At 44.5% G+C, this 144,179-nt stretch overlaps 6 protein-coding genes and 1 long non-coding RNA gene across 8 annotated transcripts; 2 read left to right on the forward strand and 5 right to left on the reverse strand.

The window, feature by feature from the left end:
• The first annotated feature begins 24,261 nt into the window (after positions 1–24,261).
• LOC123142093 (protein LITTLE ZIPPER 3-like) lies at positions 24,262–25,134 on the forward strand. The gene is made up of 2 exons (XM_044561112.1): positions 24,262–24,366; positions 24,530–25,134. Exon 2 carries the CDS (start codon positions 24,565–24,567, stop codon positions 24,817–24,819), a length of 255 nt encoding a protein of 84 aa, XP_044417047.1. The 5' UTR covers positions 24,262–24,366; positions 24,530–24,564; the 3' UTR covers positions 24,820–25,134.
• Positions 25,135–26,981: 1,847 nt separating this feature from the next.
• LOC123142095 (FBD-associated F-box protein At1g66320-like) lies at positions 26,982–29,011 on the reverse strand. 2 transcript variants are annotated; one of them, XR_006470524.1, is made up of 4 exons: positions 28,773–29,011; positions 28,114–28,689; positions 27,292–27,462; positions 26,982–27,208 (listed from the first exon to the last, which is right to left on the reverse strand). XR_006470524.1 is itself a non-coding variant. In XM_044561113.1 (3 exons), exons 2-3 carry the CDS (start codon positions 28,429–28,431, stop codon positions 27,364–27,366), a joined length of 417 nt encoding a protein of 138 aa, XP_044417048.1. In that variant the 5' UTR covers positions 28,432–28,689; positions 28,773–29,011; the 3' UTR covers positions 26,982–27,363. The 2 variants fall into 2 exon arrangements, 1 of the variants encoding a protein (XP_044417048.1); XM_044561113.1 differs by having other exon boundaries at positions 26,982–27,462.
• Positions 29,012–46,634: 17,623 nt separating this feature from the next.
• Positions 46,635–49,486, reverse strand: LOC123146000 (glutamate dehydrogenase 1, mitochondrial). The gene is made up of 4 exons (XM_044565559.1): positions 49,013–49,486; positions 47,682–47,932; positions 47,451–47,525; positions 46,635–47,353 (listed from the first exon to the last, which is right to left on the reverse strand). Exons 1-4 carry the CDS (start codon positions 49,013–49,015, stop codon positions 47,329–47,331), a joined length of 354 nt encoding a protein of 117 aa, XP_044421494.1. The 5' UTR covers positions 49,016–49,486; the 3' UTR covers positions 46,635–47,328.
• Positions 49,487–52,347: 2,861 nt separating this feature from the next.
• LOC123142858 (uncharacterized) lies at positions 52,348–53,462 on the forward strand. Its single transcript, XR_006470600.1, has 3 exons — positions 52,348–52,394; positions 53,173–53,251; positions 53,367–53,462. It is a non-coding gene; the product is annotated as an uncharacterized lncRNA (long non-coding RNA).
• Positions 53,463–58,296: 4,834 nt separating this feature from the next.
• On the reverse strand, positions 58,297–64,087 carry LOC123142096 (two-component response regulator ORR29). Its single transcript, XM_044561114.1, has 8 exons — positions 63,619–64,087; positions 61,282–61,497; positions 60,984–61,139; positions 60,740–60,901; positions 59,624–59,767; positions 59,450–59,526; positions 58,997–59,149; positions 58,297–58,902 (listed from the first exon to the last, which is right to left on the reverse strand). The coding sequence occupies exons 2-8, from the start codon at positions 61,463–61,465 to the stop codon at positions 58,543–58,545; spliced, it is 1,236 nt and encodes a 411-aa protein (XP_044417049.1). The 5' UTR covers positions 61,466–61,497; positions 63,619–64,087; the 3' UTR covers positions 58,297–58,542.
• Positions 64,088–68,686: 4,599 nt separating this feature from the next.
• LOC123142097 (FBD-associated F-box protein At5g60610) lies at positions 68,687–71,791 on the reverse strand. Its single transcript, XM_044561116.1, has 5 exons — positions 71,634–71,791; positions 70,630–71,542; positions 70,054–70,224; positions 69,784–69,965; positions 68,687–69,029 (listed from the first exon to the last, which is right to left on the reverse strand). Exons 2-5 carry the CDS (start codon positions 71,512–71,514, stop codon positions 68,978–68,980), a joined length of 1,290 nt encoding a protein of 429 aa, XP_044417051.1. The 5' UTR covers positions 71,515–71,542; positions 71,634–71,791; the 3' UTR covers positions 68,687–68,977.
• Positions 71,792–122,609: 50,818 nt separating this feature from the next.
• LOC123142098 (calcium-dependent protein kinase 15-like) lies at positions 122,610–123,560 on the reverse strand. The gene is made up of 2 exons (XM_044561117.1): positions 123,175–123,560; positions 122,610–122,646 (listed from the first exon to the last, which is right to left on the reverse strand). Exons 1-2 carry the CDS (start codon positions 123,409–123,411, stop codon positions 122,635–122,637), a joined length of 249 nt encoding a protein of 82 aa, XP_044417052.1. The 5' UTR covers positions 123,412–123,560; the 3' UTR covers positions 122,610–122,634.
• Positions 123,561–144,179: the final 20,619 nt, after the last annotated feature.

Below are 144,179 nucleotides of genomic sequence, written 5' to 3' on the forward strand. Positions count from 1 at the left end.
TCGACCCATTTCCAGCGCAAATTTGGGTCGCATTTGTGTCGAAACGGACATGCGTGGACGGGCGGGACACGTGCCCTTGTTCTTCCTTGGCCCGCCCAATGGGAACACAAACGCTCCAATTTCTCGTCCACTCCGTCCTCCCCCGCTGCCGCCCCCACCATAGTCGCAGTTGCCCATTTTACGGCCGCCTCCTCGATGCCCAGCCCGGGCCGTCGAAAGCACGACCACCGGATTTGTGCCTCTCTCGCCCATTGCCGGCGCACAACCGGTAGATTTGTGGTTGCCGCTGGCCGTCGGATATGGCGCATCCGCCGCCTAATGGGGCGCATCCGGTCGCCGGTGACCGCGCCTTGCCATGGATTTGCCGGGTACCGGACCGAACAGCCCGGGAAATGCCTCCGCGCCGCATGCAGGTATTGGCTCCGCCTCTAGCCGCTCGGATCTATCTCGTAGCCGGTTCACCGGCAAAGACACGCCCGGCCGTCGCCCGGGCTCGGCGCTGGCCCAGCGGCTCATCGGCTCACCGTTATCGGTCATAAAGTGGACTGCCTGCAGCATGTCGTGTGCCTCGTTTCTACCACGTCGGAACATCCCGGATGGTTGTTCTTCAAGTGCAAAAGAGATGGGGTATGTGTTGGGGAACGTAGCATGCAATTTCAAAAAATTTCCTACGCTCACGCAAGATCTATCTAGGAGATGCATAGCAACGAGAGGGGAGAGTGTGTCCACGTTCCCTCGTAGACCGAAAGCGGAAGCGTTATGTTATAGCGGTTGATGTAGACGAACATCTTCACGATCCAACCGATCCAAGTACCGAACGTACGACACCTCCGTGTTTTCCACACGTTCAGCTCGATGACGTCCCTCGAACTCTTGCTCCAGCAAAGTGTCGAGGGAGAGTTCCGTCAGCACGATGGCGTGGTGACGGTGATGGTGAAGTGATCCGCGCAGGGCTTCGCCTAAGCACTACGTGAATATGACCAGAGGAGTAAACTGTGGAGGGGAGCACCGCACACGGCTAAGAGAACTATTGGTGTGTCTTTGGGGTGCCCCCTGCCCACGTATATAAAGGAGGGGAGGAGGAGGAGGCCGGCCAGGGGGCACGCGCCATGGGGGGGAGTCCTACTAGGAGTAGGATTCGCCCCCCCCCTTTCCTTTCTTCCACCGGAGGGAAAAGGAAGGAGAGGGAGAGGGAAAGGGAAAGGGGGGCCGCGCCCCTCCTCCTTGTCATAGTCGGACTCCCTAGGAGGGGTGCGCGCGCCACCCCCCCGCGGGCTTCCCTCTCTCTCCCTTAGGCCCATGTTGGCCCAACACTTCCCCGGGGGGTTCCGGTAACCCCTCGGTACTCCGGAAAAATACCCGAACCACTCGAAACCATTCTGATGTCCGAATACAACCTTCCAATATATGAATCTTTACATCTCGACCATTTCGAGACTCCTCGTCATGTCCGTGATCTCATCCGGGACTCCGAACAAACTTCGGTCACCAAAACACATAACTCATAATACAAATCGTCATCTAACGTTAAGCGCGCGGACCCTACGGGTTCGTGAACTATGTAGACATGATCGAGACACATCTCCGGTCAATAACCAATAGCAGAACCGGGATGCTCATATTGGCTCCTACATACTCTACGAAGATCTTTATCGGTCAAACCACATAACAACATACGTCATTTCCTTTGTCATCGGTATATTACTTGCCCGAGATTCGATCGTCGGTATCATCATACCTAGTTCAATCTCATTACCGGCAAGTCTCTTTACTTGTTCCGTAATGCATCATCCCGTAACTACCTCATTAGTCACATTGCTTGCTAGGCTTATAGTGATGTGCATTACCGAGAGGGCCCAGAGATACCTCTCCGATACACGGAGTGACAAATCCTAATCTTGATCTATGCCAACCCAACAAACACCTTCGGAGACACTTGTAGAGCATCTTTATAATCACCCAGTTACATTGTGACATTTGATGGCACACAAGGTGTTCCTCTGGTATTCGGGAGTTGCATAATCTCATAATCAAAGGAATATGTATAAGTCATGAAGAAAACAGTAGCAATAAAACTTAACGATCATTATGCTAAGCTAACGGATGGGTCTTGTCCATCACATCATTCTCCTAATGATGTGATCACGTTCATTAAATGACAACACATGTCTATGGTTAGGAAACTTAACCATCTTTGATTAACGAGCTAGTCTAGTAGAGGCTTACTAGGGACACTGTGTTTTGTCTATGTATCCACACATGTATCAAGTTTCCAGTTAATACAATTCTAGCATGAATAATAAACCTTTATCATGATGTAAGGAAATATAAAATAACAACTTTATTATTGCCTCTAGGGCATATTTCCTTCAGTCTCCCACTTGCACTAGAGTCAATAATCTAGTTCACATCGCCATGTGATTTAACACTAATAGTTCAAATCTTTATGTGATTAACACCCATAGTTCACAACGCCATGTGATCAACACCCAAAGGGTTTACTAGATTCAATAATCTAGTTCACATCACTATGTGATTAACACCCGAAGAGTACTAAGGTGTGATCATGTTTTGCTTGTGAGAGAAGTTTAGTCAACGGGTCTGCCACATTCAGATTCGTATGTATTTTGCAAATTTCTATGTCTATAATGCTCTGCACAGAGCTAGTGTAGCTAATTGCTCCCACTTTCAATATGTATCCAGATTGAGACTCAAAGTCATCCAGATCGGTGTCAAAGCTTACATCGACGTAACTCTTTACAATGAACTCTTTGTCACCTACATAACCGAGAAATATCTCCTTAGTCTTCTAAGGATAATTTTGACTGCTGTCCAGTGATCTACTCCTGGATCACTATTGTACCCCTTTGCCAAACTCATGGCAAGGTACACGATAGGTCTGGTATATAGCATGGCATACTTTATAGAACCTATGGCTGAGGCATAGGGAATGACTTTCATTCTTTCTCTATCTTCTGTCGTGGTCGGGTTTTGAGTCTTACTCAACTTCATACCTTAATTACAACTCAGGCAAGAACCTTCTTTGACAGATCCATTTTGAACTCCTTCAAAATCTTATCAAGGTATGTACTCATCGAAAGTCTTATCAAGTGTCTTGATCTATCTCTATAGATCTTGATGCCCAATATGTAAGCAGCTTCACCGAGGTCTTTCTTTGAAAAACTCCTTACAAACACTTCTTTATGCTTTCCAGAAAATTCTACATCATTTCCGATCAACAATATGTCATTCATATATACTTATTAGAAAGGTTGTAGTGCTCTCACTCACTTTCTTGTAAATACAGGCTTCACCACAAGTCTATATAAAACCATATGCTTTGATCACCTTATCAAAGCGTATATTCCAACTCCGAGATGCTTGCACCAATCCATAGATGGATCGCTGGAGTTTGCACACTTTGTTAGCACCTTTAGGATCGACAAAACCTTCTGGTTGCAACATATACAACTCTTCTTTAAGAAATCCATTAAGGAATGCAATTTTAATATCCATTTGCCAGATTTCATAAAATGCGGCAATTGCTAACATGATTCGGACAGACTTAAGCATCGCTATGAGTGAGAAAATCTCATCGTAGTCAACACATTGAACTTGTCATAAACCTTTTTCGACAAGTCTAGCTTTGTAGATAGTAACACTACTATCAGCGTCCGTCTTCCTCCTGAAGATCCATTTATTCTCTATGGCTTGCCGATCTTCGGGAAAGTCAACCAAAGTCCATACTTTGTTCTCATACATGGATCCTATCTCAGATTTCCTGGCCTCAAGCCATTTTGTGGAATCTGGGCTCATCATCGCTTCCTCATAGTTCGTAGGTTTATCATGGTCTAGTAACATGACTTCCAGAACAGGATTACCGTACCACTCTGGTGCGGAACGTGCTCTGGTTGACCTACGAGGTTTGGTAGTAACTTGATCTGAAGTTTCATGGTCCTCATCATTAGCTTCCTCACTAGTTAGTGTAGGAATTACGGGAACGGTATTCCGTGATGGGCTACTTTCCAATTCGAGAGAAGGTACAATTACCTCATCAAGTTCTACTTTCCTCCCACTCACTTCTTTCGAGAGAAACTCCTTCTCTAGAAAGGATCCATTCTTAGCAACAAATATCTTGCCTTCGGATCTGTGATAGAAGGTGTACCCAACAGTTATTTTTGGGTATCCTATGAAGACGCACTTCTCCGATTTGGGTTCGAGCTTATCAGGCTGAAACTTTTTCACATAAGCATCGCAACCCCAAACTTTTAAGAAACGATAGCTTAGGTTTCTTTCCAAACCATAGTTCATACAGTGTCGTCTCAATGAATTTAGATGGTGCACTATTTAACGTGAATGCAGATGTCTCTAATGTATAACCCCAAAACGATAGTGGTAAATCGGTAAGAGACATCATAGATCGCACCATATGTAATAAAGTACGGTTACGACGTTCAGACACACCATTACGCTGTGGTGTTCCAGGTGGCGTGAGTTGTGAAACTATTCCACATTGTTTTAAATGAAGGCCAAACTCGTAACTCAAATATTCGCCTCCGCGATCAGATCGTAGAAACTTTATTTTCTTGTTACGATGATTCTCCACTTCACTCTGAAATTCTTTGAACTTTTCAAATGTTTCAGACTTGTGTTTCATTAAGTAGATATACCCATATCTGCTTAAATCATCTGTGAACGTTAGAAAATAACGATACCGTCTGTGAGCCTCAACACTCTTCGGACCGCATACATCGGTATGTATTATTTCCAATAAGTCAGTGGCTCACTCCATTGCTCTGGAGAACGGAGTCTTAGTCATCTTGCCCATGAGGCATGGTTTGCAAGCATCAAATGATTCATAATCAAGTGATTCCAAAAGTCCATCCACATGGAGTTTCTTCATGCGCTTTCCACCAATATGACCTAAACGGCAGTGCCACAAATATGTTGCACTATCATTATCAACTTTGTATCTTTTGTCATCAATATTATGTATATGTGTATCATTACGATCGAGATTCAATAAACCATTCACATTGGGTGTATGACCATAGAAGGTTTTATTCATGTAAATAGAACAACAATTATTCTCTGACTTAAATGAATAACCGTATTGCAATAAACATGATCAAATCCTATTTATGCTCAACGCAAACATCAAATAGCATTTATTTAGGTTCAGCATTAATTCCGAAGGTAGAGGAAGTGTGCGATGGTGATCTTATCAACCTTGGAATCACTTCCAACACACATCATCACCTTGCCCTTAACTAGTCTCTGTTCATTTTGCAACTCCTATTTTGAGTTACTAATCCTAGCAATTGAACCGGTATCAAATACCCAGGGGTTACTATGAACACTAGTAAAGTACACATCAATAACATGTATATCAAATATACCTTTGTTCACTTTGTCATCCTTCTTATCCGCCAAGTTTTGGGGCAGTTCCGCTTCCAGTGACCATTTCCTTTGCAGTAGAAGCACTCAGTTTCAGGCTTGGGTCTAGCTTTGGGCTTCTTCATGGGAGCGGCAACTTGTTTGTTGTTTTTCTTGAAGTTCCCTTTCTGTCCCCTGCCCTTTTTCTTGAAACTAGTGGTCTTGTTAACCATCAACACTTGATGCTCTTTCTTGATTTCTACCTTTGCTGATTTCAGCATTGCGAAGAGCTTGGGAATCATTTTCTTCATACTTGCATATTATAGTTCATCACGAAGTTCTAGTAGCTTGGTGATAGTGACTAGAGAACTCTGTCAATCACTATCTTATCTGGAAGATTAACTCCCACTTGATTCAAGTGATTGTAGTACCCAGACATTCTGAGCACATGCTCACTGGCTGAGCTATTCTCCTCCATCTTGTAGGCAAAGTACTTGCTAGATGTCTCATACCCTTCGACACGGGCATGAGTCTGAAATACCAATTTCACCTCTTGAAACATCTCATATGTTCCACGGTGTTCAAAACGTCTTTGAAGCCCCGATTCTAAGCCGTAAAGCATGGCGCACTAAACTATCAAGTACTCATCATATTGAGCTTGTCAAATGTTCATAACGTCTACATCAGCTCCTACAACAGGTCTTTCACCTAGCGGTGCATAAAGGACATAATTCTTCTGCGCGGCAATGAGGATAAACCTCAGATCACTGACCCAGTCCGCATCATTGCTACTATTATCTTTGAACTTATTTTTCTCTAGGAACATATAAGAATATATAGGAGCTATATCGCGAGCTATTGATTTACATAGATATGCAAATACTATCAGGACTAATTTCATAATAAATTAAGTTCAATTAATCAAGTTACTTAAAAACTCCCACTTAGATAGACATCCCTCGAATCATCTAAATGATCACGTGATCCATATCAACTAAACCATGTCTAATCATCATGTGAGATGGAGTAGTCTTCAATGGTGAACATCTCTATGTTGATCATATCTACTATATGATTCACGTTCGACCTTTCGGTCTCCAGTGTTCCGAGGCCATGTCTGTACATGCTAGGCTCGTCAAGTTTAACCCGAGTATTCCGCATGTGCAAAACTGTCTTGCACCCGTTGTATGTGAACGTAGAGCTTATCACACCCGATCATCACGTGGTGTCTCGGCACGACGAACTGCCGCAACCGTGCATACTCAAGGAGAACACTTATACCTTGAAATTTTAGTGAGGGATCATCTTATAATGCTACCGTCGTACTAAGCAAAATAAGATGCATAAAAGATAAACATCACATGCAATCAAAAATATGTGACATGATATGGCCATTATCATCTTGTGCCTTCGATCTCCATCTCCAAAGCACCGTCATGATCTCCATCATCACCGGCACGACACCTTGATCTCCATCGTAGCGTCGTGGTTGTCTTGCCAACTATTGCTTCTACAACTATCGCTAACACATAGTGATAAAGTAAAGCAATTACATGGCGTTTACATTTCATACAATAAAGCGACAACCATAAGGCTCCTGCCAGTTGCCGATAACTTTTACAAAACATGATCATCTCATACATCAACGTATATCACATCATGTCTTGACCATATCAAATCACAACATGCCCTGCAAAAACAAGTTAGACGTCCTCTACTTTGTTGTTGCAAGTTTTACGTGGCTGCTACGGGCTTCTAGCAAGAACTGTTCTTACCTACGCATCAAAACCACAACGGTGATTTATCAAGTTTGCTGTTTTAACCTTCAACAAGGACCGGTCGCAGTCAAATTCGATTCAACTAAAGTTGGAGAAACAGACACCCGCCAGCCACCTTTATGCAAAACTAGTTGCATGTCTGTCGGTGGAACCGGTCTCATGAACGTGGTCATTTAAGGTTGGTCTGAGCCGCTACATCCAACAATACCGCCGAATAAAAATAAGACATTGGTGGTAAGCAGTATGACGATCACCGCCCACAAATCTTTGTGTTCTACTCGTGCATATCATCTACGCATAGACCTGGCTCGGATGCCACTGTTGGGGAACGAAAAATGCAATTTCAAAAAAAAATCTACGCTCACGCAAGATCTATCTAGGAGATGCATAGCAACGAGAGGGGAGAGTGTGTCCATGTATCCTCGTAGACCGAAAGTGGAAGCGTTATGTTAACGCGGTTGATGTAGTCGAACGTCTTCACGATCCAACCGATCCGAGTACCGAACGTACGGCACCTCCGCGTTCTGCACACGTTCAGCTCGATGACGTCCCTCGAACTTTTGATCCAACAAAGTGTCGAGGGAGAGTTCCGTCAGCACGGCGGCGTGGTGACGGTGATGGTGAAGTGATCCGCGCAGGGCTTCACCTAAGCACAACGTGAATATGACCGGAGGAGTAAACTTTGGAGGGGGGCACCGCACACGGCTAAGAGAACTATTGATGTGTCTTTGGGGTGCCCCCTGCCCACGTATATAAAGGAGGGGAGGAGGAGGAGGCCGGCCAGGGGGCGCGCGCCATGGGGGGGAGTCCTACTAGGAGTAGGATTCGGCCCCCCCTTTTCCTTTCTTCCACTGGAGGGAAAATGAAGGAGAGGGAGAGGGAAAGGGAAAGGGGGGCCGCGCCCCCTCCTCCTTGTCCTATTCGGACTCCATAGGAGGGGAGCGCGCGCCACCCCCCGCGGGCTTCCCTCTCTCTCCCTTAGGCCCATGTTGGCCCAACACTTCCCCGGGGGGTTCCGGTAACCCCTCGGTACTCCGGAAAAATACCCGAACCACCCGAAACCATTCCGATGTCCGAATACAACCTTCCAATATATGAATCTTTACATCTCGACCATTTGAGACTCCTTGTCATGTCCGTGTTCTCATCCGGGACTCCGAAAAAACTTCGATCACCAAAACACATAACTCATAATACAAATCGTCATCGAACGTTAAGCGTGCGGACCCTACGGGTTCGTGAACTATGTAGACATGATCGAGACAAATCTCTGGTCAATAACCAATAGCGGAACTGGGATGCTCATATTGGCTCCTACATATTCTACGAAGATCTTTATCGGTCAAACCGCATAACAGCATACGTCATTTCCTTTGTCATCGGTATGTTACTTGCCCGAGATTCGATCGTCGGTATCATCATACCTAGTTCAATCTCGTTACCGGCAAGTCTCTTTACTCGTTCCGTAATGCATCATCCCGTAACTAACTCATTAGTCACATTGCTTGCAAGGCTTATAGTGATGTGCATTACCGAGAGGGCCCAGAAATACCTCTCCGATACACGGAGTGACAAATCCTAATCTTGATCTATGCCAACCCAACAAACACCTTTCGAGACACCTGTAGAGCATCTTTATAATCACTCAGTTACGTTGTGACGTTTGATAGCACACAAGGTGTTCCTACGGTATTCGGGAGTTGCATAATCTCACTGTCAAAGGAATATGTATAAGTCATGAAGAAAGCAGTAGCAAAAAAACTTAACGATCATTATGCTAAGCTAATGAATAGGTCTTGTCCATCACATCATTCTCCTAATGATGTGATCCGGTTCATCAAATGACAACACATGTCTATGGTTAGGAAACTTAACCATCTTTGATTAACGAGCTAGTCTAGTAGAGGCTTACTAGCGCACTGTGTTTTGTCTATGTATCCACACATGTATCAAGTTTTCGGTTAATACAATTCTAGCATGAATAATAAACATTTATCATGATATAAGAAAATATAAAATAACAACTTTATTATTGCCTCTAGGGCATATTTCCTTCAGTATGTGCTTCTTTTGATTCCGTTGCGCTTACCGGATTCAGCGCATTTTTGGTAGCTCATTGCTTACTCAAATTTGTGTGTAGGATGGGTGCAAATTTTGGTATTGAGAAGAAGATTACATAGCATGAAATTTGATAGATGCTCGTGCACTCGTTGCTAGAATAGAGGCTAGAGATGCGACTAGATGCGAAACGACCTCTACTCACTAGTAGAAAAAGGGCCATTTGTCCTGGTTCACAAGGCCCATCTGTCCCGGTTGGGGAACTGGGACTAAAGGGTCGTTACTAATGCCTAGGCCTTTAGTCCCGGTTCTTATACTAACCGGGACAGATGGGCCTCCACGTGGCCGGTGCTGCGAGGCCAGGCAGGAGGCCCTTTAGTCCCGGTTGGTGGCACCAACCGGGACCAATAGGCATCCACGCGTCAGCTATTAAGGGGCTAGGGTTTTGTTTTTTTCTGAAAGGGGGGCGGATTTGGGGGTTTGTATGGTTAATTAAGGTGTTTCATATATTGTGTTAGGTAGCTAATTAATTAATAGAGAGAAGTGTCCTCTCTTATCTCCGTGCTTGGTCGACGGTACGTACTATACGTATAGAGAGGCCCTCAACACGCTAGCTAGTAAGAAAATGAAGGAAACCATTAAGTACAGAAGTTCGTCATGCATACCGAGAGAAGTGATCGACCTCTCCTTCTCCGAGAGATTGGTCGAACAACAAGTTTTCGTATTATCTATCCGACGCTACTGGCTACATACATATACAATATGTAAGATCTCTTACAATCCTCTAGCATTTGAACTCAACTTCCACATGGTATTCTCCGGCTATATTGATGACGTGGTCAAGAAAGAATCCCGCCAATTCCTCTTGAATTGCTTTCATGCGATCTTGTGGTAGGAGTTCATTCTGCATCTGCCACGTCTAATTTGAAGAAGGGGGTTAATACATATATATTAATGAAACTCAACAGAAATGATGGTGTAATAAAATGAAATTGTGAATATTATTGCTTACGCACTTCATATTGTCTTTTAGAGTAGCCCCGCTTATCTTTGCAAGTCGCGTTGTAGATGAACTCGCACACGTAGTATCCACAGTAATCATTCCCTTGTTCCTGCCACAAGCACTTTACGAGAAATAGAGCTCAATCAAACTGATAATGAAGCATTATAAATGGATTGATGAAAGTAGCTAGAATCAACGGGAGATGCGCGCAACTAGCTAGCTAGTAGTACTTACTTTCGGGTATGTATATCGCAGCTCCTTCGGTAGTCCCGGAGCTTCTGCGGTGAACTGTTTCCAAACCCTGCAAGACAAAGAAAATAATTATTACTTGAGATATCAGGAAATGAACAAAAAGTTGCCGATATGGTGCGATAATGATCGATTGAACTTACTTGTTGAGAATTTTAGTCATGTTCGCATAGGTCTCGGGATCTTTTCGTCTCGAGTCTAAGACGGTTACTAGTCCCCGCTCAAGCTTAATCTCTAGGAGAATATAGTGGAAGCTGCGCACGCATGCATAACTCATCAATTACATTACTATAACCTCGCTCGAGTAATAAGGGAAACCGAATATGCACACGACAGTAACACTCACTTGAAGTTGTAAGGAAAGAGTATTAAATCTTTGTTTTGATTTATTAACAATGATTTGAGCAAGTTGGCCTCGGCCTCTTCGGCCCTCTTTTTAACCTGAAATTCATCTATGAGATTTGTGTTAATGAACCCAATATCATACATTTCTGCTTTTCTGCACTCGACGATCTTCAATCTGCATAATATAGTGAGGATAATTATAAATACATGCAATTAAAGAGCTGAGCTATATATAGAGACTTAATGACAGAAGTAGTACTTACAGACAGTAGCAAGTGACCGTTAATTTATCGAGGGCCTTTTGATTGAAGAACTGGAAGAACTCCTCAAATGGAACAATCAACAGATCAATTCCAACGAGGTCGTGCTCCTCTTTAACTCTCAGATACAAAGTATCCGTCCCCCCAGACTCTCTGCAGGTTTTCATGTACCAATTATGGAATCTTCGCATCATCGTTGTTAGAGATTTTTCATCTTTGACAAGAGGCTTCCCGTACTCGTATCTGTGTTCGTCCACCTCCAAGAAATCATAATGTACATCGTCGGGCAGGTAATCTCCAAGATTTCTATAACCGGGCACCATCCCCGGAGCATTAGCGACGATGTCGCTAGACATATTGAACGGGGGGCATGATTGGTTCGCTTGTTCGCCGAGCTGGGCAATTTTTTTCCCAGCTGCTCGTCGTTCTTTTAACCTTTGATCACTGACAGTACTTCCCAACCGCTCCGCTTTGAGATATGCCTTTTCAGTAACGCGCTCATAGTTGGTTTTCGGCGGAGACTTTGGTGGTTTTCTCAGGGCATCGATAGTCCGCTTTGCTTTCACCGCATCTACCTTCTCCTTCGGAGGTGGATGTCTCTCTGCTTTCGCCCCTTCAAAGAAGTCCTTGACTTCTTTTTGCACGATCTTCTTGTTTTCTTCCACGGTCATCTCGTACGGTAACTTCTCTAGAGGCTTGAGAGGTGGACCGTATCTGTATTGCCTCCCGCCTCTGGCTGTACTGCTAGACGCCGGAGCAGACGGAGCGGCTGCGGCTGTCTTCTTTCGTGCTTGCTTACGAGGCGGAGGAGAAGGACTACGATGCGCCGGAGCAGCCGGGGCGACGGCGGGTCTCTTCCGCCCTTGCTGGCGAGGCGGAGAAGGAGGAGGCTGGTGGCTGCTCGGGCGCGCCGGCGCAGGCGGAGAAGGAGGCGGAGTGCCGCCACGCGCCGGAGAAGGAGGCTGAGTGCCCTGATCGTCACTTGCCGGAGGAGGAGGCGGTGGAGAAGGCGGAGTGCCCTGACTCGCCGGAGGAGGAGGAGGAGGCGGAGGCATCCAGTTCGGAAGGTTGATGAGCTCCTTCCGCCATAGGCATGGAGTCTTCAGACAAGAACCCAACCGAGTCTCCCCTTCACCCGTAGGGTGGTCAAGCTGGAGGTCCTCAAATCCTTCTGTGATTTCATCCACCATCACCCTAGCATATCCTTCTGGAATCGGCCGGCAGTGAAAAGTTGCGCCAGGTTCAGGAGGTGCAATAGAGCCAACAGTCGCCTTGACTTTCAATTCCATCCGCTGCGTCATAAGGTGGCAATGCTGAGACTCCATGATAGCATCTACGGGGTAGCTAGCAGGAGCCGTGAAGACAAGCTCCTGAAGCAGCTCCGTGGAAGCCACGCCGCTTCTCTGCTGAGATGGCGGGGTAGCTTCGGGTGTAGCTTCGGCAGGTCACGTGCTGCGAACTGCCTCTCGTTCCTCTAGCGTTTGTACCCTTGCGTGCAGCGCCTGTATTTGGGTCAACTCCTTTTTCTTCTTCCTCTCCCGGCGTTTGTAACCGCCTGCGTCGGGAAATCCAGCCTTCCACGAAAGGGAGCCTGGCGTGCCTCGTGTCCGTCCGGGGTGCTCAGGATTCCCGAGGGCCTCTGTGAGCTCGTCGTTCTCTTTGTTCGGAACGAACGTCCCTTGCTGCGCCTTTTCGATATACTCCTGAAGCTTCACGATGGGTGTGTTCAGCTGCTCGTCGGTCCAAACGCACTTCCCTGTACAGGGTCCAATTTTCCCCCAACCCCGAAGAACCAAGTCCTGCAACGGTCTGGCCAGCGTCGCGTCTCTGGTTCGATCCCTTTATCAATGAGGTCATTCTCAGCCTTGTCCCACAACGGCCGGGCTTTCAGGTAGCCACCTAACCCCGTGCGATGGTGATGCTTCTTCTTTGCAGCATTTTTCTTGTTTGTCGCTGACATCTTCGCTGCTCTCTCAGATTTCTTTTTGGTGACAAATTCAGGCCACTGATCTTTGATCTTCTCAAATCGGCCGATGAATTCTGGAGTCTTGTCTTGGTCGACAAACGATGATTTCAGCTCATTCTTCCACCTCCTGAATAGCTCAGCCATCTTCTTAAGAGCATAAGCCTTGATCATTGGCTTTTTAACTGGATTCTCCGGATCCTCCTCTGGCGGGAAGGTGAAATTTTCCTGCAGCGCGGTCCAAAGATCAGCTTTCTGCCTATCGCTGACATAAGACACCTGAGAGTCTTTGTCCTTAGGCTTCAACCATTGCTCGATGCTGATCGGGATCATGTCCCTCACTAGAACCCCGCACTGAGCATTAAATTTTTGCTTGGTCCAGACGGGTTCAATCGGTTGGCCAGCGCGATCAATTTCGATAATCGTGTACCTTTCATCCGCGCGCAACTTTCTCTTCGGGCCTCGTCTCGTTACCGAAGTGTTGCTCGATCCGAAGGGCTAGAAAAGAAGAAAAATAAGAGAGTTAATATGTGTACATACCAAAAACAATTAATGCATCAATTAGGTATAGTCAGCACATGCTTAATTAATTAATATATATACCTGGCCGAACTCTGTTCGGTCACCGGAGCCGTCATCACGGTGTCCTTCCCCCTCCATTCGCTCACCGGAGCCGTCATCACGGTGTCCTTCCCCCTCCATTCGGTCACCGGAGCCGTCATCACGGTGTCCTTCCTCCTCCTTTGTTTGATCATCGTCGTAGCCTGCTTCTTCATCCTGTCTTTCCAGACCATCGGTGCATGTGTCGTTGAGAAACGACAAGACGGCATCACTTCCGTGTGCGATTATCTCCCCCAACACCGCTTCTTTTGCTTCGTCTCGGGGGTGCGGATCCATAGTTTCTGCAAATATTTACAACATGGCAATTATTATTCAAACATGACAGATGGATATATTAGTGGCAAACGTTGAACTAGCTAGCTAAGCACAATAAGGAATCATATTAGTGGCATGGCCTCGACGCTTCTCTAGGGTTTGGGGTGGCCTCGGCAACGCTTCAAGGGTTTGGGGTGGCCTCAACAATGCTTCAAGGGTTCGGGGTGGCCTCGACGACAATGCTCTTTTAACTTGGTAAATTTGGGTGGCCTCAAGGGAGTTTGTCGATCGGGTAGGGGCACGGCGGGAGGGGGTAGGAGACCGACATCGTTTTTTCTAGGGTTTGGGTGTCCTCGAGAGTTTTGGTCGAGCGAGAGGGCCGGGGGGTGCTCCCGTGGTATAAGTTACCACGGTCGAGAGGGGGTATATATATCGACCGCCCCTCATGTCGAAGTTATCCGGGAGGGGGTTATATCGACAACGACGACATACATACATGGGAAAATAATGTTCTCGGGGAGGGGGTATATCGACCCCCCCTCGTGTTGAAGTTATCGGGATAGAAGAGAAGAAGAAAAAAATAGAACTTTCTTATTTTTTCTTAAATGTAACTTTTGCATATATGAACATACATACATGGAAAAAATTGCTATGAACAAAAAAACATCATATATGAATATTTTGTATATACATCCATATCCATCCATCCATCCATTCATACATACATACATACATGGACAAAAAAATGCTATGAACAAAAACATCAGTAGAATTTTCTTATTTTTTCTTAAATGTAACTTTTTGCACTAGAACTATTTCAAATAATTCCTTTCAAATGCCACAAAATTTCTTAGAAGTCCTCTGATGCCTATAGATCATTTTTATTCAAAACCCCACTTTGGTCATTTGAAAATTTTGAGCAAAGCTTCCATTTTTCAATTTTGGTCCAATCTTGGCATTGAACTACAACCCTATTTTTCCTTGCTAAAAAAATTCTGAATTTTTTACATCTTGTAGTCCTTCCTACTAAACTCTTAAGTCTAGAAGGGCAGCCCCAATTTCATCTAGCAAGTCCACCAAAAAAATTCATGTAGTTTCTGTCCAGCACTAAATTTTAATAAAACTTGCACTAACAAGTTTTTCCTTTTAACAAACCAACTTGACCATCTTCACCAACATCCAAGGAGACATCATCCTGCCAAGTTTCACATAAAACAAAGTTCCCTAGCTAGCCCTAGCATTTCATCAAACAGCTTGTGGACATGGCTGAAAACATGCAATTCTCTGAAACTTTGCACTGAACCAACTTCACCATCATCACATACATGAAGGAAGGACAGAGGAGAGGGGTGGGAGGGAGGAGGGAGTACCGGCCTGTCCGGCGGGCAGTGGTGCGGCGGCGTTGACGGCAGGGCAGGGGCGTGGCGCAGTGTCGGGGCAGGGCAGGGGCGCGGCGGCGTTGGCGTCGAGGTCGAGGCAGGGGTGCATGGCGGCGTCGTCGGGGCAGGGTAGGGGCGCGATGGCGTCGGGGCGAGGCAGGGGCGCACAGCGTCAGCGTCGGGGCACGGCAGGGGCGCGGCGGCGTCGGGGCAGGCAGGGCGCGGCGGCGACGGGGCAGGCAGGGCGCGGCGACGGTGTCGGGGCACGGCAGGGGTGCGGCGGCGTTGAGGCAGGCAGGGCGCGGCGACGGCGTCGGCGTCGAGGTCCGGCAGCCTGGCGGCGTCGAGGTGTTGGCGGTAGAGAGGCAGATCGAAGAACTGAATGAAAAATTTCACAAGTTCAGCTTATATACACAGAACATTGGTCCCGGTTCGTGCCACCAACCGGTACCAATGCCCCCCTTTAGTACCGGTTGGTGCCACCAACCGGGACCAAAGGCCGCCGCTTCCCGCCCTTTGGACTGCTGAAAAGAGACCTTTGGTCCCGGTTGGTGGCACCAACCGGTACTAAAGGGGGGCATTGGTACCTGTTGGTGGCACGAACCGGGACCAATGCCAACCTTCAGTCCCGGTTGGTGCCACCAACCAGGACCAAAGGACGCGCATAGCGGCGTGGTGGTGGGAGTTTAGTCCCACCTCGCTAGTTGAGAGGGGCGCGCAGTGGTTTATAAGCCCCACTGCCGCACCCCTCTCGAGCTCCTCTCTATTGCAGGCTTACGGGCCTAATTGTCACTACTATGCCAGATGGGCCTATTGGGCCTTCTGCGGGCCTGAATCCTGGCCCATTGATGGGTTTCTAGTCGTATTCAGGCCGTGGTGGCCCAGTAGGTGGCAATTTTTTTTATTTTTTCCCAGTTTTTTTGTTTTCTTTTTTGCTTTTTTTTGTTTTGTTTCTACTTACAACAAAATACTTATTTATTTTATTTTATTTTGTTTCTACTTATATATTTGCTATTAAAGTTTCTAACAAACAAAGTTCTTTATGAAAATTCTTTTTGCTTTTAATTTGAACAGAAAATACTTTGATAATTTTAGTTGCATCAATTTTATATAATTTTAGTTTCATAAATTTTAGAGGTTGCTTATAATGTTTTGAACAGAAAATACTTTGATAATTTTAGTTTCATAAATTTTATTTATGTTATTAAAGTTTATATTATTTTGTTTCTACTTATATATTTTATTAAAGTTTATATTATTTTGTTTCAAATTACTTATTTATTTTATTTTGAGATAATTATTTTTGCTATTAAATTTTCATGCATTTACTGATTATTTTATTTTGTTTCTCTTTTAAAGTATCAGGGTTTCATACGGAAACTCATCTGTTACAAAAGGATTTCATTTTTTTGAACTTATTTGAACTCCATAGTTTTTCTATGTTCAAAATGCACCATGCAAAGCCACATCATCAATTTTCAACCCTTTCTGACTTCATTTGTTATTTTTCATGCATTTACTGATTTTTTTCAGCTATAAGACCCTGAAATTGAAAAGCATTTCAAATGAACTCTGAAAAGGTTAAAAATTGGCATGCTGTCATCATTTCACCCACGTAGCATGTGTAAGAAAGTAGAGAGGCTTACGGCCAAAACTGGATGCACTTCGTGTACAAAACGGACAATCTCTTTGGAAAAATCAGGGTTTCATACGGAAACTTGTCTGTTACAAAAGGATTTCATTTTTTTGAACTTATTTGAACTCTATAGTTTTTCTATGTTCAAAATGCACCATTCAAAGCCACATCATCAATTTTCAACCCTTTCTGACTTCATTTGTTATTTTTCATGCATTTACTGATTTTTTTTCAGCTATAAGACCCTGAAATTGAAAAGCATTTCAAATGAACTCTGAAAAGGTTAAAAGTTAGCATGGTATCATCATTTCACCCACATAGGATGTGCAAGAAAGTAGAGAGGCTTACGACAAAAACTGGATGCACTTCGTGTACAAAACGAACAATTTCTTTCGAAGTATCAGAGTTTCATAAGGAAACTGTCTGTTACAAAAGGATTGCATGTTTTGAACTTATTTGAACTCCATAGTTTTTTTATGTTCAAAATGCACCATTCAAAGTCACATCATCAATTTTCAACCCTTTCTGACTTCATTTGTTATTTTTCATGCATTTACTGATTTTTTCAGCTATAAGACCCTGAAATTGAAAATCACTACAAATGACATGGATAGATAAGTGACCAAATTAATAGTAGTTCATCATCACATTAAAATCAAAGTACATACATAGTTCAAATTGAACAACATATAGCTTTCCAGAGCATCTATTTAAACCATACATTGAAACTATGTAAAACCTTTCAATGCAACAACAAATGCGATCATAATCACAACTAAGGTAACAATTGATCCAACGGCATAATGATACCAAGCCTCGGTATGAATGGCATATTTTCTAATCTTTGTAATCTTCAACCGCATTGCATCCATCTTGATCTTGTGATCATCGACGACATCCGCAACATACAACTCCAATATCATCTTCTCCTCCTCAACTTTTGTATTTTTTCCTTCAAGTAATTGTTTTCTTCTTCGACTAAATTTAACCTCTCGACAATAGGGTCGGTTGGAATTTCCGGTTCAACCACCTCCTACATAAATAAAATCTATGTCACGTTGGTCGGCATAATTGTCATAAACAATTAATGAACCAAATAGTTATAAAAAGATAATATATACCACATCCGAATCATAGACAGGACAAGGGCCGACGGGGGCGGATACCAGAACCATCGCACTATATAATAACAAGGAATAATAAAAGTAAGAAAATTAGACAAGTATCTATCTCAAGTAAGAATTTCTTTTCTTTCAGAAAGAAGATAAGAACAAGAGGCTCACCACGGTGGTGCCGGCGGCGAGATCGGCGCGGGCGATCGACGGCGGTGAAGACGGAGACGGGGCGTGACGGACCGCTAAACCTAGAAAAATCTCGGGGAAAATGGAGCTCGGAGGTCGAGTTTCGAGAGAAGAAATATTAACTAGTGTGGCTCGGACATTTCATCGAACACCTCATGTGCATAGGAGGTGAGCTAGAGCACCCAAATGCCCTCCCCTCGCCGGCCAGCAAAAAACAGAGCAGGGTGGAGTGCTCTGCTCGCTGGCGATGGGCTATATATAGGCAAATCATTTGTCCAGGTTTGTGGCTGGAACCGGGACCAATGGTTATGGGCCAGGAGCGAGGCCCATTTGTCCCGTTCGTTCTAGAACCGGGACAAATGGGTCCAGACGAATCGGGACCAAAGCCCGCGAATTATGTACTAGTTGAATCAATGTATCAACATATCTTCAATGTATCAAAATGTCGTTGAGTGAAATAAAAGAAATGTGTTTCGGTGGCCCAAAAATGTTATACATAGGGCCTCCGGCCGGCCGTGGCGGACCAGATGCGTCCACCTGTTGGGCGCACGGCCAGCGCATTCAGGAAAACGGCCGGACGCCGCCCCATTGCCCAACTCAACCAGACAAAATCCAGACAAAATGAACGTCCATTTGAAGTCGTGTGTTGGAGTTGGCCTTAGAGACTCAAGGAGATGGCAGGAATCTATGTCGGAGTTCTATCGACTCTGTCCCAATGGGCGAACACGAGAAGGATCAGATTCCGGAAGAGCAGCTCCAAGATGAAACTCAGACATAGTACTCCTTTGACAGCTGGCATGAGCTCTAACAAAATCTGTAAATCAAGCAGGCATGCCATAAATCATCCATACATGCAACACGACACAAATCAAATAATTCCAGCCATGCCACCGGAGTAGAGTACCATCAGCGAGGAGTATGTGACGTACAGGTCTTTGTGAGAGAGTGAAGTACTGCTGAGCTCAGTCCTCCCAGTAATGGGCCAAGTTGAAGCCCTATCCGCCCCAGCTCCTGGCAGTGCATTCATATTCCAAGGGAAGGTGCACATCAATGGCAGGCTTTTGTTTTTCCTTCCTTGTGTATGTTTGTACTGTCTTTCAGTCTTCTCAGTCTCCAGCAATGACCATGCACTGCGTTCACAGGAATGGAGGAAGGAAGAACATGCTGCAACTTCAGTTGGCTCTGTCATCATGATTTTTGCAGGCAGAGAGGCAGAGGCAGAGCGGTTTCCATGGTCAATATGTCTAGTCGGACCAAGAATCCAAATCTTGCATTATTCTGTAGGGTACCATCCCTTACATCTCTGGCACTCGTGCCTGCACCATATCTCAGCTGGAGTACTGGTTCGTCTGTACTGCTACTAGTACTGTACTAGATTTATGTAAGCAATGAGGTTAGTTACAGGAACCGTATCTGACCAGGATTTGGAGTGTTATGAGAAATTTATTCTTCTTCTTCAGAAATCCTTTTGTTTTGGCAAACTTCTTCAGAAATCTCCACATTTCATATTCAAAATCTTTACTGGTAAATGGATCACAGTATGATAAAATCCAAAAGGTTGAGCTGAACTTGAGTGTTAATTACAGATACAGAGAGGGTTATTCTTCCTATAAGATGAGATACAGAAAGTAATTTGCTCACTGGAAAACTTGCACATTGCCGCTAAATTTCATTCCGCTACAGAGAAAAACTTTATACTATAGTACTAGCTGGTCAAGATGTTGAAGAAGTGTCTGCAGAATCAACAGGACCCAGCAAGCCAAAAATTATCACATTCTTGACATTTTCCAAAATCTTGAACAAGATATGTATCACTGTTTCACATCAATCTTGGAGAATGAAGTGATTTGCCATGATGATGGAGGTTTGAATAGAAGAGGTATGCATTGCTACTGCTCTAGAAGGTTGCTCTTGGCAACACATAGAGCAGTGAACACAGCTGCACCGTCTTGAATGCATCTCATCATCATGTTGATGCGTCGGGACTATACGAGGTCTGTGCGGAGATCAGCAAGGGCGAGTTTGATTTGAAGCAAGACTTACCGCGCTGCCGCACTCGAGTACTACGGGAGTAAAGTGTACAGTATATTAATTAGATGTTCTGCCATTGACTTCGGTAGCCAAGCTTGCCTCTGTTTTTTCACCATGACATACCGGTACTTTTTGCCCCTTTGAAGGGCTTTATTAATTTAAAGCCGGACGCTTTTTGCGTCTTCGTTCTAAAAAAACATGCCGGTACTTTTTCTAATGGCAGATTATATAAAAACAATCGTTGCTCAAAAAAGTAAATATAAAAAACATTTTTTTTTCTTTTTCTAACGGCATGTAGTAAAAAATCATTTTCAAATGATGGTAGACTTTATTTTGGATGACAAGCCACACGAATAACTTGCACTTGGGGGGAGCTCAATCCTTTCGAACCGTTGGAACCATGGGAGTGGAGGCGCGGCCAAAAAATTGAGCCTTGTATGTATGCCGAGGGCACGGAATACTCCCAAAGTGAACTTTTCTTTTGCGGGTCCTAAAGTGAACTTTCAAGCTATGGTGTCTAGAATTCCTTGGAAGAGATGAATATGAGAGGGATTTTCCCAAATGATGAGGAATTCCCGAAGGACTGCAATGTGAAGACTGGAATATAAAGCAAACAGTTTCGTTCGCCACGAGAACCACCTGAGCGCGAACCAGGCTAGACAGGCCCTTTTACTAGGCCTCCCAGCCCGATTGCCATAAATTGTACAAAAAATAATAATACAAATTTGTTAAAAAAATGCCATGTTCTAGGTAAAATATATACTGTATTGCGAAAAGAAAATTCATGAAAAAAGTACACAAACAAAATACCATGATGGTAGCAAGTAAATTGCCATGCATGGCAAACTCAATTTGCCATGATCCAGCAAAGCAATTTGCTATAGCTTGGTAATTTAATTTGTCATGGTCCAGCATAAACTAATTTACCATAGCTATGAAAACGGAATTGCCATGAGATTTAATTTTAGAGAACAAAAGTTGTACAAACTGTTGTGAGAACAATTTCTTTTGCCATGGTGTGAGCATGAAAAATTACCATGAAAAAAATGAAATTATAAATTAAAAGGTAGAGTTGCCAACGGGCACTATATGAATTTACCACCAAGCTAATGATTGATTTGTCGTGTCAAATGAAGATCTTTTCCCAAAAATTACCATGTAAGTACTATGTTTTCTATTACCCATTGGAACGATAAGAAAAAAAACTCCCAAAAACCTTGGAAATTTTTGAAAAAACATGAATTTAGTCTTTTTGGTCACATGGCAACAAATACCAAAAATATGTTTTACTAGAACATCACAAATTATTGAATTTTTTTACATTGCTCACATGGCAAAAATGGAAATTTTGTCCATATAAAACATGGTAAAATTTTGGGAAATTTTGCAATTGGCGCATGGCAAAAATTATGAATTTTGATCTTTAAACCATGGAAATGTTGAAAATTTTCATGGTATTTAACAAAAGGATTTTTTCATGCTATGTAGATTTTTTTTTGCTGAAGATGAAAAAAGCGCATAACATAAATTTTCCATGTCCCATGTAAAAAATTAAGAAGAAATCTGTATTAAAATATTTTTTACATGGCAATTATATATTGGTGATATGGCAAAATTGAATTGTTGACATTGCAAAAGTTTTAAGATTTTTGCCATGGCAAAACTTTAACAAATTATTAACCTTTCCATGCAAAAGCATAGCAACTTTTCTCTAAACTTGGCTTGTGAACATTACAAAAATATCCATCGCTAACCCACAAGATATCCATGAGCGCCTTGTTTACAGTGCAACTCTTCTTATGCGAGAGCTCGAAGATCTTGGGGCGATGTCTTTCAGGCGTTGCAGCCTAACACCCCTGAGCTATGGAGCATCCCAAAACGGTACTTTGTTTCTTTTAACGTTTGTGGCCGCCACAAAGACGTCTTGGTCATTGTCATTACATGTTGTATCCCCAAGGGATAATGCTCAAAATACAACAGTTAAAAAATGATTGTCGTTTTACATAGCCCGCAAATATTCGGATCGGACAATCTGGACAAATTTTCTCGTTCAACGGTTGTCACCTAATTTGTCCAAAACCATTCGGACGGTCTGAAATCCTTGAAACCGAACTGGGGCAAGGGAACTTTGCGGGAGTATGAAAATCCGCCATGTCGGACTCCGACAACACGGGCCCACCCAAAATCCCTCTCTCTCCCTCTGCTCTAGAACCCTTCTCCCCACATTCATGCTGCTCAAAGAGGATGTGATCGGACGGCCACCTATCTGCTCATGCCAGCTGATCGCGCGCAACATTCACACCGGAGCGGCGACCGAGAGCCTACTTTAGCTGATGCTGGCATTTAAGCAGTGTCGGTCCGCCTGCCCCGACTATTTAAGGCGGCCGACCACGAACGCAAGCCTTGCACCACCACATTTCCACCGCTCCTCTGCTCTCCTACATACCTCCACCACCGTTCACTATGATGGGCAAGTCTGACGCCTCCAAGTGGTTCCCAACTCGCTTATTCTTTGGATCTTGGGGAAGCTCCGGATCTTGGCACCACCGCCCATTGTCTTTAGGCCCTCGGCGTCCATGGCTCCCTCGGACGTCAAACCATAGTCGTTCTCCTCAGACAATGGGGAGCAGAAGCCGCCCCTCCTTGCCAAGGTTGTTGCACCGGACTAGTTCATGTGACAGATGTAGATGGTGCTGAGGGGTCGATCATCGAGCGCGGTCCGGCGTAGCCATTCCCTGCGCCCCATAAGGCGTCCAAATTGAACACCGCGTGAAGGAGGAGCCGACCTCCCCACATCGCAGTCCCGACTTCCACACTAGAGAAGCAACCATCTCCATTGCATCCCCAGCCCTGGAGCCATTGGTGGGTGCTCGTCGTGAAGACACGAGAGTCGTCCTCCCTAGCGTGTTCCCAAGCTGCGCGGCTGCCTCGACTAATACCTTAGTGGCGGCGACGCGTCCTCCTTAGCGACCAACAAATGCCTCGTTGAGGTGGAGCGACGGGAATGGCAAACATGGTGTGTTTGACAAGTTGTGAAGACAGGCGTCGTGCCAGCCTCGGTGCTCATAGACCTGACGCTCGCGGAGGCATGGGCTCTGGATTGGTCCAAGACCATCGAGCAAACCAGCGCCCGCCATCGGCACCGACTCAACAACTAGCTCCTCCCAGTGGGTTGGCTGAGTCCGAGTGTTTGGCCCGGCTCCCGGGCAAGGCGGAATTGTTGCCGCCAGGTGGAGGAAGCCGAGCGGCTGTGCTGTGATCACAACGGTGGCCAATCAGAGATGTCATGACTCCTGGCAGGCCTTTCGATACTCGAACGACGACGACGACAGCAACGACGACAGAAGTTCCTATGGTCAGGGGGTCATGCGTCCGGTACCTCGCCTAGTTTAGTTTAGCTATATTTAAATTTAGTCTGACTTTGTTAAATTTCGTCCGCTTGATTGTAAATATACCCCCCTCCCCCAACACACACAAGCTGTTCCCCTCACTTTGAGCTAGTGACTACGGTTGGATGACCGGTTCCGCCCGCTGTCCACGAACTCATTTGTTTTTGATGATCCGTGTTGGAGTTGCAAGGACAATACTCGTTTTTGGACTAACGTAAGCTTACCAATTCGTGGAGAATACATGCACCTGGTTTACAAATTCTTTGGTGCACTGTGTAAACTCCAAGTTTGACCGTTTGTGAAGGGAGAGAGACTGGGATGAATACGTTGGAAATGCTGCCAGCCGGGAGAAGCGCGCGGCAGGGCCGAGAATAAGAATGATTGCGTATCTTTGGACCGAGAGAAACCAGAAGTGCGTCATCAATTCATCACCATCATCACACTTTCTCGTTGACAGCTAACCACCACCATGAATGTACACATCCTGCAGAGCCCTAGGCAGCTCGGCCTGCATTGAAGCTGTGCAGGAGACTACTGGAGTACACATTGCGATCCACTGCTGCTTTGCTGGGGTGGGCCTATAAATTCGCACCCTCGCCTGTGCTCTCCCCCCACCACAAGTTCTTCCTCACTCGAGCTATAGCCAGCTAGCCTTCTTCTTCCTCTGCTACTACTGCCATTGTCTGTCCGTGCCTTCCAGGCCCAAGTACTGCCATTTCACGGTATGAAGAAGCAGCACTGCATTTCTCAATCCTTTCCTTGGTGCATTTCTTGCCTTCTTTCTTGAATCTTGAGTGCTGCTAGCTGTTTCTAAATCAAACGCACGCATTTGTCCGAATATGTTTTGGCCTGAGTACTACTAACTTGCTATCGATGGATGTGAAGGTGCTGCAGGGGGCTAGCTTAGCAGGGCGTGGAGGATGGAGCGCGCGAACACGGAGCTGTACCTGGAGAACCTGTGCATCATGCAGGCGAACGAGCGGCTCCGGCGGACAGCACAGCTGCTGGCCCAGGAGAACGAGCAGCTCCTCGCCGATCTCAAGCGCAAGCAGCAGCACATGGCGGCCTCCTCCAAGACGGCGGCCCAGCTGGCCAAGGGCGGCGGGCCGTCCGGCGCTAACGTGGCGTCGGCGCGCGCGGCGCCGTCCAAGTCCGGCAAGCAGCAGCCCCAGTGATCGCGCCGGAGATGCGCGCGCGCGTGCATGCATGCACTCGTGGAAGCTGTAGTCATCTTTGCGAAACACTAGCTAGTAGTAGTATGTAGTGTACGGGATAGGTCCATCAGAGCTGGCATGGATGGTTTAGTTCTACTTTTGGTTATGTGTAGCAGCTAGCGCTTTGGCCTTTGGGGGTTATATTTGCATGGCTTTTCTTGTTGCAGTGTGATGGCCTGAGCCCTGATGGGTACGTAGGTACCAGAGTACGAAAGATTAGTTCACGTTATTCCAGTAATGTACTTGCGAAATCCGCGGTTTAACGTGAACAATTTGCGAAAATCCATCTTTTACAAACACGGCGTCATGTTTATGCAATGCCAGACAGGTGAATGCGTTTCAACAAGCGAGGCTCCTTGACTGATTTTCTTTTCTTTTTCGAAAAGGGGTGCCTCACAGGAGGCACACAACCATTCTTTGACTGAAATAGGTTCCGAGTTTGCCGGATATTACTTCAATCAGACCACACTATAAACACTAAAAAAAACTCTGAAGAGGATTCCAACATTAGTACTATAAATACAACTCAATTCCACCAAAAAGAAGGGTTTATATTGTTTGTTTTTCTTGAAACAGAGGTAGTCAGATGTGGTACATTTTCCTGACAGTAAGCAGGAAATGAATATAGGACAGTATTCTGATCATGGTCTCTTGGGTGGACGTGGCACAACACGATCGGTTGAACTCGTGAATTGAATTGCAATGGAGGTAGCGCATGACTCGAGGTTGCATGCAATGCAATTGATCCTCAACTGCAGACTACGTCACCAGCACTCGAGTGAGCCTAAGTCCAGTCCAATTAATCGTTAGGTTTGCGTCCTATCCACATCGATACGTACTATGTTTCCCCTTTTCATTTCTGCAGCGCAGACGATGCACATTCCGCTGGCAGTTTCACAATGCCAGGCTTTTTCAGTTACAATATGTTAGTGTATACAGTAGAACTTAATACAGTATTATCGTATTAGTGCGAGAAAGGTTTGGAGTGTAGTGTAAAAAATGCTCAGACGGGGGAGTAGTAATTATTTGTTTTTGTTAGAGATGGATGGAGGAAGGCTATCCGGCTATATTAGCATTTTTTGGGAATATGCGGGGTGCGTGTCTTTTCATTGGCAAGTAAGAAAATGAAGCAAGCATAAAAAAGAAGTAGAAAATGAAGTACGTTAAGGGGGCATCCCAAATCAAAACACATCAATCAAACACTAATCTGGGTCGCTTGAGAAGAAGACATGGGGTTCCTCAGCCCTAGAATACCCGGAACGATCTACAACAATATTCGACTCAGACCCCTGGCTTCGGCTCTAGCCCAAAACCGCGCTTCGTCTTGGATTTACGAAAGTACACACAAGGCCAAAAAAAAGTGGTATTTAACTACAAAACTCCCAAACCAGAGGCAGGAGAGGGAAAATGCCCTCCTTGCTGGTTGCGTCCACGAACGCTGTGGGACCATCCCCCCTGGCATGCCGCAACCATGGTTCAGGTTGGGTGGCCCCGTCGACCACCGCACGACAGGGGAGAGAGCAGGGCTGCTCCAAAATCGCGCATCCATGACGTTGGGCTGGCAAACCAACACACCGGTTATAGAGGAGGAAGACGGGTGGGAGAGAGGACAACATGTGGGCCATATGCCAGTCTAATTTTGAGTCAAACGGTGTGAGTTTTCTCATGCCACATCATCACTTATGGAGGGACCCACCCGTCAGATTTAGTGTCAGGGGCTGCTAATCGACCGATCAGTGCTTTCGGCCAATTGTCAACAGAAAACCAGATTGTTTTTGTCAAAAAAAGTGAAAGGTTGTGGTATTTTTATTTAGGATTCGCAACTATGGTGGTTATTGCAATTTACTCCATTCCTCAAGCAGCTTGCGGACGGATGATGAGAGCGATGCTTAGTCCCTCCCACACACACATTCTACGGCCGCCGCCTCTCTTGGTCTCAAACATTTTGGGAACTGAGTATACAAAACTCATGCGTTTTTTCTATCCTCTGTTTATATGTTGCGGTTCGATTTATGTGTGTTGCAGAGTTTGTGTACCTTGTCATGCATGAACACGCTGAACCTACACGGCAAGTTCAGAAAGAAGCCAGACAACCACAAAGCTATATATGCTGACTACTGAAAGCTAATAATCATGAAGATTGATAATGGTTACTTACAGGCGAACAGAAGGTCTATTCTATCTCAATTTTCTCAAAAGGTACTCCATGGGTACATAGGATCTTTATAATACGGTGAACTATCACATCTTCCTCCGTGCAACATATAATTTTGACTTTCTTGAGATGTTGTGATAGCAATGATTATTCGTTTGAGTTACAGCTTTCATCAGTTTTGTTCAAATGATAGTCCTGTAGCAAACAAAATATTTTGCAACAAAAGGTAAATGGTAATTTCAAAGATAAAAGCTATCATACTTGGAGAATATATATACCTCAGAAGTTTGCAAATCTAGCTGAAGTATCAGTGTCTCTAGAATGGGTGAGTGCTGGAGAAAGTAAATCAATCAAGTGAAATCATCAGCCACACACCACTCATTGAGCAACAACTTTTTTAGCTTCCTAAACATGGGGCGCCATGTCAAATCCATTCTCAAAACAGACAGCTGGAAAATGAAGAGGGTTAAACAAAATTTCAAGATATAACTTCAGAAGTACACAATGCTTTTTGAGATACATAAGTACATGCTTTGAAAACTTTCTGGTGGTTCTTATTTTTCATAGTAATTAAGTGTTACCAGACACCAAGATTGATAATCCAAGCTGTACTTTAATCTCAATCCTACATGTTTGAATATTAAAAATGCCTAAAGTATCAAGTAGCGGTGTGCATGCAAACATGCTCAAGAAACATCAAGATTCAAGCATGTGAATTAGTGAAAACATGTAACACACACAAGGAGCTTGTTCCATAAGCTTCTATTGATAGATAACTGGATACAAACTTACATGGGATCTAGTGGATGGCAAAGAACAATTGGAGTTAGAAAAAGTGGGAGCATACCCTTATCGGATAGTCTGAAGCCAATGAGATTTGGGGCAGAAATAAGAGTGCGGGGATCAAAACCAAAACTCGTGTTGTGAATTTTAAGAAATCGTAATGACTGGGACAAGAGATTCACATGGATATGACAAGCTTTCATCTCTAACACCTCTAGCACCTTACAGCTCGAAAAATCCAGAGAGCATCCCTCAAATCGCATGCGGTAAAGATGTAACCTCTTCAAGTGCGATGAGACAAGAGTCATGTTGATTACCTGCCAGGGAAAACAAATTCGAAGCACTGGAACTTCACAGGATAAAGCATGCAGGAGCCATGGTTCCATGTGTCGGAATGCCTCCTTGGCCCAATTGGTGTTCGCAGTCTCCTGACAACCAGAACGGATGTCACATACATTCAGAGGCGTCGGGTCACGGAGACGAAGCAGCTCATTGACAAACAAGCTGGAGCCCGTAGCGCCGTGGTAGCTCTCGGGATCATCAATGGGTAGGGCGGGCACGGACTTCCAGAGCGTGCGCCAGCGCCTAGAGAGCACGCATGTCCGCACGGCGTCGCGGGAAAGCAGGAACGACATCACGTACTGGAGGAGTTCGTCCGGGAGGGCGCTGATGCGGTCCTCGCCACGAGCCACCGCCACATAGCGTCAGTGCGCGGGAACAACCAGATGGGGAGTAGGCAGGGAAACACAAGATAATCACCACATCACCTCGTCTGCAGGAGCTCGTCCGGCAAGGTGCCGATGCCGTCCTCGCCGCCGGCCGCGGCCGTTTCGATGTTTTCTTCGTAGTTGAGCCTCTCAGACATTCCGTCGAACGTGTGGCCTGCGCCGAAGCTGCAGAGTTGCAGGACGCAGTGAGTCAGTGAGTGAGAGCAGCCACAGGGAGAAGACAGACGGGAAGAATCCGTGATTATCACCTCCGGCCGCCACTAGAAGACCTGCGTGCTCCTCCTCCTAGGTGGTGGGAGAGGAAGACAAACAGGGAGTGGCGGAAGAGGTTATCACCACTGCCACCGCACGCTTGACACCTACAACATCGTCGGTGATGCGGCGAGTTCCAACGGGCTTGCGGGCGATGCGCGGCGAGCTCCAATGTCCGACGCCGGCGGTGCGGCGGCGTATTTGTTCCTCTCTCTGTCTCGTTCGATCGTTTCTGCTCGTTCGCTGGGATGATGGGCCAGGGCGACCCCAATTGACTCAAAAGGTCCAGTTAACTGTTCCTTTTTTATAAAAAAAGGTCATGAACTAAAAAAACATTTTCTTATCTCTGAATTTGTGAAAAATCTGTCCTCTAATATAAAAAATTAACCATGGGTGTTAAAAAATGTATTTAAACGTGCTATGGTCCTATAATTTGAGTTGTCATGTCAACAAAAGAAGAAGAAAAATGTCACAATAAAAAATGACATCTCTTATAATATAAAAATGCCATCTCTTAATAAACAAAAAATGCCATCTCTAAATAATAAAAATGCAATCTCTCAATAAAAAAGGCCATCTCGAAATATAAAAATGCCATCTCTTAAGAAACAAAGAATGTTATCCTTAAGAATAAAAAATGCCATGTACAAAACAAAACTTGACTTTTCAACCAAAAAAAGGAAAACCAATTAAATTGCCATGTGACATAGTCCAGAATTTTATAAACCGCCTTTTTAATTTTCTCTAGAAAAATTGCCATATGGTGAAAAGAAAGGAAAAAAAGAGAGACTAGGATTCGATGCCAGGACGTTAGCCAGTGCGGTGGCTGAAAATATTTTGAATGGTCCTACGTTTGCTGGCTTTTATCTTACAAGGAACTAGTTTCAAAATCTGACGTGGCTCCAATCCTGCGCCAAGAATTGTGCAAACGAATCTAACGGGAGAGGGCACATTCGTTGGGATTGGCCCCCTTACTATTTCCCTCTTTTTTCTTTGAAGGAATGGCCGAGTGCTCCTCTCGCTTGCTTTGATCTGTCAGAAATATGACTGTGGGCCCAAATCCAAAAAAAAAGGAGAAAAGACTATTTTGGACAATGGGGGTGGGGGCATAGGCACATATATATTACAATTAAGCACAATTTACATGGAGGACTTAAAAATAGAGAACGATTAAAATCGGCCTACCGGCCAGACATTGTGTTCGTTGGCTAGCTGAGTGCAGGCGTTCCCTTATCCCCTCCCATCCACACGCTTCCTCTCCTTTCTCTTTCCCCACACAACAGGCAGAGGGATATGCTGGAACCGGCATGGCGGCGTGCTCCATGGTGGTCGCGTCATGCTAGAACCGGCATGGCGACATGCTGGAACCGGCACAGTGGCGAGCTGTGATGGTGATGGAGGTGCATCCGTGATACTACTGCCGCCTAGGGGTGCTGCGATGACAGCGGCAAGTATACTACATGCTAAAACGTTAATGAGGGATGTTAAGACAACGATCACGCTGCTATAAGGTGGCGGCGATGGGTGCGCCATGTTCTACGATGGGGCACCAGATGGATGTTGCACCATGGCAATGGCGCTGCTACTGCAAGCAGAGAGCAACGAGTTGGAGGATGATGAGGACATGGCCGTGAGGTGGCGCATTTGTTCGTCTCTCTCGAGGCCTCTTTTCCTCTTGCTTGCTTTTTCTTTCTGAATAGTCCCCGGGCAGCGCTGTGTAGCGAGACGTAGCGTGCTCTCGCATCAAGCACCTCACTAAATGGGCCAGCCTAGTCACGCGGGAAACACCGCCTCGTTTTCACGTTTTTTGTTTTTGTTTTTTAGTCTTGTTTACACTTCCAAATATAATAACAAAATATATTGCAAAATATGTTTTACATAAAAACATCTGAAAAAAATGTTAAATGTGTATACTGAAAATGTATAGAAAAAAATACAATGCATGTGAAAAAAGTTGATCATGTATTTAAATCTTTTAATCACGCATTTGAGAAATAATTAACAAGTATATGAAAATATTTCATGAAGCATTAATGTTTTTAAATGTGTATAGTAAAAAATGACCATGTATTCAAAAAATAAATATCAAAGTTTTATTTGAAAAAATTTAATCAAGCATTTAAAAATGTTAAAATATGTATAGAAAAATGTCGGCCATGTATTAAAAAAATTATTAAATTTGTATAAAGAAAATATTTCTGGAAACAACCTCTTGCAGAATTGTAAGGAAAGGCTGCGTACAATAGACCCAAAGTGGCTGGACCCTTCCATGGACCTTGCGCAAGCGGGAGCAATATGCATCGGGCTGCACTTTTTTTTATAAAGAAAACGTTTCTCATGTGTACAACGCAGAAAATATGAGAAAAAAGTTGATCATGTATTCACAAAATGTTAAAGCATTTGAAAAAATGTTAACCAAGTATTTGAAATTTTTTAGTCAAGCATTTGACAAATGTTAAATGTGTATAGAAAAATCGTTGACAATGTATTAATAAATGTCAAACTTGTATCTCAAAAATATTGAGCAAACATTTCAAAATGTTCAAATGTGCATAGAAAAATGTTGTCTATATATTTAAAAAAAGTTTAACTTGTGTTTGGGAAATGTTGCTCAAGCATTTGAAAAATGTTACAAATATGTATAGAAAAATCGACCATGTATTAAAAATGAGCTCTTTTAGGGTGATTGGCGAGTTACAACTCGTAATTTCATGTAACTCTACCCTTGTTTTTTCCTGACCGTCGGATCTGAAAAATCAGTTAAAGGTTTGTTTTTTGGTCAAAAGGGTAGAATGGTCAGATTTTTCCAATCCGTTCCGAAGAGAAATAGTTCGTCCGCCCCCGCACAGATAACTCTTTCCGTCGTTCCAAAGCATTGCCGCCGCCGCCGCCGCCCTTTCTGTCGTTCCGATCAAGAGATCTGGCGGCGGCCCCAATCCATTCAAGCAGCCAACGCCAGGAACTGCTAACCGCTGCGGCGCGCCGAGCCGGCCGACGTCTCCCTGCCCCACCGCCACTGCAGCGCCTCCCTCCGCCAAGCAGCCGGCGACGCCCAGCAACGCCGGCGAGCACTCCGTGGACAGGTACCTTTCCCTCCCCTACACCCCTTCCCCCCCCCACCCCCCCCCCCCCCCCCGCCCCGCACGTTGGTAGTCAGACTGTCCGCCGGCTGTCAGAGGAATTTCAGTTGCTTGATGCGAACCGTACTGCGTACTAATTTGCTAGTGGCGCCATAACATTTTCTATGGAATACACTGTATGGAAAATACTCTCTCTGCATGTATCAAATCAAGACTGATCACGGGTTAGGTTCAGAGAATAGGAGCTGGAATCATTGGCAAGTCAATGACTGAATTATAAGTCGGTAGGCTCACTCGCCACCGAATATGATTCCCATTCTAGATTACACGCACTGTCATTGAATGAAAAGCATGATTAAATCCAACAACCTTGTAGTGGGAACAAATGTCAATATGTAGCTAGCTAGAGAGATTAGAGGCAGAAGAAAACAAATTGAAGTGATCACATAACAGTTGCAGTTTTATTCAGTTTGCAGTCAAACTTCATATGACATCATAGGAACCAAATGACCTACCTTAATTAACCAATAGTACATGAAGAGTACAAAACACACAATCAGTTTGTTGTGAACAACCGCAAGAGATATAGTCTAAAGAATCAGTACTAACTAGCCCCACCATGAAAAAGGCAGCCTAAATTAGGTGAGCTAGCTAGCATGCCAGCTTAATTAATCAGTGTGCGGATTTTTTTTGCGGGATCCTCATTTTCACATTTAGTACCCTGTGGACAAAGTTATATGCTGCATTCAAGATTACTGCTTTTGAAGTTTGTGTTTAATATAAAAATTAATGGATGTGCTATGATGTTGTGCAGAAGAGACAGATCAGTCATAATGTGGCCAAGTTCAAATTAGTTTCCCTAGACCTACTTCTGTTTTGGGCCTTGCAATTGGCCGATATATAAGATGCAGGTCTGACCATTTGTACTGCTCATATCCTGGTGTACAATTATGATGTTGAGTTATGGTCATCCTTTTTAGTACATGGAGTGAGTTGAATATTCTGATTCTGTTTTCTGTATTTTGTTAACCGACTGCAGAGGGAAGGATGCTACTGGTGAGGAAGTAGTCAAGCCTTATACTCCAAATACACTGGATTTTGATATTGGATACTTTGAGCTTGTTTTAAAGGTAATTTATCGTAAACATGTTCCAACCCCATTGGATGTCTCTTATCATTGATTCTGATGGTAAAAAGGCTATGTGACCAGTTGACTAGAATAATTTAATAATTAGCTTCATTGTATACCATATTATTAATTCACTTCTGAAGATATGCTGCAGCCAAATAGTTCTTTCAGAACATGACCAGCCATCCACAGTTATGAGCTGTTATATCGTGTTAACTGCTGTGTTGTGATTGGTTGCCATGAAAAGCAATGCACAGATTTTAAATAGTACCATATAAACGGTGCATAGAATTGTCCATAGGTTGGTACAGTATGTACAATTTTTAGCTAGCATAAATCTGAATCTTGTAAAAGCAGTGCAGTAGCAACAGCGTTGAACTGAACTTCTTTGTTGCAATATCCATTATATTTAAGCACCAAGAGCATCACTTAGTTTAAGTTTTTATCTTGAGAACAAGAGAACAAAACATAGACTAACCTGAACAAAATAAGCCATGATGGAACTTCTGAATCTCTGAACCTTTTATCTTGAGGGGAACATGTGAGCATGGAAATTATTTTACATCCAGTACATGATTGAGACCAGTTGATAATTTATATGTGATATGCAGGAAGACATGGCCGATGCAAGTGCAGAGTGTTTGGATGAGTACGTAAACATTGTCAGCAGGATGTTTCATAGCGAGGATGAAGGTTTTGAGTTCTATAACAAGTATGCTCTTGAGAAAGGCTTTAGTGTGAGAAAAGGCTATGTTGAGTGGGATGAAGCGAACGAGAAGATAATTCTGAGGAAACTTGTCTGTAGTCGTGAAGGTTGCCGTGAAGAGAAGCACATGAAGAGGAAGAGAGAAGATAGGAAGAGGAAGCCACGGAATATCACTCGTGTGGGGTGTAAAGCGAAATTTGTCATTGCAAGAGTCGCGAAAACAGGGCGGTGGTTTGTGAAGGATTTCATCGATGAACACAACCATCCTCTGGCCCCACGAGACCTTGCTTGCTTTTTGCGTTCCCACAGAAGAATCAGCGACGAGCAGAAAGCAGACATTATAGAGATGGAAAGTGTTGGAATCCGGAAACACAAAATCATGGATGTGTTGTGCATGCAGTACGGTGGATACGACCATGTTGGATGCATGACGAGGGACATCTATAACTTCTGTCATCGCTACAAGCAGGAAACAGTCGCTGCCGGTGATGCTCAGACGGTGATCTGTCACATGATGGAGCGGCAAGAGAGAGACCCAGATTATTTCTTCAAATACTTGGTTGATAAAGATGGGCATCTGAAGGGATTGTTCTGGTCCGATACTCAATCCCGCCTTGACTACGAGGCTTTCGGCGATGTTGTGGTTTTTGATAGCACATACAGGACCAATAAGTACAATCTGCCGTTTGTGCCATTTGTCGGGTTGAATCACCACCGCAGCACAGTTATCTTTGGATGCGGGATCATTTCTCATGAAACTAACGAGGCGTACGAGTGGATGTTGCGGACATTTTCTGAAGCCATGTCGCAGAAGCATCCGATATCTGTAATCACTGACGGGGACCTTGCAATGCAGAGAGCGATCAGGGTGGTGTGGCCTGACTCATACCACAGGCTGTGTGTATGGCACATTCAGCAGAACATCATACGCCATCTGCATGATGATGAGGTTAGGGAAGAATTCAGATCTTTCATATATGACTCGTCTTCTATTGAAGAGCATGAGAGAAAATGGATAGAGTTCTTACGAAGGAATGAAGTGACAAGTGAGGAGTCGTGGCTGCATCAGATGTATCAGATGAGGAAGCTGTGGTGTGCTCCATACCTGGTGGGGCGCTGTTTCTTAGGATTGAGCAGCAATCAGCGGAGTGAGAGCCTAAACTCTGTGCTACATACACATCTTGAGGGTAAGATGACATTGTTTGATATGCTAGAGCACTATGAGCGTTGCCTTTCCGGACGACGCTTGAACGAGGCGATCCTAGACATCGTGGCCTTGCAGTCCGTTCCATTTACAGACGCTGATGCTTCAAGTCTCGAGAAACATGCTGCCCGGGTTTTCACGCCTTGTATGTTTCAGTTGGTCAGATGGAGCATAAGTGTTGTTAGCAAATGTGTTATCAGCGAGATACTAGATGCATGGGAGTTGACTACATATGTTGTGGCTAAGATCGATAGAAGAGAGAAGAAGTTTGAAGTGCGCTGTGAGATGAAGGAAGGTTCTTTGTACAGGATCAGTTGTTCTTGTCGTAAGCTGGAATGCTTGGGAACACCTTGCTCTCACATATTCTACATCTTGGGAATACGTCAAGTGGAACTGCTGCCTAGGTGTTGTGTTCCCATGAGGTGGACGATGAGTGCGAAGTCTGCATTCCCTCCGACCAGAAAGAGCGAGATGTATGACTATTCGGCAAGCCTTATGAGGTACCGTGAGTTGCGGAATTTGAGTCACGCGGCATGTTTCCGGGCATGTCAATCTAGTGAGGAGTATCAGCATCTGAAGATGGTTCTGAGTGAACAAGATGGCAGCAAGGAATCAAGCCGTGGTGAGGAAGAATGCATTAGATTTGGTCCGGTGCTGCCACAGACCACGGAAATTGATTGTGGAGATTTGGAAAAGGTTCTGGACCCAGTGCATGTGCAAGGCCGAGGTGCACCGAAGAAAAGGCTGCAGGCAAAGATGAAGAAGCAAAGATCAAAGAGGAAATGTGGCTACTGTGGGGTGGAAGGTCATAATCGGCGTAAATGCAATAAATTGAAAGAGGTGTCAAATATGTCTTAACTTTGATTTTTACATCTGATTTACTCATTACTATAGTGCACTGATTATATCTGTTGCTGTGTAGGAAATGATGGCAGCAAACTGTTAGCTACAGCTCTCTGTACAAGGCCATTGGCAAAATGGACGCAGCTGTTGAGCCTCAAGAGAGTGATGTTGTGTTGGTGGCGAAGTGCCCCAACCCTGATTATCCTATGTGAGCATTACTGTGTTTCTTGGTCTTTTCTTTCCACTTTGATCCTGTGGTGCAACCTAGCTGCTAAAGCCTAAAAGTATTATCTGTTATATGGACATTGAGTTCTTTTTGTCCTAAAGCAAGTTTACATGTGCTAGCAGAAAGCCATTCCTACATGCAGGGAGGGGCTCTCTCAACTTGCTCCTTGAGCATGATGCTTTGTCTTTTTGGTTTTGTGAAGAACAAATTACTTTATTTGTTACCTGAGATTCTGATCATGTTTGATCCTTAATTTATTATAAGTATGGGTCCATTTTACATGACTGAGCTTGTGCATGAACCATGGAAGTTTTCCTCAGGCACATATTTCTTCTTGTATTATCAGTTTTTTTATAATGGAATGCAACTATGAAATGGAAACATGCTAGTCTCCAATATGAGGACATTTAAGGTGTACTGCCTGGAGCTTTCGATAAAAGAAACTATGTTCATTGATCAAAGTTGATTCTTTTGATTTACGCACATAACATTTGAGTGACCAATGATAGCAAAATATTCTGATCCTGAATCCTTCCTATGTTTCCTTGAACCAGGAATGCCATGTGAAGGAGGGTATGAGGAAGATTTTGGATGGTCAGCGACAAGGGCGTCATCAAGAAGAACAGGGAGCTGCATGCATTTCCTGGGTAGCAGTTCTAACTGTTTTTGTCATATCTCATTGTGGATTAGTGAGAATGTTATGTAATTAGTGATCTGCAGTCCAGATAGTTTAGCAAGTGAGATGTTTGCTGTGTTGAGGATGTCAGATTGCTCGGCTGCAGGTGGGGAACAGTGCCGACTTTGTGTTTTTGTGGACGGGTCGAGGCATATTCTATCAGATTTTCTATACTGTGCTTTCAGGATGTTGTATAATACAATTTGCTGGAGCATGCCATCGCTTATACAGGTTTAAGATTATGCATTTTACATGTGACGTTGGCAGGCATATGATTATGCACGTTTTCGGATCTAGATATATACAATGACGCACACATTCGCCTTTAACAGTAGATTTTAATAGTAGAGATAACTGGATCATCACGTGTATTGATGTCTTTGATGTCCATCTTCCTCCGTGATCCGCGCCGCACTCCCCCTTGTGCTTGACTGCTGTGCCACCCAGGAATAACATGAAGATGCATCAACGGTTTGAGTGCGATCGTTACCGACTCCGAGTTGCAGCGGAAGAAGATGAGTCGATGTAGATCATACTTGGAGTCCCTCGAACCATAGAAAATGTAGCTTCACCCCTCCTAAGATTTCTTTGAAGCTCCGCCACTGATTTCAAGTGGAGTCCCTCGTTTAATTGACGTTATGAACATAAAACTGGTTTGGACTAGTGCAGCACATGCAATACAAAAATAGTAAAAGCCACAATTAAGTGTGCGGGCAGCAAAGGAACCTTTCATCTAAAAATTGAGCAACAACTCAAAGTTGAAAGCCTATTATTGTAAACATAGTCTCACAATTGTCACTTCAATGAAGTGATTGTTGGTTCGAAAATAATGAAAAAACTACTTGGGACAATAGTTCAGCTATAAAGCTTGAAATTGTAGAAAAACCAAAAGCCTACTGAAGAGGCTCGTCACTGCTGCCGAAATCCAATGCCTTCTTCGGATTGTTATCTGCAAGTTTCTTCCTTTTGGGCGATGACCCATATTCGCCCAAGTCCCTCTCGCCGATATCCATGTACCCACATGCATATATGTCTTCTTCGGACATGTCCTGCCCAAATGCATGCGAAAGGTATTTATGCAAATGATGTGGCCATTTTTTGTATAATAAATAGGAACTTGGAAATATAACCAACCTGTTCAGACATGTCATCATCGCTATTATCTAAGAATGCACAATTCTTCACAATGTACAAATGACATTTCTTTATCCCTTCTAAAGCGTGCAACATTTCATCGACGTCATGCTGGCCTGACATCTGTACCATTCCTTCAGGTGGTACGCACCCAGGCTTGATGTAGTACAAATCTGCTTCCCCTTTGTACCCATGGTAACGCAAATTTTTCACCATTATCTGCCAGTCCACCTTGCCAGGTTCAACTACTGTCGTCATACCAGGTTTCTTGTTGTGGTATGCTTGAGGAACATGAGAAAGTTCTTCGTCCACATGAACAATAAATTGCATTACAACTACCTACATACGGCTCGTTGACATCAGTTTTTGCACAATATTAAAGTGTTCATACGTAGGATGTGCATACCATTTGTAAAACATACTTACTCGGCGACGTGGTGATGAGACAGATTGTTCCGGTGGTGCGATGTCGCATTTTGCCTGCGGAGGTGGTGATGAGACAGATTGCTCTAGTGTACTGATGTCTTGTTGTGCCTGAGCATGCTGTTGATATAAATTGATTTTCGTTTGTGTGTGGATAATTTAATGAATAATAAGTAAATAATGAAAGGTACCTTCGTGCCTGTACTAGCATGGTCTTGCATCATACCCCCTTCCATGCGGATCTCCTCCATTTTGGCCTTCTCATCCTGCTGAGCCTGCTGTGGTTACAAACTGATTTTGCTTTGTGTGTGGATAACATAATGAATAATAATCTTAGTAAAGGAACGTACCTTCAGACGTGTATTAGCACGGTCCTACATCGTATTTCCTTCCATGCGGATCTGCTCCATCTTGGCCTTGTAATCCAGATCATTGCGGTCCTTCGGTAAGTTAAGGTCCATGCCCGCACGCGTCTGCATGTTATTGAAGCCCATTTTACCACGCTCGAGATGTAGAACGCGGTCTTGCATCATATTCCCATTCCCTTCCAATCGGATCCCCTCCATCTTGGCCTTGTGATTCATGTCATTACGCTCCTGCTGCAACATACGGTCCATGTTCGCACGCGCCTGCATGATATTGAATTCCATCCTGCCACGCTCGAGTTGCATAGCGCGATCCAGGTCCTTGCGCTCCTGCTTCAATTTTAGGTCCATATCGTCATGGAAATGCTTCAACCTCTGATCCATGGCTGCACGCTCCTCGGTCATCATCTGTTCCACGGCTGCACGCTCCTCCTTCCTCATGCGGTCCACGGTTGCCCGCTCCTACTTCAGATTCTTGTCCATCACCTCTCGCTCTCGCTGCATATTCTTGTCCATCTCTTGACGCGCCTGATGCAAGTACTTGTCATCATCCATTCGGTTGTGTCGTGCCTTTGAATCCATGGTCCCTATAGAAACCAACAGAACAGTGCTAGTTACAATATGTTTGAAAATTGAAATATCTATTAATTTCAAACTGTCACTATTCAACACAATGTGGCCGAACTGAAGATACGGAGTGCTTGGTAATTCCGCTAACAACCTCTATAATACAATGAGAAATAAATGATCAATTCTATTCCACGATGTATTCCTAGTTTGAAAAGAGATGAATGAAGGGCATGATAATTATAAAGTATGCCCATACTGCTACAATTTAGAGAAAGTATTAGATTTCTGTATTTTAGTTTAGTGCATGCGATGTGTCACTAAAAGGATCCGCAGATCGGCCGCCGCGGCACCGTCCACATCCACTGTATTAATTGAATCTGATTGGTAATAAGAGGGAGGGAAACACCATATGTGTACATACAGTTCGGTTGCGGAGCACTGGGTCACCGGACGCGGAGGAGAGGACGTCGCCGGGCGTGGAGGAGAGGGAGCCGCCGCCTGATGAACTGCTCTCGATGGGATTTGCGTCTATGGCTAGGTTTACGTACGTGGCTGGTAAGTTGGGCTGCTAAGTACTATCTAGGCTTTTGTGCTCACGTGGATCAAATATCGTAAATCTGAAATAACAAAATGTTCTTGTTACTTAAAAGAAACTTCAACTAAAAATAAACTTAAAAGAAACTTTGTCTAAAAAAAGCTTACAAGAAACTAAAAAAAATCCTTCTCTTTTGCACATTGTAGCGGAGGCATTACTCGTTCGGACTCACCACTACGGGTAGTCGTAGTCTGAAACACCCACTAGTACCGGTAGTCAGGGTCGAGAAAGACCGTTATAGATGTTGCGTGCCAGGAGTTTTGGGTTCGGAATACACATAGTGGTGATAGCCAACTATTGTCGGGTAGTCCAAGTCAGAATCATCGATAACTAATGGTAGTCGGGGTCCAGCCGAGGAGTACTTGAAGTGCTATTGGTGGGACCGCCCAGCTGGCCACCCATTGTGCTAAAAGGGATCCGGGGATCAATAGTGGTACTGGTAGTATCAGACGACTCATCGTGGTAGTGATGTATCCGGATGACCCGTAGTACTAGACGTAAAGAGAAATGGTCGTGGTACTACCTGTAGCGGATGACCCACAACTACCAGTCGGACCGCCGAGCTGCCCACCCATGTCAAAGTAGTTTTGGGTTCGGAGTACCCGTAGTGGTGATAGCCAGCTGCTGTCATGAGAATCGGTCTTACTCGTTGAGGGTGACTCGTGGTGTTAACATTTCCGGATGACCCATTGTGCTAAAAGGGTTCCAGGGATTAATAGTGCTACTGATAATATACAACACATGGTGGTACTGATGTACCCGGATGACCCATAGTACTTGGTACTGCTGCAGACGCCGTTGGTGAGTCCGTCAGGATGGGGGAGAGCACGTGCCTCAAGACTACTGTCAAATTTGCTCGCGCCGTGATTGAGGTGTTTGGACCGGAGTATCTCAGAGAACCAAATGCACGGGACACAGAAGAAGTTGTTGGCTATTGGACAGGCAAGGGGGTTTCCAGGAATGCCCGGATCAATTGATTGCATGTAGTGGCAATGGAAAAACTGCCCCAAAGGTCCGCGGGTAATGTATCAAGGTCACACCAGAGAGGCCACCATCATACTAGAAGCGGTGGCATCACATGACTTATGGATTTGGCATGCTTTCTTTGGAATGCCCGGTTCTCACAACGGCATCAACGTGCTTCAACGATCTCCGGTGTTTAGGAGGCTTTGCAATGGGGAATCACCGCCGTGCAACTACGCTTGTCAACGGCCGGGACTACAACATGAGGTACCAACATTTGTTATTTACGTGCGACATTGTGGTGCATGATCGACGTGCATGTATTTGCATGGATTTGAGAGTCCGGATTTGAGATATGTGGATGCACAGAAGAAAATATGAGGGCCCGTCCGGATGCGCCCGCGGGCGTGCCCGGATGCGTCCGCGGGCATTTGAGGGGACGGATTTGCCAAATCCGATTGTAGATGCTCTAAAAATTCTTCATATCATTTCCTGACGAGGCCCCGGTCTGATTCGTTCAACGGCAATGCCTTCACTTTTGGTGAGCCACCTTGAAGGTCCGCAAAGCTGCATATCAACGATGGAGCCGCGTCGAGCTCGGGTGAGGAGGTGATCCATCATTCTTTTCTTCGATGGCTGATGTGGTGGTGCCGGAGGCAGGTGACAGGTGTTGGTGTCAAGGTCAGAGATGTTTTGCTATCTTTTCACTTATGTCATGTCGGCCTTTACGTGACTTGTACTTTGTTTTTTATGATATATGAATGAGACATGTACTACCATAGAAAAAAAAGAAGTTAACACACAATTAGTTTGGCCAAAGAGATCGCCTAAGCCCGGGCGCAAGCCAGAAACAGACGTGGCAGATTCTGAAGAAAAAAATGACGTGCCAAAAGAATTGGTGTTGATAGTAGAGCCTACAACACCCATACAGTAACAACTGAACTGTAGAGGAGCTGAACCCACCACGCGCATATCTATCGGCCCTCCCAAACTTCTCTCCCACCTCCCCCATTATCTGCAACAACCTCCAATCCAACTGGCCTAGCCGGCTGCAACTCGATTCTCCACTCACATTCCATTCCAGCCGCCTTCTCACACGCGACCTTCTCCTCCAACGCCAGTCCCATCGCCGCCGCCCTGTTCACCGGCTGTAACGGAGCTGCCGTCCTCACCCACGGGAACGGAGCCGCCGGCGACCGCCCATCCGGCCTGCGGAATACGACGTCACTGCTTGTTCTTCATCCACACGTTGGATTGAAGGTGAGAATGCCGAATCTTGTCATCAGTTAGAACTAAGGCAACACATGAGATGATTTAAAACCAAAGAATGGATTCCGCTTACTCTGTGCATGAAGCCATCATGAGATCTTATGGGTTTTCTCTGAATTTTGCTCCGTCCACAGCATCGTGATCCGCCTCTCTATGCTCGTCGCTGGCGTCAAACTCTCTCCGTGGACACTTCACGCATTCAGCTTGAACGCCAACGCCGCCCTCCTGACCGGGGCGGTTGGAGCCGCCAGCCACACCCAACCACCCAGGGGATCGGAGCCAGCGGCCACCACCCACCTGGCCTGTGCGATACGACGGCACTGCTTCCTCTTCATCCACCTATTCGCATCACGGTTAGAACGCCTGGTATTTTTACACCCCTTAGAAACAGTGAGGTCAATATAATCCAAAACTTTGTATATAAATATCAAATGGCAGAATAAATACCACGTGTTGTTCACATTAACGACAGTAGAGAAAATTTAGTAAGTAATCATTAATCACCGATCAATCTGTGTGGTTAACGTACACCTCTGGAGAGGTAGTAACAAAGAAGTAATTAAATTAAATAGCTTATCATAGTAATTTTGTGCTCTGTAAGAAACATGTGGAACAATTACAGTATGGTACAACCCCATAGCTTATGTTTATTCTCTGACATGACTCAGTCTCTGTTTGTGCATATTTTCAAGGAATGGCCAGTTCTCCTACAAGTTGTGCCGACACACAATTACCAGACTTAACCAATCAGGTATATTTTTTCCCAGTTAGGTGAAAATCTTTGAAAACACATAGTTCTTTTACCTTTACACGTATTTCAGGCTTTTTTGGACGAACTCAGTGTGAAACATGCAAATATGAGGTTAATGTGCTCACCGATAAGGTTCGCGCAAATGATTGATGGATTAGATGACGAGCACCTAAAGGCCATCTGCACTCAAACCGGTCTTGGAGGGCTAACAAAGATGAAGTCAGTGTCTCTCCGACGTATTATGTTGGTGCTGCTAGCGAAGAGCTACATCCACGACATGCAGAGTATTCACATTGCTGGTAAGGACATTTCTATAACTCCAACGGATGTCTATCAATTAATGGACCTTCCAATAGAGGGAAAAAATATATATATGGAAATGGGAAAACCAAAAGACGCAAACCTGTTAAGGGCTTATCAAACAGATGGAAGACTTAAGCTGAGTGACCTCGAGGACAAAATTAAAGCCTCCAAAACTCCAGATGATCATTTCATCAGGCGGTTTGTTTTGTATGCTATTGGCATTTTTTAGCACCCACGGTACAAGATTATGTCGACTCCAAATATTTCGTCCTTGTTGAAGACGTCGCAAGAATTCCCAATTTTAACTGGGGATGTTTCACACTGGACCATTTGATAACATCCATCAATACTTTTAATTATAAGGATCAAGTCAATCTACAAGGAAATATAGCTTTGCTCCAAGTAAGTGCTACAACAGTAGTTGTCATTCAACTATTATTCATATGATGCATATATCTCTATCATTGATGAACTAATATTTCCTATAGTTTTGGTATTGGGAACATGTTCGTGCTGAATCGATTTTGTATTCTCGTATACCCCGTTCGCTGATGGCACGGTGGGATGAAGCCACAGGTAAAATAAGACATGAGGCTTATGATAAAGGAGGCCTATATAATGGATTGGTACCTTTCTAGACTTGACTTCTTTATTTACCATATTTATTTCTTAGTACTGATTCTTTATATCTTTTCAAAGGTTGTCATGAACATCGGCGGTCTGGAGCCAACCAACATTACAAATGACCAGCATACCAACAAAGATACACATGCGCATGAAGATGCTATCTATCGACCACAACCACGAGGTCAAACTATGAGTAGCCAACAAGTAAGTTGCTCCAAGACACATCCTTCTCAATAACACAACAAAGGTCACACCTAACCACACTTATTTTTCTTCTAACAAAACGAGTTGACATTTCTTTTATGCAGATGGACATGATACTTCAAACCCAGAACGATCTATTTGCAGAACAAGAGAAAAAGTTGGTCAAACAAGTAGTAGAAGTAGAGCACAAATTAGATAAAAGAATAATCACCGTGACCGAGGACGTGATAAACATAAGGGGTAAAATTGCCACTCAACCTAGGTTGTCCAAGCTGGAGGATGAAGTTGGAGACCTCAAAAGGGAAGTTGGAGACCTCAAAAGGGAAGTTGGAGACCTCAAAAGGGAACTCCAGGTAAGTGACACTACAACATCAATTTTACCCATAACTTCCTATATTTTCATTCTATGCATTTCATGTTACAGGAATTAAGATCCCTAGTTGAAACAAACAAACAATCAACGACGAACAATGCATACGTACAGGTGATAACTATGGCCCATAACCTTGCTAACATGAGCTAATTTCTGTTCATTGACCAACTCCTAATTTTAGGAACAAGAGCAACCAAGCAATGGCAAGTTTTCATCAACTCCTGGATTTGACGCATGGAAAGCACGGACTTCTGCTGGTACACCTAGTGCAAAACCTGTGGGGCAAACCGAGGAGTTGGACCAAGACATCCCACCACGGAAGCCTGTATTCAACAATGATTACATATTGACAGATGAAGACTATGAGGTTGCATTTTTCATCCGAGGGAGTCACGACCTTGTTGAGGTAGTTCACATCGAAGACATTGTGCTAACAGTTCATCAACTCAAGCCAAATGTTAGCAAACTATTCTTCGTCGATGACGTAAGGCCCGTATACTGCAATCTACATCAAGTATTCTAAATTGTGCCATATTACATGACTACAAATTTTGCAGGTTATTAATGCATATGCACACATTAGCAATGTTGCAACTGATGCTACATCATTCATTTCCACCGTAGAAAGCAGAAGATTGCTAGGCGAATTTGGGGGTATTCCAATGGGATGCAAAAGCCCACATGTTGCTAATGTAGCAACGAAATTTGTAGGACGCAAAATGGTATGCATATTTCCTGACTTGTTTAATTGTATATCTTGATTTTCCCTAAATTGAGTCCGCTTTAATTTTCTGCCAGGTACGTGTCCCAATGAATGTGCACAGCATGCACTGGTTATTACTCGTGTTTAATTTAGACAAAGAAGAGACCCAGGTCCTAAACTCCATCCAAGCATATCGTGACATTGCCAAGGAAACTGCACTGGTATGCTTGCTCTCTTGCTTCCTCTTACCTCATGTGACACTTTTTGAAATGCACTGACGCAATCCCTTGAATCACTCCTCATACACCAGGTGGAGTCCATTCAGGCGTGTATCAACGAAGCGGTCGAGGATGGCTTGGTAACACTGCCTAAACCCATCAATATTACCCAGTGGAAAACCACTTGCTATACTAACATACCACAACAGACGGATGGGTACGTATAGGCAGCTACATGATTCCTCACCTACATTACAATACTTAACTTCAACTTTACATCACAGTTATTCCTGTGGGGCGTACACACTCAAATACATGTTGACATGGGACGGAGACAAAATTACTGAGGATTTCACACAGGTCTGCCGAACACTAAATTACATTTGTAATCATGCACTATCTATGCTTCACCGCTATCCTAACCTATGCGTCACTATCTAATTCAGGCAGAAATACATATTTTCAGCTGGAAAATATGTTCAAGCCTGCTGTGTTCGGATTGCAACAAGCTTCGGAAAAAATCATACAAGAATCCTATAGAGGTAAGTTCTACACAACTAGCATTTCATGTCATGTAGTTCCTACCTTTCATGAACACTATTTCCTCTACAGAAGGACGAGTACGAAGCCAGCATTCCAGAGGAACGAAAAGGTGCAGACGACGACGTCACGATTGTCAGCAACCCTGATGTTACAAACAAACCAGACACATCCGGTGCCCCAAAGCGTAAACGTGGACGCCCGAGGAAGAATGCCCCTCCTAGTAATCCAGTGAAACAACAATTTGACACAGAGACTATCGCTAAACAAGTGGAGTCAAAAAGACGCAAGCGCAAACCATCAAACGCCGTGTCCAGCCCATTCGTACAGCCATGAATGGGCTACACGGAGAGGCACTTCAAGGGCAGATCCAAATGATTGATCTTCATGGCATGTTCTTTGAATTAAAGACTACACTTATGTTCTAATGTTTTTGCATATTATTTGTATGCTTATGTCCATCCAAATGCTTGACTTTTCATTGGTTCTTTTTAGAAAAAACCCAACTAATGAGTTGCAAGATCCACTTCTATCATTTGCACCATCTGATCCATACCTTTCTGCATCGGAGTAACCTTACATCTAAAACACTACCATAAGTGACTACTTACAAACGCATGCTCCCCATTCTAACGGCGCCATACACTGCGTAAGTATACCGTTCTGGTTTAAGTGGATGATGATTATGGCTGAGGCAGGGTAATTAAGGAAGAAAAATCATAGCATATAGAACACATGAGCAATTATGTAAATATCATGGTTACACTACTATTTCTCACATCACGAGTTGAGTGGGAGATTATTACCTCGCCAGCAAAAAGAACAGAATCAATAATGCAGCTAGTTTGATGGATTACTTCAGTCCACTCCACAAGAAAAATTTCAGGCTGCAGCACCAGCAGTCAATGCACACACAGAACCATATTGTCAAATGCCAGCCTCTCCTGCAGAAAATAAGAAGGAATAGCATCAGGAACACCATGTACCATTTTTATACTGATATAGACATGTCGACAAGAGTTGGCACATTGCAGCTTGTGTTTTGCATCGAAACTAATGCGATACATGGAGCTAATGAATTTACAACTAATATATCTAGGCCTAAGTCTGTTGGGTAACAATACTGAAACAGATTTCCCAGCTAGCTTTACTCTAACAGAGTTCTGCTTACTAACTAGACAGCTAGGACGACAATGAGAACCAGGCAACCAGCATAAGATCATGGAAGAACAAACAGATGCTAAACTTGCTCATTGGCAAAATAGGTTGTGCACGCGAACATGACAGAGAGGACTAAAATAGGAGACATACTTCTTCTGTTCCATATTTGTTGACAATGATTATGGCTAAGGCATGATAATACACATGTAGCAACGCGTGCAAAGCGGGCAAGAAATTCATATGAAGTAGGCATTCTTCCAAATTGAGCCAATTCTGGTTTTCGAAGATATACTTTACATAACTACTTTCCATTTTCTACTGTGCCATACATTGCCTAAATATTCAGAACTATGTTTGAGGCGCGGGTCATGTATGTCTTGAGCTCCCGATTCACCTTCTCCTCGTCCCACATGAACCCCTGTATGTTCTGCACCCACTCAAAGCAGCTCACCATCACTCCGCCGGAGTTGGCCATGATGTCCGGTAGGATCAGCACGCCCTTCTTTGCCCGAATCTGCACCACGAACATGAACATTTCTCTGCTGTCAGTCAATGTGTGAATGTGTCAACAAATGCAGCTTAGTTTTGTGGCAAAATGTTGGTGTTCTTGCCTCGTGGCCTCGGGGTCTGTTGGGTGGTTAACAGCCTCGATGATGTACTTTGCTTTGATGGCATCAACATTGTCCCTAGTAGAAGAAGAAAATCGAACGGACTTTTTATTAACAAAAATGTATTCAGATACACAAAAAATAACAGCTAGGAGGATACTTTAACTGAGCTTCTGAGCAGTAATCTGATAAAGATTGGATGAAGTGAGATGGGACGAGGAAATAGAAGATTACTTGTTTATGACTCCTCCCAGAGCTGCCGGGATGAGCACGTCGCACTCTTCCGTGAGCAGCAAGGTCGGGTCGACGGCGTCGCCTCCGTCAAAGCCCTTGATCCCGCGGTTCTCTGCCGAGTGCTTCATCAGCTTGGCTATGTCAATGCCATTGGAGTTCTTGACAGCCCCTGTGACATCTCTGATGGAGACCACCTTGCCACCAGCTTCAGTGATCAATTGGGCAGCCCAAGAACCAATATTGCCAAATACCTGAAAAAGGCAAGAAGATGATAATTGCTCATCTGTGCAAAATGTAGATGAAGAAACATAGTTCTGGCCTTGCTCCACAATGTATGGCGCCATTGTACACAACGATTATTACTAGCATTGTGTAGGCATGCTTGTATATATTTGGCAGAATATATTACTTGTGGGTGCTCATTGTGTGCTCCTTTCCTCTTTAATTTCAGCGCGTGAAGTGGGAGATTAGAAAGATACTGACATATCAAGCACAGAACTTTGCAATTGCCACTGATGGTGTCTCCATTGTAAGCCTAAGCTTTGACAAGATGCTTGTCTCTAAATTATAAATGGGAAACATCTTAGCTTTGCGTGAAAATTAAAGAGATTGACAAAATTTTCTCTGGCATTTTAAATGCGCAAAAGACCAAAGAAAAAGCAAATAATCTTAGTGAGTTCAGATAAAACAGAGAATTACCTTAAGAAGAGTTCAATTGCAATACCTTGATATTACACTAAAATTAAAAGCTGGATGGTCAGTCTAGTGGCAGGACAACAACCATCTTTTGGCAAATAAAACGTCTGCTTACAAATTTTACGTTTTCGGAAGCAGCCATGGATTTCACCTGGAAAAGAACATCAAAGAGAAAAAACAACGTCCTACAACTGCTCCATCAGACACGAATGGGCAGAATAAAGGGATATGTTGTATGTTCTTCCCTATGGCTAAACAATTGCTGAAAACTGTCACTTTCCTAAACCAGAAGGGTTGCAGTAGCAAATTTCCACTTAGTAGTGAGCAAGTGTAGATGATTTTGGTCCTTCTGTCTTCTATCATTCCTTATCCAAGATGGCAAATTATGGCACAAACAATGTATAACTTATTAATATGATTCCTGCGCTTTGTACGTGACGAACAATAACACTGCAAATATCATTCTACAAGAAATTTGATTCCTCTCCAGGGTAACTGGATAGCTCCCCATGTGCATCAATCGACAAAGCACAAATCTATCGCGTATCTACGCCGCTAGACCATCGCACATCCAACCACTTCCTCGCTTGGAACCACCGAATTGAACTGCCCAATCAACAAGAGACCGTACGTACCATGTCGGGCAGGATGACCTGCAGGCCGGCGGGGCCGGTGTCAACCTGGGCGACCTCGACCAGCAGCGGCGACTGCAGTGTTGGTAAGGTCGACGACTAGATGCAGGAGTTGGGGACGACCTCGTCCGGGCACGGCTGCTCCCCCTCCTTGGCGGCATGGGTGGACAAGACCTCTTCTGGGTGAGGCCGAGGTCAGCGACGGGAGTCCGGCGACGCCGCTGAAGGTGCCGCCGCCACGACCACCCGCCTCCTCCGCCGAAGATGCCCCCGCCGCTGCTGAACATGGACGCCGATCTGGTCGATGACTCAGCGAGGAGCGGGGAGGAGAAGGCGCAGGACAAGCGGCTGAGCCGGCGGCGCAGCGACCGGCAGAGGAGGAGGCGCGGAGAGGGGGGAAGAAGCGTGCGGCGGCGCAGCAACACGGCAGAGGAGGAGGCGCGGAGAGGGGATCGACAGAGGGGGAAGAACCGTGCGTGGCTAGGTTTCTTTTTCCTTTTCTCCCAGCGCTGCACACTAAATTGGACGAATCTACCCTTTTGAAAAATGATTAGCCCCACCATAATCTTGTAATGGTCCCACAGTTATTTGTAATTTCATGTAATTTTACTCTCGTAACTCCTATTTCTCCACCGTTTGATCGTAGTGAATGGACGGCTCCTAAATTCGCCAATCACTGTAACAGTTGTAATTAAAAATATAAGCTTTGTATTTGAACGCCTCGCCCCTTTGTGCCACATGTGGCGTAAAATTTGCACGCCTTGCCCCTTCGTGCCACAAATCTACTTCCTTTCCACAATCCTTACAAACGGTGCTAACTACAAGAGTATGATCATATATATCGAACAACCACAAGGCAACCTAGGATGAAGTGAACTTGGTGACAGACTTGGTGCTTTCGGATATCGTGCTTGGCGAGCTTGCGGGGAAGAATGAGCTAGACGTAGGTATGAATCTTGCGGGAGGTGATGGTGGGCTTCTTGTTGTAAGGCACTAGCTTAACTGACTCAAAGTTCACAAGTTACAATGGCGAGCCATGCATGGCCAGATGGCAATGGTCCTATAGAGGCTACTAGACAAATATCAAAGTCCAATATTATCCATGAACAATCTATCTCAAATATTTCTCAAAAAAATAATCTCAACTGCCGTCTTGTGATTTATAACCCACCATTGTCAGTCTACATACCAAGATTAAACATGCGTCACTAGCTCACCAGACTATATCGAGAAAAGGTTTGCCTAACCCTAGTTTGCCTCGTGTGTCACTTCTCTACTACTATTAAAAGAGCAAACTTGAGTACCCCTAAAACCACACAACAAATTATACACAGGAGTATCAGAGACGTTAGATCAATCAAACTAACTCATATCTGACAATCCATATTACATCTCTACTACTATTAAAAGAGCAAACTTGAGTACCCCTAAAACCACACAACAAATTGTACACAGGAGTACCAGAGACGTTAGATCAATCAAACTAACTCATATCTGACAATCCATATTACATCAAAGATCAGCTGCACAAATTAACGCTCCAGATTAAATGTTCTGCCAGGCAGACTCTACGCACGTCCTGCCCCCCGCGATGCGCGATCCACCCCAGGCAAACAAACCTCCGCACATCAAGCCGCTAAACGCATCATCCCCTACCCCCAACAGCGCCCCGCCTCCCTCCCCACCGTCGTGCTCCCCTCTCCCCACGAACGCCCTCCCCGCCTCCGCTGCTGCCCGCGCAACAGACGCCATCGTTGCGGTCGCCGATCCGCTCAAGACCCCAAAGCACGCCGCGAGGACCTGGAAGGCCACCACGGAGCTGACGCCGCTCCCTCCGGGCCTGCCGCACCAAGGAAAAGCGGATCGAGTGGGCGCGGAAGGAGCCGAGGTCGGCACGCCGCCGTCGCGTGGATGTGTCGGCGGCGAACAGGGTGTCCCCCAAGAACCAGTCGTGGGCCAAGAAGACGGTGATGTCCCACGCAGACGTCGCCCAAGTTCCTAGTGGCAGCATGATGAGTGGGCTCAAGCAGTGATCCGGCGTCAGCTTGATGGCGTGGACTATCAGGATATCATCCTGATGCGTGGTGATCAATTCAGTCATGGTGAGAAGATGAGCTCTGCTCTGCTATACTCAAAAGTGTGCACCACAAAGGAACGAGAAACTCTGAAACTGTACATGGGTCAGTGATCTATGGATCAGTTACATTTCGCTTGATCTTTTTTTTTATCTTTCAAGGATACCAGCAGTTGGTTTCGTTTTCAAACTAATTAGGTAGATATTTGTGCAAGTTTATAGAAATTTGTCATGCTTAGCTAGCTGCTCTAGCAGTCATTTGAATCTGTGTTTGGGTTAATTTTTGAGGTCTGGTCTGGCACAACTATATTTCAACGGAGGTAGGAGACACTCATGAGGCAAGATCACTTCACAAGGGCTGTTATAGCAAAGAAAATCGCTGGGTCTGCAATTATGGATCAAAGGTAAGCTCTTCTTGCTTCTTCCATGATCAATTAGGCTTTAAAATAACTCTTTCCTAGATCATGCTTGAAATACTAAATATGTTATCTGCAGGACAGAGAAAAGATCCAAATTCGTTGATGGAGTTAGAGCTTCCGTACAGCAGAGTCTTAGGTAATTTATGTTCTGACCAAGATTTTACTGCAGAACCAAATTATGAATGCTTAATCTGAGCTATTTCTCACTCAGTTTCCTCTAGGTCTCTACCAATTATTGTTTTTCTTTTGAGGTGGATGCAGCTGCTGATCACACTTTAACCACACGTCAATTGCACGAGTGGTGCGGCGCCATCCTGTACCACAAATCATGCCAAGAATGATGGGTGGTGTAATCCTATGCTAGCTATAGTGCTAGACTTATTTCGGAAACTCTTGGAGCTCATCTTTTGGCCTGAAACACCAAGAACTAACCTGCCACCGCACTGACTACTGATTAATACAATGGAGTTCATTTGATCCATCTGATAAAATACCTATTGGCGAATAAGCGTGAAAAGTAATCACCCACTCTTTCCGCAGTGGAATTCGGGTATGCCCGCTCATCTATTTATTTGACTGTTGTTATAGATAGGTTCATCCGGGTCTGAAATGTTAATGGAGTTGTTTCATTCCTCACACAATCCCTTTCAATTGGATCACTTCTCCTTTTTGAATTACTCTATATTCCATACATATATGTTTATTATGTTAATCGAGACTTTAGAGCAAGACATTTATTTTGTTGATATTACCTTCAAGGGAACATGGTACCTACGATGCAGGAGGACTATTGGAAATCAGTTTTAAATCTAATCAAGTGTATACTTCTCTTTTGTCTCTTCTGCAGCCATGATGTTAAGAAGTTCAGTGTAGGCAGGAGAAAAAAATCTTGGTAAGCTACAATCTTCTGATCACAATCTTACTTTTTTTATTACTCTTATTGGTGCTTCCGTTACTTTCTACTGAATATGCTCAATGGGCTAGGGAGTGGACCTTTTTAGTAAGTTATTATGTATAATGGGGGATTACTTGATTTGCTCATCCTTATCTGGTTAGCGATCCCGTGCAAACTCAAGTGATAATTTGTGCATGTTGTCTTTTTAGTCCTATAAATTTAATAAGCCAACACCTTTCATTTAAACAAAGTCGAGATCACACATCAATTTTTGACCTAGAGCCCTTTCATTGCCAATAACTATAAGAGCAGCTTTTGCATGGTAATTGATAGCTCTTCCTCTCAGGTATGTTCTCTTTTTAGCATAATCATATCCCAGTGTGTTGTATATTCTTTTCTCCAGTGAGGGTCTGTTGCATGACCAATTCATTTCTCCTTTCTATCTGATTGCCAGACTGCTGACGACTTTCTGATAATTTGTATGTCTTTTTTGACTGGCCATTAGTTTCTGAAATTAAGGTACTGTGATTTGGGAGGAATAGATGTGTACACACTGTTGTTACATTGCAGGAGGGTGATTTGTAGTCATTTCCTATTGTGTATGCTCTGTTCTACATGTTCAGATTGTCCTTTAGCAGCAATAGGTCTGTGCTTTTTAACTGTGTTTTAGTTGTTCATTTTGAATTGCAGCAAAAATGTCATGTTTAATAATCCTCCAGCAGAGTAGTAATCTTTAGAGGTTCGGTAGTTAACTCTTGCATTTCGGATACTGTAGAGGAGTATGTTCATATGGTCAAGGATGGTATCATCGACCCTGTGAAAGTGATCCAAACTACACTTCAAAATGCAGCAAGGTACAACTTCAGTTCTCTAACCATGTACTTTATGTATGACCATGGCCATTAGTTCATGTATTTGTTTACTGACGGTAACTATTTCATCTGATGGTACTGCTATCGTGTCACACAGAACAAGTACTCTGATGATGGCAAGAAGCATAATGTTAAATGAACTGGGTAATGTTGAGGTTGATGATAGCTTGCTTGTGTAAGTTTTTATAAGTTGTACATTATATGGATGAGATCATGAATGTGGTCTGAATAAATGTCTGTCCAGTGTACAAAGCCATGAAACTGGATTCAGAAATAAGAAATGGTCGCTTCGACGACGGCGGTGGCGGGCACCGTGGCGTGGACGACGGTGATCCCCTCGGCGGCGGCGATCCGCAGCAGGTCATGCTGGCTCTGCACAGGCTCGCCGGCATGAATTGACCCCCTTCCGCCGCCCTACGCCCCACCAGCTCGGCGTTCACCTCCACAGACGCCTACTGGCACACGAACTTCACCAGAATTCACTTGCGAGAGATTAATGTGTTTGGGGAACTATATATTGAAAAAGTGTGTATTTTTGCAAGAGGAGATATAATTGATGCAACTTATATGAAAGATGGTCTGATATTTGGATTAAAGAGGCATACTGATTCATCTTTTAAAAAAAGGCATACTAATTCACGAAGAATAATATTTCAAATTTTCTGGATGTTTGATATAATGTATGTTTGTGTTAGACGTGCGTTGCACGTGCATGCTTACTAGTTATAGACAGGAAAAAAAGTGCATTAGCGCACATGGACACCTAGGATTATTGTGCGATATAATCAAACAGAAAACCCATGCACTCGGCGAGGCGCCGCCACGAGCTCATTCTTGACTGGTAGACGCCACGATACTTGTGCCCGTCTTGGGATATAACCAAGAGTGGCAAGGCCCTCCAGCTGCAGGTTCGACACCAAGGATATGATCCAGTTCCCCTTGGTGGTGTTAGTGACGACGCCACTCTTGTTAGCAGGGTTCTTGCCCTTGCCGATAGCGCCGCCCCACGCACCAGTTCCTCCCTTTTCAGTTGGTTTTTTCGTGCACCATTAGTGTTCCCTAGAATGTTGTGGTGTATCAGTAGGCCAGGAGTGCAGCCATAAAGCCACAGAGCGTCCAGATCACACCAGGAGCTGTTATTTCGTTGGCGCCAAAGGCCGAAACTCGGCCCGTTGACCCACGATTCAACCATGTCCTGCTACCTGACCAACAATGTATTAGTTACAGCTTCATATAGTTAGCCTCGTTTCTCGGATGCATTTGGGTTTTTTCGTCATGGTCGCAACGAGTCATCTAGTTGTATAAATATACAATCAACCCCATGGCAAGTATTTCTATTGTTTTAGCTACTATTCCATGTTATTAGGCCTGGGCCTAGGGGCGTGCGACTTGTGCAATGGCACAAGGCCTTCAAATTTTAGGGGCCCTAAATTTCCGAGGTGTCAATTCAGCCCACATGCTACAAGCCCATTACTGCCGCCTGGCAAGCCCACGCGGTTGCGCGTGTCTTTTTTTTTTTTGCGCATGTCAATTCCTATTCATTGCTTATTTGTGGCAGATTGCCGTTGTTACGCACATGCAGCACACTCATGGGCAGACTCAATTAGCGCTACAAGTTTAGGAGCCTTCTAGAAGGTTCCGGTCCAGTTCATGTAGGGTTTTTTCTTCCTTTTGGTTCTTTTACAGGTTTTCTTCTGTTTCTTTTTTCTGTTTCATGTTTTTGTCCAAAATTATTTTAAAATTTCAAATATTGTTCAGAATTTCATAAAATTTCATGTTCTTAAATTTTTTTCTCAAATTTAAAAAATGTTTGTGTTTTAAGAAATTCTTCAGAATCTCAAAAAAATTCCTTTTTTTCAAAATTTGTTCATAGAGTGAAAAAATGTTGGCATTTTAAAAAATTGTTCCTGATCTCAAAAAATGTTTGCGTTTCTTCAAAAAAAAGTTCAGAAAGAAAGCTTGGAAATTTAAAAAATTGTTCGGTTTTTCAAAAAAATGTTGGAAATTTCACATAAGTGTTCGCGCTTTCCAAACTTGAAAGAATTTCATGTTTTCAAAATATGTTCACTGTTTCCGAAACAATTTGAACCGCAGTACAGTAAGCCTCATGCTTCTCTATGTGCGCCGCACCCTCGATGTACTCCCGTTGGGCACGACCACGATCAGGCAAGGGCCCTGGATTATCTAAAAATAAAAGGCAAGGGCCCTAGAATCTGGAAGAAGGCCTGCCTGGACAACTCGACGAGTGATGGGGCATCTCCATGTCAGACCGAGTGAGCAGCGGGGGAGAAGGCCGTTGAACGTGCCGCCGCCGGTTTGGTAGCCGGGCAACATCGTGAGCTATTGGAACATGAGCTCGCCGTCGTTGCCCGTTGCTGGTAGCCGAGGGCGGCGACACGCGAACGGAGACCTGGTTGGTACTTTCCCATATATAGAGAGATCGAGGTGGCGCGCTCGAACCTCGAAGCAGCCAAGCGGTAGCGCGCAACTGACTCTACGGGTGGAGCTGGGTTCGTCGGCGACCTGGATGTCCATGAGGGACGCCTAATCGTCTTTTTCGTCCAAACTGGTACGTTGTCGTTCTCATGCATGAATAATTTACAAGAATAGTGAACTAGTATATCTAGTATAAATCGGAGAGTAAGCTATCTGATTTCTTAGTTTCCAGAACTCACTCATGATTCAATCTTTATGGACCGTCTTGGTAAATCTTTCAAAGAAAATTATGGCACTTTGATTAGGCCCCATTTCAGAGTTTGCCACAGGGCCTGAATATTATCTGCCCGACCCTACATGTTAATCTTCAACTCACCATAAAGTCTAGTGAGAGTTTAAGTCTATACTCAATATCTAGTTGATTTAAGGTACCTCCACCTAATCAGAATCCTCGGAATCTGGATAGTCTACAAGGCCCTCAACCGGAACCTTACTTATGTTGGAGACTTGGTCATGATGATAATTGTTCCTGAATGTGATCGCATGTGCAGCTCTTGAATTGTATGTTTGAGCAGCAACTTGATCCTGACTAGATGAATTTGAGCCATTAGCTTCATCAACGATGCCATCTTCTCCTGTTATATGTCCTATAACTTCGCATGGTTCGTCACTAGAAGGACCATTGGAATACTGGAACTCGTCAAAAACAACCCCAAGTTGTAAGGCTCTTCGCATTGCTGCAGATACATCAACGCCTTGAGTGTCTCCAAACAAGCTTGGCATCTGAGATGAATTAGAAAGACTAATATATCACTGAAGTTTTAACTTTATTCTCTAAGTAATATAATATATAAATAATTTTCCATTGTTAGCCCACCATTGTTCTTTGGACTACGTCTTCTGAATGATAGCCGGGCGTGTAAGGGATTGTATGGCGAGTCTTCACGGATTTAGAACTTGAGGCACAATTCCCGTAGCTATCCATTAACTTTGCCATGTTTTGTTCCCTTTCCATGCGTTTTCGATGTTTCTTGAAAATATTAAATACACAATTGTTAGTAGACAATCATTCAAAGATGACAACTTTAGCTTCATAAATTTGGTACCAGAAAACACTATATAATATCGGCCTTTTGTTTTGTTGTTCAATTCTTTTTTTTTGTTTCACTCTTCATCTATTTTGTTAAGTTACAAACAAAAGCATTTTATATTAATTTTTCAAATACAAGACACTTTGGCTTATTTCAGTCAAATTACATGTTTGACTTAGCTCATTTGAAATGACTCCATACATGCTCCAAAGTACAAATAAATGTATATTGGGAACACACCTGTAGATGCGCAGAAATTTGTTTCGTCGTAACAGTGTCCATGTTCATGATTATCTTTATCTTGCTGGGCGATGCATCTGAAATGAATTAACAGATATAATTTCATATTATCGATTTTAAATCCAGAAGGCTAATCCCGAAGTGAAAGTGCTTGGGCCTAAGATGGGTAGTTACTTGCTCCAAGTATTTGAAGAGCATATAAAAACTTGCTCTCTAGGAAAGGTATCCATTTGAGTTGAGTGGTCGTTTTAGTTCCATCCTTTTGCTGTGCTACGGACTCTCCAACTTCTTTTCCATGTTGGGCTTTATCTCCAACACCTGCGTGTGCACAACATAATACTTTAATATTAGCAGTTTCATGTTTTCGTGCAATAACAAAGGAAGACAAGACTTATTTTACTTGACACAATTCATGTTACTACAACATTGAGAAAATTAATATAATGTTCTGGAAAGCATGCACCAAAACCGACGTCTCTAACTTTTACTACTATTACATATAGCTGATTTCCCGTGCATTACAACGGAGGCATACATATTCTAGTGATTAAACACCAATCGTATCCGACATATACCTTATACCCACCATATTCTAATGCATGAAGTGATTTGATCTGATTTGACCGAGTTAATGCAAAATATTTGATTTGATTTGATTGACTTAATGCAAAAGATTTGCTTTGATTTTCTTTTATTGCCCGTGTCCGACATATAGCTAGAACGACCGATTTGATTTGCTTGAGTTAAAGCAAACCTTACACCCACCAAGAGGGGCACTGCAAAATATTTAGTTTGATTTGATTGGATTAATGCATGATGTGAGCGAGGGGAGGCTTTACCAATGAACATACGACCACCTCACCTTAATAGTAGAGATTCATCAAAGCACCTATCTTTTGAACCTCTTAAACTTTTGCCAAAATAATGGTCGTTCTACATTGGGGGGGGGGGGGGGTTCAAACTCATGGCGAAAGTTTGACACAAAATTTGTGCTCTTGTAAACATGGAAGGAGAGAGTAATTATTTTCCTTGGTGAAGAAAAATAGATAGACCTGAGAAATAATTCAAGGGAAGCAATGATATTTACTCTTACTCTCACTTTTTGTGCCAATCTATAAAAAGAAATCTACTTTGAAAGATGTATTGTACTCCAAAGATTATTTGGATTGGCCAAGTGAAAAGTTGTACGTCAATAGATTTTCAATGAACCATTAGATTATAGTTTTTTTTCGTCCAAACTGGTACGATGTCGTTCTCACACATGATTAGTTTACAAGAATAGTGAACTAGTATATCTAGTATAAATCGGAGAGTAAGCTATCTTGCCTCTTAGTTTCTAGCACTCACGATTCAATCTTATTGGAATGTCTTTGTCAATCTTGCAAAGAAAATAACGACACTTTGATTAGGCCCCTAACATCACCGACTCGGCTCTGCATGTTAATCTTCAACTCACCATAGAGTCTAGTGAGATTTTAGGTCCATACTCAATAATATCTAGTTGAATTAAGGCATCTCCTCTGAATCAGAATCCTCGGAATCTGGATAGTCTACAAGGCCCTCAACTGGAACCTTACTTATGTTGGAGACTTGGTCACGATGATAATTGTTCCTGAATGTGATTGCTTGTGCAGCTCTTGAATTGTATGTTTGAGCAGCAACTTGATCATGACTAGATGAATTTGAGCCGTTAGCGTCATCAACGATGCCATCTTCTCCTGTTTTATGTCCTATACCTTCACATGGTTCGTCACTAGAAGGACCATTGGAATACTGGAACTCGTCAAAAACAGCCCCAAGTTGTAAGGCTCTTCGCATTGCTGCAGATACATCAACGCCTTGAGTGTCTCCAAACAAGCTTGGCATCTGAGATGAATTAGAAAGACTAATTAATCACTGAAGTGTTAACTTTATTTTCTGAGTAATATAATATATAAATAACTTTCCATTGTTAGCTCACCATTGTTCTTTGGACATCGTCTTCTGAATGATAGCCCGACATGTAAGGGATTGTATGACGAGTCTTCACGGATTTAGAACTTGAGGCACAATTCCCGTAGCTATCCATAAACATTGCCATGTTTTGTTCCCTTTCCATACGCTTTCGATGTTTCTTGAAAATATAAAATACACAATTATTAGTAGACAATCATTCAAAGATGAAAACTTTAGTTCATAAATTAGGTACTAGAAAACACTATATAATATCAGGCCTTTCGTTTTGTTGTTCAATTCAAAAATTTGGGTTCACTGTTCATCTGTATTGTTAACTTATAAACAAAAGCATTTTATAATAATTTTTCTAATACAAGACACTTTGGCTTATTTCAGTCAAATTACATGTTTGACTTAGCTCATTTGAAATGACTCCATACATGCTCCAGAGTTCAATAAATGTGTATTGGGAACACACCTGCAGATGCGCAGAAATTTGTTTCCTCGTAACAGTATCCACGTTCATGATTATCTTTATCTTGCTGGGCGATGCATCTGAAATGAATTAACAGGTAAAATTTCATATTATCGATTTTAAATCGAGAAGGCTAATCCTGAAGTGAAAGTGCTTGGGCCTAAGATGGGTAGTTACTTGCTCCAAGTATTTGAAGAGCATATAAAAACTTGCTCTCCAGGAAAGGTATCCATTTGAAATGAGTGGTCGTTTTAGTTCCATCCTTTTGCTGTGCTACAGACTCTCCAACTTCTTCTCCATCTTGCGCTTTATCTCCAACACCTGTGTGTGCACAACATAATACTTTAATATTTGCAGTTTCATGTTTTCGTGCAATCCAAAGGAAGACAAGACTTATTTTACTTGACACAATTCAGGTTACTACCACATTGAGAAGATTAATATAATGTTCTGGAAAGCATGCACTAAAACAGACGTCTCTAACTTGTACTACTATTACATATAGCTAATTGCGCGTTCATAAACGGAGGCATACATATTCTAGTGACTCAACACTCATATCCGACATATACCTTACACCCAACATATTCTAATGTAGGAAGTGATTTGATTTGATTTGACTGAGTTAATGCAAAATATTTGATTTGATTTGATTGAGTTAATGTAAAAGATTTGCTTTGATTTTCGATTTTCCCATGTCCGACGTATAGCTAGAATGACCGATTTAATTTGATTGAGTTAATGCAATTATCTTACACCCACCAAGAGAGGCATATCAAAATATTTAATTTGATTTGATTGAGTTAATGCATGTCGTGGGCGAGGGGAGGCTTCACCAATGAACATGCGCCACCAACTCACCTTATTGGTAGAGACTCATTCCATTTCAAAGCACCTATCTTTTGAACCTCTTAAACTTTTGCCAAAAAATAATGGCCCTTCTACAGTTGGGGGGGGGGGGTCAAATTGATGGCTAAAGTTTGACACAAAATGTGTGTTCTTGAAAACATGGAAGGAGATAGTAATTATTTGCCTTGGTGAAGAAAAAGAGATAGAGATGAAAATAATTCAAGAGAAGCAATGATATTTTACTCTTACTCTTATGTTTCGTGCCAATCTATAAAAAGAAATCTACTTTGAAATGGATGTATTGTACTCCAAAGAATGATTGGATTGGCCATGTGAAAAATTGTACATTAAAATAGATTTTCTATGAACCATTAGATTATAGTGTTAAGATATTTTCTAGAAACTATAAGCATAAATACTTTGTCATAAGATGTTAATTTCAACCTTGAAACAGATACTTCATCCTGTTCAGCCTAAGAACTTTTACATCAAGATGTTGCCACATATTGTGAATGGTAGTAGCATCAAGAGGCTTCTTCGCCAAAAAACGAGCACCAAGTTCAACAGATCTCTTCATTGTGTACATTGTTGTATCTGCTGACATCACTGCTTAAAAAAAAGACTTATCAACGTCACATAAAAGAAGATGCGTGTGCATGCAGTTGGAGACAATTATTAGTGAACATACTGATCACTTGAAGGTTTCGATGCATATCTTTGGCTGCTTCCAGGAACTGAAAGCCATTCAACTCTTCCATGTCCACCGCTGCTATGACAAAATCAACATCATGTGCTTTCTTTTCAAGAATACCGAGCGCTTCTATGGGACTTGTATAGACTGCCACTGGAAAACAAGATCAACTTCACTATCTGAATGTAATGACATCTCAAAACATGAGAAGAAATGGTTTCCATGAAACGTTGAAAATGTATATTTTCATAAAGATGAAGATAGTTCCTCTTTCATGGGATGTAGAAAACCTTACCATAATAGTTCAATTCAGAGAGCATGGATTTTGCAGAGTTGGCATGGAACTCATCTTCATCAATGACCATCACGATGAGCGCATCTGAGGGCCTTCCTTCTGCTCTTTCTGCCATGGGGTTTCTCAAACCGAGAGCTCTATTTGCTTCTATTTTTCTGTATGCGTGAATGTGGCAATTGGGCATTGGTGGCTATTTATAGCTCAACAACGTTTCTTCTGTTTCACACAGTCATGTTTATATAATATAAAAATTTAATACATTACTGTTAAAAAGTGCAAAAGAGCTAATAGCACAAAGTGGCCAGGTGTGGCCCATGCATCCTATAAGGTGACACACATGGTGGGATAGAATCTGACACAACAATAAATGAATCACCCCCCCCCCCCTCTCCCAAAAAAAGAGTTACCACCAAATGTAGATTGTTCAATAACCACGAAAGTACTAGCTACATAATATATGCAAACCAAGCAAACATGTATGTACGGAAATGATATGTTTCACCTAAAGTAGTGGAGAAAATCTATGTGTACACTTGTATTTATATTTGTTTATAGAAGGCGTCGAATTCCAAAACGACAAAGCGTAATGACATAACACATCACATGGATGCGACGACAACGTAAAAACAAAACCACAATTATAACACCATTTTTCGGAGGAGCTGCACTCAGCGGCGATTCTACATGTAAGCTGTGGGGTCAGCTAACCGCAAAACTTTTTTGTATTGCAAGATTATTCTATTTGTATTTGTGCAAAAAAAAGGATGTTTCAAAGTGATCAGTGCACTTGAAACCACAACTCTTTGGTGCTGTCGCAGTCACTGGCGGCACAAATCAAAATGAAAAAGTGATGTCGCATGGATGTGAACACAATGTAGTGGCGAGGTCAAAGTTATAATCACATTCTCCTAAAGAGTTGTAATATTGTTGAAACAATGGACATAGAGTCAGTGTTCTGTGTGACCCTCAAATTTTAGAATTAAAGAACATTACTTTCAGAGGTGATTTCCTACGTGAGGTCCATAAGTCTGCACTAGAAACAAAGTTTCAAACATAATAGAGTACTCTACTTTAAGTACTAGTTGATCATGAGCAAGGAGTCTAACATGGTCTCCTAAATTGTGAATAGTGAAATTTGCTATGGATGGCTGGAGACTAGAATGGGTACACAATGGGCGGTGCCGTTTGGATGGTCTGATGTCATTGGTCACCCGATATCCAATATGGGTGGCCAAAAGTTAGAATGGATCCAAAGTGGGTTGCATCCTTTGGACGATCAGATGTCACCAGTCAGCAGATATCGGCTATGGCTAGTCAAAAGTTAGAATGGCGACAATGTGAGCTGCACCCTTTGGATGGTCTGATGTCACCGGTCAGCAGATATCTGGTATGGGTGGTTAGAAGTTAGAATGGATACAAAATGGGCTGCACTCTTTAAATGTTTGTGACATCATTTGCACTACATTAACTATAGTGTATATGTTCTCACACCCCTCAACCACCAATGGATCTCAAATAAATGAATCTAGCTCTTGTTTTTAACCAAATCAGGTTGTGTAGATTCATGGTTTCACATTTACACATGGTTATCTCTTTATGACATGTGTCCAGTCGTATTTCTCCATGCACGAACAAGTGAATGTTTGTCACACTGGCTTTTGGTGTATATGCATACCACCTTCTTTTTAGAAAAAAGGCCGAGGCCCGGCATTAAATCAATGACGCCCTTACAGACCGATATGCCACGAAAGCAACACAAAACAGAAAAAGAACAGAGCAACACAACAGCTCAAGATACAAGACACACAAGAAACAACTAATCCGCCGCCGCCGCGAACGTGCCGAAGAGGAGGGAAACCATGGAGGGTGATCCAACACCGGAGTCCGGAGGAAGCCCGTTTGCCGTCAAGACCCTGAGAACACACACGGCTGGCACACCCTCTAGTTCTGCCTCCGAAGAGGGCACACCCTGCCCTCTCGCCCTAGCTCGTAGGGCGCTGCGCCGTCGGAAGGCGGAGATGCTCTACCCGAGCACGTGTGGACATGGCACATCCGGTGGCCTAAAGGGATGAAGACAGGAATGAAAGACCCAGGTTGTCGAACTAGAGGCAAAGAAGAGGCCGGGAAAAATGGCATCCACCCCTGCCACTAGAGTGTTGCCCCATGAAGAACACCGGCCGCCATGGCGGCCAAACTTCAGCGCAAGAGCCGAGCCTGCCACCCCGCTGTCCAAAGGCGACGCCTTCAAGAAGGTGACGACGCCGGAGCGTCGCCGCCGCCCAAATGGAGGATTTCAGGTTTTCACGAGGGACACATGGGGGAGGGAAAGGGATGTACCTCGGTGTGGCCCAGAAGAGGGAAAACGCGCCCGCTGCGCCGTCGACGTCGTGGCCGTCACCGCGGGCCAAGGGTTTCCCCCAATCCGCTCCCTCGACCCTAAGCACGCCACCCAGCCTGCAGGCCCGACGAACCAGAGGACGCCGGAGTCCTGAGCAGATGGGGCTCGCCGGGCCGCGCGCGGAGATGTCGCCCTCTTTAGATCTGGCGCAGGGAACCGGTGGAGTCGGCTCCCGCACCGAGCCCCCGACCACCGCCTCCTCGTTTCCCGCGCAACCAAGGATGCGTCTCCGTGTGCTAGTGACCGCCGCCTACTGCCATGCACGCGCCGCCCTCGCCGCTAGGGCCGCCGCCCCAGATCCAACGCCCTACACGAACCATGGGGCGGAGAGGAGCCGCGCCGCCACCTTCCTTGGTGGTCGCACGTCCCAGCCGGCGACCCCTCAGGTAGCGGCGAGAAGGGGGAAGGGAAGGGGGAGGTGGTGCACGACGCTAGGGTTTCGCCCCCGGGTCGCCACCGAGGGGCGACACCAGGGAGAGGAGAAGCCGATCACCTCATATGTGTACCACTTCCCAATGTACATTTTGCTTTTAAATTACTGATCAAACACCCTTATACTACTACGAAGATATCACATATGGAGACTCTATTATATTTTCTTCTTTGAGAAACACAGTACAAAGGCAAACGTTCACATACATGCACGAACACTCGCCCCTATGAACACACACACTCATAGCCCATCCCTATGATCACCTTCAAGAGACAAGACCAGCAAATCTTAAGACTAAATTTCTCGGACGAGCCAAAAAATAGATAATTATCATAATATTTCTTCCGCAGATAAGGTAAGCGTCATTACTATCAGGAAAAATGAGGTGCAACATTTCCTTCGATAAATGCACAGTGACTCGTGTCTGTTGTATATAGTGTCGGATAGGAAACTTTATATTGCACATATGTGTACTGTAGCTATGAGCATGTAACTGATGAGATGCTTTAATAAATATTTTTTCGTAAATGCATGACCACTATTACAGTTTGGTACATTAGAAACATGCAAAAACGTACACCACAATGGCTGGGGCACTTGTGGCCGTAATGAGGTATCGTCGGTACCCATGTCTGACGTGTATCGTCGGTACCCATGTCTCACGGCGAGCTCGTGTTCGTTTGGGCCACACCCACCGGTGGAGTTGGAGTCCTCAGCTTCCTGTGTAGAGAGCGGAGAGGATAATGGGTTATGTTGGACACCATGGACCACCTGTAGAGGAAGGAGGCTCACCTATGTCACTCCATCGGCACCCTCGTCTAGAGAGTCCTTCAGCCTATTGAGAGACAACAAGCTACTGATCACACCGTTATAGGATCTCAAGTGGCTCGCCGAGGAGGCCACCTCCCTGACCTCAAGAAGCTCGCCCTGAGGAATTGAGAGAGATATAGAGAGAAATGGTGGTGGCGGTGCAGGATCTGGTCAGCGGTGAGGTGTGGGTCATTCTGCGAAATATATACCATCCTTGAAATGGGTCTATTGGGTCGATATATTTGCACAGTGGTCTATCTATCATCAATTTTTATGCGAATGACCACATTGCAAATGGTGAACAAGTACATACTTTGTCTATCATATGCCACACACAAGCGTTTCTAAACAACCGTGTGCAATGTTTCTTGCACACATTTCTGATGCCTTAAGTGTGCGACACGCGGTGCTAATAGGTATATTCTGTAGTAGTAGCCATTGTAGGCATAGACCTAGTCATCCATGTACAACTTCGGTTGTTCTTCTTTATGTAAATATGCTAGTTAAAATTTAAGAAATGATGACGTTGATATAAAAAATTATTCATGAAAGTTCAGATACTATTTTCATGTGACTAATTTTTTTTTTAAATATGTGAATCAACGATTGATGACTTTGATTGCATGCATATTTTTGGACAACGATTTATAACAAGTATAGGCTGGGAGCTCAATCAATTTTATTGCCAACTTGCCATATTTTAATTCCAATACTCTGAAATCATGAACCAACAAAAATAATATCCAATTAAAGGCGAGTAAAAGAATTCCTCGACAACAACTAAAACATTGAAAAACTGGAGATTACATATGTTTTCAATTAATAAAAAAACTAACCAACATTTTCCTAAAAAAAATGTACATAATAGACATTGCCTGCCCATCTGCGCGGGCAATTCTACTAGTTGCCTGCCCATACATGAACTTTAGATGAACACTCTCAGGAGCCAATGGTGGAAGTTGCTGCCCTGTCACCGTGATGGTTCTAGAATTTGAAAACTGCACAAAACATGGCAAGGTACAATAAATTTGTTCCAAGTTGTCCTTAGTTGATATATATTGGTGAATACCTTTACACAATTTCTATTATTCGCTTTTGTGGGAAAAAATAATTAGCTTCAGTCGATTCTCTGGCTCTGGCTGGCCGAAATTCTTTGACCCGGAGACACGCAAGATTCTTTTCAGCAATATCCTTGCCAAATCTCTTTGTCAACGAGGAGTTTGGTGGTGCGAGGCCAACGGACATTATACATATGACCGCTGAGACTAAGGAGGGCTACAGATTTCAGACAGTTGTGGAATGCATGGTATTCGGCATCAGTCTCTGATGATCAAACTTACAACAGGCTATGAAGAATAGTGAAAACAATGAAGGGAAATCAACTTAGTCCTTGATGGACGGATGGATGCACTCTATCCACTACCTGTTAGAGATTCTTAATAAAATGGAATCTACCAACTGGAAGATGAGAGAAGAAATAAACTGCATTTCCACAACATGATGAACAACCAGATAAGAGAATCAAACCCCAAGTGAGCTTGCATTGATGATACAAACGTCGTGTGGTAACTATTGTATTGTCACCATCAGTTACATGGTTATTAGTTTTGGTGGAACAACAGTCATTCTGAACTACACCGGAGTACAATCCAATTTAACACAAACTGAATACTTACAGATTAAAAAAGGGTGCATACTCTGGCAGTCAAACAGGGCACATAGGCTCAATTTCCATTGTACATAGTCATGTCCTCACCCAATTTCTATTTTCCAATAATGGAAAGACGACAATGTTCTGACCAACCAGGACGCATTTTAAGACTTCGACCAATTGGAAACTGTTTTCGTGAGTTGCACTGATCAATCAACGCAACCATAACATGATGAAATGCAAGAAACTAAATCTAGCGACAATGGCCAACATAGGACCACCATTACAGACTAACAAAAGGCTTAACACCTACATGACGACCGAGGACACATCTTTGTAGCCATTAATGGTGGAAGCTCCAGGGCCTCGTGCGTTAGGAGGATCCTTCTGGAAACTGAGATCTGCAGAAAACATGAAAGTGTACGATAAGTTTGGTACCAAGATGTTTTTGTTCAATCGTGCCAAAGATCAGCAGCCAGTATCATAACAACCCCTGCCATTATGTATCTGCAGATATCAAATTTGAGATGTAAATTCAGTGGCTGTATCTGCGGACACATCTAACTTTTTTTAAATATGTACCTACAGACTGACACTGACAAGGATCGGAACAAAGACGGGAAGTTTCTGACTTTACAGAAGCAAAGACGTACAGAACCAGTTTCAAGACCAAGAAGAGATCAAATGAACATGTTCAAAGCAAAGAATATGAAGTGAAATTTAGGCATACACCGAACATTCAAGCAGCAACATGACTATTTCTTCAGACCTAAATGACCACAATCCTTACATGGTCAGAATACAATCCAATGCTAAATACAAGAGATAACCATCGTTATATCAAACAAGGCAACCTAGGATGAGGTGAACTAAGTGACTGCCTTGGTGTCCTTGGACACGTGCGTGGTTGGCGACTTCGTCGGGGATGACGAGGCGGATGGGTGTCTGAATCTCGCAGGATTTGAGGGTGGACTCGCGGCGAGTTCATGAATTACAATGTCAGGCCATGCATGGCCAGATTGTAATGGTCCGGTAGAGGCTACTAGACAAATATCCAAGTCCAGTATTATCCATTCATAACTTACAATCTGAGTGCGACTACGACAGTTGATGCTAATATGCTCACGAAGATCCATTCATGAACTCCTACGAGTTTATTCCTTGTTTGGTCATAGTGGGGATGTAAACTGGGTCCCCATTTATCGGTCTAGTAGTTCAATAAAGCTCTTTTTGTGGGAAAAATGAACTATCGAGTTAAGTAAATCTAACTAAACGGGCCTTGCAGCGTCATTTGTCGCGCCATTGACATGCCTAGGTCATAAATATTATACCAGGGGGAAATTGTATTTTTCTTGTCCGAGTTAACACCATTAGTAACCAAAATTGATGGAATTTCATATTAGGAACAAAACTTCGACCATGTGTCAAATAGGGAGGATTTTATTTTTTCAGGGCCAAATAGGAAACCACATTTTTATTCAGGGTCAAATAAAGAATACTCTAAAGAAGGAAAAGATAGAATCCTTAATGAATTTATCACCGCAAGTCCACAACCACCATTTCACCTCCTCAAAGACTCATTGTGGCGAGAAAGAGCGGAGTGACTGGGAAGAGCATTAATGAGATGGTAGGTTTTCGATGGGTGTTTGATGGTTGTCTATCCTTGAGCAGTGTGTTTTTTCAACAAAGAGAGTAATGGAAATTATATACAGACTAACAAACAACCTAGAAAGACACATGTATTTTTTTCAAAAAGGAGGCTTGACCCTCGGCCTCTGCATCATTAGGATCCACATATACATGTGCTAGAACATTGCACAAACTACCGAGGAAAATAAAAATACAGAGAAGCCCCTAGAGGTCCCTGAGCGACGGCCATCTCTCCATCAGCCTTCACCGCTGCCAGAGAAGAGAAGCAAACCACGAACTGAAAAGCACATTTGCAGAAGGCTCCTTTCATGGACCTCAAGAATGTGAAGCTAGAGGCGGTGACAATGACGTTGGGGAACATCGGCTGGAAAAGACCCCCGTACTTCTCGAGCCCAAGATCCACCTCGACTGGAAATCGTAACTTGTATTCTCGAGCACGAACACACTCAATGAACATGGCATGTTTAGAAAGAAGCAGACAATCACATGTTGCATATTACTTACCACAATCCAGAACAACACTAGACAGGTGCATGAAACATCTTACCACAATTACATAACCGGTTCAGGCCTGGCACTAAGTTCATGAGATGAGCAAAAGTGCACTAGGACTACCACGACACTTCAAACCTCGACATGTTATGATTTATGACAACATCCAAGCAACAAGCTACACAGAAATACATAAGAGTTCATATGAATAGGACACTAGTAGACGAAACACAACAACTTCATGGCACTAGATCCGAGGGCCTCAAGTTTGAATAACGGGGATGATCTGATCATATATAGATCGAAATTGAACCCTGCATAAACAACAAAGGACACAATGAGCACATGAAGTCTCGTACCGGAAGGAATGCAGGGAATATTATGAGAAATTTTGTTGGTTGATCTAGCTATCAGAATGCTTGAATTCATACGAACTCTTCAGTTTTAGTCTAGCTAGCCATCAGGGCTTATTCTGAGAACTTCTTGTAATGGGACAGTAATGGAACATGAAACTAAGCAGAAGTTTTAACTTAAATTTGGTAGGAAACATTTTGGGTAGCGCTTACACGAAACAGCTATAGAGCAGGGTGTCAAACTGTCCCATTCGAATAAAATAATGTACACTTCAGATTTCTGCCTTCGGTACTACCTACATTAGTCCAGACCACCTTACATTACCTAATCAAGCATTCAGTTGAGGAAATTAATGCTTTCTGTTGCTGCGCTAACTGATAATTAAGCTCCCTACTCTTGTGCGTTGCTAACATGGGCATTCTGCTGCATGTAGCTACCAAGCACATGTTGCAGCTCTAGTTGTTTAGCCAGTGTTACCGTTGGGTTCCATCCACACCTATGGTGATGACAAGAAGCATCAATGCCACCATTAAACGTGCAACATTGTGGTTCCCAAGTATAGTACGGTGTCATGGTGGGCTACAAGGACGTAAAAAGTGGTGTGGATATATCGTCCTACTCTGCTTGGGGCTAAGATTTTTTTATCCAAGTATGTTAATGTATTGGTTGGCGACTGAAAGATAATAATGATGAAGAATGATGATGGCAACTTACATGCGAACTTCAACCTCAATTTTTTCGTAAGGCACTCCATGGGCACATAGAATCTTTAAAATACGGCGAACTATCACATCTTCCGGCGTGCAACATATAATTTTGACTACCTTGAGATGTGGTGATAGCAATGACTGTTCCTTTAAGTTACAACTTTCATCAGTTTTGCTCAAATGATAATCCTGTAGTAAACAAAATATTTTGCTTAGGTCAACAAATGGTAAATGGTAACTTCAAAGACAAGCTATCTTACTCTGAGAATATATATACCTGAGAACTTTCAAGATCAAGCTGAAGCGTAAGTGTCTCTAGAATTGGTGAGTGCTGGAGAAAGTAAATCAATCCAGTAAAATCATCACCGACACACCATTCATTGAGCAACAATGTTTTTAACTTCCTAAACACAGGGCGCCATTTCAAATCCATTCTGAAAATAGATAACTGGAGATAAAATGGAGAAGGTTAAACCACAATTCAAGATCTGAATTCAGAAGTACAAGCTCCTTTTTTAGATACGGATGTACATGCTTTGAAAGCTTTCTGATGGCTCTCTTTTTGTATAGCAATTAACAGTTAGCATATACCACGATTTGTAACCCAAGCTGTACTATAATCTCAATCCTACATCTATGAATAGTACACATGACTAAATTATCCAGTAGCGGTATGCATAGCAACAAATGTGTTCAAGAAACATCAAGATTCAAGCATGTGAATTCTGGAAAACATGCAACACATGTAAGGAACAGGCTTGATAAGATTCTATTGACAAATATCTTCATGCAGACATACATGGAATCTAGTGGATGTCAAACAACAATAGGAGGTGGCGAAAAGGGAGCATACCCGTGTCGGATCATATATTTTCAACTTCAAATTTGTAGCACCCGACAAACTTTGCAGAGCCACGGGATAGTTGGTTCCACCAGGTTGAGCATCACATCCCTCACATGATGGATTACTACAGTAACACAGTTCCTCCTCACACCCTTCTCCAAGCTTTACAGATGTTGTTACAAGTGATGGCATGCTATCAAGCAAAGGAGCCCAACCCCAAAGTGGAGCTAGTCTGAAGCCAATGAGATTTGGGGTGGAAATACGAATGCGGTCATCAATACAAAACCCCCCACCATTAATTTTAAGATGTCGTAATGTTTGGGACATGATATTCGCATAGATGTCACAACTTATCATCTCTAACACCTCTAGCACCTTACAACTCGAAAAATCGAGCGAGCATCCCTCAAAGTGCATGCCATCGAGATGTAACCTCTTCAAGTGCGACGAGATGAGAGTAGTGTCGATTACCCGCCAGGGAAAACAAATTTTAAGCACTTGAACTTGACACGATAGAGCATACCAGACCCACGGCTTCATTTGTTGGAATGCCTCGTCGGCCCATTCGGGGTAATCAGCCGTAGTCTCCACGCAATCCGAACTGATGTCACATACATTTAGAGGAGTTGGGTCGCGAAGGCGAAGAAACTCGTTCACAAATGTGTTGGAGCCACTAACGGCGTCGTAGCTATCGGGGTCATCGATGCGTAGGGCGGGCACAGACTTCCAGAGCGTGCTCCAACGCTTACCGAGAACGCATGTCCGCACAGAGTCGCGGGAAGGCAGGAACGACATAAGATAGATGAGAAGATCATTTGGGAGGGCCTCGAGGCGGTCCTCTCCGCTGGCGAGAGTCGTTTCCATGGTTTCCTCATCATCAAGCCTCTCAGACATTATGTCGAATAGGTTGCCTACGCCGAAGCTGTAGAGTTGTTAGACGTGGTGAGCCGGTTAGTGAGACCAGTCACATGGAGAAGATAGACAATAATCACGATCTCACCGGATTAGCTCACCTGCAACCGCCGCTAGATGACTTGTGTGCTCCTCTACCTCCTCCTCCTAGACGGTGCTCAGTTCTCCAAGCAGCACAAGAGGGGACTCTTCTCTCACGCCTTCTCGCCCGTAACTTGGTGGGACAGGAAAACAAAGAATGTCGAAGGAAGGGAGAAAGAGAAAGTGATGGGTGTTTGATGGATGTGGGTGGGTCTTATAGAAAAGAACTTCTATTTAATACCGGAAGGGTCTCGAAGGACCCAGAAAAGCCACTTTAGTAATAACTTTGGCACAATGTGAGAGCGGGCGAACCGAAAGTGGTGACAAACAGTCTAGATTATCTTTGCATTCACTGTATCACGGGATATGTGCCATCCTCTCTTCTAGAGAGAGCCATTAGAAAATACAACACCGAATGCACGTCATGGTTTATAACTGATAGATGGGTGGGACCATCACATTATGTCATAGGCGTGTTAATGAATGCCGAGGTGAAGGACAGAGGCTCCAAGGTTTGATGGTGCTTATCAGTTTTACCATGGGAGCATAATGGCGGCACTGCACCAACCTGGTTCTATCTCATGTGACCGAGCGCGTATCGGCTGAGATTGAGGATGGTGGAGCAACTACTCCATGGAGGGGTTACATATTTCCTTATTCTGGAGGCGGATGCGATTGGATCCACGTTTTTTGAGGGGTGTGTGTGTGTGTGCGCGCGTGCCCGCACGTGCGCGCGCGCGTGTGTGTGTGATGAAACAACCCTGCCATCGAAGGAGTCACTACTGCAGGAATGACTAACAGCGGCTAGCGAAAAAGCCCAGCAATAACAGGCAAGGCTATCAGGGGCGCCCACCAGTGACCTCCAACCACTGCTGACATGGCATCATGGTGGGCGCTCATCGGCCACTGGTAGATAAGTTTGAGTGACCGGCATTCTTTACTACCCGCAACAGGTGTCGGTTTTTCACGCCAATGGTGCCCTAGCGGTTGTGTTGTAGCGCCCACCATTGGCGGGCGAGGCTCAAGAGAGAACCTCATTTGTTGGCATTGCATGTTGCCACACATTACTTCCAAAATGTTAATTAACATTGTCATGTGATTCTCAATATAACTAAACCACACTCAATCCATTTTGGAAACAAACGACAAACTAATTAAGTAACACTTTAAATTTGTTCCACTCAACAAACAAACATCAATGTATCACATCCATCTTAACATACTAATTACAATTCATCGGATAATATATTCATGACATGGACCTTATTTCTAAACATGGTCAATGACAACCATCATCTACAAGTCTTTGCGGTTGCTATCCCTTATGGTGATTATCACTGGTGTGTCGACCCTTAGTTATCTCTTTCCGGTCATGAACTCCCGCCAGCCGGCCTCATAGAAGGATATGTGCCCGTCTGGTTCCGTCTTGTACTGAACCGTGGTGACACGCCCTGTTGGTCCATGGCGTACTCCAGCTTTGCCGATGATGGGGATGTCCACTCTGTCAAACATCTTCATAGGTAATTTCTAAACTTCCCCATCATTAAGAGCAACTAGAGAGCACGCAATGTTAGACATCTCACCATATATGGTTATGAACTAAAAAATATATGAAATAATACAAAACATCTCACGTTGATGTTTCTGACGACGTTGGTCTTAGTTAAACGATGCACAAAGGGCTCCCCCAAGAAGGCCACACTAGATGGTAGCATCGCAATGAATCATGGTCTCATCTTGAGTAAGCTTCTTCATTCTTTGAGAGAAAATTACAGAATTAAAAGGGACCATAATTCTAATCATCTTTGATATCCTGATCATATTGCTCATCCTCATCATTCTGGCTGTCGTCATCATCCTGGCTGTCCGGATCTTCCTCGTCGTCCTCGTCATCTTGGTTGTCCCCATCATCATGGTCATCCTGGGCTATTGCTTGATCCTGGTCATCCTCATCATCTTCGTCAACCTCATCATCTTGGCCGGAGAAATATAGTGTCCTTAACCCGTTGACCGTTTCTTTCAAGGAAAATGTTATGTACTCTCCTCTGAGACGCCTATGATGGTTCTATCCCTTTGTTTACGCACATCTAGTTTGACTATGCACCTCTTATCATCCTCAAGTCCATAATGTTATGACATAAATTGTTGAAGTCAACCCTTATGTTGCACGGGATACACTATGCAAGAGTTGATAATTAGCAATAAAGTTAGTAAAAGAATTAAACAAATGGTTAGAATTGAAAACTAATTGAAGTCGAAGACCGTTACCACTGATTTTTGAAACCCCTTCTTCAAGAAGATCCAAAATTATACTGTAGTTAGCAAACTGTCCATACATGGACTTTTGCAGATATGGCAGTTCTTACGCCTCATGATCCCTAATAATCAATATGAAGCACTTATCAATTTTAAATAGTTGACATGAAAACTAGCTTATGGAAGTAATATTGAGAAGAGGAACCGTCTAAGAAGGGTAAAAAAATCAACATGACCTTTGCTGGATATTTAACATATTGAATACCAGAAATTTGACGAATCAGAAGTTAATTAACGTTTCACCAAAATGTTGGCACTCATTTTTAAATCCCTGTAAATAACATGCTAAGCCCATGCACTTGTCATATGTAAGTAAAATCGACTCAATTCCACTCATAGGTAAGCAACTTAAACATGCTAATCCCATGCACTTGCACAATGTGAGATATTACAATGCCACTCATATTGAGTGACATAAATGAAATTCGGCATGACCTTTGCTTAAAAAGTGAACATATTGAGTGACAGAAATTTGGCGAAACGGAAATGAATCAAAGTTTCACCAAAATGTTGGCACTCATTGTTGAATCCCTGCAAATAAAATGGTACATGTACAACATGACAGATGGGTAACATTGCCACTTTATATTGGAATGCAAAAATAATAATCAAACCACATTGCCACTGTCCATTGCAGTGCAAAAACATTTATCTAGAGGCTAATTAACCTACCTAAATTAAGGTAGTAGATGAATATTACATCAATCACACAGGAAGATGAAACCCTAAAGCATAATTTAATCTACAAAATATCTAGAAGCAGACCCGAACTCTACCTAATTAGAGCCAATCTATAATGTATCTAGAGCAACAGTGGATGGGAGGGGAGATACTATACCGTGGGTGGCTCCGATGGCGGACAGAAGTGCGGAGGGACGGCTGTTCCAACGGTTGTGGCGGCAGACGGCGTGGAAGGCAGATGCGGCAGCGGGCGGCGTGGAAGGCAGATGCGGCAGCGGACGGCGTGGAAGGAGCGTCCGGCGGATAGGAGGGACGACGGAGTGATACGGGTGCACACAGAAGGGGGGAGCCAACAAGACTACTGAAAATGGATTAGTCTAGGTCAGGCGGGCGTGGGGGGTAAGTTTGCAGAGTGAGAAGTGGCGGGTGGGCACAGACGCCAGCCACTGCACACTGTCATATTTTGGAATTTTTGGCGTGGCTTGCCGAAACGTAGTTGTGGCGAACATGTTTCCACACACCGCCACTGGTTTATGTAGTGCCCACCACTGCTCTTCCCATCTCGCGGGCTAATTTGTAAGAGTTTACTTGTAACGGGTATTAGTTGACGCCCGTCACTGGAATGGATGTAGCTATGGGGGGTTTGTTTTCCTAACCGCCACTACTACTTTCTCAAATTCGATTTATGTCTCACATGCCCCCACCCGACCGACCCTCTAACTGGCATGTCCATAGCATCCCAAGGTTAGGCAAAGATCACAAAACACACCTACTACACCAGAACGTCAAGCAATCTATGAGCGGCACATATAGTAGACCTTCTTTTTATGAATACCTTTTTCTCGTGATGACAACTTGAGCATCTCTGATTAGCGCAGGGACCAACTCCTCTGGCAGTACCAACTCCTATGGCAACTTCTCTGGCAGTATGGCGCAATCCTCGACTTACTTCACCCTCTCCTTCATTTGCATTCAAACCGTATCGGGAACCGCCCTGGTTAAGTAATCGTTGCTCATGTCCTTCTTTAGCCGGCCAGGGCAACCCAATAGTCGGATCAATAGAGAGGCCGGTCACACCCCCTCCCTACGGTACATGACTTGAACCATCGGAACTAGGACTCCTATTCACAACAACCAAGGCGACTCGGAACCATTCACCTGGCAATCACAAAGTCCAAATATCGGGCTGACACTACAAAAAAAAAGGCACATCTGTGACATTATGGCCCGAACGAATTTTTTTATGTCATGGTCATGACACTTTTATGACGATAATTGTGACAAAAACATGTATCATCATAGATGTGGTGGGCTCCTACTTCTATGACAAAAAATCAGAACAAAAGATGGGCTTTTCATCCTCGGCGGGCCGGGGATGCACCTGCATGACATTCTTTGGGCCGTCCATGACATAAACAATCGTGGTAGAAGTGAGGGCGAGGAAATTTTCACGGGGTTCCCGGTTACGGTGGGTGGTCGGGGCCGAGCGATGCAGTGTGGTTTGCACGTTTCTCTCTCGCACGCGCACGTGGTGCGAGCCGTGTCGCTATAACTGAACCCGAGCGAGAGGTGTTCGCTTACTGAACCCGAGCGATTGCACTACTATGTACTGAAGCCGATCGATCGATCCCTTCGCTGCAGACTAAACCTGATTGACTCCTTCGCTACTAACTGAACCCGATTGATCGCTGCTGCTGCTTACTGAAGCCGATCGAACCCCCGTGCGAGATGTAGCTAGCCGGTTGGGGGTTGCCTCTGGATGAACAAGTCTGTTGTTGCCCCGTGTGCGATATGTAGAACGAGTCGAGACGTGGTGAGTCGACCTAGCCGGTTGGTTGGTTGTGGATGAATAGCCACCGGTGGAGGTTGGATGAACAGGACCCCGACCGTGTGTAGGAGGTTGCCACTGGATGAACAAGACCTCGAGGAGGCTACCACATAACCCAACCGATTAGGGGTGGATGAGCAGGACCCCAGTGGAGGTTGGATGAACAGTAGCTTGTGGAGGCTGGATAAACAATAGCCCGTGGATGAATAGTAGCTTGTGGAGGCTGGAGAAAGTCAACGGTGGATGAACAGTAGCAGGTGGAGGCTGGAGGAAGTCGACGGTGGATGAACAATAGCCTGTGAAGGCAGTTGACGGTGGATGAACAGTAGCCCGTGGAGTCCGGTTTTGCAGTACGCCACACCGCCCCCGATGAACAGGACCCCGTTTCGACCGTAGGCACTCGAGCAGAAGTCCGTTTCCTCCGTTTTGCGGTACGCCACACCCCTCCCGATCAACACGACCCCTTTTTGACCATAGGCATTTGGCGACAAGTCTGTTTCCTTCGTTTTGCGGTACGCCAGACCCTTCCCGATGAACAGGACCCCGTTTCGACCATACGTGGTCGAACAGAAGGCCGTTTCCTTCGTTCTGCGGTACGCCAGACCTCGTTTTGGCTCTTCTGTCCAAGCCGGTTGGCTCCCGATGAACAGGACGTATTCCGACCCAGTCGGTTGCCTCCCGATGAACACGGCGTTGTTTCCTCCGTTCTGACCCAGCCGGTTGGCTCCCGATAAACAGGACATAGTCGTTGTACGTGTTCGATACCCCACCCGTATGTATGTACGTAGCCGTATTTACTTTCTTGCAGCGTGGTTGTACGTATGTGGTTCTTCAACGCAGATATTGTTGCTTCAGCCGCCCAAACCACCGCCCGCGGTACCACATGCTCCTGCCTTCCATGGCCGGTTGTGCTGTCGTGCAGGCCTCACCGGCCCACCCTACTGCCATCGCCGTCCAAGCCATTCCTCTACTCAGCAACATCTCCTATTATTCTCCGGCGATGGTAGCCTCACACCACAACCAAACCAGTGAACCCTCGTACTCCCCTCCGCGTGAGCACCACTACTGTGTCTTCGCCGGCTCCAGTTCGTTCCCTTCCTAGGCCTCGCCGTCGTCTATCGCGTTGGTTCTCTCGGCGCAGCATGGTCAACTTCGTCAACAAACGACAGTCATCATAAGAGGGATGTACGTGGAGTGGCTGACAGTAGGGACCCACATGGTCCATGGCCGCACGCAAACAAGTGCCTCCTTATTATGCGAAAACAAATGATTTCTCTCCCGAATAGGTTTGACCCACCAACTACATCTTCGCACGCAAGGAAGTGCCTCCTTATTATGCGGAAAAAAGTTTTCATCCCTGACAGCTGGGACCCACTAGTTACATCTTTGCACGCAAGGAAGTGCCTCTTCATTACGTGCCATAAATGATTCCTCCCCCTGCTAGCTGGGATCCACCAGATTTGGAGGTTGACTTGTGGGCCTACTTAGTTGACACGTATGCAGGGCTTTGTCAACTTAGTCAATAAATGATTCTAGATGCAGTAACCATTGGATGTTAATCCAATGGCCTTGCTACATCTTCAACCATTCGTATTCTTGTCCAGCCGCCCGAACCAGCGCCCGTTGTACTGCCTGCTCCAGCCTCCCGTGGTCAGCTGTGCTACAGCGCAGGCCTCACCGCCCGACCGTACTACCATCGCTGGCCAGGCCTTCCCTCTAGTCATCCACACCCCCAATTAACGCTCGTACTCCCTTCCGCATGGGCATCCACTGCCTCATCTTCCCTGTCTCTACGCCGTTCCCTTCCTAGGCCTCGCCGTCGTCCACCGCCTTCATGCTCTCGGTGTGGCGTGGTCAATGAGGTCAAAGAATGACAGCCATCAGAAGAGGACTTTAGGCGGTGAGGCTGACAGCTGGACCCACCAGCTACATCTTCGAACACAAGGAAGTGCCTCCTTATTACTCGCAAAATAAAAAAGATTCCTCCCCTGACAGCTGGGACCCAGCAGCTATATCTTCGCACGCAAGGAAGTGCGTCCTTATCCTCCCTGACAGCTGAGACCCACCCAGTCGAAGCGTATGTAGCGTTGTCTGTATGGTCGCGAGCGTGTACGTACGTACTGGTCGACCGGTCTCTCTGCAACGATGAACCATGGCCGAGTAAGTAGCGCACGTGTCATAGTAGAGCCCCTGACGTAGCAGTTTAGGTAGTCCCATCTAAACCGTGTACGCGTACGTATAGCCACATGCCAAAAAAATACGGCCACGTACGTACATACAGGCGGGGTCTCAAACGCGTATTCGCGCATATGTACGGCCAGGGCCCGTGTACATGAAGAGGCAACAGACGGTAGCAACCGCGTCCTGTTCATCAGCAGCCAATCGGCTGGGTCAGAATGGAGAAACAACGACGTGTTCATCGGGAGGCAACGGAATGTGTCTTGTTCATCGGGAGCCAATCGGCTTGGATGGAACAGCCGAAACAGGGTCTAGTGTACCGCAAAACAGAGGAAACAACCTTCTGTTCAACCGCGTACAGTTGAAACAGGGTCATGTTCATCAGGAGGAGTTTGGCGTACCGTAAAAAGGAGGAAATGGACTTTTGTTCGACCGTCTACTGTCGAACGGGGTCCTGTTGATTGGGAGGGGTCTGGCGTACCGCAAAACGAAGGAAACAGACTTCTGTTCAAGCGCCTACACTCGAAACGGGGTCATGTTCATTGGGAGGGGTGTGGCGTACCGCAAAATGGGACTCTATGGACTAGTATTCATCCACCGTCTACTGCCTCGCTCCATCCTCCACGGGCTACTGTTCATCCACCATCGACTCCCTCCAGCCTCCACCGGTTACTGTTCATCCAGCCTCCACGGGGTCCTGTTCATCCATTCCCAACCGGCTGGAGTGTGGTGGCCTCCTCGGGGTCCTTCTCATCTAGTGGCAACCGCCTACTACCACGACGTCCTGTTCATCCAACCCCTACCGGCTGGGGTGCGGGGCGTACCTATGAGCGGGCGGCAAGAACAACAGGAACTGTTCATCCACAGCCAACCAACCGACTGCTAGGTCACCACGCCTTGACTCGTTCTACATATCGCACACGCGGCAGCAACGATAACTATTCATCGAGAGGCAACCCAGCACCGGCTAGCTACATCTCGCACGGAGGCTCGATCAGCTTCAGTAAGTAGCAGCAGCGATCGACCGCTCGGGTTCAGTTAGCAGCACCAGTGAAGGAATTGATCGAGTTTAGTTAGCGGCGAAGAAATCGATAGGGTTCAGTTAGCAGCGAAGGGATCGATCCCTCGGCTTCTATACATAGCACTGCGTTTGCTCGGGTTCAGTAAGCGAACGCCTTACTCGGGTTCAGTTAGCGAGCGCCCCGCACACGCGCGTACGAGAGAAACGCCCAAACCACACTGCATCGCTCGGCCCCGACCACTCACCGTAACCGGGAACTCCCCGGAATTTTCCTCCCCCTCACTTCTACCACCATTTTTTACGTCATGGACGGCCCACTCCACCAGTAAAAATATCAATGTTTTAGTGAAATTTGCAAAATTAAATATAATCTCGTAAAAGATACACATTTTCTAAAAATCTTATTAATTTTCAACACATGTTCCCGTTTGAAAAAAAATGTTGACAATTTCACATAATGTTCAAATTTTTATTAAAAAGTTGGTGTTTTCAGAAAATGTTTGTGAATTTTAAAAGATGCTCCCTTTAATATTTTGTTCTCGTTTTTTTGGAAGTGTACATAATTTTCAAAAAATTGTTCAGGATGTTGTTTCATGTTTCCTACAATATTCAGAAACTTTATACCTGAAAATTCATCGATTGAAAGGATTGAAAGGAAGAATAGATTGAATAACTCATGGGCATTCTCCGGCGTACGATGATGGAACAAAAATCTTAAATGCCCTCGATCAATGAATAGAAAAATAGTGGATTGATTCCTTCACACGCGGTGAAACCAAGAAGCTAAATATTCCTATTTCGTGTGCACACAGGGTTTTGCTTGCAAATATAATTCTCACTGACTTTAAATACATACTATTTTTTCTCCCGCTGCAACGCATAGGCATGTGTGCTAGTACTAATAAAGCAAGGTGCGTTTCTTCGAACTTTTCATCCGTTCACCGTCAAAAAAGTTTTATCCGAGATGGTACTGAATTTTGTGTCCGTCCGCTAGATAAGAAAAGACGGTTTCTCTAGAATTTCATACGTGGGTCACATGAGTTGTGGCCCAGCGAAGCCAGCCACCTATTTTCCTGCCCATGCAGCTGGGGAAACCCTATTTAGCGCACACTGTGGTAAATAGTTTTTTTTGAAGTGTATGGGCTAAATAGTTATAGTTCGCACAGGGCGCTCAAGACTAGGCCAGCCCATTTTTGTTTTTTCCTGTCTTATGTTTCTATATTTTTTTGTTCCTTTCTCTCTTTTTTGTCTTATTTGTTTTTTCCCTTCCAAGTTTCTTTTTCTTTTTTCCATTTTTCAAAACCACAATTTGTTTTAGAAAATTTCCAAAATTTCAATTATTTTTAATTTTTTTACAAATGTTCAAAATTTCAAAATTATGTTCTAGTTTTGAAAAAAATTTGGAAGTTCAAATTGTTGTTCTCGCCCGAAATTTGTTCATTATTCAAAAAATATTTTTTTAAAAATGCTTTGGTTCCAAAATTGTTCCGGATTTTCGAAAAACATTGCATTTTAAAAATGTTCCAGATTCACAAAACAATCTTCTTCCTTTATCTTTTTTAAATTTTCCCTTCCATGTTTATTTTTCTTTTCTCCTTTTTTCGTAAATTAGATAAAATTAGAAAATGTTAAAAAAATCGTTTTCCCCAAATTTTCAAAAACTGTTCGGAATTCCAAAAGTGTGTTCTTGTTTTGAAAAATGTTTGGAATTTCAATTTTGTGTTCTCGTTTTGAAATATTTTCAAAATTCAAAAAATGTATGTGTTTTCCAAAATTGTCAGATATTTCAAAAAAATCATTTTTCAAAAATGTTCCAAATTTAAAAATATTCTTGGTTTAGTGAAATGTTCACAAATGAAAGTAATGTTCATGTTTATAAAAAGAACATTTTTTAAAAATTGTTCTGAATGTTCAAAACATGTTCCTGTTTCTAAAAAGTGTCCGTGTTTTTTTAATAAAAATTTCATGTTTCCAAACAATGTTTTTGAATTTCAGAAAATGAACCTCTATCAAATTTTATGAAAAATATACGGAATTTTCAAAAAAAATCATTCACATTTCTAAGAATATTCCACAATTCATAATAACTATTATTTTCGAAGAGGTACAAAAAAAAATTTGAATCCGACACTGCAGTATGTTCTTAATTATTCTCGCTAGCCATTGGTTAGTGGTACGCGCTTTTTCTAGTGGCTACCAACATGTGGTCGGGTCTTTGAGGTCGTGACTTTGATCATTCAAGGCGTCGTTTTTTTTGGATTTTTTTCTCGCGCCTTACAAACATAGGTCATTTCAGTGCCTGCCAGTGGGTTGGCCCAGACACGAGCTGTTGTGCGCCTCACATGCTATTTGACGCAACTGGCATCATATAGTTGCTCCCACGCAGCCGGCCCAAGAAAAGATAAAAATATACATATAGATTTTGTTCCATCCATTCCGCACGTGGTTCCTAATTTTTTTGTCCCCGGGTAGGGCCAACTGGGCCCACACATTTCTTTTTCTGTAGGATGAACAGCAAAAAACTTAGGCCACAGGGGGGACTGAACTATGGACCTTCCCTATTGTGTTGATGGACATAAACTAACTCACCTTGGAGCTTTATACTAACACCAATTTTTATATGTCCCTAGGTTGTCTGGAAATTAGGAGGTTATTTGAAAATAAGGAAGTTGTGTCGATAATTATGAGCAGAACAAGGTGAGTTATTTGAAAGAGAATATGTTGGTTGGGTATAATTTTTGCCGGTGGTAGTTTGCACGTACAAATAAAAGAGAATATGTTGGTTGGCTATAATTAAAAAAAATTGCGGGCACATACCAATAAAAGAGAATATGTTGGTTTGGTTGTAATTAAAAAAATGGGCACAATAGAGACAAAATAATCAAAGAGAATAAACCATCCGACAATTATGCCTGGTTATGCGCTGATTATGCTAATGAACCGAGATTTATGCGTTGTAATTAATCTATCTGGTTACGCCTTCGTAGCAGAGAGCGGTCGAAGCAACCATGCCCCCGAAGGTCACCGCACAGCGACCAAATGAGGAGGCAACCACAACCCCGAGACCAAGGCGGACTCGGAGGGAAAAAATGCACAAGTTGAGTGGTCCCTGCTACTTGTGAGTTTGGGTTGGGATTTTCCCCGGAGAGGAAAGGTGAAGTAAGAAGCTTCGGGAGGAGACCAGACACCAAGCGAGGAGACGGCAAGGCAACAGGGCGCGCACTGATGCTTTGTGGGCCCCATGTGGCGCTGTCTGGCCTAATTCCACTTCTATAAATTTTCAAATATTGAGAAAACCTAGAGAGCCATGCGAAACAATTTTTGCGCACCACAAGCCTATGTTCTTCCGCGATCCCATCTAGAGGCCTTTTCCGGTACTCTGCAGAAGGGGAATCGTTTCGAAGGGCGTCTACATCAACCTTGTTGCCCCTACCGATGATGTGTGAGTAGTCCACTACAGACCTACGGGTCCATAGCTAGATGGCTTCTCTCACTCTCTGTCTCTGTCTCTCTCCCTCTCCCTCTCACTCTCTGTGATCTTCAATACAATGTTCTCCTAGTCTTCTTGGAGTTCTATCCGATGTAATCTTCTTTTGCGGTGTGTTTATTGGGATCCGATGAATTGTGGATTTATGATCAGATTATTCATTGAAAGTAATTGGTTATTTTTTGAACTTTATTATGCATGATTATTATAGCTTTGTATTTCTCTTTGATCTATCTGTTTGGTTTGCCCAACTAGAATTATTTATCTTCAGCAGGAGAGGTGCTTTGTGGTAGGTGACGGTGTCCTGGATTAGGGGGGTACTCACCACATCGTCTCCCGACCAGGTGGATCGGGCCAAGGACCCCCATGGCGGTTCACTGATGGGCCACTTCGGGCAGCCCATGCCGCATACAAGGAGTATTCCACAAGACTTGGTGATCAAGACAAGGACTCCTCTCCACCGGCGTATTCGGCTAGGACTCTTGTTATCCTAGGCCTCTGGTACATTATATAAGCCGAGGCCAGGCTAGTCGATAGGGATATGCTAGATCATTATGACATTACTCATCATACCCTTAGGTCTTAGACCACAACATATGATCTCGAGGTAGATCAACTCTTGTAACCCTATATTCATCAAGATCAATCAAGGAGGAAGTAGAGTATTACCTCGATAGAGAGGGCCCGAACCTGGGTAAACATCGTGTCCCCTGTTTCCTGTTACCCATCGATCCATGAGACATAGCTTGGGACCCCCTACCCGAGATTTGCCGGTTTTGACACCAACAATGGTGCTTTCATTGAGAGTTTCGCTGTGTGATCGGCAAAGGATCAATGGCTCGCCCGCAGATCAACTGCGACATCGGTTAGACTGGTCACCTTGGCTTGACCGAGGACTATGCCCGGCCTCCGGTCGTCATGTTTGGACGAGGTCCTTCATCAACATCGACTCTGATCTCTATCATGATCATGGAGGAATCACCCTTGGAGCTCGGGGGCTCAACGTCAACATTGCCCTCGAGCGACCGTGCTGTTTTTCCGGACAGTGAACTTGTATCCGCTGCCACCACCTCCTCGAACATCGCTTTGACGATTCCTTTGGTGGAATTGTGCGGAATTGAGTCTACAAAAACCCTCTAAAATTTCGTCGAGTTCCAATGGAGGAATCTCCGGCAATCTACAATATACCGGAGCCCTGTCAAATCTGGACGGGAATCTGGACGAGCCAGCATCTAGCTCGGGTGTCATTTGGAAGATCCAACCGTTGATCGGCTGCGGAATTCCTATATCTACCACCCCTCCAAATGTCAGCTCGATCCGACCGTCCAAACTCCGGGAACCTTCCGATTAGTGCATCACTTTTCGGATCTGTTTTCTGCGCGAATACGAATCCAACCTGAGTTCATCTTTCTTCATGAACGGGATATTGGACAACCTTTTTGGAAGAATCTCTTTGTAGGGTATCGTGTTTTGTTTCCGAACACATGCTCACAAATTTTGCTCCTTTTCGGAGGTACTCTTCACCGTCACGCTGGTGTCAAACTAGTCCGGTAACATTGCTCCACGTCAGCCGACCTGCGCTAGACAGATCGTCGCTTCATCGAGCCGAGCCTAACCTTATCGAATCATCAGCTCGGCAAGCCGGACAAGAGTTCGGCATTGCGAAGGCTAAATCATCACCAACACCATCGCCCCACAGATTGCACGGGTCAGGCGCGCCGACATCGCTGCTCGGTCACTTCATCAATCCGGCATTGACCGCGTCACAAGTTATGACCAGCATCGGCATGGCCGCATTGCTACTTCTTCAAGCCGATGTCCATCACGCCGAACTGCTTCAACACCTCGGCTGACATGGCAGCTGCAACGTCTCCTTACCGACCCGCTCCGTCATCTCGGCTAGACCGGGAGCTTCGTCACGTTAGCTGGACCGGGGGCTTTGCCTCGGTGAGCCAACCTTTGTCAGCATCGCCATGTCGTCGCTTTATCGCCCATCAGGCAATGGGTGTGCGGATCGAGTCCCAATTTTGGGAGTAACCTTTCTTCAGATTGCTACAACAGATAAGCCAGGTCTATCAAATGATGGCCGCATTAACGATGGTTGCGCGATGGTTCGGTCAGTTTCCCGTCCGCAGTTCGGCGAACGCTGCATCTAGATCCCGGATCGCCCTGCAAATTCAGGCTTTGTCACGCCTTCACTACATCACGCCGACGCCCTGCATCGACATTGGCTCCGGCGCCAGGCCACATCTCTTTAAATAAATTATTTTTGCGTAAAGCAATTATGCAAGGATTATATATATTTATATTATTATTTTTTGGACCGCACTATTTCATGTGTTTAGGTAATCGACTTCGACTGCGTCACGCGGTCACTTCGGCAAGCCGACGTCGTCGTCCCAATCGGCAAAAATCGGCTCGCATGATCACCTTGTTGGTCGAATTGCTATACCGACATGTTCGGTTGGCTCGGAGACTTCGGCATCATCGAGAGGGTTCTACCTTGTCGGGTGTTCGGCGCACGGGCCATATTTCTTTACTACTCACTTCGCATAAATTATTAGTTATGCAATGATTTTTTATTACTATTATCTCCGGCTTGCGCTGTTTTTTGTGCATAAGTAAATGATCCGGATGGGGCAGCGCTGTCACCTCGGCGTACCGGCGTACCACATCACCTTGGCTGGACCGGGGGCTTCGTCATCGCTTCATTAACCCACGATGGGGACTTCGGCGTCATACTGCCGGCCTCTGCTACATCGCCTCGGTCGAATTGAGGGTTCCACCTCGCCACATTGGCCGTGCTATTTCGCCACTTCGGAGTGCTGAGCTCTTCGCTTCGCCACCTTTGGACCGGCTTAGGGGCTAGGACTTCGTCCCATCGTAAGCTCGGACCGCATCATCAATACCGAACACATTAACCAGCTAAGTCGCTTTCATGCTCAAAAACTTTCAGTTTTAAATTTTGTTCGGTTCGACCAAGCATTATACTTTGGCAAAAAGTTGTATGTGAACTTCCTTGTCAAAACTTTGTTTGTGACACACAAATTCAAATAACCCGTTTACTTGGGGGCTTCCTTTATGAAGCCTTTCCTCTTGCATATGATTACAGTTGTATGACTTCGTTCCTTGTTCGTGTATTACGCCACAATATGCACCATGTTGACTTAAGTGTTCCGCAAGCTGGGTTGCCTCGCTCCTGTGTTTACCCCTACGTTCCCGATTGTTCGGCTAGGGAGTAAAGCGAGCACCTCTGCGATTGTCACGATCGGGTCATCCGAGCTCAAACCTCAGACTGGGTGAAGCCGAAAGCTAGCGCTCTTATTGTTTTCAATCATGGTCGGCACACAACAGAACTCATGATTACAAAAAATCTATTGCACAAGTCTCATAGTAACAATGAGCAACCGAAGAAAGGTATCGGTGGGGGTACTATATTACACTTCGTCAGTAATATAGCATAAGTTCTCGGAGCGCGCTTTGTCTGTTACAGCCTTATAGCCTGATTGCTTGGTTATCGGAAACACCGTCGATATTCTCGACAGGTGGAGTACATAACACTTTTCGGCCCTTGACCGAAGAGGGAGAAGTCGACGGTCGGTTAAGACGCGTTTAAAGTTCGGGTGAACACAGATATGATATAAGTACTTCGGTACATACAATCATTATACATAAAATTCTTTTACCCAAGTCACTTGGGGGCTCTTAAATTAGTATGAGCTGTTTTATAATGAGTGTTCTTCTTAGTCGTTGCAAAGTCTTTTTCTATCACTCCTTTTTTCGACGCGAGTGTGTGGTCAATAGCCGGGGAGCCTAATTTCTCTCTCAAAGCCGCTAGAGTTTAGTTTGCTAAACTGGCCTAATGAGAAGTTCTCCGCCTTCAGGGTAGGAGGTTGAAGCCATAGGCTGACCCGCTTTAAGTCTTGAGATGGGATGTGTCATGTTAAAGCACGACAGAAGCACAATTTTTTCTTTCTTTTTTCTAAGGCCAATTTTCGGATTGGCACCGAACACTTGATCTAGTTCGGACGTCAAGTTTTTACTAAAGTTTTTTTGGTCTTCCAAGCCTATGGCACTTTTAAACCATTTGTGTGTTTCCAGCATAAGTCTCGCTGTGCAACGCCGGACACCTTTAGAGATTCGGCAAAAACATTCTCGGATATTGCTATATATTCGTCGGTTTCGAATTGTGACTTCGGTCAATAGTTGGGTTGCCCGGCTCCTATGCTTTCCTCCTACGTTCCGCTTTATTCGGCTAGCTGTGCAAAGGGAGAACCGCTGCGATTGTGCTTCCAGCTAGCATGGTTAAAGCACCTCAGTGGAGAAAGCCGAGAACTGACTGTCACAATAAGCGCAAACTGGTCAGCGATCCGATGACTGTGTTAAACTATAAGATCGATAGAGGTCACCCCATGTTAAATGACGGGCCGTTCATAACATTGGCCGAAGTGTTTACGGCTTGACCTCGGCTGTCACCGAACACTAACCGGGGGCTCATAGCTAGCTTCCCCAGTTTAAAGCTCCTATGACTAAGTGAAAGTTATAAAGCTCGCATATCTGATCGCCTCATTTCTGCTAACACAACCGCCTTCGGGTACCGAGACGTCGGCTAAGGGTTGTTTTGTTATTACGGAAACACGCTGTGTAGCATCTACAAGGGGGTGGAAGCCGATGATGGGCCACTTTCAACTGATAAACGGTCGCAACGGAGTCAAAATAAACATATCATCGGTGTTTGTATTTAATATACGAGGGCCGCCTTCCGTATTCATCGTTATAAAGCCATAAATATGGATCAACTTGACTTAAGATTTTGGTCAAGCTGGGTTGCCTGGCTCCTGTGCTTACCCCTACGTTCCCGATTATTCGGCTAGGTGGTAAAGGGAGCACCTCTATGATTGTTACTACCGGGTCATCTGAGTTAGTACCTCAGACTGGGTGAAGCCGAAAGCTAGCAATCTTAAAGGATCACATTGGTCGGCAACGACAGAAGTGAAAATTTTGGTTCATTAATACCATAGAGTTCGGGAACTTTCGCCGACCTAAATCCTCAATATTTTCCTCCCACATTGATCGGAGGTGAGGTTTCATGATCATGATAAGCATGACGACCCAAAGAAAGGAACCGATAGCGGTACTATTTTCTTTGGAAGATGTTTCTTACATTAAAAGGTAATACAACATATCTCTCCGCATACCTTTGTTTATAAAACCGTATGACCGGATTGCCTTGTTTGCCGTAAACCTTTGCCCTTATAAAGGCTTAATAAAGTAGGACAAACACTCCCCAGCTACTGGCCGAGGAGCTTGAAGCCGATGGTTGGTCAACAAAGTTTTGGACAATGCGGATCCGAGCATTAATAATGTCAAGTACTTGGATACATAGAATCATTACACATAATTTGTGATTTTACTCCGGATATCGATCCTTAATTCGGCCACCCGTGCCCATGATAACCCACAAGTATAGGGGATCGCAACAGTTTTCGAGGGTAGAGTATTCAACCCAAATTTATTGATTCGACACAAGGGGAGCCAAAGAATATTCTCAAGTATTAGCAGTTGAGTTGTCAATTCAACCACACCTGGATAACTTAATATCTGCAGCAAAGTATTTGGTAGCAAAGTATTATGATAGTAGTGATAACGGTAACAGTAGCAGTATTGTAGTGATTGTAACAGTGGCAACGGAAAAGTAACTAAGCGAAGAACAATATGTGAAAAGCTCGTAGGCATTGGATCGGTGATGGAGAATTATGCCGGATATGATTATTCATGCAACAGTTATAACATAGGGTGACACAGAACTAGCTCCAATTCATCAATGTAATGTAGGCATGTATTCCTAATATAGTCATACGCGCTTATGGAAAAGAACTTGCATGCCATCTTTTGTCCTACCCTCCCGTGGCAGCGGGGTCCTAATTGAAACTAAGGGATATTAAGCCCTCCTTTTAATAGAGTACCGGACCAAAGCATTAACACATAGTGAATACATGAACTCCTCAAACTACGGTCATCACCGGGAGTGGTCCCGATTATTGTCACTTCGGGGTTGCCGGATCATAACACATAGTAGGTGACTATGGACTTGCAAGATAGGATCAAGAACTCACATATATTCATGAAAACATAATAGGTTCAGATCTGAAATCGTGGCACTCAAGCCCTAGTGACAAGCATTAGGCATAGCAAAGTCATAGCAACATCAATCTCAGAACATAGTGGATACTAGGGATCAAACACTAACAAAACTAACTCGATTACATGATAAATCTCATCCAGCCCATCACTGTCCAGCAAGCCTACGATGAAATTACTCACACACGGCGGTGAGCATCATGGAATTGGTGATGGAGGATGGTTGATGATGACGACGGCGACGGATTCCCCTCTCCGGAGCCCCGAACGGACTCCAGATCAGCCCTCCCGAGAGATTTTAGGGCTTGGCGGCGGCTCCGTATCGTAAAACGTGATGAATCCTTCTCTCTGATTCTTTTCTCCTCGAATGTGAATATATAGAGTTGGAGTTGAGGTCGGTGGAGCACCAGGGGGCCCACGAGGCAGGGGCGCGCCTCCCACCCTCGTGGACAGGGTGTGGGCCCCCTGGCCTTGATTCCTTCGCCAGTATTTTTATTATTTCCAAAAATAATCTCCGTGAAGTTTCAGGTCATTCCGAGAACTTTTGTTTCTGCACAAAAATAACACCATGGCAATTTTGCTGAAAACAGCGCCAGTCCGGGTTAGTTCCATTCAAATCATGCAAGTTAGAGTCCAAAACAAGGGCAAAAGTGTTTGGAAAAGTAGATACAACGGAGACGTATCAACTCCCCCAAGCTTAAACCTTTGCTTGTCCTCAAGCAATTCAGTTGATAAACTGAAAGTGATAAAGAAAAACTTTTACAAACTCTGTTTGCTCTTGTTGTTGTAAATATGTAAAGCCAGCATTCAAGTTTTCAGCAAAGATTATGACTAACCATATTCACGATAACACTTAGGTCTCATGTTTACTCATATCAATAGCATAATCAACTAGCGAGCAATAATAATAAATCTCGGATGACAACACTTCTCAAAACAATCATAATATGATATAACAAGATGGTATCTCGCTAGCCCTTTCTGAGACCGCAAAACATAAATGCAGAGCACCTTTAAAGATCAAGGACTGACTAGACATTGTAATTCATGGTAAAAGAGATCCAGTCATAGTCATACCCAATATAAATTAATAGTAATGAATGCAAATGACAGCGGTGCTCTCCAGTTGGTGCTTTTTAATAAGAAGGTGATGACTCAACATAAAAGTAAATAGATAGGCCCTTCGCAGAGGGAAGCAGAGATTTGTAGAGGTGCCAGAGCTCGATTTTGAAATAGAGATAAATAATATTTTGAGCGGTATACTTTCATTGTCAACATAACAACCGAGAGATGGTGATATCTTCCATGCTACACACATTATAGGCGGTTCCCAAACAGAATGGTAAAGTTTATACTCCCCCTCCACCAACAAGCATCAATCCATGGCTTGCTCGAAACAACGAGTGCCTCTAACTAACAACAGCCCCGGGGGAGTTTTGTTTGCAATTACTTTGATTTGATTTGCATAAAGCATGGGACTGGGCATCCTGGTGACCAGCCATTTTCTCGTGAGTGAGGAGCGGAGTCCACTCCTCTTGAGAATAACCCGCCTAACATGGAAGATACAGACAGCCCTAGTTGATACATGAGTTATTCGAGCATACAAAACAGAATTTCATTTGAAGGTTTGGAGTTTGGCACATACAAATTTACTTGGAATGGCAGGTAGATACCGCATATAGGAAGGTATAGTGGACTCATATGGAATAACTTTGGGGTTTAAGGGATTGGATGCACAAGCAGTATTCCCGCTTAGTACAAGTGAAGGCTAGCAAAAGACTGGGAAGCGACCAGCTAGAGAGCAACAACAGTCATGAACATGCATTAAAATTAATGAACATTGAGTGCAAGCATGAGTAGGATATAATCCACCGTGAACATGTGCCAAGTCAAGTCACTTGAATCATTCAAAGGAGGATACCGCCCTATCATACCACATCACAACCATTTTAATAGCATGTTGGCACACAAGGTAAACCATTATAAACTCCTAGCTAATTAAGCATGGCATAAGCAACTATAATCTCTAATTGTCATTGCAAACATGTTTATTCATAATAGGCTGAATCAGGAACGATGAACTAATCATATTTACAAAAACAAGAGAGGTCGAGTTCATACCAGCTTTTCTCATCTCAATCAGTTCATCATATATCGTCATAATTGCCTTTCACTTGCACGACCGAATGATGTGAATAATAATAATAGTGCACGTGCATTGGACTAAGCTGGAATCTGCGAGCATTCAATAAACAGGAGAAGACAAGGCAATATGGGCTCTTGGTTAAATCAACAATAATGCATATAAGAGCCACTTTAACAATTTCATTATGGTCTTCTCCTATCGACCCCCAAAGAAAAGAAAAAAAATAAAACTATGTACACGGGAAAGCTCCCAACAAGCAAAAGAAGAACGAGAAATATTTTTGGGTTTTCTTTTAATTAATACTACTACAACAAGAAAAGTAAGCTAGCTAAAAGCTACAACTAATTTTTTTGTTTTTCTTAAGGTTTTTCAAACACATAAGAAGAAAGCATAAAAAGGAAAATAAACTAGCATGGATAATACAATGAAAGAGTATGAGCACCGACAACTAGCATGAGTGTGTGAACATGAATGTAATGTCGGTGAGAAATACGTACTCCCCCAAGTTTAGGCTTTTGGCCTAAGTTGGTCTATGGCCACGGCTGGCCTGGAGGATATCCAAAGTTATAGTTGGGGTCGTACTGAGATGAAGCCTCGGGTTGCCACCGGTTGGCAACCTACTCCGGATCCCACTGGTAAATAGACTGGCGTGGGGGAGCAAATTGTGGTTCCGGATCTGGCTCTGTAGCTGATGTGTGGTTCCGGTAGGCGTGAATGGCCTCCAACGGAACAAGGTACTCGCGTGCAGATAAATCAAACAAGGAAGGAGCAGGAAAGGTAATAGTCTCAGGGTGATTTTTATCAAATAACAGTCTATAGTTAAGCTCCTTTTTCTTGTTCTTAAAAATGAAATCATGTGCAACCATACTCTTGTAGTCTAGAAGAACAGTAGGCAACAATTTTTCTTCCTTCTCATAATGCCTAATAGGTATGTTAAAATATGCAGTGAGGCGCGAGGCGAAGATGCCTCCCAAGATGGGCCCTTAGTACGGTTAAGATTTAACCGCTTTGCAACAATAGCGCCCATACTGAATGAGTCATCACGAAACAAGGCATGGCTCAAAATAATAATGTCAGGGGCGCTTAGGTTGCCACAATTTCCGCGACCAATTAAGCATCTACTAGCAAATAATGCAAAGTAACGTAAAACAGGAAAATGTATGCTAGTAATTCTTGCATCAGAAACTTTCCTAGTTTCCCCTACAGCAATTGTATCAATAAACCCCTCCACATCGTCACGATGTGGTTCCTCTACGCTGCCCGAAAAGGGCAGCTTGCAAACCTCACAAAATTCAGAGAGGGGCATCTCCTTATACTCATCATATAAATAGAAATCCACCTAAGGTGGAGACCTTCTAGAATGGAAATGAAAATTTTGTACAAAGATATTAGTGAGTAAGAGATACTGTTCGCGTTGGTCGTGGAGGAAGTCGGTGAGGCCTGCATTATTAGCCAACTCATAAAAATCATCATAAATCCCGGCCGCTCTCAAGAAATCATCACAAGGCCATTCACACGGGCCAAACTTCCGCGATGCGAGGGAGATTATACTTGGGCCTCTCTTCTTCTTCACTTTGCTTATCCTTCGAGCTTCGGCTCGAAAAACCCTCAAAAATCTCTTCATCATTTTCTGAAAATTTCTGAAATTTTTAGTAACTTCAAATGGAAGTGTACCAAACTCAACAAAATTGATAGCAACTACTCCTACAAGTGTCTAGAGACTATATCATGCATTAGAACTACTTGGGACCAAATAAATTTGACATGCAAGCTCAAGAACAGGGTCACCTAAGCAGCAAAAATTTGCAATGAATAAAGCACTAGAACAAAAACTAATTGGACCATTGGAGGAGTCACATACCAAAGAACAATCCCCCATAGCAGTTTTGTGAGAGGTGCTTTGAGCAAGGAGATCGAAAATCACAGCAAAATGAGCAAGAACTCGTGCTTGAGCTGGTTGGTGATTTTTTTTGGAGGAAGGAGTGTGTGGGTGCAGGAATAAGTGGAGGGGAGCCACCATGGGCCCACGAGGCAGGGGGCGTGGGCGCGCCCCTGGACCCTCGTGGCCAGGTGCTTGCTCCCCCTGCTGTGTTCTCAGTGCCAGATATTCTCAAATATTCCAAAAAAATCATATTTCAATTTCAGGGCATTTGGAGAACTTTTATTTTTGGGGTATTTTTTATTGCATGGATAATTCAGAAAACTGATAGAAAATACTATTTTTACTTTATTCAATCTAAATAACAGAAAGTAAAAGGAGGGTACAGAAGGTTGTGCTTTCTAACTTCATCCATCTCATGCTCATTAAAAGGAATCCGCTAACAAGGTTGATCAAGTCTTGTTAACAAACTCATTCCGAATCACATGAAACCGGAGAATTTTCGAATAGCACTTGGTTACCTCCACGGCGATATGCACGTCCCCAATAATAAGAATATCATATTTCTTCTTGACAGTAGGTAGAGGAAATTCAAAACCTCCAAAAATAATCGATGGAATTTTTCCAATAGAGTTTATATTGTGAACTTGAGGTTGTTTCCTCGAAAAGTGTACCGTATGCTCATTACCATTAACATGAAAAATGACATTGCCTTTGTTGCAATCAATAACAGCCCCTGCAGTATTCAAAAAGGGTCTTCCAAGAATAATAGACATACTATTGTCCTCAGGAATATCAAGAATAACAAAGTCCGTTAAAATAGTAACGTTTGCAACCACAACAGGCACATCCTCACAAATACCGACAGGTATAGCAGTTGATTTATCAGCCGTTTGCGAAGATATTTCAGTAGGTGTCAACTTATTCAAATCAAGTCTACGATATAAAGAGAGAGGCATAACACTAACACCGGCTCCAAGATCACATAAAGCAGTTTTAACATAGTTTATTTTAATGGAGCATGGTATAGTGGGTACTCCTGGATCTCCAAGTTTCTTAGGTATTCCACCCTTAAAAGTATAATTAGCAAGCATGGTGGAAATTTCAGCTTCCGGTATCTTTCTTTTATTAGTAACAATTTCTTTCATATACTTTGCATAAGGATTCATTTTGAGCATATCAGTCAAACGCATACGCAAAAAGATAGGTCTAATCATTTCAGCAAAGCGCTCAAAATCCTCATCATCCTTTTTCTTGGATGGTTTGGGAGGAAAGGCATGGGTTTCTAAACCCATGGTTCTCTTTCTTTACCGTGCTTCCTAGCAACAAAGTCTCTCTTATCATAACGTTGATTCTTTGATTGTGGGTTATCAAGATCAATAACAGGTTCAATCTCTACATCATTATCGTTACTAGGTTGAGCATCAACATGAGCATCATCATTAACATTATCACTAGGTTCATGTTCATTACCAGATTGCGTTTCAGCGTCAGAGATAGAAATATCATTAGGATTCTCAGGTGTGTCAACAACAGGTTCACTAGAAGCATGCAAAGTCCTATCATTCTTCTTTTTCTTGTTTTTAGAAGGACTAGGTGCATCAACATTAGTTCTCTGAGAATCTTGCTCAATTCTCTTAGGTTGTCCCTCAGGATACAAAGGTTCCTGATTCACTTTACCCCCTCTAGTTGCAACTCTAACAGCAAAGTCATTATTCTTACTATTTAATTCATTGAGCAAATCATTCTAAGCTTTAAGTACTTGTTCTACTTGAGTGGAAACCATAGAAGCATGTTTACTAATGAGTTTAAGTTCACCTTTAACTCTAGACATATAATCACTCAAGTGTTCAATCATATAAGCATTGTGTTTTAATTGTCTACCAACATAAGCATTGAAGTTTTCTTGTTTGACAATAAAATTATCAAACTCATCTAAGCATTGGCTAGCAGACTTATAACGAGGAATATCACCTTCATCAAATCTATAAAGAGAATTTACCTTTACTACCTGTGTCGGGTTATCAAGACCATGTGTTTCTTCAACAGGCGGTAAATTAAGACCATGTATTTCTTCAACAGGAGGTAAATTCTTCACATCTTCAGCTTTTATACCTTTTTCTTTCATAGATTTCTTTGCCTCTTGCATATCTTCAGGAATGAGAAATAGAACACCCCTTTTCTTCGGAGTTGGCTTAGGAGTTGGTTCAGGAAGTGTCCAATTGTTTTCATTAGTCAACATATTATTCAATAGAATTTCAGCTGATCAACAGTTCTTTCCCTGAAAACACAACCAGCACAACTATCCAGGTGGTCTCTGGAAGCATCGGTTAGTCCATTATAAAAGATATCAAGTATTTCATTTTTCTTAAGAGGATGATCAGGCAAAGCATTAAGTAATTGGAGAAGCCTCCCCCAAGCTTGTGGGAGACTCTCTTCTTCAATTTGCGCAAAATTATATATTTCCCTTAAGCAGCTTGTTTCTTATGAGCAGGGAAATATTTAGCAGAGAAGTAATAAATCATATCCTGGGGACTACGCACACAACCAGGATCAAGAGAATTAAACCATATCTTAGCATCACCCTTTAATGAGAACGGAAATATTTTAAGGATATAATAGTAGCGAATTTTCTCATCATTAGTGAATAGGGTGGCTATATCATTTAATTTAGTAAGATGTGCCACAACAGTTTCAGATTCATAGCCATAAAAAGGATCAGATTCAACCAAAGTAATTATATCAGGATCAACAGAGAATTCATAATCCTTATCAGTAACAAAGATAGGTGAAGTAGCATAAGCAGGATCATATTTCATTCTAGCATTCAGAGATTTTTGTTTCAGCTTAGCTAATAATTTCTTAAGATCACTTCTATCATTGCAAGCAAGAAAGTCTCTAGCAGTTTCTTCATCCATAACATAACCCTCAGGCACAACAGGCAATTCATATCTAGGGGGAGAATCTTCATCATCACTTTCATCAATATTATCAGTTTCAATAATTTCATTCTCTCTAGCCCTAGCAAGTTGTTCATCAAGAAATTCACCAGTGGCACAGTAGTATCAAGCATAGAAGTAGTTTCATCATAAGTATCATGCATAGCAGAAGTGGCATCATCAATAACATGCGACATATCAGAATTAATAGCAGAAGCAGGTTTAGGTGTCGCAAGCTTACTCAAAACAGAAGGTGAATCAAGTGCAGAGCTAGATGGCAGTTCCTTACCTCCCCTCGTAGTTGAGGGATAAATTTTGGTTTTCTCGTCTTTCAAGTTCCTCATAGTGACCAGCAGATATAAATCCCAAGTGACTCAAAGAATAGAGCTATGCTCCTCGGCAACGGCGCCAGAAAATAGTCTTGATAACCCACAAGTATAGGGGATCGCAACAGTTTTCGAGGGTAGAGTATTCAACCGAAATTTATTGATTCGACACAAGGGGAGCCAAAGAATATTCTCAAGTATTAGCAGTTGAGTTGTCAATTCAACCACACCTGGATAACTTAATATCTGCAGCAATGTATTTAGTAGCAAAGTAGTATGATAGTAGTGATAACGGTAACAGTGGCAAAGGTAACAGTAGCAGTATTGTAGTGATTGTAACAGTGGCAACGGAAAAGTAACTAAGCGAAGAACAATATGTGAAAAGCTCATAGGCATTGGATCGGTGATGGAGAATTATGCCGGATGCGATTATTCATGCAACAGTTATAACATAGGGTGACACAAAACTAGCTCCAATTCATCAATGTAATGTAGGCATGTATTCCGAATATAGTCATACGTGCTTATGGAAAAGAACTTGCATGACATCTTTTGTCCTACCCTCCCGTGGCAGCGGGGTCCTAATGGAAACTAAGGGATATTAAGGCCTCCTTTTAATAGAGTACCGGACCAAAGCATTAACACATAGTGAATACATGAACTCCTCAAACTACGGTCATCATCGGGAGTGGTCTTGATTATTGTCACTTCGGGGTTGCCGGATCATAACACATAGTAGGTGACTATAGACTTGCAAGATAGGATCAAGAACTCACATATATTCATGAAAACATAATAGGTTCAGATCTGAAATAATGGCACTCGGGCCCTAGTGACAAGCATTAAGCATAGCAAAGTCATAGCAACATCAATCTCAGAACATAGTGGATACTAGGGATCAAACCCTAACAAAACTAACTCGATTACATGATAAATCTCATCCAACCCATCACCGTCCAACAAGCCTACAATGAAATTACTCACGCACGGCGGTGAGCATCATGGAATTGGTGATGGAGGATGGTTGATGATGACGAAGGCGACGGATTCCCCTCTCCGGAGCCCCAAATGGACTCCAAATCAGCCCTTGCGAGAGAGTTTAGGGCTTGGCGGCGGCTCCGTATCGTAAAACGCGATAAATCCTTCTCTCTGATTTTTTTCTCCCCGAACGTGAATATATAGAGTTGGAGTTGAGGTCGGTGGAGCACCAGGGGGCCCACGAGGCAGGGGGCGCGCCCAGGGGGGCAGGCGCGCCTCCCACCATCGTGGACAGGGTGTGGGCCCCCTGGCCTTGATTCTTTCACCAGTATTTTTTATTATTTCCAAAAATAATCTCCGTGAAGTTTCACGTCATTTCGAGACCTTTTGTTTCTGCACAAAAATAACACCATGGCAATTCTGCTGAAAACAGCGTCAGTCTGGGTTAGTTCCATTCAAATCATGCAAGTTAGAGTCCAAAACAAGGGCAAAAGTGTTTGGAAAAGTAGATACGACAGAGACGTATCAGCCCACATTAAGGTTCGGGGGCTACTGGGCTTCACGCTCATTATTTATAAATATTAAAGGGGCACATCGATCCCCTGACCTGGTGTTGCCACCCGACCAGTGTCTCGGGGGCTACTACATTGGCAATCCAATGCAGAAAATTTAAGTGCAATATAGTTTTCGAGGAGATTATGATCCTCAGGTTGGTCGGCCGCACCGAACCTGAGTCTTGAGGACTTTGCACACCGCTTTTTGTGTCCCGAAGTATTCTGCCGAGCTAGGAGTTGATCCTCAGGCCGATTTTGCGAATCAACCTGAGTCTCAAGGGCTATTGGGATCAGCGGTCTTATGTCATCCTTCAGGTGCATCTCGGGTTTTCGACTGATACACACCTTGAGGGCTACTGGCTATATATCTCAGCAGAGAATAAATTACACCAATCAAAAATATTGACGAAAAATCGGCCCGCAGTCGGGGTGGTGCACCACCTCGGAAGCAGTCCGGCATAAAGCTCGGGCGCTAGTGGCTGGCTCCATAGAGGGCATTTTCGGCATTAAGCTCGGCTAAACTCCTTCAACTTTTTTGAACCAAGGTGATCTATGACACCTCAGATATAGTCCGACGTTGGAGCTTGGACAATAGTCCGACGTTGGAGCTCGGATATAGTCCGGCGTTGGAGCTCGGATACATTCCGGCGTTGGAGCTCGGAAGCGGTTCGGCGTTGGTGCTCGGCTGCAAAAAATACCTCGAATACAGTCCGGCGTTGGAGCTCGGAGCTCGGACGCAAGAGGACACTGCCGCCCAGGAACAACTTCAAACCCGAGGTGTGGCATAAAAATAACAAGGCATTGAGAAAGGCCGAAAAATTAAAGGGGCTCCTCGGATACCCGACGTGTGAACTCTTCGGATTTACTTCGGCGATCCTCAAGATCGAAGATGAGAAGATTTGTTGAACCAGTTTTCAAGACCGACGACCGAAGATGAAGAACAATTCGGAAGGATCGAGGAGCGTCTCCAACTTGAAGACCGGTTCAGGGGGCTACTGACGGTGTCCTGGACTAGGGGGGTACTCACCACATCGTCTCCCGACCAGGTGGATCGGGCCGAGGACCCCCATGGCGGTTCACTCATGGGCCACTTCGGGCAGCCCATGCCGCTTACAAGGAGTATTCCACAAGACTGGGTGATCAAGACAAGGACTCCTCTCCACCGGCGTATTCGGCTAGGACTCTTGTTATCCTAGGCCTCTGGTACATTATATAAGCCGAGGCCGGGCTAGTCGATAGGGATATGCTAGATCATTATGACATTACTCATCATACCCTTAGGTCTTAGACCACAACATATGATCTCGAGGTAGATCAACTCTTGTAACCTTATATTCATCAAGATCAATCAAGCAGGAAGTAGGGTATTACCTCGATAGAGAGGGCCCGAACCTGGGTAAACATCGCGTCCCCTGTCTCTTGTTACCCATCGATCCATGACACATAGCTTGGGACCCCCTACCCGAGATTTGCCGGTTTTGACACTGACAGTAGGTTCAATCTTGCAGTGTCCTCACCCAGTGACGAAAAGGATAAGAGACACGTATTTGTGTTATTGCCATTAAGGTAAAACGACGAGGTTTAACCATATTGCTTGGTTTTATTCTGTCTACATCATGTCATCTTGTTTAAAGCGTTACTCTGTTTGTCATGGACTTAATACCATAGATGCAGGCAGGAGTCGGTCGATTGGTGGAGTAATATTAGTAGATGCAGGTAGGAGTCGGTCTACTTGTCACGGACGTGATGCCTATACATGTGATCATTGCCATGAATAATATCATAACTATGTGTCTTTCTATCAGTTTCCCAACAGTAATTTGTCTACCCACCGTATGGTATTGTTTTGAGAGAGAAGCCTCTAGTGAAAACTATGGCCCCCGAGTCTACTTTAATCATATTACTAAAACAAAATATCTTCCTGAATTTTTCTATTTTTATTTTACTTTTCAATTTATATATCTACCACTACCAGATTTAATCCTTGCAAGTAACGAGTTCAGGGAGTTGATGACTCTCTTTCCCGTGTTGAGTGCAAGTATTTGATCGTGTGTGTGCATGTGTTGTTCACTAGGATTTGCGTGATTCCCTTATTGATTCGATAACCCTGGTTCTCACTGAGAAGAATACTTATCAGCTACTATATTGCTTCACCCCTTCCTCTTCGGGGAAAATTCTAACGCAACTCACAAGTAGCAGCTCCCACGAACAGCGGGGAGAGGCATTGGCAGCGAGAGCTTGATGGTAAGGTCGGGTGCGAGGATGCCATGATGCTACATAGCCCATCCCAATAAATCCACGCATGTGACATTGGCTCCCATAACCTACCAGGATAGGCATGATGGAGTGGGCGAGGTCAGGGGCATGTGGTGCCCTGCTGCCATAGGGAGAGGCGGTGCGTCGTTTGACGGCCATGGGATAGTCGACACTTCTGATGCATAGGAAGGGGTGGTTCTGGACTGGGAGGAGGAAGAGTAGAAGAAGACACAGTTGTGCCAGACCCATGTGAGAGAATAAAGCGATAGGGTGGGACCTGCGCAGCTTATGGAATTCATGATAAATATCTAATCTAGTCTAAACCAATGAAAAAAATAGTGCGCTATAGCAAAATAGCGCCACCTTTAAAATACACTATTAGCGAGACATTAAACACTAATTTATTTGCATTGCTCAGAATGCTATGGCATGCTATTTTTCCCGTGGTCTAAACACACTACAAAATCAGAAGTGAACTGTGTTCAAAAATCAACAGTGAACTAAAGAAAAAACTCGACACGCATGTCGCTCATATACACTGATTTATTTAGTGAGGCAAGTGGGGTATTGCACAAGACACTATAGCATACTATTTGTGGTGCTATAGTGTGTTATTTTTTCCAGTGGTCTATGCATAATAGTAATATAAAACAGGGAGTGAATTGTGTTAAAAGACCAAACTAAATGGGACACAGGTGTCATTCATAGAAGAGCTTATGGCTATAGCTCCAAACTCACCAAAGGCGCCGAAGCTTAACAGCTTTAATTCTCTTACTATCACAGTTAGTTTTTTAAAAATTTTGTTTGTATTTTAGTTTACAAAAATACATTTCATATGAAAATAATGTTAACAGGAAGCTTCTCGGATGTCATCTCAGCGTGAAAACTTACACAAACCTAGAAGGGTCTCTTGTCTTTGATGTATAAAAAGCTCAGTTTTTCTAAAAATTTGTTTATATTTTTTGTTTTCAAAATTACTTTTCATATGGAAATAATGTTAATGAAAATTACTATTCACCCATAATTACTATTTAACCACAAACCTTTACATGATTAATTAATTGACACAATTACTGTTCAGGGCACTGTTCATTGGCTGCCATATGTCAAATTGGTAGAGCCCTTGAACAAAAATCAAAAAAAGAAAGGAGGTCCTAGTTTAGCCGGTTTAATATAGTAGTATATATGCAGTATTTTGGTAAAGCCCAAAAGATCAAAGCACGGAAGACAAACTCAAAGAAGAACCGCCGACGTCCGCCCGAGGGCCGCACATGCTAGGATAAAAAAATCATGACCTAAACTACTAGCAGGAGCGAAGACACCGGGATTATCCTCTCTGCCACCAGCCGCCGAAGCGGCAGCTAGAGGGAAGGCAAATTCACGGGTTCACTAGTGAAGTATGAATGGAAAAGTTTGCCCTAGCCGCCTAAGATTAGGGGAGGAAACGAGAGTTAGTCCCAATCTGGGAGATTGCTCACGATTATGACTGATGCAAGTACTATGCAATGATCAAATACGAGCAAATAATATGTATTTTCCGTTTCAGTTTCTCCTCTAGTTTGTTAATGCAACGACCATTGGGGATTCCCCCTCCTCCTTCATTCTCAGGAAAATATTTATTACTGTAATTTTATAAATATGTAGAGAACATATACATGTGTATGAGGGATTATTATTTTCAGATTTCTCTATTCTGAATAATTCCGGTCTCCATGAATCCCGGGTGCCCACCATGAAAATTTTACTTGATCATCAAAAGGCCATAGAGCAACTCGCTAAACTGTCTCACTACGACGAAAATTTTACCCTTACGTAAGTCTCTTCTACCTTCCGTACTGCCTACATACATTAGCGCAGACTAGCTAGCTTTGCAAATCCTGAAACATTCCTGAAACAACAGTAGGCAGTTCACTGAAACATCTTAACAGAATACAGGCATTCAGAGGGCAAACAAGTTCTTCAGGCTGAACCCCGAGAGTTTAGGAAATGGGCATATGGCGACCCTTGTACATGTCCTGACTGAATCCAAGGCAACAACAACTACCAGTACATGAAAAGCAGCAACCACATGGACCATGGCCATAAAGACTGAACAACGTAGTACTGTACAACATAGACCAGCTGAACTGAACACCTCCAGCTCGAAAAGGAACCCTGCATAAACAGCAAAGGACACAATGAGCATAGGGAAACTGGAAGAAATGCAGGGAGTATTAAAATCCAGTTGGTTGGTCTATCTATCAGAGGATGTGCTGTAAACAAGCTGGAATGATCCGTTGGTTGATCTAGATATTTCATAGGCATCATCTTGGGTAGCACTTGCATGAAACAACTCGTCGTCACTGTCCCATTACAACGAAAAATAATGTACACTTGAGTTCTCTACCTTCAGAACTACCTACATTAGCACAGACTAGCTAGCGTTGCTAATAAGGTATACAGTCAAGGAACTTAAATACTTTCTGTTGCAGTGCTAACTCCTAAGCTTCCTGCCCTTGCTCGTTGCCGCCATAGGAATGCTGCTGCCTGTAGCTACAAAGCACTTGTTGCAGCTCTAGCTGTTTCCCAAGTGTTGCTGTTGGGTGTCATCTGCACCTATCGTGAATTCGTGATGATAAGCAGCATCAATGGCGCCATTTAAGGCAACGTTGTGGAGCCAGGTATTGGGAGGTGTTATGGTGAGCTAGAAGGATGTAAAAAGTTGTGCACAAGAATATACCATGCTATTCTGCTTGGGTCTAAGCTTAGGATTTTTATCCAAGCATGTTATGTATAGGTCGACTACTGAAAGATAATAATCATAAAGAATGAATGAATGATATAACAAATACTTACAGGCGAGCAGAAGATCTATTCTACCTCGATCCGCTCAGTGGGTACTCCATGGTTACATAGGATGTTTAAAATTCGGTGAACTACTTCCTATGCATATTTCAAACAATAAACATATATGAGGATTATTTCATATGTGAGCAAACTACCATCCTATGCATAGGATAAATATTCACACGTGTCACCATACTTCCTATGCTAAGTACAAATGAGCAAACTACTTCCTATGCATTACTTCATATGTGTTCATCTAAATAATCTTCGATAGGTACTAGAAAGCTTTATTAAAAAAATTGACATTGGTTTGACAAATATTTGCCATGTACTTGAATGAAATTCTACCATGTGAAAAGAAGGTGTTTTATCACCTTCATATACATGATTATTAATTCATCTGTACATACAAATTCCTATGTATGCGATTTACAATACAAATCAACAACAATAATGTTTCCCAATGTTTACAATTAATCTACATAGGCTAAATCAACACACATCCATTCTATTTTCCATAGAAATTTCAAATCAATCATAATCTAGGGTTTCACCAAAAACATGAAGAATGGGGAAGGCTTTTCGGATAGAAAGAAGGGGGTCGGAGAAGATTACCTTCTAGGATGGATTGGGCAACAAATCCACAGACGAAATCTTCAAATTGGAAGGATTTGGGAGAGAGGATTGAGAGGGGGAGAGGAGAGAGCGGTCGCTGCTGCCGCTCTCTGTTTCATCCATTGGACGAATGGGTGGGTGGGATGGGGAAGGCCCGGCTCGCTGCAGTTACAAAGTCGAAGTGCAGCGCCTTAGCGCTAGGCGCTACACTTCATAGCATAGCGCATGTCGGCTAGGCGCTGCACCACCAGGTGCGGGGCCGGGCAAACTTCGTAATTCGATCAGGTGCAGCGCCTTAGCGCTAGGCGCTACACTTTGTAGCGTAGCGCCTGTCGGCTAGGCGCTACACGATTAGGTGCGGGGCTGGGCAAACTTCGTAGGTGCGAGCACGACCAGGTGCGAGGGCAACATACATATGGCCGGTGAGACTCAGGAGGGCTACAAACTTCAGACAGTTGTGGACATGGCACGCATGCAATTCGGCATCAGCCTCTCCTGATCAAACTTACATCAGGCTACGAACAACAGTAAAAACAATGAGGGGAAATCAGCTTTGTCCTTGATGGGCGAATGGATGCATTCTATCCACTGTCAGTTGGAGATTCTAGTAAAATGGAATCTACCGACTGGGAACATACAGCAGAAATAAACTGCATTTCCACAACATGAGAACAAGATCTTTCAAAATAAACAACATGAGAACAACTAGATCTGGCTGAACGATTTCTCCAATTATGAGTAATTTTCGATCTGATGTTTGTGTTCAATCGTGTCAAACATCAGCTGCCAGTACCGTAACAACCCCTGCCCTTATGTATCTGCAGATATCAAATTTGAGATGCAAATTTAGAAGCTGTATCTGCAGATACCTCTATTTTTTAATACGTATCAGCAGACAGAGACTGACAAGGACCAGAACAAAGACACCAAGTTTCACACCAAAGAATCTGAGGTGAAATTCAGGCATACGCCGAACATTCAAGCAGCAACATGACTATTTCTTTGGACCGAAATGACCACAATCCTTACATGGTCAGAACACAGTCCAGAGCTAAATACAAGAGAGCACCATCATTATATCAAACAAGGCGGCCTAGTATGAGGTGAACTTAGTGACTGCCTTGATGCCGTCGGAGACGGCATGCTCGGCGAGCTCACCGGGGAGGACGAGGGAGACAGAGGTCTGAATCACGTGGGCTTCTTGTTGTTGCGTGGGAGCTTGACGGGCTCACCACCGAGTTCACAAGTTACAATGTCAAGCCATGCATGGCCAGATTGCAATTGTCCTACATAGGGAACTAGAAAAATATACAAGTCCCGTGTTATCCATGAATAACATCTATCTCGACTATTCCTCAAGAAAAAAACTATCTCAGCTAGAGTGTCTTGTGATGATAACCCACCGATGTCAGTATATTTTTTCGAAAAAGGGTGGATTTTATTAGCTCAAAATGAAGCATCAAGAGAATACAAACACGATGAGCACACACCCGGCCTCTGCATAGCTAGGATGCACACAGCCAACACCAACCCACACAAAAAACACGCGTGCAAACCGATGTCAGTATATACATACCAAGACTATTCTCTTATTAACAGCCAGGAAAGCAAGTGCATTAGCACACATGCATGGACACCCATGATTTCTGGGTGGTGAGATCTAACGGAAAACACATGCACAAAAACTAAAATTCTGCGAACCACACAATTCAGTTATATATGTATGCGGAGTTTGTCCTATGTATTGGTGTTTCTAACTCTTTGGTCCCAATGAGTTATGGAGATGCATTGGCTACTCGACTCGCTCACAAGGAAGGTGTTGTAACCATGTGCTTAATGAAGCCAAGCTAGGATGACCAATGAACTACTATCTACTACTACCTCCGTCTAGGTGAATAAGTCATTCGCGTAGTTCTAGGTCGATGATTTAACTATCTAAATATGTATTATATGTGACAAAAATATATATTTAGAAACTACATCCGTGTAGAAATCTAACGACATACTTTGCATGATGCTACCTCTTGAGCTTGCGTTGGTTTTTCCCTTGAAGAGGAAAGGGTGATGCAGCAAAGGAGAGTAAGTATTTCCCTCAGTTTTTGAGAACCAAGGTATCAATCCAGTAGGAGACAACGCGCAAGTCACCGAATACCTGCACAAACAAACACCAACTTGCACCCAACGCGATAAAGGGGTTGTCAATCCCTTCACGGTTATTTGCAAAGAGAGATCTGATAGAGATGGATAAACGGTAAAGTAATATTTTTGGTGTTTTTGGTTTATGGAACGGAAAGTAAAGATTGCAATGGAAGTAAATAGGAAACTAAGATTGTAGATCTGAAACTTGTATGATAGAAAAGAGACCCGAGGGCCATAGGTTTCACTAGAGGCTTCTCTCAAGATAGAAATTATTACGGTGGGTGAACAAATTACTGCCGAGCAATTGATAAAAAGGGCATAATTATGACGATATCTAAGGCAATGATCATGAATATAGGCATCACGCCCGTGTCAAGTAGACCGAAACGATTCTGCATCTACTACTATTACTCCACACATCGACCGACTCCTGCCTGCATCTAGAGTATATTTGTGATCTAAAGAATATAATATGAACACAATTTCAGTTACTAATATAATAACACAAACATGTCCATGCACTTCCAATTTCCATTAATAAAAACATAACAATGTTCTGACAATGATTTATTAACAACTTTCCCAGTTCAACACCAGTTTGCTTAGCTGCATCAAACAAAAAAAAGACAGATATCCAGCTGACTCTTTAGAGAAACTAAACTTCATGGTAACATGCAAACCGCCAACATCTCACCACCATTACAGATGGCTCTTTAGAGAAAGAGTAAGTCTTCAAACGAGCATCGGTACCGAGCACACATCTTGGTCGCTATCAGCGAATGGAAACTGCACAAGACAAGGCACAATAAGTTTGGTTCCAAATTGTCCTCAATTAGCATAGACAGAAATTTCAAATGCCCTAGACTGCAGTTTGATGTAGAGGAGCTATGCTGCAAGCTGACCAAATTTCTATAGTTGTTACAAGACAAGTATGACAATTCAGAGAGGCCTCGAGACTCAAAATTTCACGTTCGAATCCATGCAATTTGGCTATCGATCTCTGTTAATCAAACCAACAACAGGCTCGGACAACAGTAAATTGTACATTCTAACCATTGTTAATTCTGTACATTCTGTTTCTACACATTAATTATGTGTACCTATACTGGATGGATGCGGAGCACTTCGCACTACACTGTACATTCTACCCACTAACGAGGAGCTAAACTAGTAAGAGCTACTATGTTCATTAGTAACTAAATATAGTAGCAGGACAATTGTAAACTTTTGAATTGAAAATAGTAAAAGGTAAGAGAATGAAAAAGACAACACTTTTGCATGGATGGTACAGATTTATGGGCACATCAGAAATATGTCTCTGCTAGTGCTACCTACTGTAGTGCCACCAACAATTACCAAATACTAAATTGTGTTGAAATTAAACAGAAAATATGGATGGATTCCGGTGTCATACATCCTAATTGATGTGTAGTTACAGTGGATATATTAGAACAAGTAGTAAGGGAGTCATACATTCTTACTGACAATTGATACCAAATATGGATGAAGGTAACTTACAATCTAAGTGTGATAGATGCTAATCTGCTTACGAAGTATGCCGCAAGCACGCAAGACCTTCAAAATTTTGTGAACACGCTTATCGTCTTTTTTACATTCAATGGTAACAGCCAAATGGGGCGCACACTCCAATGATTGTTCGGATCCTGTTGCTCCTACAAATTTCTACAAGATACAAAACATTTATTAAGCTAAAAAACATACAAGATAATACCATTACTAATACACCAACATATTTTAGTTAAACACCTGACTGGATTCTAGCTCAAGAGTGAGCTCCTCAAGAATTGGAGAGTGCTTGAGAAGGCAAACTAGGTCAGTAGCCTTAAACCAATCATTGAGTACCAGAGTCTTTAGTTTGTCAAATTTAGGGCGCCATTTCAAATCCCATCTGTAGATAAGCTGGAGAAATTGCAAATGAACAAGAAACCATGAGATTCTAAGAGAAAATACAAGGACGACCTCAATTAACTATTTTAATTTCAAAACTAGGAAAAGGAAATAATTCACCATAGGCCCCTAGACTCACATTTTATCCAATGAAGCTACTATATGTGAAGATAAAGTTAGCAAACTGTGGTGATGAAAATAAGGTATGCAGATCTAACGATGTATCTAAATAATACTCAAATAACAATAAGAGTTAGAGGTGCAAAGCATACCACTTCGGGCATAGAACTCAGTTCCAAATCAACAGCATTGGACAATCCATCCAGAAGCAAGCACACATTATCCCGGTTTCTTTTACTGGAATCACGGCTTGAATAGCCAAGCCTAACCTATGCTCTTTTCAGTAATGGCATCATTCCAAGCAAAGGCGTCAAGCCGCCATCAATGAGAACTCCATCACATAGCAGCGAGATAGAGATAAGACGCGGGGCATGAATATGAATGCGATCATCCTGAGAGAAGACACAATTCCCAGTAAAGCGCAGATACTCTAGTGATTTGGAATATATGCTTCCGTAAATGCAGCAATCTTCCATTGCTAGCTTCTCTAATGCTGGGCAGCCCGAGAAATCCAGTGAGGAATCCACCATCGTGACATAATAAAATTTGATGATCCTCATGTGCGGGGAGACGAGACGTTTGCTGAGTTGCAACGGTTCGTCCTCATAATCACCGGCCCAAACATAGAGCTTCTCAACCCCGCACTTGAGAACGTAGTGGATCAAGAGCCTGGTTTGTCTGAAATTGTGACCACCGTCCTCGTCAACGCAGGGATTGATCTCGCAGTCGGTCAGAGGTGAGTTCCCCCGGAGGTGGATTATGAGCTTCGCCAACTGTCAGAAACGCTCGGCATTGGAGATGGAACTGCCATCGTCGTTGCTTGACCAGTCCCCATAGACGAAGCGCAGGGTGGTTGTGCGCCTCCAGAGGTCGCGCCACTGGGTGTCGAGCACGCAGGTCTGCAGCGCATCATCCTCCGGCAGGAAGGACAGGATATGTTCGAGCACGTCGTCGGGGAGGACGCGGAAGGGATTGTCACCGGCGCCAGCAGACTTCTTGTCCATTGCGTCGAACTGGTGGAGGGTGCTGCGGGAGAGGGAATGAAAATCAGCAGAAACACGAGAAAAGAGAGAATGGCAGGGATGATCGGGGTGTAGAGAAAAAGAAAGAGATTGCAACTTCACCGGAGTACGACCCGTCGTCACGCCACGCGGAAGCTCCGGCCGCCGGCAGTAGCGGGGAAGAAGTGGGAGAGGAAGACGCCTCCTCCCATTCCATCCCATCCTACGGTATTTGAACCACGAGGGGAAGCTCCGGCCGCCGGCTGTCGCTCGATCTCAATTCCCGGCGCGCCATTATTGCCCCGTTCGTTCCCAAATCATACGGGAAGACCGCTGCCACGAATGCGATTCCTCTGCTGGGTGCTGGGATGGGTTGGGAACTTGGGATACAACCACGGTCCTAGTCACCCAAACCGATGACTTTTAAAAAATCTTGATTTTGATCTTTATCTTTACCTACTAATAATAGGGCTATCACTTTTTTCACCTATCGTTTCGTCCGTCCGTCATTCGAGCCAGGCCAACCCAGCGCAAGTCGTTCGAGCCAGGCAAACGGAGCCCGCACGTGCGCCCTGGCCCAATAAATCCGGCCCACTTATTCCGTTTGAAGCAAAAAATACATGCTGGTGAGACTACGCACATAGGTAGTAACATCACATATATCTTTTTTTTTGGAAAAGGGGATTCCCCGGCCTCTGCATCAGGTGGATGCATACGGCCACTTAGATAAATAAAATAGGTTCAACAATGTCGAAAAGTCGTAAAAGAAACTACGTCGAGCTCACAAGACCTCGTCACAAAAAAAAGGCCATATAGCCACAACCGGCTGGCAGAAAAATAGGTATGGAAACTAATTGCCTATCCTATTACATGACCGCCATCCAAACCGGTTGAATATATCCCGCGCTACCATCTCCCACCGGACAGATCCAGTAACCAAACGCTCCCTGGCCTCCGTCGGAGTGAGTAGGGACCACATACGGATCAACGCCGTAGCACGGAATACAACCTGCAAAAAATGAATAGTAGTTATTCTGTTAAAAGCCAAATCATTTCTGCAGTTCCAAATTGCCCATAACAACGCACAAACTCCTACACGAATGTGTCTAGCTGTACCGGACTCTATCCCATCCAGCCACGTTCCAAATAACGACCCGACCGAACTCGGAGGAGTAATGTTAAAAGCAATTTGCACTGAGCGCCACAAAATTCTTGCCAATGGGCACTCAAAGAATATATGCTTAATGGTTTCATCCCGATCACAGAAACTACACCTAGTAGATCCTGTCCAATTGCGCTTAACCAAGTTGTCCTTTGTTAGAATGACCTGTTTATGGACAAACCACATAAACACTTTGATTTTCAAAGGAACTTTGACTTTCCAAACATGTTTGGAGTTAGGAATGACACTCGAGTTAATAACATCGATGTACATCGATTTAACGGTAAAATGTCCAGACCTAGTAAGCTTCCAACACAACTGATCGGGCTGATGTTGTAGCTGAACCTCCATCAGTCTACGCACCAGATGAAGCCAAGCTTCCCATCTATTACCAACAAGCACCCTCCTAAACTGAATATTAAGGGGGTGGCCTGCATAACCGTTGCCACAAGCGCATCACGTCTATGCACAATACGATACAGAGTTGGGTACTGTAATGCCAAAGGAGTCTCACCAAGCCAGGTGTCCTCCCAGAAGCGAGTATCGTTACCATCGCCGACTATAAACTTTGTTCTATTAAAGAAGGCTGTCTTAACTCTCATAAGCCCCTTCCAAAATGGCGAATCAGTTGGTCTCATTGTCACCTGTGACAAAGTTTTGGATTGCAAATACTTGTTACGAAGTATCTGTGCCCAAGTCGCATCAGTCCCATCTGATAACTTATTTAGCCACTTACTAAGCAGGCATCTGTTCTTTACCTCAAGATTCTCGATACCCAACCCCCCCCCCTGATCCTTGGGACGACAAATAATATCCCACTTGGCGAGTCTATACTTTCTTTTAGATCATCACTCTGCCAAAAAAATCTTGACCGATAAAAGTCCAGCCTTTTCCTAACCCCAACTGGAACCTCAAAGAAAGATAGTAGGAACATCGGCAAACTTGTGAGCACCGAATTAATAAGAATCAACCGGCCTCCATAAGACAGAAGTTTGCCCTTCCAGCAACTAAGTTTCTTTTCGAACCGATCTTCGATACATTTCCACTCTCTGTTCGTGAGCTTACGATGATGAATGGGTATACCTAGGTAAGTAAAAGGTAAAGCCCCTAATTCACAACCAAACAATTGCCTATAAGCCTCTTGTTCCTCCTTGGCTCTACCAAAGCAGAACAACTCGCTTTTATGAAAGTTAATCTTTAAACCGGACAATTGTTCAAATAAACACAACACCAGCTTCATGTTTCTCGCTTTTGCCAAGTCATGCTCCATGAAAATGATTGTATCATCAGCGTACTGCAAAATGGACACACCCCCATCAACTAGGTTGGGCACCAAGCCACCTACCTGACCGGCGTTCTTTGCCCTGCCTATGAGAATGGCCAACATATCGACTACAATGTTGAACAAAATAGGGGACATTGGATCTCCTTGCCTCAGGCCTTTGTGTGTCTGAAAATAATGACCTATATCATCATTGACTTTAATTCCAACACTACCTTTTTGCGTAAAGGATTCTACCTGGCGTCGCCAGGCCTCATCAAAACCCTTCATGCGTAAAGCCTGTTGAAGGAAAGGCCATTTGACTTTGTCATACGCTTTTTCGAAATCCACTTTGAAAACAACCCCATCCAGCTTTTTCGTGTGGATTTCATGGAGCGTTTCATGTAGGACCACAACACCCTCAAGAATGTTCCTGTCCGGCATGAAGGCCGTTTGGGTAGGCTGCACAACAGCATGCGCGATCTGTGAGAGCCTATTGGTCCCGACCTTGGTGAAAATTTTGAAGCTAACATTAAGAAGACAGATTGGCCTGAATTGCTCAATTCTCACAGCCTCTGTTTTCTTAGGGAGAAGGGTGATCGTTCCAAAGTTTAGCTGGAAAAGATGAAGCTGCCCAGCAAACAGATCATTGAACAAAGGCAACAAATCTCCTTTAATGATAAACCAGCATTTCTTATAGAACTCCGCTGGAAATCCATCTGGGCCAGGCGCTTTGTTAGTTTCCATTTGTGAGACGGCATCAAATACCTCTTTCTCGGTAAAAGGAGCCGTCAGAACATCATTCTCCACAACTGTGAGCTGAGGAACATCCTCAACCCTGGACTCATCCAGAGACACACAGTTATTGTCTGGAGGACCAAACAACTGCTTATAGAATTCAGTAATGTACAATTTTAGGTTCTCCTGTCCTACAATTGTACCCTCATCTTGCTCAAGCTGGAAAGATCCTCTTCTTTCGATGCTTACCATTAGCAATCATATGAAAAAATTCAGTGTTCGCGTCCCCCTGAACTACTCTCCGGACCTTGGCCCGCAACGCCCACTTCAACTCTTCTTCCCTAAGAAGTTCCTTCAGCCTCAATTCCGCGTCCAGCTTGGCTTGAAGCTCCGCGACTGGCAGAAGCGTGGTTTCTGCCTTTACATCTAGGACTGAATAAGGGAAAGAAGCCTTTCCTTTTCAACCTTATAAATCCCGCTAAGATGCTTAGCCCATCCACGCAGGACACTCCTCAAGTGCCTGATCTTATTCTGCCATCGCTGAAGCGCAGTCTTTCCTCCTGAATCCTTAGCCCACTCTCTAGCCACAAGATCCAAGAAGCCTTCACGTTCAAACCAAGCCATCTCAAAGGAGAACACATTCCTGTTCCCCACGTGGGAGGGTTGACCAGAGTCCACAAAAAGCGGCGTGTGGTCGGAAATACCACGGGATAAGGCCTGGACTGTTACTAGAGGAAACTTCTGTTCCCAATCGACACTAGCCAACACACGGTCCAACTTCTCATACGTCGGATTTGGCAGCGCATTAGCCCAGGTGAATTTTCTGCCCGAGAGCTCAATTTCTCTCAGGTTCAAACTCTCAATGATAGTATTAAACATGAACGACCATCTGCCGTCAAAGTTATCATTATTCTTATCCTCACGCCTTCTAATAATATTGAAATCACCCCCCACCAGGTACGGCAACTGCTCGGAACCACACATCCGAACTAGATCAGCCAAGAAATCGGGCTTAAACTCTGGCTGCGCAGCCCCATAAACCGCAACCAGAGCCTAGTTAAACCCATCTTCCTTGGACCGCACCCGGAACTTGACTGCAAAGTCTCCCATAACCACACTGCGAACCTCAATGGTCTCGCACCTAACGCCGAGTAAAATTCCACCTGATCTTCCTCTCGGCGGCAAGCAATGCCAATCAAATGCAATACCCCCCGACAAAGAATTTAGAAACTGAGGCGCAAAATTATCTCTCCCCGTCTCCAAAAGAGCGATAAAATCTAAGTGATGCTCGACAGACACCTCAGCGAGAAACCTTCTTTTAGCCAAGTCCCTCAGACCTCTGCTATTCCAAAAGATTCCTCTCATAGATCATCGTAGAATTTTTTTGCCGAACGCAACCTAGCACTCCTACGCACTGCAGACAACGGGTATACCTTCCGTTTCCACTTGCGCTTTGGAATAGCCTGACACTGCACCTGGTCCTCATACCCAGTGTCAGAGGGGCTTGCCAAGCCAAACTCAGTAGAGCCATCCTCAACCCCCGCCTCAGAACTAGAAGGCAAAAGATCCGCACAAAAATTGTCAAGCACCCTGACCCCAAGCGCATCTACCTCCGAATCACACATGGGTTTAACAGCTGCAATATTGCGAATCATCTCTAAGGCCCGCTCAGCCTCTAAGTCAAGTAGATCATTAATCGAATTAGTAATTTCAGTTTCATTAGTACCAAGAGAAACTCCTAATTGATTTGCATTATCAAGAATCTCATCATTTGAAAAATGCAGGATGGAATTGGAAATATTGACCGACATACCAGTAGTGACTTCAACATCACGAAGCTTGGCCGCCCTCATAGCGCACCGTTGCTGGATGTCATCCACATCCGGGTGTGCCTGGAGACGGTCACTCACCCGGCGCCCCGCAGACATGGGGTCCTGGATCCCGCCAAACGCAATGACCTCCTCCCGAGAGATCACGGATGGGGTACGGCCTCCTGCCGCACCCGAACCCGCAGTCCGAGCGACCTGCATGGGCCTCCCCACAGTCGCGCCAGAAGGAGAAAGGGACGCCTGGCGCGCCCCACCAGACGAGGGCATCACCGATGGTGGTGGAGACATAGCCAGGACCTCCCGTCCTGGCTCCCCAACCTGCACCGGAGAGGCCGCCACCATAGGAGAAAGCCCCGAGGCCACCTGCCCCGAGCCCACTCCCGAGGGCGAAGTCGACACCGTCCGAGAAGAATCGCAACAGGAGAAGAAGTATCCGAGTCCTCCTGACCCAGACCTCCTCCCAGCGTAGAAGAGGACACGGGAGCCACCTGCCCCGCATCCCCGTCCTCAGCACAAAAAGAGCCCGAGACCGCCTGGCCTATAGCTCCTCCCTGCACACGGGCCCGGTAGGCTGCGGCATCTCCAGAGGGGGAACCACGTGCTGACCAGAAGAGGGAGTGGCCACCTGCCGACTCACCTCCTCCGCCCCCCTGACCATAAGTGATGAAGCCCCGAGATCCCCAGAACCCGAGTCCAGAGCATCCATAAAATCCAACGCAGGCAAAGCGAGCTCAAAGGCCTCCTCAGACTCCACCCGGTCGCTCCACAACCTCGGCGGTGCAGAAAAAGGTTCGAAGGATCCAAATCTCAACGACTTCGAAGGCACCGAGGAGGGCTGGGCAGCTCCATCCCCGGTCGTCGCGGTCTCAGACCCCGGCCCCATGGACAGCTGTCGTCCAGAGTCCTCAACCGGCGGTTCCTGAACTCCCACGTCACCATCACCCTCATGCATATCAACGTCAGACCCGTGAGCCGGCGCAGACAGCAGGCTCTCGTCCTCAAACTCAATAACCAGATTATAAATCCTGCCTCGGTAAGCCCACTTAACCACTTCCGGCACATACTCCACATTCAGAATACTAACCAGAACCCGTGCAATCCCATGAGCTCTGGTGAAAGCCATGTCCACACGCTCAGGCTTCCCCAAAGAATGCCCAGACTGGCCACAACCCGAGCATCCTGCAGCGGCGAGGAAGGTGCCCCGGAAAAGCGTAGCCACGCTTGCGTAAGCGGGACTGCCCTGAGGCTCAACAATCTTCCATTCCTGAAACTCAAGGATACCATCAGTACCCGGCACCTTACACATCCCAAAACTCAGCAACCGCTGCAGATCCTCCATAGACGGGCACTCGACCCTGAACATCTTATCAGCAAGACCGACAAGGTCCCACTGGAAATCCCCAGGAGCCAGCTCTCGAAGCCTCTGCACGATCTGTGCCTCAGACACCTCCCCTCTGGTAACCTTGACAATCCCCGTGGTCATACTCGGAGACTCGTCAGGCACCTCGTGCTCAGTCGGAGACTCGAAAAAAGTTAGCTCAGCACAGTATACTCCATACATCTTGAGTGAAGGTGCCTAATCGCACAGTAACGGACAATCCCCAGATTCATGTGCCAGTTTACCACAGGTATCACATAAACGCGCCACACACTCGGCAATGAAGTGACCCTTGTCTCCGCAACGATAGCAAAGCATCTTTTCCTTCCTACGCGCCCACTTGGACGCTCGATCAGACTCAGCCCTGTCCATCATCTCCGCGGACACATCAGCATAACCTCAGGAACCGGAGCAGAAGCAAGAGCCGTCACTACCTCCATAGCGTGGTCGGACAACACAGCCTCCTCTGCAGCCCCGCTATCAGTCATCTGCTCGACAACGACCGGTGGTGGCGGCGGTCATGGACGGTACCGGCCCCCTCGCCCGCCCCGACCACCACGATGGCCACGGTAACCTCCTCGCTGCCGATGACCCAGATCCGAAGGCCCCTCAACGAAGCCACCGGCAGGACCCAAGAACGGCCTCTCAACCGAGCCATCGCTTTGCCATGCATAGCCACGGCCGCCTCCCGTGGACGAAGAACCACGGTGCTGGCCAGCCCCGTAGGCATCGTAGCCGTCGTCCCCCCACTGACCCCGGGGCGCAGCAGCAGTACCGTTGGTCTGCGACGACGGAGACGGACGAGCAACGACGTGTGGAGGAGGAGCCGGTCTAGGCGTCGGACCCGACGGCGCGGGGGCCCTTGGTGGCGCGGCCCCCCGGCCCACAGCTACGACCGCAGCAGCGCCATGAGCCACTGGCCTAGGGCCGGAGCCCGGTCCGCCACGACCACCCGACGGCACCGCCGGAGCCGGCGGCCTCCCCACGGGCGTTCCGTCAGCAAAACGCGCCGCATCAGGTCTACCCGACCCGCGACCCGCTGCGGTCTTGGGTAGCGGCACGCCACCACGACCAACACCCGACTCCGGCGGCGGCAGCGTGCCCCGGCCATTGCCTTGGCCCGGCGGCAGCACGCCCCTTCCATTGCCTTGGCCCGGCGGCGTTACCCCGGAAGCCCGACCAGCCCCGCTGGGCGCAGGCGGCCGCCTGGGAGGAGGCGCGCCTCCAGAGCCCACCATGGCGCCGAGAGGGGGAATGCGACGAGCCCGACCAGGTCCGGCCGTACGTAGGGACGGCAGACGACGATGGAAAACCCTAGGGCACGGCGATGGAACAGGCGAAGACGAACGAATCGTGCAGGCGCCCCTTTCCTCAGTATCGATCGTAACCACGTCCGGCTGGGCCTCATACCCACCAGACCGTGGCCCAAAAGAACTCGCCGGCCCAAGTGAATGCAGCTCGGCTTGGCCCGCAGCCGCTTCGCACTGGGCCTCATACCCAGCCGAAGGCGGCCCAGAAGTCACGGGCGGCCCATCCGCGCCCATCAGCGAATTCAAACGTGCCACCCTAGCAGCGGCGATCCCGATCGACGCCGCCGGCGCCGCCAGCTTCCGGCCGGCCGCCGCCGCCGTCCGTTTCTTTTTCTTACTCGTAACCAACTTCCAAGCACCCGCTTCAAAATAATCTGACAGAGAAAGTTTAGGAAGACATACCTTGGGAAGAGGACCGCGCCATGGACGGATTGCCGAAGCCGCCGTGCGACGATGGACGACGCGGCAAACAACCTCAACGTTGTCCTCCTCCTTCAGGCCTGCCCTCGCCGGATCGTCTCGAGGAATCGCTAGGTCGACAAGCAACGCCACCTCATCCTCGGAATAACCTACCCGGAAAGCCTCGCAGATCGCATCCGACGGCGTCGGCGAGCCCGCCGGAGACTCCTCGCCGTCCGGGTCCGCGCCATCGTCCTCCGAGTCTCCTGCGCCGTCAGCCAACGCCTAAAACCGGCAGCCTACCCGCTGTTCACCGGCGGCAGAGGCCACCCGCGGCGTCGCCCGACTCGACATCTCCACCATTCATACACGGTCTTGTTTCAACAGGTCTGGGCTTAAAAAATGGGGGAGAATTTCACTTCCCCGGCCTCTGCACCAACTAGGGATGCATACGGCCCTTTTAGTATGAGTATCAAGATAAACATGGTCCTTAGATTTTTTTTTTAAATGAGTATCAAGATATTTTTTGATGAGTGGTTCCACCACACACCAAACTTGATCCTCAATAAATGGGGAAAAACCCCTTTGCATCACCTGTCAATTCTAGGAATTGAACTCGGGTCGTTAGGCTGCACAACCGCATGCCCAACCACTGAGCCAAGGCTCTCTTTGCACATCACATATATCTAGATAAAATAAATGATGTGGCAAGCAATAAATGAAGAAAGAGAGGAAAGTGGTAACATAACTAGTTACTAGTAGTATGAGTAACATCACACATATCAAGGCAAGATGAGTCTATAGCCTAATAAATGAAGTGTTGCATGCTACCACACATATGTTACTCCCCATTATAGAGATAGTAACATAGATTAGTAATATATGCATATTACTAGTCTATGTTACTACCCATTGTGGTTAGTATGAGAGGATTCAAACTCAAAACCTAGCATCCAACAGATAATGGTCCGACCAACCGAGCTAGCTGTGTTATTGTAGAGAAGAAAGGTTGATTTATTTTCAAATAGTCCCACCTCGCTCCCTCAAATCAAATCAACCCAATTTATATATATCTTTCAATTCCTTGGGTATCAGGAAGCCATCACAGATATCATGATAGAAAGATGAGGAAGAAAATCGAGGCTAATTAATCTTATATATACACTAGTAGCACGCCCGTGCGTTGCTACGGGCTACAATGCATAAAAATAAATCACACAAATAGTCATATCCAAGGTCAAATCTTATTCCTCATACATCCGAGCATGTTAGGACATTAAGCAAGCTCCACAAAATTTAACGGTTTGGATAGTCCGGACCCCCCCCCCCCCAATCCAACCCATATATTATCCCAACATAATATATGGACCGCTCGCTCATGCTATTTGTTGCAAAGAATCTCACATGAAATGTTATACATATGTCACATTGGTTCACTATCCTATCTATAATGCCGTGACGGTAGTTTAGAAACTCTCCTAGCACTCCAAATACCGGCAACAAAATCACCAAATATATAGCATCCGCAGCTACCATGAAATAGGACACTAAACAACATTTGCATCAAGCAATCAATTTATGCACCGAGCACACTGAGCAGAAGCAACAAGCTATCAAGATTTCTTCTACTCACAGAACTGACAAATGTGACTAGCTCTGTAAGAAGCTTTGCCTTCAGAACCTAAAAATGGTGTAGTCCCATCACTACTTCAGCCGCTCTCTGATCTCAATAGAAAAAATGGAGATCGCCTAAAAAACATAGTACACTTCGGCTGCACTTAAATAAGCTTGCTAAAAAGAAACTTCTCAAGTGACGTAAGAAAAAATATAAGTAACTTCCACTTGACAGTCGCATCATTTGACTTATAGAGTTTCAGTTGGCATGGCAAGTGAAGTGAGTCTATTGATTAAATTACATAGTTCGTTGTTAAATGCTAAACACAGATTTAGAAGAGTTTCCAATGCTCATCTGTCAAATATGCTACTGTATACTTAGAGCATCTCCAGCCGCCCCCCCCCCCCCCCCGAGTGCCCCCCCAGGAGCCTTTTTTCTCTGCCGGCGATGCAAAGAGGGCAAAAAAATGGCCCAGTCGTGCCCCCCAAGCCCCCCCCCCACGACCTCAAAATTCCGCCGGCGAACCCAGCGCGCTGGGGGGCTATTGGGAGCGCCGGCGGAAGAAACGGCCAATCCTACTCCCCCACGCGTTTTTTCCTTGCCACCTAATCACTTGTTGCCCCGCAATTCTTCTGAGGACACCAACGGCTGGGGATACGGATTCTTGGGGGAGCCGGCGGAAGAGTTTTGCCCCCCAGGACGTGCCATTTTTGGTCCGGCGATTGTCCTGGGGGGCTCAAACGGCTGGAGATGCCCTTATGTGAGCTGCCAATGATCATCATCATCTGTCAAATATACTAAAAAAGGGCAAAAAATGGCCCAGCCGTGCCCCCCAAGCCCCCCCCCCCCCCGACCTCAAAATTCCGCCGGCGAACCCAGGCAAAACCCAGCGCGCTGGGGGGCTATTGGGAGCGCCGGCGGAAGAAACGGCCAATCCTACTCCCCCACGCGTTTTTTTCCTTGCCACCTAATCACTTTTTGCCCCGCAATTCTTCTGAGGACACCAACGGCTGGGGATACGGATTCTTGGGGGCGCCGGCGGAAGAGTTTTGCCCCCCAGGACGTGCCATTTTTGGTCCGGCGATTGTCCTGGGGGGCTCAAACGGCTAGAGATGCCCTTATGTGAGCTGCCAATGATCATCATCATCTGTCAAATATACTACTGTATACATATGTGAGCTGCCAATGATCATCTCAAGAAAGGATTGTATACCCAAAAGACCAGACCTTATACGGGCCTTATTCTATGAAACAATTTCAAAAAGGCTCACCCTGTATCCACTGCTAGTAGTGTCTATAAAAGAGCTCTTTTTCCCTACATCGGCGAGTTAATACTTTGATCTCTACCAACTGGAAGCACAGATAACTATATTTAAAAACAGGAACATCTGCTATCTTCATGAGTAAATAAACAGTAAAAAAGTAGATGACCAAACCCAAATATTTTCATGAATGTTACAGGTCATTTTTGTTAATGTGTAAGTACATCAAACATGTTCTAACAAGCAGGAAAATTGTAGAAACATTCAAATGATGAGCAGTTCCTAATTCCTATCATGGAATCAGTGCAGGATGCATTGCACTGAGCACCTTCTGTGTGATATGGAGATGGGCAGAGGCAAAGATCAAGGAATTAAAATTCGAAAAGAATAAATAAGCTATCAGTAAGCCAATAGAAATCGACACAGAAAAAATAAATAAGTTTACTTCAGTAGCCGATAGGGATCGACGCATTTGGAGACATAACTACCACAACAAAGATTCCATCGTTGTAATAATAGCCTTAGTGCTGAATTATACTCCTTAAAATATGTCTCGGGCATTTTCTTCAAGTACCTTGTAGGCAACAAGAATGACAATGATTCTAGGGAATGAAATTCTCTCGCAAATAATCTGACTTGTATTGTAAATTCACCTAGCTGTATGAAAATCAAAACCAATCATTAAATAGGTTATCCAAAGAATTGATAAACAGACTTTAAGAGCGAAAGTGTTTTAACCTGAACTTCCAAGAAATCATCAAAGCAGAAGTGGCTTCCCTCCCATCAATAAACTTCCAGGTGAACAGGAGAAGCATGACCATGGAGAATCATAATGCATTGATGCATTGCAAGTTTCTTGAGACCAATATAATAGCTTTGAAGATTTCCTACACCAATCCCGGCCTCATGGCATTCCAGACAGCCTATGTAGATGAAGCAAGTGCAACCATATCTTGTAAAAGAAAGATATACCAGCTTCACAAAGGTACTCCTGAAAATATCTCAATTAAAAATACACATCTCTCTATGGTTCCACCTTCATCATAATGTTACCGTCATATGGAAGAAAGATATATATTACAAATATCATCCATATGTCAGTCAAAGGCTGAACAATTACTATTATGAAATACAAAAATATTAGACGTGATGGAAGATGGTTTCAAAAACACCAACGACACGCACTCGTATTTTAAAGTCTTCATACTATAGAGTTATCTCCCTGCAAGTTATGTGTGCTAAATAATCACAACACTTGGATAGCACCTACACATGGGATTATATATTCAATTCACATAATCAGTTCTTCTACTTCTATAAATTAAGAATTGGATAAAAAAGTACGTGTCTATCTAGTAGTACTCCCTCCGTCCGAAAAAGCTTGTCCCTCAAATGGATGTATCTAGCACCAAGTTAGTGCTAGATACATCCATTTAAGGGACAAGCTTGGGACAAGTTTTTTCAGACAGAGGAAGTATAAGATAAGGATTTGAATTGTTGACGCAAGGCCGGTGGAGCCGTGCATGATCCACTTGCAAAGTGCTTTCGAGCATGGACGTCGTGCACATAGTGCAAAGCTGGCTGAAGGAGTTAATAGATTGGATCCCGACAAGACTGCACATACTTAACGTTGGCTGCCCCTACCTTGATTGATTCCCATGCTGGCAAGGTTGCACACATAGAGGAAGACTCGATGGATTTTTTTTTACAATGTCATGAACCTGGTGCCAACGGCGTACTCGCAGCGGCCGATGAGCCTTTGGCCACTGCCTACACTGCGCTCGCGCACGCCGCTTCGCTGCTGCCGCAAGCACCGGCCACACTCCCCGCCGCAAGCAGCCGAAATGATGGAACTCCATGCCATCATAAGCCAATCCAGATGTTGAATTAAGGCTAGTACGACATCCCATATTTCAGGATTGCACTCAACACGCCAGCTGAAACCAAGATTAATAATACAGATACAAAGAAAACAAAGATAAGCAGGAATAGGATGTTGATGGCCTGCTCATCTTGGTCCCTCTAGACCCAAAAAGTTCGTTACCTTTGTAGAAAAAAGATTTTTTGGTTCCCCTGGTATCTAGCACCAGCGACAATTTCCTATTGTGGCGACACCCCGACATGGCCCTACTTAAGCTCCTTCTCGTTCTTGCTTTGGTTCCGGTCCGGCAAACCATACCATCTTCCAAATATTTTTACACTGTAGCATCCTAAAAGTTCTCATGTCTTCCAGTACATTATCTTTTGTAGAATCATCATATATAGCTCTTAGTCTACGTCCTCCCAACCTAATGCAAAATGAACAAAATCTGATATCTATACATCAGTACACAACTTAGCATATACTCCCGCCGTCCCATAATATAAGAACATTTTTAAGCTATATCATGGGAGGGAGTAGTAGACAGAGTACTGTTTCAAATAATGGTCCCTAAGAGAAAGGTTAACGTTCCCAACCAGACTTGTGAGCATCTTCGAGCAACATACAAGCCACAGGAGTGTAATTGGATATCACAAGTGTCAAATCAATAGCTGAGCATAGCATCTCTACATGGATTAATAAAACCAAAATAAATTTTAACATACCGCCGGTCCTACAACAGTGGTTGATAGTGAATTTGGTAGACACCCATAAATGACAGTTTAGCAGTGTCTCCGACTCTCTATACATTTTGAGTCCCATGTTTTCAGCATTAGATATCTCCTTGGATACAATGAAATTTATGCTTCACAGGAGGATCTGCACAAAATAAATGAAAAACACTTAAGTTTCTCATCCTTGTAAGAAGAGGTAATTCTATCGAGAACTTACTAAGGGCATTCAATCAATTCAATTCATGAGAAGTTGTGTCCGTTGGAGCTTGTTATGCCAACTGAACCATGTTGACCGACCCCAATATAATAAGCATATGCACTCACGTTCTCTACTCACATAACAGAGTTATGTCTGATTCTCCCGTTTGTTGTACTCCCTCCGTTTCTAAATATAAGCTATTTTAGATAATTCAATAGGGACTACATATGGATGTATATAGACATTTTTATTGTGTAGATTCACTCATTTTGCTTCGTATGTAGTCCATATTAAAATATTTAAAAGGTCTTATATTTAGGAACGGAGGGAGTAATTCTTTATCCCCGTTAGAAATTGATGGCCAGGGATCAAATGAGAAATGAATAGAACCTTGAAGAACAACATCAAATAGACTTTCCTCATTCTCAGGTAATTAAAACCAAGGGAGGGTTCCTGTAGGATAACTATATTCACCTTCCAGTCTTTGCATCCATCACAGCCCCAAAATTGATTGACATAACCAGCCAGAGAACGCACCTGCCCTGCTGCCCAAAAAGGAGGAATGCCAGACAGCAGAATGTAGAGTATAACTCCAGCACTCCATATGCAATTATCGGCTCCATATCTCCGCTTCAGCACCTCCGGAGCCACATAATAGGCACTCCCAGGAATATCCCTGAACTTCTCATCTGCATTTCCATTATATCCCATTTAATCTTAAGCACTGCATGAGCTTAGTTGCCAGAATTTAATTCAGGTAGCACTACATATACAATTGTAAATTGTAGAGACAACATGAACTAAGGGGAATAGTTGAGGTTTCTTCCCTTGTCCCTTCTCAAATAGTATGTTCAGTTAACCAATTAATTGCTCACCGGCTTGAAGGAGACGGAGAGGCTGAAATCAGCGGGCTTGAAAAAACACATACGTGTACAGTTGTCCAACAAGTTGACTGAAACATGCATCACAATACATCGTCAATGGTTTTCTCCTTGCTTCATCTTAACCAACACGCAGCGCAATACATCATCAATGAAATGAGATTTCAACAAAGGAAGAACGCTACTTAATGAGTTTAAGAGGTTTCGGCCCAGCATTGACTGAAACTGTTTCCGAGAAATTAGACCTACACCGAGATTGAACAATATAAAGAGTATTCCCTGAAGTAAATACTAAAAATTGTCTAAACGAAATCGGCGCGTCAGAGCCCTGAGATAAACAGACCCAATAAAAAACTCTATACATTAACAACTGTATGATCTAGCTGGGTGCACAAATAGGTTTTAAAGAAACTCACAGGAACAATCTTGGAGAGCGTAAGTAGATATTCAGTCAAATTAAAAGGCGAAGTCGGAGCAGGGAACAGTTGATCCGAAAGACATGCCGTTCCAATGCACAAACATCCATATGCGTGTTCAGGAAGAAGAAAAGCACAAAGATGTCATCTCCTATAGCTAGCTAATGTACTATGGTAAAGATCATACATACTTTGGGCGAGCGAGCATTGCATAAAAGAACAAACACCTTAAACTACAGAGGGCATAGACAACAAAGAACACCTAGTCACAGAGGCGACACTCACCAGCAAGCAAGCAGCGCACGCACAACGCAACCGTCTTAACCCCTTCACTCACTTCATCATGTAGTTGAACTGCTTACACCCCAGGCACCGCACCTCGTCGTCCCTAAGGTGCTCAACGGTCAGCTAGACGAAGGTATTCTTTGAGGTCGCACCGGATGCAGCAGAACACTGGTATACTAAGCATCGGCTAGCTCGGAGGTGGGCCCTGCATGCACCACCCAATCATGAGGTTACCAGGGTGTCAGATCACAAACTATTAGTTAGTTTTGCAATGCACTAGAAAAGACCATATATTACAAAATAAGCTCATCTCACCGCGGCAATATCGCTAACAGTTCAGAAATATTACAAAATAACACAATAGCACACGCAGTAGCAGTAGCGAGCAACATTCCCTGCACTCTTCCATCTAGTGACCATCCTCTCCCTGCTACCTCCACCACCACCACCACCCCCACACCAAAAGCTCATCTGTACACTGGATCCATGTGATCTCTCAGTTCTCTCTGCTCTCTCACGCAGAAAACACAACAACAAGCAAGCCTCTCTAGCCTCCCCCAATCCAACTAAATCAGAGGGGAAATCTCTATTACCTGGTGGCTAGTGGCTTGTACCTGATGGATCCATAACTGGGTGGATGGATCTCCGGCTCGCGGTAGTATGTGTGTTCTCAAACTCGCGTGAAGAAGAAACGTGTACCTGTACGAGAGGTCGAGAGCTTTACAGCAGGAACACGCCATGGAGCCTGTCTCCTCTGCATCCTTCATTCATCTCGTTCTTTGAAGAAGAGAGGCATCCCTCGCACATGTCGGCGGCGGCGGCAACGAAGAGGCGGTGATGGTGGAGGCAGTGGCCCATCCCGGAGATCTCGCCCGCCGCCTGATGGACGTCCTCCGCGCCGAAGTGCCGGTCAATGCGGGAGCAGTGGAGGCATGGCGGCATGAGGCCGAAGTAGGCCGTGAAGCGGGCGACGGCGTGGGAGAAGAGATTGTTGAGCGCGAGGGAGACGGCGAGCTCGCCCCCGCCCTCCTCCGCCAGAGAGAGCTCGCCGGTGGCGGGGCTCCGCCGCTGCTGCTATGCTCGGCTGTGGGAGCGGGAGCGGCGCCCCGGCGCGCACATCGTGGGGAGCCTGGCCAGCGCCGGCGGCGGCTCCACTTGGTCCTCGGCGGCGGCGGCGGATCGACTCGTATCTCGGCGGCGGCTCGTATTGGGGGCTGGGGCGTCTTTGAGAGATCGTAGGATAGAATACATAGATCGAGGGGAGCCTCGCTGGCTGTTTTTTTGCTACGTGCGGGGAAGGGACGAGAAAACCGTTGAAAAAAACCAGCAAAAAAAACCGAACGAAATGGTGAGACGAAAATGGTGGAACAAAAATAAACCCGGAACGGAGACTACCAACTGAGACATTAGTAGTAGAGATTTTGTGGCCTGCTCAACAAACATGAGGTGACAAGAGAAGAAATATGGAAGGAGAACCAGCTAAAGCCGGAGCTAGCAAAATTACAGCCTATTGATTCATCGAATAGCGGAGAGTATAGCTTCTGGATTCAATCCAGCGAGAGCCTCCAATAATGGAGAAAACATCCGATAGGAGTACGTCGCCGCCAAAGTCGTTGGAGAAAACATCCGATAGGAGTACGTCGCCGCCAAAGTCGGCGCCCGGAAGGTTGGGGAACACCTTTACGGCCACCAGAACACTGGATCCATGCAGGTACTACGTCTGTAGCCGAACCTCAGGCCACCAGAAAACTCCAGCAACAGCACTCCATCACGCAGGTGAGCATGCATGTTTGTATGACTTGGGCTAATTGCGTACTCTGGATGACACCACTAGATTCGAAGAGATGGAGTACGAGTTTACAATGGTTTCCATCGGGAGCAAAGTAAATCACCAGCAGCAAATTTAGGTTCCTGGATGAAAAAAGAAGTTGCATACTTGCATGTCCTTTAGTCTGAAAATCATGTTGATCCATGAAGCATGATGGGGACAAATCACAAGGATCTTTTGGATGGCATTGTTGTCTAGTACACAGTGTTTATCAGTGAGTAATTTGTCCCTTTCGCTCTATGATTCTGGTGCATAGGGGAAGCATCATATAATCATTGGTTTTGTTGATAGATTAAACCCCAAACAGGTAGAATGTTTGAGATATAATGTTTTCTATCTAAATGTTCTTCCATACAATTAATCATTGGTTTAATTTTAGAGATTACCCAAATTAGTTTATGTGCTGAACTAGAAGTAACACAACTACATATTGATTTGCTGCTTAAATTTCACAATAGATATTTTGCCTGATGACCCACTGTATGCGGACGCCACATCCTTTCTTCCACAACCAGCACATGGCATTCCGGTAAGCCTCATACTGTGGAGATGTTTTATGACATGTACATCAATAGTTTCAGTAAGTTTGTGTGCTCGATTTGAGTGTGATAGGTACGTCGCTAAGTGCTTCTCAGTACAGGGTGTGAGGTACCACACGGGGTGCTGACTTGGGAGGCTTGGATTGCTGGCATGGCCAAACAGCCGGTTCACTGCGATCAGGTTGCTAGAGGCTCTTGGGGTCGCAGCTCGCATGCCTGCTGGAGGAAGTTTTATAGCCTCTTTCTGTCAGTAGACGCTCTTGGAGTAGAGAACCCATTCAGATTGTATCTTTAGTGAAACTTGCAGGTATGCAGCTTGGCCCTACTATTCATGTACTATCTCATATTCTCATGTGCGCTCTCTCCTTTTTCTATCTAAAAAATCTATTATGTTGTCCTTGTGGGCATATCACTGGAAAAATCTATGAGAAGTCACAACAAAAGTTCCTTTGTATTTTTATCACAGGGAAAGGCATATTCGCTACTAACTAAAGTTGAAGAAATGTTTTCGCAAAGAAGATTCATTTTCACATTTCTTGGCATGCATCTAAGTCATGTTGTATATTAAGGCTGCTGAAAGTTGTACTTCTGTATGTGAATAGCTTCAATTCGAGTTCTTCCAGTATTTTTTGGTAATTCACCCCCATCAAATAGTTTGATATTTTTTTCATTATTTCACAAAATTGATAACTGAAAACAATCTGATCAAGTAGTTTGATATTTGTCGTCCTTATTCCAAATTTTTTGATACAATTGGGTGCTAATATAATCATGGCCTGTGATCATTAATGAGTAAGGACATGTATAGGGATAGGGGTGCTTTCTTCCTATGCATAACTCCGTAATAATGAATACTAGACCAACATATCTCCTTTACCCAACAATTTTTGTCCGAAACAAATCATGATACTTTTTTCTACGGGTACTATGTTGATTATTTAGAGACCTCATCTCTATCAGACTAGCAAGGGATAGACATTCCGAAGAAGATATGAGGTGAGTTTCTGAAGTTCACCGTCCAATCCAAGTATCAAAGGTAAGCATTACTTTTTGTAAAATGAGGTGTCGTCTTAAAATAGAGGATGTGGACTGGAGAGGGGGCTTGAGAGATGCTTATTAGGCTAGAGGCATATGACTTTTTTCTTTCGTTGCAACGCACGGACATGTTTGCTAGTATTATAAAAAAAAGGAAAACCACAACTAGGATAGGTCCACTCTTAATACCATTTGGTGTAACTAGTCAATGTGTACGTGCAATGCACGTTAATTTAGAAGTATATTAAGTGCATGCGGATATTAAGTAGGATATTATTTGTGTGTTATTATGTGATTAGCAGTACATTTGGCATGAAATTAACTGCACGCTAAACGTGTTGAGCGCTCGACATTAAAGCAGTCTAGGTCGTTGGATTGACATGATTTGATGACCGAGATTAATTGGATCAGCCCCTTTGGGTCTTTTTATATTGGTATAGATATAGATATTCGGAAACTTTCCTGGCCGGCAAAGGTAAAAGAATTTATTTGGCTACATTGCATGTTAGAATACCGTCAGGGCCGGCCCTGAGGGGGGGGGGGGGCAGCAGGGCGGCCGCCCCGGGCCCCCAGGACCGAGGGGCCCCCTCGCAGCTAATTACGTGAAGGCAAAGCAGCCCATAAGCCATAGCTTCTCGAAGAAAAAGAAGTAGCCCAGATCCAAATAGGAAGGGACGGCAGGTATAGCAGCGTACGCATGTGATCCTCAAAAAAAAAGCAGCATACGCATGTACTAATTCGCTTCAATCAGCATACGATCAGGACGAAAAAAGAGAAGGCACAGCGAACACAAGTGTTGAACGGGTGAGCGATCTGATTGATAACACTAACTGGACTTGGAGACGAGACTTAGTTCGCGGTACATTTGCCACACCTGATGCTGATGCAATTCTGAATATACCACTTCGGCAAGGTGGAGGAGAGGACTTTCTTGCACGGGCACATGAGAAATCTGGCAACTACAGTGTGAAATCAGCGTACCAAGCTTTGATGAACCGCAACGAGCAACCAGCTCTAGGCGAAGGGCCCGGCACCGGAACTTCAGTGGATCAAACACATATGTGGAAGGCACTTTGGTCTCTCATAGTTGTCCCCAAGGTACGTGTCTTCTGGTGGCGTGTTATGCGTGGCATTCTACCTGACGAGAAGACGCTGCATTATAGACATATTATATTCGAGATGTCAGTTTATGCAAACTCTGCCAAGCACATGACGAACACCTTGAACATGTGTTAATCCACTGTTCGCATGCGAGACAGTTCTGGGACGAAGCGCGCCTTGTTCCGGAAATCAAGCTACCGCGACTGCATCCGTCTTCATGGGCTGGCGATATTCTATGTGGACCTATGTTCACCGACAAGGAGCGAGCAACGATAATCACTATAATGTGGTCCATCTGGAGTTCTCGCAATAGATGGACACATGACGGCGAGAAGTTCGATCCGATGAACTCCATCAAACTCACTAGAGAGGCTTTGGCCTTACTTGATGTACCTAAACAGCAAGCTGCAATGCTACCGGGACATGGTTGGCGGCCACCTGAATCGGATCAAGTAAAGATCAACATCGATGCAGCTATGCGGTTCGCAGAGGAGAAAAGCGGAGCGGGGGGTGTCGCCCGCTCCCAGACAGCACTGATGGGCGCCTGGTGCAAGCCCCATCTTGGGGTCACTGATCCTATGATCACCGAGGCACTAGCCCTACGGGATGGAGTAATCTTCGCAAATCTGAGAGGCTATGCCAACGTGATAATGGAGACCGACAGTCTGGAGATTGTGAATCGCTGGAACACTCGTCGCAACAATTGCTCTGTTGTGGCACCGGTTTTCTTCGAAATTGATGAGCTAGCGGATAGTTTTCATTCTTTTGTAATTCAGCATGTTAGTAGATCTGTAAACGGTCCAGCACACTTGTGTGCCCAGCGTGCATGTAATGTGTCTGTAACCGAGAGTTGGCTCTCTGAGACTCCAAGTTTCTTGGTTAGTAGCCTAATGGCTGACTGCTTAGCGAACACTTTTGTTTGAATAAAGCTCAGAAGTTCTATGCAAAAAAAAAAGAAAAAAGAGAAGGCACGCACGTAAAAAACGTCGTGCCGTTATTATTATTACGAGGCACTCTCCCTCAGCAAAAAATAAAACAATCGTAAGACGTCAGTTCATCCATAATGCGTGGCATTCCTTATTGATATGAGTAGTCTATCATCTATTCTCTGTTCCACGGTTTCAAATGTGATAGCCTGGCTTATTAGGGATGATAGACTACTCATATCAATAAGGAATTCCTTCTTTCCCGGGAGCCCATTCGGACAGAACTCCAAAGTTAAGCGTGCTCAGCTTGGAGTAGTTTCACGATGGGGGACCGACCGGGAAGTTGCTCCCGGATGCGCACGAGTGAGGACGAAGTGTGCAGAAAAGACTAGTATTGATCTGTGAGGCCAGTCTAGATCCCGACGGAAATAACGACCACCGACGGATGTGTCCGGGGCGTTACATCAAACTCCAGATCCCAAGTCGCACAGGACAGACTGGTCTCCTGAACGCAGCAATGACGCAGCACGCACATTGCTTATCCATACACCGCCGAGCACCAGCCACCAGACAACCCCATCGCATCATTGCCGAGCGTCCAGCCACTGTCCACTGACGCCGATCTAATCAATCCAAGGTATATCATACTATAATTTTCCTTCAATTTTCAGTAAAACTTCGTGCTAGAGGAAGAAATAGTTAATAAAAGTGGTAGCCAAGATGGAACTCGTTTGAAGGACATTCATGTTAAATATTTGTTTGTTTTAATTGATCACTTCTTTGAAGAAATGATTAAAAAACTCATGTTGTTTAAAGATTTATTCGGATTTACGTAGTGTATCTGTGATTGTTGCATCAGCTAAAAAGATGCTTTTCAACTTGAAATTATTGAAGAACAATTACGGATAAACAATAACCAAACAGAGCTTAAATGATTAGGCAACATTATGTATCGAGAAGAAATCGATGTATGAGATTGACATCGACACATTCATAAGTGGCTTTGCATCAAAGAATTTTACAAGAAAATTTGTAGGTAATATGTATAAGTAATTATTAATAACATTTTTTAGATGCAAATATTATTTATCATTGCTATGATATTTATATTAAGGGGCCTCAAATTTTACTTTTGCCCCGGGCCCCCAAAATCTCAGGACCGGCCCTGAATACCGTGTCGTGTTTACTCTTGCCAATAGACATTTGAAAGTTTCATCCAATTGCCCCTCTTATTCTGGTCTAGAGCATACAAAACAGTTGTTGTTTCTATGTAATACTGCTACAGATGTTTAGAACGGACAAGGGATGGACGAAATTATTAAGAAAACATGTGAGGTTGATCGCGCTGGTGAGGCAGTGCTAGAATTCTTCCTTTTGTTGCCATACCAGGATTGTCTTCTGAAAGCTCGGGAGATGATCGCCATTGCAGCCTGGTATCTCTGGTGGGTAAGACGTAAATTGGTTTACGAAGGGGTTGTTCAAGATGCCTATTAGGTTACGATGGGGATTCATGTTATAAAGGCAAAGTTTGTTACCATGTCCTGTCCAAAGGCTACCATGAGGAAAGAGGGGTGAACCGTCCTCCTGTGGGTTTTTGTCAAACTTAATGTTGATGCTTCTTTTGATCAAGATTTGCTTAGGGTACGACAGGAGCGGTTTTGAGGGATGATAAAGGAAACTTCACTGCTGGTGGAAATGTTAAGATCGACGATTGTGCGGATGTCCTGACGGCCGAAGCGTTGGCGCTCAAATTCGGTCTTGCCCATGCACATACGATGGGATACAATCGGCTCATTATTATTTCCGACAACCCGAAGGTCATTGAAACGATGTGAAGATGAGTGGTTATTATTTGGGGGCGACAACGGTGATTTTCGACGATTGCTACCATCTTGTTTGTGAATTTACAATAGCTACGTCCGAACATGGTAATATGGAAGCAAATAAAGTTGCTCATGAGCTTGCTAGATTGGCAAGATTTTCTTTGACGTTGGATTGGTTTGAGGACCTCCAATTGAAATTGTACCTCTCCTCATAACGATGTAACTGTTATTTCCAATAAATAAAGTTTTTAGTGTTTTGCTTAACAAAAAGCAACGAAAATGACCCATGCATTGGTAGCTGCAATGAAAAGGCTCGTTTCCCTACTAAGATACAAATCTTCCTCCGGTAGGTGGCTAGAAATAAGACCCTAGCAGGGAACAACTGCTTAAGCTCCGTAGTCCGGGCGACGCGAAGTGCATATGGTTAGGGCTTGATGAGGACTGAGACCATATCCTCTATAGATTACTCCATGCTCAATTCTCGTGGCCCGTGATCAAGGAGACCACTGGGTGTTCATGGGACCCCACAAATGATACCGTCCTTATGGGTACCTTGGATCGGGATAGAAACTTGGTGTGGACAAATTATGTGGTCTTAGCATGGACTTTGTGTAATGTTAGAAACAAAGCACTTTCCCGGTGCACCTTTTTAAGCACTCGGTTGATGTTCTTTATGGAATGACCATCGTCCTACTGGTATGGAGACCGTTGGGTTGGCGATAGTTACAGAACTAAATCAGTCAGATCTTGAGTAGGGGTCCCGAGCTAAGAGTCTTGGCACGATGGTAACAAGGATGCGCTTTTTTATCCAGGTTCGGGCTCTCCTCCGAGATATCTTATTGGTGGAGTAAAAAGTACATGTGATCTACCTCGAGAGCGTTGTGAGTCATCTACGAGCCCTGCCCCTCGGTTTATATAGATATCAGGGAGTCTAGGGTTACATTCTAATCGTTTACTTACAAAGAGAACACGTTGTGGACGACTTCTAATATCTTGGAGTATACAACAAGTCTTCAGGAGCCTTCCATACGCCATGGGCTGTTCGACGTGCCTTACTGATAAACCGACATAGGGGTCCACAGCCCGGGCCACCTAGTCATGAGTTCACCAAAACCATTGGCAAGTCTCCAACAATTATAGATCCAATTATAAGAAGTCACGCCAAACTAATAAGCGACCAGATGAACGTTAACTTAAGTTTATCTTGTAACCTTGATGACAGAACTATCACTAGTAGGAAAAGGGGCTTTTACCCCGGTTCATAAGGGCCTTTAGTCCCGGTTCTGGAACCGGGACTAAAGGGTCGTTACTAATGCCCTAGCCCTTTAGTCTCGGTTCTTACACGAACCGGGACTAAAGGCCGTCCACGTGGCCGGTGCGGGGAGCCCAGGCAGGAGGGCCTTTTGTCCCGGTTGGTGTCACCAACCGGGACCAATAGGCATCCACGCGTCAGCACCTGGCAGGAGCTGAGGTTTTTGGTTTTTTTTTTGAAAGGGGGTGGTTTAGGGGTTTTGGGGGGTTAATTTAGGTGTTTCATATATTGTGTTAGCTAGCTAATTAATAGAGAGAAGTGTCCTCTCTTATCTCCGTGCTTGGTCGACGCTACGTACTATATACGTATGGAGAGGAGTAGACACGCTAGCTAGTAATCAAATGAAGGAAACAGAAGATCGTCATGAACATATGCATACAGAGAGAAGTGATATCGACCACCTCTCCTTCTCCGAGATATTGGTCGAACAACAAGTTCTCGTATATCTATCCGACACTACCGGCTACATATATACAATAATTATCTCTTACAATACAATCTCCTAATTATATTGTAGGAACACAGGGTCCACATAGTATTCTCCGTTTTCAGCGATCACGTGGTCAAGGAAGAATGCCGCGAATTCCTCTTGAATTGCTCGCATACGATCTTCTGCTATGAGTTCATCCCGCATCCGAAAGATCTAATTTGAAGAAGGGGGTCAATACATATATATATATGAATAAATGAAACTCAACACAAATGATGGTAATAAAATAAAATTGTGAATATTATTGCTTACGCACTTCATATTGTTCTTCAGTGTAGCCCCGCTCACAGGTTGTGTGGCGGATGGACTCGCAAACGTAGTATCCACAGTAATTATTCCCGGGTTCCTGCCACAACCACTTTACAAGAAATAGAGGTCAATCAAACTGATAATCAAGCATGCTAAATGGTATTGATGAAACTAGCGCTTGATCACTAGGAGATGCGCGGAACATGCTACTATGGTACTTACTTTCGGGTGTCTAAATTGCAGCTTCTTCGGGAGTCCCGGAGCTTTTGAGGTGAATTTTCTCCAAACCCTGCCAGACAAAGAAAACAATTACTTGATATCAGGAAATGAACAAAGTTGCTGATATGGTGGATAATGATCGATTTAACTTACTTCTGGAGCATTTGAGTCATGTTCGCATAGTCCTGGGGATCTTTTCGTCTCGAGTCTAAGACGGTTACTACTCCCGGCTCAAGCTTAATCTCTAGGAGAATATAGTGGAAGCTGCGCATGCATGCATAAGTCATCAATTACATTACCATAACCTGGACTAATAAGGGAAACCGAATATGCACAAGACAGTAACACTCACTTGAAGTTGTAAGGAAAGAGTATTATATCTTTGTTTTGATTTAATACCAACGATTGTAGCAAGTTGGCCTCGGCTTCTTTGGGATTTTTTTCAACCGTATATGCATCTATGAGATTTGTGTTAATGAACCCAATATCACCGATTTGTCTTTTCTTCAATTCGGCGATCTTCAATCTGCATAATATAGTACGGATAAGTATAAATACATGCAATGAAAGAGCTGGCCTATATAGAGAGACTTAATGACAGAAGTAGTACTACTTACAAACAGTAGCAAGTGATCGTTGTTTTATCGAGGGACTTTTGATTGTAAAACCGGAAGAAATCCTCAAATGGAACATTCAGCAGTTCAATTCCAACGAGGTCATGCTCCGGTTTAACTCTCAGCGTCAAAGTACTCATCTCATCAGACTCTCTGCAGGTTTTCATGTACCAATCATGTAGTCTTCGCATCATCGTGCTTAGAGATCTGACATCTTTGACGAGAGGCTTCCCGTAATGGTATTTGTGTTCGTCCACCTCCCTGATTTCATAATGTACATTGTCGGGCAGGTAATCTCCAAGATTGCTATAACCGGGCACCATACCCGGATCATTAGCGACGATGTCTTTTGACACCTTGAGCGGGGGGCACGATTGGTTCGTTTGTTCGCCGAGCTGGGCAATCTTTTTCCCAGCTCGTCATTCTTTCATCCTTTTATCACTGACAGTACTTCCCGACCGCTCCGCTTCGGCATATGCCTTTGCAAGAACGCGCTCATAGTTGCCTCTCGGCGGAGACTTTGGTGGTTTTGTCAGGGCAACCAGAGTGCGCTTTGCTTTCACCGGATCTACCTTCTCCTCCGGAGGTGGATGTTTCTTTGCTTTCACCCCTTCAAAGAAGTTCTTCACTTCGGCTTGCACGATCTTCGCGTTCTCCTCCTCGGTCCTCTCATATGGTAACTTCTCTGGAGTCTTCAGAGAAGGACCGAATCTGTATTGCCTCCCGCCTCTGGCAGCTGTACTGCTAGACGCCGGCAGAGCAGACGGAGCGGCTGCGGCTGTCTTCTTTCCTTGCTTACGAGGCGGAGGAGAAGGACTACGACGCGCCGGAGCAGCCGCAGCGGCGGCGGGTCTCTTCCGCCCTTGCTGACGAGGCGGAGAAGGAGGAGGCTGGCTGCTCTGGCGCGCCGGCGCTGGCGGAGAAGGAGGCGGAGTGCCGCCACGCGCCGGAGAAGGAGGCTGAGTGCCCTGATCACTCGCCGGAGGAGGGAGGAGGCGGAGTGCCCTTACTCGCCGGAGCCGTCCAGTTCGGAAGCTTGATGAGCTCCTTCCGCCATAGGCATGGAGTCTTCAGAGCTAAACCCAGCCGAGTCTCCCCTTCACCGGTAGGGTGGTCAAGCTGGAGGTCCTCAAATCCCTCCGTTATTTCATCCACCATCACCCTAGCATATCCTTCTGGAATCGGCCGGCAGTGGTAGGTTGCGCCGGGTTCAGTAGGTAAAACAGAGCCAACAGCCGCCTTGACTTTCAAGTTCTGCCATTCCGCCATAAGGTGGCAATGTTGAGACTCCGTGATAGCATCCACGGGGTAGCTAGCAGGAGCCGCATGCTCCAGCTGAGGCAGCTCGGTGGAAGCCACGCTGCTTCTCCGCTGAGATGGCGGTGTAGCTTGGGGGGCAGTTTCGGCATCTCGATTGCCGTCTCGTTCCTCTAGCGCTTGAACCCTTTCGTGCAGCTTCTGAATTTGGATCTGCTCCACTTTTTTCCTCCTCTCCTGGGTTTTGTAACCGCCCGCGTCCGGAAAACCAGCCTTCCACGGAACGGAGCCTGGCGTGCCTCGTGTCCGTCCAGGGTGCTCAGGATTCCCGAGGGCCATTGTGAGCTCGTCGTTCTCTCTGTCTGGAACGAACGTCCCTTGCTGCGCTGCATCGATATAGTGCTTAAGCTTCTTGACGGGTATTGCAAGTTGCTCGTCCGTCCAACGACACCTCCCTGATACAGGGTCCAAGGTTCCGCCAGCCCCGAAGAACCAAGTCCGGCAACGGTCTGGCCAGTTCATTGTCTCTGGTTCGATCCCTTTATCAAGCAGATCCCTCTCAGACTTGGCCCACTTAGGCCGGGCTTTGAGGTAGCCACCTGACCCCGTGCGATGGTGAAGCTTCTTCTTCGCAGCATTCTTCTTGTTTGTCGCTGACATCTTCTTACTCTTTTCCGATGTCTTGTGGGCCACAAATGCGGGCCAGTGATCTCTGATCTTCTCATACCGGCCGATGAATTCTGGTGTCTCTTCTTTGTCGACAAACGTTTTCAGCTCATTCTTCCACCTCCTGAATAGGTCTGCCATCTTCTTAAGAGCATGAGACTTGATTAATTGCTCTATAACTGGCTTCTCCGGATCCTCCTCTGGCGGTAGGGTGAAATTTGCCTTCAGCTCAGTCCAAAGATCATCTTTCTGCATATCATTGACATAAGACACCTCAGGGTCTTCCTTCTTAGGCTTATACCATTGGTGGATGCTGATCGGGATCTTGTCCCTAACTAGAACCCCGCACTGAGCAGCAAAAGCATCCTTTGTCCGGAGGGGTTCAATCGGTTGGCCGTCGCGCGCGATTGCTGTGATCTCAAACCTTTCATCCGAGCGCAACTTTCTCTTCGGGCCTCGTCTCTTTACCGCAGTTGTGCTCGATCCGGAGGGCTAGAAAAAAGAAGAAAGACGAGTGTTAATTAATATGTGTACATACCAAAACAATGAATGCATCAATTAGCTAGTCAGCACAGGCTTAACTAATATATTTACCTGGCTGGACTCTGTTCGGTCACCGGAGCCGTCACCACGGGCTCCTTCTTGCACCAGCATTGGGTCACCGGAGCCGTCACCACGGGCTCCTTCTTGCACCAGCATTGGGTCACCGGAGCCATCATAATCATGTCTTTCCTCCTCCACTCCTCGATCACTGTAGCCTGCTTCTTCACCCTGTTCTTCCAGACCATCATTGTCGTTAAGATACGACAAGATATCACCTCCGGCTAAGATTATGTCCCCCAACACCGCTTCTGCTTGCTCATCTCGTCCGTGCTCCATTGTTTCTGCAAATATTACAACATGGAAATTATTACACAAACATGACAACAGGTGGATATATTAGTGCAAACGTAGACCTAGCTTATTCCGGATTTGGGGTGGCCTAGGCAACGCTTCAAGGGTAGGGGCGCGGCGGGAGGGGGTAGGAGACCGACATCTTTTTTCTAGGGTTTGGGTGTCCTCAAGAGTTTTGGTCGAGCGAGAGGGCCGGGGGGTGCTCCCGTGGTATAAGTTATCACGGTCGAGAGGGGGTATACATATCGACCGTCCATCATGTCGAAGTTATCTGGGAGGGAGTTATATATATCGACAACGATGACATACATACACGGGAAAATAATGTTATCGGGGAGGGGGTATATCGACCCCCCCCCACGTGTTGAAGTTATCGGGAGGGGGTTTTATATCGACAACGACGACATACATACACGGGAAAATAATGTTATCGAGGAGGGGGTATATCGACCCCCCCTCGTGTTGAAGTTATCCCCCCTCGTGTTGAAGTTATCGGGAGGGGGTAATATCGACAACGACAACATACATACACGGGAAAATAATGTTATCGGGGAGGGGGTATATCGACCCCCCCTCGTGTTGAAGTTATCCCCCTCGTGTTGAAGTTATCGGGAGGGGTATATATCGACGACGACAGACCCGATAAAACATAAGAAAACGAAGAAGAAATAAAAAGAGGAGAAGAAGAAAGGAATAGAGGAGAGGATTGAAGAAAAAAAAGAAGAAAAAAAAGAGGAGAAGAAGAAAGGAATAGAGGAGAAGAAGAAAAAATAGAATATTTTCTATTTTTTCTTCTTCTCCTCTATTCCTTTCTTCTTCTCCTCTTCTTTTTCTACTTTTTTCCTCTTCCTATTTATTTCTCCTCTTCTTCTTTCTTTCCTCTTCTTATTTATGTAAAATTGTAACTTTTGCATATATAAAACTTTTCCATGTGGATCATCATTTCTCATATATATCGAATATATATCCATTGTCATATATAAAAACTTTCTATATATGAACAAAAAACTTTCTATGAACAAAAAAACATTTTTGACATATATATTCATACATTTTGAACATCTACATACATACAAAATTTTTTTTGTTCACATATACATTATAGCCACATACACATATACATCACATATGAACAAAAAAATTAAACTAATAAAAATAAAAAAACATATAGCCACATATGAACAAAAACATATAGCCACATACATACACATATACATTATATATATATGATCAAAAAACAATTAACTAATAAAAAAACAGAGCCGGGGCGGCGGCTCTCACAGCGGGGGCGGCTAGGGCGATGGCGACGGCGGGGGCGGCGAGGGCGCCGGAGCGCGGGGGCTAGACGGGGCAGGGGCGGCGAGGGCGCCGTCGAGCACGCGCGGGCCGGGCAGGGGGGCTCGGGGCGCCGAGGCGGCGCGCGCGAGCAGGGGAGCACGAGGCGGGGCGGTGCGTGGGGGCAGGGCGACGGCGACGAGCACCGGGCGGCGACCCGTCGAGGCAAGGGCGCGGGGCGACGGTGACGAGGAGCGGGCGGCGACGGCGAGCACGGGCAGCCTGGCGGCGTCGGGGGCAACTGGCGATGGAAATCTGAAAATTTCCTAAGTGTTGGCTTATATAGCAAAGCCTTTGGTCCCGGTTCAACGCACAAACCGGGACGAATGCCACCCTTTAGTCCCGGTTGGTGGCACCAACCGGGACCAAAGGTCCCTTTTCAGCAGCCCAAAGGGCGGGAAGCGGCGGCCTTTGGTCCCGATTGGTGGCACCAACCGGGAGTAAAGGGGGGGCATTGGTCCCGGTTGGTGCCACCAACCGGGACCAAAGGCCTTGCGCTGCCCGCGGCCAAAAGTTTAGTCCCACCTCGCTAGTTGAGAGGGGCTCGGAGTGGTTTATAAGCCCCACTGCGGCTGCCCTCTCGAGCTCCTCTCAAATGCAGGCTTACGGGCCTAATGTCACACTGTGCTGTCTGTGGGCCTATTGGGCCTTTTGCGGGCCTGAATCCTGGCCCAGGTTGGGTTTCTAGTCGTATTCAGGCCGTGGTGGCCCAATAGGTGGCAGTTTTTTAAAAAAAAATCCAGTTTTTTGGTTCTGTTTTTTGCATTATTTATTTTCTTTTGTTTTTTGCTTTATTTTTTAATTCCTTTTGCTTTTAGGTCAGCAAAATTATAAACTGTCTGTTAGTGCCATTAGTTTTAGAAAAAATATAAACTTTCTATTAGTGCCATTAGTTCTTTATGAAAATTCTTTTTGCTGTATTTAGTTTTTTTTCTTTTTTCTATATTTATTTTGTTTTGTTTCTACTTACAACAAAAAAACTTATTTATTTTATTTTATTTTGTTTCTAATTACTTTTTTATTTTACTTTATGATAATTCTTTCTGCTATTAAAGTTTCTATAAAAAAAAGTTCTTTATGAAAATTCTTTTTGCTTTTAATGATTAAAAATAAAAAAGAGGCGCAATGCGCGTTGATTTGCTTCATGCCTTTCGGAATAGTGTAGACTGCACTGCACATAGCTCGATGCAGTCTACCTTATTCCTCAAGGCTTGAAGCTAAGCAACGTGAGCATTGCGCCTCTTCATCGTCTCTGCACTCAGGGCTTATAAACCGCTCCTAGTGCCTCTCAGCTAGCGAGGTGGGACTAAAAAACTGCTTAGCTAGTAAGAAACTCTAGTACCGGTTCGTGCCACGAACAGGTACTAAAGGTGCTCGTGGGACCACAGCCTCATTAGTACCGGTTCGTGGCACCAACAGGGACCAAAGGGTGGAATTGGTCCCGGTTCGTGCCACCAACCGGGACCAATGGCCTTGCACAGCGGCGTGGTGGTGAGTTTATAAGGTGCACCTGTTTATAAGGTGCGGTGGTGAGTTTATCCCACCTCGCTAGCTAAGAGAGAGCCGCACCTGTTTATAAGGTGCGGTGCGCCTGAGCTGTCGAGCTCCTCTCTAAAGCAGGCTTACGGGCCTAACCTCTCTGTACATGCCTGTGGGCCTACTGGGCCTTCTGCGGGCCTGAATCCTGGCCCATGCATGGGTTTCTAATTGTATTCAGGCCGTGGTGGCCCAGTAGGTGGCATAATTTTTAATTTTTGGCCTGTTATTTTTCATGCATTTACTAATTATTTTGAGCTATAAGACCCTAAAATTGAAAAGCATTTCAAATGAACTCTGAAAAGGTTGAAAGTTGGCATGGTATCATCATTTCATCCACATAGCATGTGCAAGAAAGTTGAGAGGGTTAACGCAAAAACTAGATGCACTTCTTGTACAAAACGGACAATGGTATCATACTCGTCTATTACAAAGTTGGCATGGTATCATCATAATAGTTGCGGGAGAAAGTCTTCACTTTTTCTTCGCTTGTGTCATTTGCTTATTGCGCCGTAACCATGGATAATCTTCATCGTTTATCAGGATGCTTGGGTCAGCCTTGACTTTGAAGGGAGGAATTTCATGAAACTTTTCATAATCTTCAGACATGTCTGTCTTGCCCTCCACTCCCACAATGTCCCTTTTTCCTGAAAGAACTATGTGGCGCTTTGGCTCATCGTATGATGTATTCGCTTCCTTATCTTTTCTTTTCCTCGGTCTGGTAGACATGTCCTTCACATAGATAACCTGTGCCACATCATTGGCTAGGACGAACGGTTCGTCAGTGTACCCAAGATTGTTCAGATCCACTGTTGTCATTCCGTACTGTGGGTCTACCTGTACCCCGCCTCCTGACAGATTGACCCATTTGCACTTAAACAAAGGGACCTTAAAATCATGTCCGTAGTCAAGTTCCCATATGTCCATTATGTAACCATAATATGTGTCCTTTCCCCTCTCGGTTGCTGCATCAAAGCGGACACCGCTGTTTTGGTTGGTGCTCTTTTGATCTTGGGCGATCGTGTAAAATGTATTCCCATTTATCTCGTATCCTTTGTAAGTCAATACAGTCGAAGATGGTCCCCTGGACAACGAGTACAACTCATCACAAACAGTGGTGTCACCTTTGAGACGTGTTTCCAACCAACTGCTGAAAGTCCTGATGTGTTCACATGTAATCCAGTCGTCACACTGCTCCGGGTGTTTGGAGCGCAGACAGTTCTTGTGTTCATCGACATACGGGGTCACCAAGGTAGAGTTCTGTAGAACTGTGTAGTGTGCTTGAGACCAAGAATATCCGTCCCTGCATATTATTGAGTCCCCCTCCAAGCGTGCCTTTTCCAGTCAGTCTCCCCTCATACCGCGATTTAGGGAGACCTATCTTCTTAAGGCCAAGAATGAAGTCAACACAAAACCCAATGACATCCTCTGTTTGATGGCCCATGGAGATGCTTCCTTCAGGCCTAGCGCGGTTATGGACATATTTCTTTAGGACTCCCATGAACCTCTCAAAGGGGAACATATTGTGTAGAAATACGGGCCCCAGAATGACAATCTCGTCGACTAGATGAACTAGGACGTGCGTCATGATATTGAAGAAGGATGGTGGGAACACCAGCTCGAAACTGACAAGACATTGCGCCACATCACTCCTTAGCCTTGGTATGATTTCTGGATCGATCACCTTCTGAGAGATTGTATTGAGGAATGCACATAGCTTCACAATGGCTAATCGGACGTTTTCCGGTAGAAGCCCCCTCAATGCAACCGGAAGTAGTTGCGTCATAATCACGTGACAGTCATGAGACTTTAGGTTCTGGAACTTTTTCTCTGGCATATTTATTATTCCCTTTATATTCGACGAGAAGCCAGTCGGGACCTTCATACTGAGTAGGCATTCAAAGAAGATTTCTTTCTCTTCTTTCGTAAGAGCGTAGCTGGCAGGACCTTCATACTGCTTCGGAGGCATGCCGTCTTTTTCGTGCAAACGTTGCAGGTCCTCCCGTGCCTCAGGTGTATCTTTTGTCTTCCCATACACGCCCAAGAAGCCTAGGAGGTTCACGCAAAAGGTTCTTCGTCACGTGCATCACGTCGATTGAAGAGCGGACCTCTAGCTCTTTCCAGTAGGGTAGGTCCCAAAATATAGATTTCTTCTTCCACATGGGTGCGTGTCCCTCAGCGTCATTCGGAACATCTAGTCCGCCGGGACCCTTTCCAAAGATTACTCTTGATCTTCAGCAGCTTCCCCCCTTGCAGCATCATTGGGCACATCGTCTGGTTCCTCTTGATCTTCAGCAGCTTCCCCCGTTGAAGCATCACCGTATTCAGGGGGCACATAGTTGTCATCGTCCTCTTCTTCTTCGCCGTCTTCCATCATAACCCCTATTTCTCCATGCCTCGTCCAAACATTATAGTGTGGCATGAAACCCTTGTAAAGCAGGTGGGTGTGAAGGATTTTCCGGTCAGAGTAAGACTTCGTATTCTCACATATAGGGCATGGACAACACATAAAACCATTCTGCTTGTTTGCCTTAGCCACTTCGAGAAAATCATGCAAGCCCTTAATGTACTCGGAGGTGTGTCTGTCACCGTACATCCATTGCTGGTTCATCTGCGTGCATTATATATAATTAAGTGTGTCAAAAACCATTACAGAACATCATGAATAGATAATTAAGTGACCAAATTAATAGAAGCTCATCGTCACATTAAAACCAAAGTACATACATAGTTTTCATCTAACAACATATAGCTCTCCAGAGCATCTAATTAATTAAACCATACATTGAAACTATGTAAAACATTTCAATGCGAAAACAAATGCGATCATAATCGCAACCAAGATAACAATTGATCCAACGGCATAATGATACCAAGCCTCGGTATGAATGGTATATTTTCTAATCTTTCTAATCTTCAAGCGCATTGCATCCATCTTGATCTTGTGATCATCGAAGACATCCGCAACATGCAACTCCAATATCATCTTCTCCTCCTCAATTTTTTTTTATTTTTTCCTTCAAGTAATTGTTTTCTTCTTCAACTAAATTTAACCTCTCGACGATAGGGTCGGTTGGAGTTTCCGGTTCAACCACCTCCTAGATAAATAAAATCTATGTCACGTTGGTCGGCATATTTGTCATAAACAATAAATAAACGAAATAGTTATAAAAAGATAATATATACCACATCCGAATCATAGATAGGACGAGGGCCGACGGGGGCGGATACCAAAACCATCGCACTATGTAATAAGAAAGAATAATAAAAGTAACAAAATTAGACAAGTATCTATCTAAAGTAAGAAAAAAAATTCTTTCAGAAAGAAGATAAGAACAAGAGGCTCACCACGGTGGTGCTGGCGACGAGATCGGCGCGGGCGATCGACGGCGGTGAAGACGGGGACGGGACGTGACGGACCGCTAAACCTAGACAAATCTCGGGGAAAATGGAGCTCGGAGGTCGAGTTTCGAGAGGAGAAATGTAACACCCTGAGAATCATGCTACAGTAACTCCCTGTGATTAAGCTAATCATGTTGCTAAACAGGGCTTGATCACATTTGAACCACACCTTGTCAAACTCCTAGTTCAAACTTCAATTAAATTTAAAAGTGGAAAATAAAAGTTTTCAAAAATTCAAACAAAAATGTTCAGTGGGTGCTAAATAATACACTGGTAATTATGGTGGAGGAAACACAATTTTATAAAATACCTAATTACTTTTAAAAGAAATAAAACAGAAAAGAAAATAAACAAATAAAAGGAAAACAGAAAACAGATCACAGAAAGAAAAAAAAAAGAAAAAGGAAAAGCCCTTTTCCCCCCCGACTGGACCCGTGGCCCGTCTGGACCGAACCCCGGCCCAAACTGGGCCGCCACCCGCGCCCCGACCCCGGCCCAGCCCAACTCACCCCCGCGTCCCCTTCCTGTTCCCCCGACCGGGTCGGAACAGGGGCGCGCTGCCGCCCGACCACCTCGCCGGCACCGACGCCGGAGGGGATAAGGGCGCCAGCCCCCGCGCCTCCTCGGGTCTCTCTCCCACTCACCCCGCTCACTCTCGGCCCCTGCGCCTC

Source organism: Triticum aestivum, chromosome 6D (genome assembly GCF_018294505.1).
Source record: "Triticum aestivum cultivar Chinese Spring chromosome 6D, IWGSC CS RefSeq v2.1, whole genome shotgun sequence".
Lineage (NCBI taxonomy): Eukaryota > Viridiplantae > Streptophyta > Magnoliopsida > Poales > Poaceae > Triticum > Triticum aestivum.

Bases quoted from the DNA above. Each gene is read 5' to 3' on its own strand.
- LOC123142093 (XM_044561112.1), top strand. From the start codon at position 24,565: ATGGAGCGCGCGAACACGGAGCTGTACCTGGAGAACCTGTGCATCATG.
- LOC123142095 (XM_044561113.1), bottom strand. From the start codon at position 28,431: ATGTCGTTCCTGCTTTCCCGCGACGCCGTGCGGACATGCGTGCTCTCT. The intron at 27,463-28,113 runs GTAATCAACATG...TTCATTTTCCAG, and splicing joins GAATTTGTTTTCCCTGGCAG to CTGTCTGTTTTGAGAATGGA.
- LOC123146000 (XM_044565559.1), bottom strand. The intron at 47,526-47,681 runs GTAATCTTCTAT...TTCTTCTACTAG, and splicing joins CTGGGAGGAGTCATAAACAA to GGACAATGTTGATGCCATCA. The intron at 47,354-47,450 runs GCAAGAACACCA...TTCGTGGTGCAG, and splicing joins ACAGACCCCGAGGCCACGAG to ATTCGGGCAAAGAAGGGCGT.
- LOC123142096 (XM_044561114.1), bottom strand. From the start codon at position 61,465: ATGCCCAATTGCCACATTCACGCATACAGAAAAATAGAAGCAAATAGA. The intron at 60,902-60,983 runs GTATGTTCACTA...TTTTTTAAGCAG, and splicing joins TCGAAACCTTCAAGTGATCA to TGATGTCAGCAGATACAACA. The intron at 58,903-58,996 runs GTGAGCTAACAA...AATTCATCTCAG, and splicing joins ACGATGTCCAAAGAACAATG to ATGCCAAGCTTGTTTGGAGA.
- LOC123142097 (XM_044561116.1), bottom strand. From the start codon at position 71,514: ATGTCTGAGAGGCTTGATGATGAGGAAACCATGGAAACGACTCTCGCC. The intron at 69,966-70,053 runs GTATATATATTC...TGTTTACTACAG, and splicing joins TTGATCTTGAAAGTTCTCAG to GATTATCATTTGAGCAAAAC. The intron at 69,030-69,783 runs GTAAGTTGCCAT...TTGTTTATGCAG, and splicing joins ATTGAGGTTGAAGTTCGCAT to GGTTCAATTTCGATCTATAT.
- LOC123142098 (XM_044561117.1), bottom strand. From the start codon at position 123,411: ATGGGATATAATGGAAATGCAGATGAGAAGTTCAGGGATATTCCTGGG.